This window comes from Homalodisca vitripennis, chromosome 3, assembly GCF_021130785.1.
Source record: "Homalodisca vitripennis isolate AUS2020 chromosome 3, UT_GWSS_2.1, whole genome shotgun sequence".
NCBI classification, from domain to species: Eukaryota; Metazoa; Arthropoda; class Insecta; order Hemiptera; family Cicadellidae; genus Homalodisca; species Homalodisca vitripennis.
Genome location: NC_060209.1, coordinates 113002744 through 113146922, shown reverse-complemented (window position 1 = coordinate 113146922; position 144179 = coordinate 113002744).

The following is a 144179-nucleotide window of genomic DNA, read 5'->3' as shown; positions in this document are numbered from 1 at the left end:
GGTTTGTACCGTAAAATAACTCTAATTTCCAAGATAATGTACAAGCACTGCAGTAATTTCCCAGGAGTCTCGATCCACTGCAACGGTTTGTTTAGTAAAATAATTCTAATTCCCAAGATAATGAATAAGCACTGTAGTAAATTCCTATGAGTCTTGATCCACTGCTTTGATCCATAGGCAGTCAGTGGTATTGGTTTGTATGGTAAAATAATTCTAATTCGCAAGATAACGTACAAGCACTGCAGTAATTTTCTTGTCTAAAACCTTATTCTATAAATAAACCAGAAATTTAAATAATAATAATAGTAATTACTCGTACACATTTTACTATTATGACCGGTACATTATCTGTAATAGATAAGCCGACTTATGTCATTATATCAACTTATATCACAGATGTATATTACATCATACAAATTATTATTACTATTCCTTAGATTAATAGTGACTAATATTAATATGATATTTAACCAGTAAGAAAACAACATCTTAACACCTACCGATCGGGTAAAGTTAGTTGAGAACTTAAAGGTGAGAGTTTCCGAATACATTATATAATTAGAGTCTACTAACGAGCAAACTGAAAGTTGTCGAGCAAAGTGTAATTGTGTTCGTTTAACAAACGATGACTGAGCACTTGTTATAATTAAACTGCCTCTCGCGTCAGCTTCTATCGCGATCATTATGGTAGAGATATATTGAGATCCAACAGATTGATTTGCATTTTTAGAATTATACTTTAAAAGGCGACAATCACACTGAATGCAGGGTGAAGTAACTTACAACTTAATTTTAACCATCGATATAAGTGTGGTAGTCACACTGAGTTGTGTTTAAAAATAATACGAAGAAAAATACAATTGGAATGAATCAGTTCTATTAAACCAGCAACAAGTTTATTCTTTAGAAAATGTATACTTTACATAATCAACTAAAATTACAGCATTGCAGATATATACAGAGCGATATTTTAATCGTGAATTTGTTTAAACGTTGGTTATATTCGTATATTTAAACTGTAAGTCAGACAGATAACTTTAAATGGGGGACCATTCTTACTTTTCGTTTACTTGGAATAAACATTTTTTAATCTCACGATTTTTCAACTTTAATATAATAAACAGGGTGTATTTTACGATTCCGATTTAAAATGCAATTTTAAGTTAGTTTTTATTCTAGTATATTTTTATAAATCTAACCATTTAAAAGTTCAATTTAGGCATTTTAAGTTTTATAATTCAACCTTATAAGAACAAAAGTGCATTATAAATGTATTATTTTGTTTAGAATTCTAGAATAAATCACTAGTAGAAAAACATTTTCTAACAACCAAATGGACATCTATACATTAAAATTAAATGTAATGAGAGTTTATTTATGTATGTAATGTCATATCAGGTTGATAAATGTACAAATATTAAAAACTGCGCAAAAACTTGCACGTCACAGTCGACAAGCTATTATAAATTCTGTTACGATGACGATTTCAAGAATATCATATTATTCTAGGAAATACAAACTACATAATAGACATTTTTAGTAGTGTATCTATCACCTTTCCGAAGAGACAGTCTTCAGTATTTGAAATATGTGTCCAGACCAGCGGAAGGAGGAAGCGAGGCGCCGGGCTAGCCTGTCACTGCCTCACATTGCGGTACTGACGTCGTCTCGCTGCTTTGGCTTCCTTAATTTATTGCAATTAAGGAGAACTTCATCTCCTGCTCACAAAGACTCGCTTCCTCTGCTGTCTGGGGCCATTGCTCGCCAATGTGGCGTCAAATCGTTCTCTATATTTCTGGTCGGAGAGCCACGCCTCACTGACTTGTAACGTCCTATTGACGAGCAAACCTGTACCTTGTGATCTCTGCCTTGGGGAGACATTTTTTTATGAATAGTGTGGTAAACAAAGAGCCGCAACTAAAAATAATACTAGCCAAAGCTGTGTGTAAGGTCGTTCGAATTTGAATTTCAAATAACGTAAGAATTACTTAATACAGCTAATTAGAGTTGTTATCAATTACAATTTGTTAAGTCACTCGGCTTCTCAGCTAGCACAAGTAAGGTTGCACTCGCTGTCCTTGGTTCATGGGCATCCTCGTGATCTGAATTTATTTAACAATACGTTTTTTATGTACTCGCAGTTTTGTACCAATGATAGTTTTTATACGGTTTTTTGCAGTTTTCAAATTTCATTTTTATTTTTAGCATATAACTAAATAGCCTAAACAACTTAAAAAAAAACATGTAGACTTTCTTCATAAAGGCCTCAACACATCTAAATAAAGGATATGTACATTCAAAAGATTATAAGTTTTAGAACACAATGTTTTTTTCTTTCTGCTTTAGAGTTATCATTGTAATACATCAGTTGATAAAGTGCTAAAAAAAATGTTCGTAACACACAAATTAATAAAAACATATTAAACACACGACATAGGGGTTTAAGTGTATTCGAATAATAAAGCAATTTCTTTAAAATAATTGTTGAAAACTTAGCACTAATTACGTATTTTTAAATTACCTCATCACGCATATTTCTCACACGGAAAACGGCTGACGAATAAACAGACAGTTACTTCTTGTTTCACTTTTGCACTGAACATTGGTGAGCATGACGAAAGTCTGACGTTTCGGTTGAACGAAATAAATTGTCTAACGGGTATCTCTGCGCCTCTTATTTGCTATGGTGAGGTAATGAACTTACAGTGTTTAGTTTCATAATCTGAGATTAACGTAAATTCACACAGAAGACCAAGATAGTCTCTTTTATCACTCGGTCACGTTATTAATAAGTTAATTAACAGATCAAAGGTGCCTCTTAGGGAATTCGTATCCCGCAAGTGAGCGCTCCTTTACCAATCACTCTTACCTGGACTCCTTCATGAATATTTCGTGATGAATATGAATGCCAAAATTGCTTTTACAGCAAAGATCGGCAGGGATGTTCAAAATTGAAAATCATATCTAGAAGAGAAAATGTAGATATCCGCACCCAGTGAGGTATAGGCGTTTGATGGACAGAAGGATGCACTTGCTACACGAGAGTGTGGATGGTTCCCTGAAATGTTCTATATAAAGCTTGAGTGTAAGTGTCACTCAGATGGAAAATACAATGTGCTCTACATAGCCTATTACGATTTTGGAACAGTATCGGAATAACAGTCTTGAAGGCTGATACTTGCAGAAAAGTACAATATTCAGCGCAGTAATTTCGTCTTTTCGCCTAGAAATTTAACTTGGCGCGAATTTCCCCCATTGATTTTGGCCTGGAATTACAGCATTTTATGGGGTTCATCGAATAAATTGTATAAATGTTATTAAGGATCCGACAGGTCCTTCTTAAAATCGTGTTAATAGTCTGTGCGACAACTCTAGATAGAAAGGTCCTAGAGAACTGGCACTAAGCATAAGTCACTCTTTTGCTTCAAAGTTCAACTGTCTAGATTTTGGAAAGTCAAAGGCCAGCAAAGTTACAAGTGGTAAAGAAGTTTAATTAAGATTTAAATTGCCTCGTTTTATTCGGCGGTCCTTCGATCCTCTGTTGAATTGATTTAGTTAATGATATTATGTAACCGTCCACAAATGTAGAGGTTGTGTTAGCAACGAGTCCACCACGTATCCTATGTGTTTGAAGCTAGCGATTTAAACAGAAATTAGTATAATGGGTGACACCACTCCTACCCACCATTCATTTCTTGTTGTACTACGACCCTTTTTAAACCTTCGTTTCCATTCATTTATAAATTTTAATATAATATAATCATTGTAATTGTACAGTAAATGTAAGTTGACAATGCTAAAATACTACAATTAATTTTTATATTTTACGCCAAAAACTGAACTATTGATCATTGTTAATGTTGAGTAAGTGAAATTTCCGAGAAGTGAGTCATGTTGCGATGGCCAACAGATCAGGCTTCACTGTGTAATACGGCTTCGTACAGTTAGTTCTCTTCAAACTTTAATCCTGTATTACAAAGCACTTCAATGACTAATCTATTACTGTACTGACTAATTTATCGCTGTAACGTCCTGTCAGGCCAGACTAAATAAAATGTTTTAATAGCGTAAAACGGTTGTGTAGCCTTCAAGCGTAATAATTGTCAGAAGCTATTACCCTACTTAGCATTTCTCTGTGCGTCCACATGATCAATTAGGCTAAGCAAGAAACTCATGAAACAGAATAAGTATTGGACTGGAAATTCCATTCTTTATTTAGTAGGCTAACCTAATTTTTTGGACTAGCGTAAAACGGTTGCGTAGCCTTCAAGCGTAATAATTGTCAGAAGCTATTACCCTACTTAGCATTTCTCTGTGCGTCCACATGATCAATTAGGCTAAGCAAGAAACTCATGAAACAGAATAAGTATTGGACTGAAAATTCCATTCTTTATTTAGTAGGCTAACCTAATTTTTTGGACTAGCGTAAAACGGTTGCGTAGCCTTCAAGCGTAATAATTGTCAGAAGCTATTACCCTACTTAGCATTGCTCTGTGTGTCCACATGATCAATTAGGCTAAGCAAGAAACTCATGAAACAGAATAAGTATTGGACTGAAAATTCCATTCTTTATTTAGTAACCTAATTTTTTGGACTGAATTTCAGTTTTAAATAGAAGAACTAACCAATAAGTTCTCGTATTATGTTATAGTTTAATGGATATTCTTTTACACGTAATAATTTACTGTTTCATCATCCTCATATTATTAATTATCTTCATTCTATAATAGGTCAGGAATCTTCTTGAAATTCTATGAAAGAGATGTCAATTTACAGAACTATTCGCTTATATTTATTGAAGCTTATCACTAGAGAGCCTGGCGGAAAAATTTTATTTCTGTCTGTCTGTCAGCACGATATCTAGAAAAGGTTACCCATAGGCACCTCATGACGCATAACGCTTCATTTCTTTATATGGTGTCCATCACTCAATGGGTTTCAGCTCAGCGTTAGCGAAAACTTTTATATTGTTCTTATAGTTAGTTAACTATGATGACAACGACAATTTCTGAATAAACACATTTTCAAGCAAACTTAGTTTTTTACTAATATACGCCATTTTAACATGTGACGTAATAACAACAGCACAACTTCTCTGCCACACTGATTACTTGTCCGAAAATAGAAAATGAGCTATAGACATAAATGTTGCGCGCAACCCTAACGAGGCCTGTTACGCGCACTACTACCTTGTTTTTTATAGTGTACGCTAATGGAGAGACTCAGTGTCTAAGTTGTGTCAAATCTCTCAGCACTTTATGTTGACAATAACTTAAAATAAGTCCCTGAGCCTCGCGGTAAAGTCTAATATCGCACAAATATTGGTTTAGGACTGAAACAACTTCTTTCAGGACCACATTCCAGTGGCACCGCCCGATAACGGAGCAGCTTATCATTGATAACACATTCAATAGAGTTGTTGTGTGGTTATTTGCTTACAGATAATGTTTTAAGTTATTATTTACGTTTCTACACTTCTAATCGTTCGTCAGCCAAACATTTCAAATTAAATTAGATATTTGTTAAAACTGATAGTGATAAACGTCAAGTATTGAGCAATATTTTTACTCTTGATTACAGAACCGGATCTTACGCCCTCTATTAATTAATCTATAAAGAAATTGATAAGGCCCGTGAGAAAATCGAAGTATATTAATATTATGAAACCGTTTGGATGAATTTATCTTTCACTAAGGTATATCGATCATGATTGAATAATTACTTATTAATACATCAATTATTACTGTTTATTTATTTCTTGTTATTTAACTTTTAATAAATTTATAATGGAAGTGGCTAACATTAATAGCTTTTCAGCTAAAGCAGTGAAGAGTATAGATAAACAAAAGCTTGCATTTAAACTAGGCAATAATCATCTATACTCATCAACTCTGAGTAAATTATTGAAAAATCTTGCCTCTAAAAAGTTTAGTAATTTAAAACTCAGACAAATGACAGATATTCCTTTTCAACCCGGCGGTAAGTGGAGAGTTCGTCGCTTACAGATTAACTGCAGTAGTGCACTAAACCAATATTAGCTCTAAATCTGTAGTCGATTCAACCAGAGTTGAGAGTGATTCGCCGCCAATACTACCGTGACGTAGAGACAGACCGAGTGACATGCATTCAGCAGCAGCGCCAACTGCTCGATCCTGTATACTGTTAGTAAATGTTTCATGATAGATATGAACAGTTGATAGTTTGTAACAAATCCCTTGGTTAACGTCAACCGCTTCCACCATCCCAGGGGAAGGCGAAAGTGACTGGCTATGAACTCGGTAATTCTGTGAGGAATCATCACAGTCGTCCATGTGGACATTCTCAAGGATCTTTCCCAATTAGCCATAACTACAGGTGCAAAGTCACTCTGTAGGGTGGCATTTCCCAGACCATTTGATGGGTTGTAGTCAGAAATTGAAAGATAGACATGACTTACTGGTTATTAAGTAGAACTTCCAATATATAAAAACAAAGTTTCTATAAAACTAGACAGTCTCAGACCTATAAGTTTATTATCTGTGTTTTCTAAAATTTTTGAAAAACTAATGAAAAAAAGGCTTACTAATTATCTTGAAAATATGAACTTTTTTAACGAGAGCCAGTTACGGTTTTAGGACAAATAAATCCACTGAAGAAGCCATTACTAGTATAACAGATCGTATTTACAGTAGTGTTAATGAAAATCAGAAAACAACAATATTATTTATTGATTTTAGAAAAGCATTTGATTTAGTTAACCATACTATATTATTAAAAAAATTAGAAAAGGTAGGAGTTAGAGGTGTGGCGTTAAACTGGTTTGAAAGTTTTCTGGTGAACAGAATACAGCTAGTACGTGTTAAAGACTGTCTAAGCTCCCCTCTGACCGTGAAGTCGGGAGTACCGCAAGGATCGGTTTTGTCAGCAACCCTATTTTTGGTCTTTATAAATGATTTATTATAAAATAAATTTTTCGGTAAAGTAAGTGCTTTTGCGGATGATGATGCTTTGTCATATTCTCAAGCGGAGGTTGCAGTATTATACGATCAGATAAGTTGTGACCTAAATCTCTTAAAACATTGGTGCTTTAAAAATGATATGCAGGTTAACGTTACAAAAACCAAATATATCAATTTTAGATTTAGAGATTTTGATTTCCCATTACAATTAAAATACCACAGAGTAGGCTAAATTGTATCCCAGATCTGTGTCTGCTGTCAATGTGTAGAGAAAGTAAACATTTTTTAATATCTCGGCGTTACCATGGATAATAAATCTTGGGAGAATCGTATCACAGATTTGCATAGCAAATTAAGATTTACGATTAGAACTTTTTATTTTCTCAGAAATTTTTGTGATACGAACTTGATGCGAACATTATACTTTGCCCTAATACAATCAAGATTGCAGTATGCTGTACATTGCTGGGGAGGTACATACAAGTATTTAATCAATAAATTAAAAACAACACAAAACTACTTGATTCGTATAATATTGAACAAAAATAGAAGAGAAAGTGCTTTCCCACTGTATGTTCAGTTAAAAATCTTGCCGGTAGAATATTTGTATGTATATAAAGTATTACGAATTTTTTATTTGCGCAGTGGAAATGTTGGAACAAATGATTTGTTGCACAGGACTAGAAGTATAGATAACAGAAATTTCAGAATACCGAAAGTAAACAAAGAATCTTTTAGGAAATCCATTCAGTATATAGGTCCGAAGCTTTTTAATCAGATTCCAAGCGAAATAAAATTATGTAATATCTTGAACTGTTTTTCTAAAATGCTGAAAGCTTGGCTTTTGACACATCTTAATATTGGTGATTTAACAAATGTTTTGAGCTGAATATTCTATTTTAAATTTTTTCAAATAGTACACTAAATTCTGAATTTATTTTGTTTTATCATTATTACAACTTTTTGTTATTTTTCCTTGTAGTTGGTATTAGCCTAACTTTTAATTAATATATCAGATTTATTGTGAATATAGGTTAGTGAATGGCAACTTTGTCTATTGTATTGTATATTTATGTATACTATATGTATGTGTGTATAAATGTGTACTGTTTCTTATTATATGCCTCTGGACTTTTTAATCAGATGCAGACGTCATGGAGAGCAGCTTGTTGGCTGGAATATTGTTTTTATTAGGAACGAACTCTTTTTTGTAAATTGTTTTATTTTTGTTACGCTGACCAGATACTGGTTTTTGGTCAGTGTATTTCCAAAGTATGTATATTGTTTTGCATTTGTTTGTAAATGGTGGAAAATAAAGTATTTATATATTATATATTATTATATTATTATATTATATTATATTACTTTCGAATTATGGTATGTACACTAAAGGGATGGGTTGAAACACGTTAATTTCTAAAGCCAAATTCATCATGTAGTCTCCATAAACTAAATTAAATTGCTTTTAAGAATACATACTGTAATATAAATATATGTTAATAAGGTATACAATAATTATTTATAATATATTTAAGTTTTTTAATAAGTACGTACATGATACACATGGCCTGGCACATAACATTGATTTTGCTTAATCACAGGCCATGTGTATCATATATGCACACACTAGTGTTTATACATCTCTTATGCCATTTATGCACATACATATAATATCAAACTAATTTCTTATTTTTTGCAAAAAAGGGCAACTACGAGGTAAAATAAATTGTCCTCAAATTATGCCATAACGCTTAATTCCCTTCATGGAAATCTCATTGTATCAACTGACAACAGTGAGATAGACAACCGTATCTTTGTTGGGAGTGGTTTTTTAACGATGTTCATTGAACAGAGCTTCTTTATTACAATCAGATTTTGTATCATTAGAAAAAGATGTAAAAACGTATGATTATTTACATTTTCATTGTACATAACTGTATTTAGCATTACGCAAGTATATGTTATTTTCCTTGAAAAGACGTAACTTAGTTTATAGTGTAATATTTTAAATATGGATGAATATTTTAGGACTTATCAGGCCTGGGTCAAAGCTACAGCCCACCCATGGCCTTGAACAGAACCTTGCGTGTGTATCAGAAATCGTACACACGGCAGTGAATGTGTTAATAAATGGTTTATATAGTTATTTGTTATATCCAAGTGTTAGTAGTAGTGTGGGTTACAGCGAAGAATGTTATTGCGTAATTACATTTTGCTAGTTAGAAACATGATAAGATAATGTTCTCTTCTAGTTCGTTTTTAACTGAACGCATTATTCATCTCAGTTCAAAACTCGATCAGGATGTTTTACATTTGATTGTAAAGTTATAATTATGTCAACTAGAATAGTCGGTGTTTTATGTCAACAGCGATACCTTCATGACATATGATCAGTGTAACCACCACCACACCTGCGCAACCACAAGGGGTGAGCATATCGAGTGACAATGATCTTTCACACCCTCGTTGTTATTTATTATTTTTACGAGATTATTATGTCGTCACTGCTTCCATTTGTTCATTAACACTGTAAAAATTTTGAACTCAGGTGGTCGAAAAAATCGTTTATTATTATATTTTTTACGTTTTAAAGAAGAGACTTATCTCTTTTAAGCCTCCTTCTGCCCGCCCTCATGGTACACTGGCCTATGCGTGGATCTTATTAAACAGATAAGAAAGAGGTCGGTACAGTATAAGGTCGATAGTCCAGATACAAAGATAACATTTTTGGATAGATACAAATGCAGGATTTGATCATGCACTATCTCAAACTCCAACGCCTTAGATTGATGCCACCTACATAATGTTTTAATCAAAGCAATACTGCTTCTGTTTTCCAACATTCATGTACCTGACAGACATTTTAGACAAGGAAATTAATAGCATATATTCCATAGTTAGGATTTGAAACATTGATATGATATAACATGTAGATAACCTCAGCAAAAACTGCAGCTCCTTCAAACGTACTATTGTACTCGTATTTATGTGACGTGAAGTCTGTACAAACTGATCCATTTACAGGTTCTACAGAGCCAAGACTAGATAGTCAATATAAGAGTCTGCTAAAAGAGTATTTAAAGATATATATTTTTATTTCATTTATGTATACAAAATAGCGGACAATTTGAATTAGAATAAAATAAGCTATACAAATAATTACGTTGTTTAATTATTTGTTTAATACGTTATGATCATTTCTTGTTTGTTTTTTTAATAAGATTATAAAATATAATAAATTTTGAAACAGTATTGTACAATATTTATCAGTATTGTCGCTATTCCATCAAAATTTTATTTCGCCAAACGTTTTTAGTTGAATTGGGGATTTTTAGACATCACCAGTAACGTAACGAAGATCTAAATTTGGTACGTGCGTGAGGCTACTACGGCCCCGGCAGTCTGCTACCTGAGGGCCTCATGTATCCTAAGCCCTTCAAGTGCTGCCCAGTCCCGGTCCGTTAGCATACCACATGTGGCACGCGACTGAGGCCACCTGATAGCGGAAAGGGCCGATTTGACAATTTCACAAGATTTCCTGTTCAAATACAAGTGCTTCTAACAGATTAATACGAGTCTTGTAGTATTGATCAAAGTAGAGTACTGATTAGTTACTGTGTATATCAGTCATATGAACATTGTCAAATGAATGTACAAAATATTCTCGAATAAGAGTATTTTTGCCTTTCATCGAACTGAGACTAAATAAACTTCTTTGAGCTTTTACAATGCACAACGCCATACGAACTGTCCCAGGTCAAAATGGGTTATAATCTGCGCACTCCTCTAGGAATAATGGCGCAGGTGGTCCGCAAGCAAGCGTCGTGATTCATTACATTTTATAACAGCAATCCAGCAAACCACACGGTCGGTAAACTCTCATCATTACCGGTGACGGACAGGCGGTGGGCCGGACAGCGCTGTGGTACACTGCGGTATGGTGCGGTGCTACGCGGCTAAGTATAGTGTCCAACACTGAGGCTGACCTCTCTATCAATATTTTATCTTACCGGTTAAACATTACTGTCTGACATTGTCAGTAGCAATTACACTGGTAGATCCGCTGGTCGCTGACCCACATACCGAGATGTAATAGCTGTAACTCGGAACCATGGAGATCCGTAAAAGTATATTTAAAACAATTAAACATGGTCGAAATAAAATATCACGTTGTTTAACTGTCTAAGGATAGAAATCTTGTTGCTCCCTCCTCTGGGATAGACAATATTATCAATCATTAAGGATCCGGCAGGTGCCCTTATAAGGAATAGCTCTTGATAGAATGATCCTAAAGACGAAAATATATACATAGGTCCCGCTTACTTCAAGGAAGAACGCTACTGATTTTGGTATCAAAAAATCCAACATCTTGTCTGTCTGTCCGTCTGTGCAAAAAATCTTTAATTATATTCAGTTGGGTCCATTGATACTTCGGTGTAGCGGTTTTTTTATATGTTATTCAGTTATAAGTTCAGATAGTTTGCATATTGCTTGCGTGTTGACTTTTACACATGGAAATATTTGCTAGAGCAGTCTGTATGAAAATAGCCAGATTGAATTGGTACATCTGAATTCGGCCTGAACAGTCGCGCTAAACATTGTTGCTAGTTTTACATGTATGGAAAATGACTGATCCACCTCAGAATCTGATGACCAATAAACAAATATCAACAGTTACTGTAGTTAACAAATACACGTAAAACTTAATTTCATTCATCATTTTGCAGACGTCATATAAGTCCATCAATCAGTGTGGCCATAGCCATACTGTAAAACTTCAGTGTTACAACAGTCGTTATTGTTGGACGCACATAACGTAGCTGTGGTGGGAAGGGTTTAATTATTGCTATTGATGAGTTCAGCTCAATATCACCTTCTATTTAGTGCAGCATCTGAAACCTGAAACAAAAGAAATAGTTCGTCACCGTACGCACCAAGCGGAAGGTAAATTTGAGATGAACCCAACATTCACAATCAGTCAAATCCTCCCTCTACATCTACCTTATGTGTAAAAGATTTATGATTATCCGTGTTACTTTTAAGTAGCCAGTATGTGACACAGATTATCACAACTTATTCAGGGTTTACTGGCCAAACTTCCACTTAAGTATATGTATTTTCAAAAATAGCTTGAATATAAATCCAGCTTTGTTAAAAATAATGTATGGAATAAAGTAATTAGGTTTAAGGAAATTGCACATTTATAACAACGTATGTCTTATTACTTATATAAGTTAATTAAAAGAAAACAATATCAGTGGAAAATTACAACTGCAAGATCGAAGATAGATTGGCATGGATAACTTACAATAGAAAGGAGGATATTACTTTAGTGTATGTGTTTCTTCAGCTAATTGTATTTTAAATAATTACAAACTTTAAATGAAAATAAAAAAGGTCCTAAGGATGTATATAGGAAGAAACAGTAAATAATCACGGTTGTGTAGGATTTAGAGAAGTGCACCGAATTGATTTCTATTCGTCTGAGCTATATATAACATAAAATTTGGATGTACCTGAAATGGAACATTCAGTATAGTGGGATGTAATATATTTAAAGGCTACATTGCTATAAATTTTATTTTGTTACTGATTGGTATCACAGACTAACAAATAACATATTACAAATTTCAGTAAAAGTAGGTATTTATATAATAACAAAAAAGAAATAGCACATTTTACCGTCAGTAATATTTTTTCAAATGGCCTTTTGATTATGAATTTTATGGAAAATTCAAGAAGAGCTGCTGACAATAGAAGAATGTGCAAATCGTTAAACTTGAGTTTTAATCATCGGTCAATGCTAAACGTGGTAAACAAAATTAGACGGTAAAAAATCATGGTATATATTAAAACTGTTGAAGATTCAATCTTAAAATGGCTTGAATCGAAATAATGAACACCGATATCGTCAGTAGTCTTTTTCGGTAAGCATATTCCAATCGAATTGATATCAGAGAGCGGAAATTTGATCAATAATGGTAAAAAAAACACTATTGGCACAAGTTAACATTGATATTTTTCATCCTCACACATAGCAAAATTATAATAAAACAAGAATAATTTATAAACAATGTATGTAATAAAACATTAAAACACAGCAATACCTTACACAAAATAATAAAAAATGTTTCTCAGGGGTTATTTTGTTTGTTTATTTTTCGGTCTATACTGCTCATTAAGTTAATAAGACTATCTGCTATCAAGTACAGTACCAGTACTGATGCAAGAAAACTGACTGATGTTAGAACGCATATTGCAGAACAGAAAACATCTTTAGCTGTTTTTACCGAAGTAGACCTAGCAAATAACTCTTCGCGTACAACTACTATTCAAAATATTAGATTTTGTGACACCTGAAAAAATAACAAATGTACTCTCGCAGGAATGAAATGTACTTAATAAATCAAAAATCGTCTGACATAAGTTTTTATAGACAAATTTAGGAAATGTCAAAGCATTCCAGAACATTTTGAGTTTTCTCTAGATTCATAACTAACGGAATTTTAATATGTTAAATGTTTAAACGGCCACTATAATGGATAGAAATGACGTAACAAGCCGGTCAACGAACTTAATCGAGGAAAAGTGGTTTTTGAAATATCAATTTTAGTACCAGATTTGAACTTGTTTCAGCATTACTATACTAGTCAGTTCTTGGTGATAAAACTGTTCAAGATTCTAAATAATTGCGTGATATACAACTTTTAGTAAATCTTATACGTATGTTTGAATTTGTTTGGTTTGTTTTAAGGTTAGATATAACGGAGTTGTGAATTAAACAAAGTTTAAACGGCAGCAATATTGAAACGGAACTGTAAACAAGCTGACCAAACGATTGCCTGACTGAAACTATCAGATCAATTTTTGTAAACATTTTCACTCGTTTGGACTTTTTGGGACGGTTGTCGTTTCCACAAGCCACGGGATATAGCAAATGTATAAAATGTATAAATGTATATTTGAAGCCTGGATGGTTATGGCCTCTGAGGGCCATGTTCGATGAAGTTACGCCGAAGTCTTTGGTAGGTGCTCCCATGAGAGTGATTATAAAGCTGATTTTGTAGAGAAACCACAGTTCCATCTTTCGGTACAGTCTGGTAAAAATATATTTGAAATAACTAAACAAAGCCTTACGGAGACTGAACCACTCCCAATATTTGAAAGTACAGATTTGTGGTAAGAGATTTGGGCGTATTAAAGGACTAGGTGTTATTCGTGTTGAGGTAATAAATATATTAATAATTAAAAGAAAAACAGAAATCCAAATTAGTAATTTTGTATCTCTACATTATAAAAAGTCAATACAAAAGTTGTTATTTGAATTTATTTAAAAAAAATATATTTTTCAAAATGATATTCAACCGTTTGAGATACACTGTTGGCTAGCTTGTAAGCCCCAATATTTCTCATAATATAAAATAATGATTACTAAAACCAGTTGTATGAGGCTGGACGTTGTAAGCTGCGAACAAAACAGGAACTGTAACAAAGAATTAAGTTCAAACAGTAAATCTTCCTGTCAGAATAGCATTAAGAGCGGTCTCTCTTTTGTAACATCAAATGATAACTTCTTAATTAGTATTACGATTTCAACAACTTTCTGTTGTCACTTTGTTTTAATGGTTCTGGTTACAACATTGTCCATGTATTTTGAATTAACCAAATGATTTGATCTCTCCTCCTTTCTACCTACCTTTCTGTGAAGATCCAGACTATGTTTTATATCGTCTGAACATAATAAAATTCATTGTGCACAAAGTTCCTTGTCATACATAATTTAATAAAAATAAATCTTGTTGCACTCTAAAGTCTTACCTCCGTAGACTGTATAAAGGTTATACAGCAAACAGTGATTATTTTTTATCTGATTTGAACAAAATTAAATATACCTTGATTTTTAAATTATTATAATGAATGTGTCGTTATCTTAGCCTGTTGGTTTATATGAATAATTGGTTTATAACTTTATTCCCAAAAGTTATATTGTGTCTACCCCGTCCGAGGAAATATAATATGCAATTAATTTTTATTGCCATCAAACGTGGTATTAGCTCTAAAATAGATACACTACGAAATTCTTCACTGGAAATTCTTTATACACTAAGAAATTCTAATAGAGTACATTAATCTTTTTGAAGTGAAAAGGTTCAAACCCAAAATAATACAAACTATTTTTTGACCGGGAATCGAACCTGTGGCGTCTTGGTTAAAGAGCCGTAGCCTTATGCATACGCTACGGTGAATGTCAAATACTTTTTATTCCCTTAATTGAATGCATTATAAAGTGTTTGTTACGAAGAACATTGGTTTTTCGGAATAGTAGTATAATACTAATACTAGTCAGTGTTATAAATACGAAAGATTTTAAGTATAAGGAATAAGGAATTTTAAGTAGTCATAATAAGTAAAACATATTGCCTTGACAGGGATTGAAAAAGAATACGCATACATTAATGTTGATGTAAAAAACTATTTTTAAACTCATTCACAAAGACTATAGACAGCTATCTTTAGATCGTATCTGCAATCAGAACACATTCACATTGTTGTTTAATGCACCATTCATTCCGCATATATAGCGGCGAGGCGCGTGGGTGTCGTTTGCGTGACAGGAAGTCAAATTCTTGAAGTCAAAGTAACGGAGTTTCCGGTGGCGCCTCCTGACGCCGCTCATTGAAGAATAATTTTCATCATCAAGCTCACAAATTCTGTTTAAACAATATCAGCCTCACCGCAACATTTCGAAGATTTAATGAACGGGATTTAATTTAAACAGTTTCTCTTCACACATTGAATCAAACTTAATTATTGTAATTAATTGACCCGTGCATATCTAAAAATCCAGTATATATATATATATATATATATATATATATATATATATATATATCTTATTATTATTATCTGGCTACTTATGATAATGAAGTCACAACAAGCGGTGATGAATTAATAATATAGAATAGATTGCAACATTAACGTAACGTAACACTGTAATTCGTAAGTATTAAATATCAGTTGAAATGTACGTATTGGTATATTGAGTACTATGGGTATATCTTTGAGAAAAAATGTTGTAAATATTAAATTTTTACAATGACAAACTACTGTGTTTTTGGAGGGGAAGAGTGTATGTCAATCAACAAGCATGCACTGTTGAAATAGAATTTATTGACAACTTTGAAACAGTTGAAAAATACCAAATTCAGAAGGCCTCTTTCAGACGGAAAGGACACGATCTGATAACTCAATTCACGTAATAATATTACACTCTTTCGTTTGAAGCTTCAATTACACTACATTTTTATATAATGGCAGTAATTACCGTTATGATAAAAATACCTGAGTGGCTTTAGTTGCCAATGTTATATAAAATTACCTGCGAGCTAGAATTTTCAATATGAAGAACCTAAAATATCGGATATCATCGTTTGCAAAAAGGGTCTGCAATAAACGAAATATGCATAAAAAGCGAATAGAAAGTCTCCTACATATCTGATATCAATGATGCTACATTTGATAACAAAGGAATGTTCTCTATCCTTTTGTTACATATCAGATGTAATAACGCGAAATGTTTCAATAAAATCTGTATAAATCACGATCATTTAAATTTCAGGTACAACACGAATATAATTGCTGGCCCTCAATGGTCATCCTTTCCCAATGGCAGCTTGTGGAATACCAGTGCAGTTATGAGTGCATTATACCATTAAGTAAACTCATCTTGTCACATCTTGAAGTTTTCGTTTTTAACAGTGTATAGTTAGTGAAATCTTATTTATAATGAATATCGAATCATTATGGGTAGATAATAGTTCATGCAATGTGCTAATGAAAATTTATGTACATAGTATTTCTATTATTAGTTTTAGAGTAGTAAAATGACAGTTTTAAAGAATAAAATACTTCTTTTCTATTCTATGATAAAATTTATAAATCGTTTCTAATGAAACTTCAAAATAAAATTTAATTTATTTAATAAGGTTCCGTAGTACTTTTTAGTTGACCCATGTATTGAATGAATTTACGAAGTAATTTACACAGTATTGCAATAATATTCACTTTCAATATCAATACCTTTGATACCTATTGGAGTTTATAATTTTAAGTGTATGAGAATTTTGTAAAATTTCAACCCAGACAAAAATATACCATTTTAGATAGAATAATTGTACATTTAGAGTAATTGCTTTTCAAATTTTGAAAGTAGGGCCTAGTCCCCATCTATGAACAATTATTTCTCGACAGTTTTACGTGGTTTTGACTAAACTTGGTAGGTAGTATTATTTAAAAAATATTTAAAACGTATAAATTATAATTCAATGTTTACATTACACTTTCATTCTATGGACTAGAATTTACAATATCCATGTTTAACCAATCTACATCTCTTTGCACAATAATATAGGATTACACTGATATACTTGAATTACAAAAAAACATATATATTTCAAAATTTCGTATTTCGTAAAATTATATTTGTAGAATCTTGTATGAAAATCTTATTAATAAATTACGAATAATAACGTGTTTTCCTTTAAGTGTACTAACTTCACATTTTTACACAAGGAAACATTCTCGACGGGCGCAACTATATTCATGTGGAATGACATTTCCCAGGCACCAGCGGCGGTGGCGGGTCACGGGCCAAGCTATCCATTAATCAAATCAATGCGCCTCCAATTATATCCAATTAGGCCTGTTGGTTATAATAAGGCACGCGGTCGCTCCATAATTAATAAGCTCAGCGCCGCGGCCTCTTCAAGTACGAGTAGAATTATATCTTCCATTGCGAGACGCTCACTTCTTTGTTTTTGGATATTGTGTGGCCTTGCTGTTTTTGCCAGTTACATCAATGACAGATTTTTGTAAGAAGTGTTTTTTATTGAAATAGCTGAACCTAAACGAAGCTAAGCTAAATATTATTGAATTCATTTAACTATGCTGACAGGTGAGAGTATTAGTGTAGATAACTGAAACTCAATGCCAAATGGATGGTAATGCATTAAACTTCAGTTGAATTTGTATTTTTAATTTTCCAAAAAAGTTACAGCACTTTGGCCTTGAAGAGAGGTAAAACGGATTTTTTACTATTCCCCGAAGAGCTGTAATCATTTAAATAAGCAAATCTTAGACATTTTCAGATCCAATGAAAAAGGTTGAAGATGATTTAAAAAAAAATTATATATATGAGACATGGATGTAGGTATTGACATGTTGTATATTTATAAGAAATAAATGTTTGCTAAAACCATATAAATATCTCAAGCTATAGCTCATGTCCATACTGATCATAAAATATTCTCATTTTTATCATGAGCAGTTTTATATAAGGGCATGATAACAAAGTTGCCCAAATGTTCTATTTTAGATACCTGAAATTGCTCGTGGAGAGATAAAAAAATGTGTTTATACTTTTTCAATACTCAGGGAAGCTTTCTTAAAAGGCAATTGTATCAAATTAAAAAAAATATTTCAACAAGCACCAATTGTACAACTGTAATGGTATAGATATGATTCTTGATAACCAAAATTCTTGAGGAATGAATTATAGCAAATGATTAAATTTAATAAATTTCAAAATTTAGTAACATCTTTCTTTATGTTGCCGAAGATTCTAAACAGTGCTATACGGGACATGAAAATGGAGATCATCTCGTAAATACAGGTAAGTTATGTAACTGCTTAACATATATTGTAACCCACTTATATATAAACTTATAAAACCGTAAAATAATGAAAGTTATATTATTCTAGTAACAAGTGAAGACTCAGGACTAATCCTACTGTAAAGCCCGAATGCGTGTGGCCGGCACGTGGGACAAGGGATTTGTAATGCATTTGTTTGTGAACCAAACCCAGTTTGCGATCACAAATCAGATTAAAGCCCCAAATGGATGGTAAACACTGTGACAGTGTGGCGGTTTGTCCAAGGATAGAGTCAGGACCACTAACTGCGTCCCATGTGGTTTATACAAATCCGGAAATATTGTGACGTGAAGTATATACTATCCAGTTTATAGTTCCTGACTATTTTTAGTCAAAAAAGCTTTATAGGAAAAGACAATATAGGCACAGAAACATGAGTGTTACAGATTACCAACTCGATGTTACAAGCAGTTATTACTAAGACTGCGACTTAGTTTTATACGTGAGTTAACTGATAAGTGTTTTTCCTGTATTTTAATAAATAAAACATTCACTCTTGCTATTTATAGTGTCAATATCTTTTAATTTCAAATGCTCATTAGGGAATCTTCTACTTAAAGAATGTTGAGATTCTATTTTCCTTATTTTATTTTGTATTTATTTTTTTACAGCATCGCTAACAGTATACAGTTTTATATAATAAATATGTCTAATTCAATCCACGTGGAAAATTATATTTTAGAAAATACTATCTGTATATTAAACAAATGTTCAGTCCATTGCGATTACGATTGCGACTTCAGTCCATTGCGACTTGCGATGTTTTCATTTGTTTCCCTATTAATAATATTTTAAATTTATAAAATTTATTTATTATTTGTGAGAGCGAATATGACGATGGTATTTATGGTAGAAAATTATCAATGGTTCTTATAAAAGTTCAATAATTCGTAGCCCAATGACCATACAAAGTTTGAGGTCCACGATTCATAGGTTGATAGAGGACTATATTGAACATGCAAGGACTACTGACTAATTGCCTCAATACATAATTTCAATATTAAATCCTAGATTACATCCTGGCTCTCTAACTCCAGCCCAGACTTACCAAAGTGTGCAAACCATAATTCCATACAACTGTTCCAAACTCATTAAATTATCGTTACGCGTTTAACCTGAACACAGACAACGTTTACTTATTCTGTAATACAACTGAGAGTTAGAGGTAGTCGTACCATACAGATGGGAATTCCTCAAAACTCAATCTCACATTTCATTTGAGATCAGACATTTTAGAGGTAAAATGGGAGAAACCAATAGTTGATAGAGTATACCGCAGAGCATATACGGTGAATGTTGACCCATCAACTCAAATTACATATCTCACTTGATTGCGCGGTGCGATACCGCTTTCTCGGAACAGTCCCACCCACAACATCCTGCACACAACCTACTAACCGCTAATGTTGTTTTGTCTCTGGTCGTATGGCTAGTTCAATAATAGTGTATTAGGTTTTCCTCCTGAGTGGTTAGAGTACGATGCAAATTTCATGACGAGGAATGTTGGTATCTTTACAACCAATCATAGTACACAGATTTCTAATTCAAGTACTACATTGTAAAATAAATCCGTATATAATACAATAAATAAGTAAACTGTATTTATTGGTGGATGTTATAAGAGCAAAATAATTTTTCTAGCGACTAAAAAACTTTATGTAGCCTACGGCAAGAATACGTAAAAATGTCAGTAGGGTTTCTCTAGTAGCAGTGTATCATTAATGAATAATTAAAAATTCAATATTTTAGCCCTATTCTATTAATAAATCTTTTGAATCATCAATTGTGTAACAGCTGTTTAAATTACAGTGTATTGTATAGTCTTGCAATCAGTGTAACAAGAAACGGGGAGAGTTTGTGGAGAAATGATATTTCTGCCGCTAGAAGTTTTCTCCCGAGAGAAATGGACAAGAACTGTCCAAGCCTTATCTTTTGTTGCGAGTTTAGTTGTTAAAAGTTTCACTGAGTCATGTCTTATCTTAAGGGAAAGAATAATAGAAAACAGGCAAAAGTAAAAACGAAATATATCTTGTTGTTGTGTTTCTACTACTAAAATTGATGGGTTTATAATCAAACAAGGAATAAACATAGACAGTATATTAAAGATTATTGAATATAAGTGTTCATTACATTCTTGGTATATTAACCAATTTAATTTCTTACTTCATGTATTCTTTTTATTTATTTATTGAAATTCATTATCATGTTTCAAGTTTATTACTATACTATATTATTATACAAATAAAAAAATTTAAATATGTTTACACATTCCGATTTTCATATTTAAGATGCCACCTTCATAATATGAATTTATTTTGTTGTTTCAAGTATAAAAATATATACTACGTTTTTTGTTCAAAATATTTCAGAGCCATACGCAGAAGCGACATATAGTTTACTTAGTTAACTTCTAAACGATTAAGTTAGTAAGTATTAATTAAGTAAGTAACCACACATTTTGGTATTAAAATGATGTCTCATTTTCATGATATGATTTACAATACTTGTTGAGAGATATTGTTGTAAAATGTACTGCTTGGCTGAGCTTTAGCAAAGCATATCACTTGAGCGGCTCTAAAAGTTTAATTTCTGTTGGTCTATCTGTCTGTCCACACGATTATAAAAAACGAATTGACATATAGACTTTAAAATTTTCCTGAAGCTTTCTTCTATACGAGTAACACTGATTTTGACATTTGCGAATTCTTTTACATTGGCCTTATCGGAAACCATGATGTCAACGAAAATACAACAGAATAAATAAATGTGTATACAAACGGAGTATAATCATGAGATTGTAACATTTATACATACATTACATTTATATTTATAAAGCAAAAATAAACAATAATAAGCCGGTCTAAGATTTTATTTCATCGCTCTCTTGCGTTGTAGCAGCATACTTTCTAGCTCACCGGAGCTTGAAACCTAACTTGAACAAAAATGTGGTTGTATGATGTGGCGAGATATCTAAAAAAAGATGCCATATATAGAATTTAAATTTTACATCTAACTTCATTTTTTGAAGAGTCAATGTTATGATGGTGCATGTCCAACCTTGGAAATTGGCCGAGAGTCATTGAAGTATATCACTCAGTAGGCTGACTCAGTTGTCGCCCGAGGATGTTAAAATTTCGTTTCGTCATATTTAAAATACATACTCCGAGTATCATAAACATTCAGACAAGATCTCCTTTACAATTTTGTCATCTTTTTTCTCTCCACCATTCGTATAACAATAGTTTTAAACTATTTTCATTTCTCCTGAAAAACAAACACCATAAGTAAAAATCTTCGCATGTTTCTCCTTTTCCATGATCAGCTGTGAGGGAGGTACCAGAGTAAATAGCAATAGGCTTACATGAAGTGTAATGCCTCTGTAGGAAGTACGAGGGGTAAAGATCTTGCAGTGAAGAAATACAGGCGGAAGTTGAGTAAGCTATCTGAGTGGCCCAGGCCCAGTCGCCATGTGTGGTCTATAAAACACTCTGAGAGCTTCATCCTGTCCTCTTCTCTCCATTAGTACCGGAGTGTCTGTGTTTTAAACGTAATTGGCCATTTGTCACACGTGCTATACAAACATAGACTTTTCGTTGTTTCCCATTCTATTTTGAATTTTTGAATGAATAATAGTGAACTTCATCAAAAGCCTATTTCTCAACACTGGGCTGTTTGTTGCAAACGGGATTAATAAATCTCATACAGATCTTAGTTCTTTTAGTTGTATATTTTGATGTGACTTGGATTATTTAACATTTATCAAAAACTTTCATCTTATGTGGCGTTGTGAAAGATTTACATATTATAAAACTCGACCAATGTACAATTTGAGAAAATGTATCAAATTAATTGATACATCAAGGTAACAGAAAACAACTATCAAACATTTATTGTATTTTCAATGTATTTGGTGCAGAAACACAAATCCTTTGGTCCTTATCTACAATTGAAACACACCGGAGAGGTATATTAGTTTGTTTCGCCATAATTTTCTATACATATGATTCGGAAAGAGTTTTGTTTTAATATTGAATATTTGTTTAATATTAAGAAGCAATATCAGTAAGTAGATGTATCAGGATATGAAATAATTGAAATTAAATATATTCTCTTTAAAAAATGAACTAAATAAGCTTGAAACTATATAACGCAGATCGTCCCAGGTACGGATTGTTGATACAACATTAATTGTATTCAACACGATACAAATAGGAAGTATTAATTATACAAAAATAATAATTAAATGTAATGTTAACGATAATGTTCTCAATTAAAACACATATACTGTAATGTATCATAAAGAAACCAGAACATTTGGCTCTCCGCCCATAACACAAGTTAGATTTCCGCTGCTGTTCATAAATCCTGGATTTTAGAATCTTGAACTACTTGTCTCCTAAAAGCCTCTGGCACACTACCACTGAAACAATTTAGCTTCTAGAAGTTCACCACCTCTTACGATTACTTATATACTGTCCTTTAGTTTCTAAAAATCTCCAAAATCTGAAACAGCTCATGGTTTGATTAACCCAGTCTCTAGAACTGCCAAAAAAATTCAGTCACTGCAAACATTATGACTATCTGGTTTCACATGGTCTGTTTGAGTCTATTCTCTTACTCCAACATTTGCGAATTTCAAGCTTTTGGGAATTCTTGGTTTCTAAAAGCTCTTAGCTTACTATATGTATGTCAGTTGTTAACATTTGAACACAATCTGTAATTAGTAATATATTTATTTTAGCAGGATTTTATGCTTGTGCCATCGTTATATGTTACAATAAGTATAACACAACGTTATATGTTACAACGTTATATGTTACAACGTTATATGTTACAATAAGTATAACACAACGTTTCGAGTTATCCTATAAAGAGATTGGAAAATAATTATTACGTAAAAAAAGAAAGAAAATAAAGCTAAACAGAAGAAAAATAAAATAGGTAAAACATACCTGAAACCTGCGTGGACTCCAGACAGGCGAAAAAGAACCCACGCTTTGCCACTGCACAGGTTACAGGTATAATTTTGTCCTGTCTGGCTTCAAATCAGGTTCGCGTATATTTGAATTATTAGCTTTATTTTCTTTTATCTTTCTTTTCTTTTTATTGTAATGTATGTCAGCTATTTCATCAGTTATTGAAGAAGATAGATTTCAATCTTCGAAACATTGTATTACACATATTCTAACATATAACTATGGCAAATAAAAATATCCTAATAGCTTTTAATCCTTCTATCGCCAATAATAGACTTTAAGCAAATAATTTGTTACTAATAGTTTCTCAGTACTACTCTCAAATTTGGTTCAAACCATTTCATTGATATTAACAAGAATTCCAGGATAGTTGTATAAACATTTTTATCCATGGAGTGTGCTGATCAACCATTTTAGGTCAACATGTATTTTAAAATACTCATTTCGTTTGATTGAAATACACTGATAATTAAGACATGCAAGTTTATTATGTAGAAAAATATTTTGGTCCGGGGATCTGCCTCTCTCTCGATGTCCTAGCTTAATACGTTTTCTGTAAAATTGTTATTTTAGTTTTGGCTAAAACCCATTTAACCAAAAGGCCTGTAGGAATAGGGTTGCGCTGTAAATCTGCGGCCTCTCCAATCCGATTAGGCACAACGAATTTGCCTTTTTATCTGTTTTGTACAAAGTCGATGTAAATATTCTTGAATTTGTTAAGACTATTACATACAATGTGCTCATAAGCAGACAATGATTATTTAAGGAAAGACAGCTTGTAAGTATTAGTTTTATTTGTTTTTAGTGCCTTTTTTGATTATATATGCTTAACCTTTTGGGACTTTTTAAATTTTTTAAAGCGAAAGTGCTTAATGTGTATTCTTTTATGGCATCGACTGATAAACGATTATTAATATGAAAATACGAAGTATTTATAAGCGCTATACTCATTTTAGCTCTACTGATGGTACATAAATATAACAAATGTGTACGATGCCTACTTTTCTAGATCATATATCGATATGTTTACTTACTTACTATGTACTGAAAAGTGTGATTTGTTCAGTTATCAAGTATAGTAAGAAAATCTATATAACTGACTGAAATTTTCTCATTAAGTCATGGTTGGACACTTTATAAAATAGGAATCTTGAAGTAATATCAATACAATGTTTAAAGATATAAGTTTTTAAAGCAATATCTAGACCCCATCTCATATTATCTTTACTATTATGGCATAAATAAAATAATTGTATGACAATCTGAGAATATTTTTTTTAATAGATTCAAGCCCAACAACATTCTGTGCTTATATTGCTATAATATAGTAAATCTCCGAATTTATCTTATAAATAACAATGAATCACTACTTGTGTTGCTAAGTGCTAATCTCTACAACGACAGAACCAATTCGGTTAATTATTTTACTAATATATCCGTTGACGTCCGAGGAAGGTTTTGATGAAAAGAAAAATACGAAATAAGTTTATCGAAAAAAATCATTATAATATTTATGAAACGCAATCTAAAGTTAACTAACGCTAAACAGCTTTTGACACTTTCAGCTGGAGTTCAATAAAGAGGCATAAATATTTGTTTACAATATAAATGTTTGATAATTGCGCTTGATAATTTGTGTAATGCAGATGTAATGAGAAGTTACTATATAACTTTTAATTTAGATTGTACCAGTGGAGAATAAACCATCTGGTTTTTGCTGATTTATATTCTCTTGATCGGGGCACAAGGTAAAATGAACTATGGGACTGGACAAAAAGTGAATTTTAAACAAATGGAAGTTGTCACTTTTGGACAAAATAAAGTTTTGAGACTGATATGTATGTGTTTTTTATAAAATAAAACTTAAAGCAGAACCAGTAAAAATGTTATTTAATTGTTGAATCTCTCAACCACGGATACTGAAATAATATACACTTGATATAAGCGTACATCTGTTTAAAAATACCATAGGGCTCCATCACATTATATTATAAATGCTGTCAATAAATAGGCTACGTCTTACTGGTTCGAGAATTGCATGTAAAGCTTTGGTAAACGCTAGTATATTTATAACAAATTTGAATTTCCATTTATGGGTAAGGTATGGGGATGAATGTCAAAAAAATTAATTAAATAAAGGGTCAAGTTTTATTTACGTATTGTATACTATGGATACCATGTTATATTTAGTACACTCATAACCTACTATTTAATATTAACACCATAGAAAATGAATATAAATTTAATTTCTGGTTTGAAATGGTAAAATGTAATGAAAGTAAGACTAACACAATTTCTTACCCCAAGTTTTATGTATATTACAAAATATACCTTAATACGTTAATTTGTTTTGTACGTTTTAATAAAAAACATGCACAAGTTATATTTTTATATATCGATATATCCATCATTAGTAATTATTTTCTCACATATTAGCCTACTAATACAGTTTTTCTGTTATTAAAATGTCTCTAATATTTTCTAGCTGTATTTGACAGACATAGCTTATATTGCTTATAAATATTCTTACTTATTTTTTTAAAGAGATAACTCAAAGCTATCGTATTATACTACACCAGACTATTCGCACTCCAGACGTTTCTCTCCACTTCGCGGCGATTTGACACGTTCGAGGAACCGCTACATCTCAGTGCCACTCACACGGGCCGCATACACGATTTGACTAATGATCTCGAATGATACCCTCCAGACTGAATTAATTTTGTGACAATCTGCATAAACTCGCCGTTATGGTACCGCCCTCTTTGACGGCCGGGGATCCTCTCTTCGGGGGCGATGATGACTTCACTGATTACCGGCCTTGAATCTAACTTACGCGTCATCACTATAGATATGGACTTGTATCATTGAGTGTACACCTTGGATATTATCAATGAATCACACTCATTTCGTACATAGCATATAGAAATAACCTTTATTAAATCATAATGCAGGAAAGGTGAACAAATACAGTCAAGGCAGTGACTGTTGAATACGTTCCGATCCCCCTCTCTAGAACACGTTTTGAGTTTTTATAAACTGACCTTAAGCATTTAAGTCTATTTATCAGTTAAAAAGTTCTAAAAATGAATTGAAGATTTAATCTGTAGTAACACATCATTTAATCTGAGGAACTAGTGTGCATTGCTCTTAAAAGTTAAAGGAAAATATGCATATAGTTAACTTCCAATCGCCTGTTGTAAAGATTAACAACTAGAGAGCTGAACGGCTTACTGTAGTTATTTTTTGGCAGTTCACTCATAACTCGTACGCGAATTGACAGGTCCTTTTTACAATAGTGATGGAGTCTGTACGTCTGTCCGTGTGATACAGTTCTTCACAGAAGGGTCCTAGAGACTTTAAACTTGTATAAAGTCATTTTAGGTGAAAGGTTCCAATTTAAAAACAAAATTCTGAGTTTATTACGTTGGTCCTTTATAATCATATGATGATTTTATATGTACTATGGAAAGAAATGCGATGGTACTTTGTTAGATTGGTTGCCAAGACTTTTACTACATTCGGTCGGGATCTTTGATGCTCATTTGCATCGGTATATTAGTACAGAGATAATTACGAGTGCATTTATCTTTCACTTCGTTTGAATGAAATGGTGAGGTTTCTTAATAGACTGTTAAACATGCTTGGTATCCAGTTCACATACAACATGACTCAAACGAAGAATCAACACTACACGGAACATATGGTGGATGTACGAGCCGGACGTGATTTAAATATCTTGTTCTCTTCGTTGTGCCGTTAGAATTCCAAGCATCAGTTTTAACATCATATAATCAGGTGAACAGCGGAAACAACCATTATACCAGCAGGTGGTCCGCATAAAGCGTGCCCCATTACACTTTAAACCCGGCGTCCAAATCACGATCCGCCGGTAAATGCTCATCAACCGATTAAACGCTGGGAGTCTATCAAACAAGTCGGTTCCGACACAGCTTTCTCACTCAATTTTCATAAAGTTTCGCATCAGCTCATTACATGCTCTTCTTTTATAGTTTCACTAATTGCATCCCTCTTAACTAGAAAAACTGATCGTAAGAATCTCCCTCGTACACTTATCTCATTAAAGTTGTTGTGTTATCAATTATTTAAAAGTTATAAATGGCCCCTATCTTTATCATAGCACATATTAGTCTATGAGCTTAGAGCCATTTAGTCATTGTATTACATTCTATTCTTTATTTATCCTGTTATATTTACTCTAGTTTATAATGACTGCTAAATGAATGGATCAGAAAAACGGTTGTTTAATTATTAATTCGATTTTCAGGGTATTTAAAAACTGAAAGTTATACTTATTTTACAAGATAATATACTTAGAATTGTTTCACCTTTTTCACCTTATTAAGTACTGTATCACACAATAAATATAAATTAATCATTTGAAACATTTAGCAAAAATAAAAGTTTTAGTGGTAACATAACAAGAAGAATGAGGCGGTGTCATTTCTAACTAATGTCCCGTCAGGACTCACACGCTTCTGTAGATGACAAGATCTGTACCACTGTCAAGGCATATGTTTTGAAAAGTTTGATTTATCCATACACATCACCCTTTCCTTTTAATTTATTTAAATCATGTTACATTATTACACAACCACGAAATTTATAAACAACTGTCTAGCAGTATAGTCTAGAAAATATCTCTATTGATACTGAATTTTGGTGAATTTCTTGCTTAGACAACATTGAATATGGCTGCACCGTTATTGTACCATACATCGACTTTATTTAGCCTACACGTCACATTACTAATCTGTTTGCAGACTATACATATCCTCATGAGTATATCTTGGATTCTGAAAACATTAATTACTGGAATAGAACGTAAGTTTTACTTCAAAGAAGCTACTTATAAACAAATTTAACGATGAAGATAAGTAAAGCGAAAAATTATGAAAAATGCACTATCAACGGCGATGCCATATGATAGTTATGGCTATGAGGATCTAATGCGTTTATATTATTTCACGCACACTAAATTTACTGCTTTTTTTAAGGTATGTCGTAATACTGAGATGCATTTTAACAGTAGATTGTTTTTAATGTAAGTATAAAAAGTCGCTAACATTCAACATACGATATCTGAAACATGATCATTTTTCCCAGTTCTAAGGAATTACTTCCTTAGTAAACATTACGAAATTTTCAATTATCTGATTCTAAAATCAGAATCTATTTCTTAAAGCTATATCAAAGGAATTTATACTCTCATGCTTCAGTGGGCACGAATAAAAATACATTGATTTAAAATAATTTGTTAGTCTTACTGTCAGTCGAGTGTTATAGGTACAGAACTGTAACCACTCAGAAGTATATAACATGTAAGAACATGTAAGATAATATTTAATAGATTTGTATAAATAGCGGATTGAAGCTTTCTTCAAATTGTCCGAAAGCATTAAAAACGTTGCTGCTTCGATAGACGTATTGCCTATAGCAAAGTTAAAACATATTATGTTTTATATTTTTTTAATTTTCATTCTATAAATAACACTCAAGTGTTTACAAGAAAACATTCTTTGCGTGACACTCAAGAATGAATGTAGGTATCCTTCTTTATTAATGAAACACCATAAATCATTGTTGTTTATGTGACTTATCGTGCTCAGTTTGGTGCAATCTAATATGTCTGAGGGTTGGGAGAGTGGATGGCGCCGGCTCCACTGTGATCGAAACAATCAGACCGGAAGTGCGTCTATAATTGAGTGTCACAGCTGACAATCAGCTGACTCTGTCAAGGGACAATACAAGGATCACAATGAGACAGCCGAGACTAACTCTAGGTTCCGGACATTACGGTACATGCGACAATAACTGTTTGTTTTGTTACAGAAACGTTGCTATTACAATCAGACGTTGATGAGGTATGTACAGACTATTCGATGGGTTTACTATAGAACTAGCGTAACATCTTTGTAAGTTAACTTGTGTTACTATCTTATTTCAGAAACGAAATTCTTATAACGGTGAATCACTTCACAGTGAAATAGTCTGTCTTCGTTACTCTGAAACTAAACTGTTTTCATTCATTCTTGAAATCATGTCTAATATTACTATTCTATATTTATTTTTTACATTGGCATCACTGGCTTCAACAATTTAATTTCCTAATAACACTTCCACGATCCGAGACAATCAGACTTCACATCAACGAACCGTACACGATGAGTTGTTGGTGCTGCTTTTAATATTTCAATTTCGTGTTGTCAGTCCTCCACGCTCCACACGAAACGAGCAGATCTCGCCAGATAAACTGCAGGTAAAGTTTCGAAATCGTCCACTTCCTCTCTCATTATACTGCCCAACTCAAGCCGTATGCTACTGCACCAAACTCCATTTGCAAAAGTTGAGAACAGAACAATTTGTGCAGAAGTGAAGTCAAAGTCAACATACATAAATACAAAACAGAACTAAGATTTGGTAATTGTTAGTGCTGTGGAATAATTTTTTTATTTGTACACTAAATGTACACATAAATCGCAATTACTTACAAAATGTATAAAATCTATTAAAATACATTTCACGGTTACATTGTTCTCCCGCCTCTCGACGATTTAGACAATGGTCAGAGGATTCAGACGCTATTCTCGAGTCCCCACAGCTAGTGTGTTGTAATGCATGGGTGAATGTAAGTGGAAACGTGACCCCCAGCGTTTACCTGTGACTGCGGCTCGCGGACTAACCGTTACTTGGTGTTGGTCTTCACGCAAATCAAAGAGTAGCCTCCAACCATACTCATGAATTACGTTAAACCGAAACTAACAGTATGCTAGGTTCCAGACTCCTGGCCGACACTTTGTTTACTTTTACCTTAACACTTTCTATATACAGTAGTTCACTTGTTCGATCAAAAGAAGTCTTTGGATTTTATTTGCATTTATGTTTCAATGTACGTTTCGTTGATTAGTACGTGAAAATATGAAAACATTGTGTTTTTTTTTAATATTTGTTTTTCCAAAAAGGGTTGGCCGACAGCAAAAAAAAAAATCAACAACAATCGTTGCTCATCCATAAAAAGTTTAATAGCCCTCATATAGCTTACATTGTACAGTGATTGTCGTTACGTTACAGTTAAAACCAAACCACATAACCACAATAAAGTTGGCCTAGCGTTAGCGAACCCTATCACTTAAGTAAGTGGCTGGAAACATCTGCCTGTCTATTTGGTGTTTGACCGCACGATATTTAAAAAACGAACTGATTTATAGATTTGAAATTGTGCATGAAACTTCATTTCTATATAAGAAACATTGAGTTCGATGGTGGGACATGTCGCTCCATGAAACTTGGTTAAGCGTTAGCGAATATTTTTCACATTGGTCTCTTGCATAACCATTAATAAACAACAAGAAACACAAAGAAAACAAATTAATACAAAAATTTGCAAGAATCTCAGTATATTCATAAGAGAATTTAACACGTGGCACGTTAACACATGTGGATTACCCCAACACATAGATCATCTCTTTATGGTGACTTTTTGTGTAGACTTCTATTATTTGAATACTGACATGAAACCCAATTTATTGAACAAAAACGTGTATGTATCATGTGGTTAATTTTTGCATATCCAAGATTGATTTCTATAATGGTGCATGTTCTGGAATGTAGGAAATCGTCGTTGAAGCCTGTCATTTAGAAGACCAACGTGATTTTTTTTTGCTGATAAATATAAAAAAAATAATTTCAGTACGATTGTCGTTGAAGTTTGCTATAAACTAAATTTTTTATTGAAACTCCACGAAGCCTTTGGTTTGGCGTACTCCTACTTTGTAAATATACAGGTAAATGCGATAATATATCCTTTGGAGTCCAGTAGACTTGTTTAATAATAATAGTTTATTTGTAAATTTCTGTGATTAATTATGAAGTACGTAAAATGCTTACGTAACAAAGTATGTAATACCAAAGTCAATGCATATCTAAAAGTATCTAAGACTACACCAAAACATTTAGGATCAAAAATAAATTAATCGCCTCTGTCGATGTTTCTAATTATGTTAAGAATTAAGAAAGAAACAAAATAAATTATTTAAAAATACTATGACAATATCTTACATTATATTTATAAAAGTATATATATATATATATATATATATATATATATATATATATATATATATTTATTTATTTATTTAAAAACAAACACTCCTATAATTTTTGTGGTGCCTTTCGTGCTCAAGGAACATATCATCAGATCCACAGAAAAAAGTATATTATTGGAGTGTTTGTTTTTAAATTTATAAATAATTCTAATAAGAACAGATTTTCTAGAATATATTACGTTATACTGTTTAGCGTTTTTGCGTTATATACTTCAATATATTTTTATTGAGATTAAGAAGTTGTGAAATTGCACTCCTCTAGCTTACACTGGCATCGGGGTTGCCTTCAAATTACAATTGAGGGTGTCTTCGAAGAACATAAAAGTCCTAGGCTTTCATGTTGAGGTTAAAAGTAGTGCACTACCATGCTTAATTGATTAAGTAATTAATAACATTTATAAAATCAATCATACTAAAACCTATTAGATATGTTTACTTTAGGTAAATAAATAGAACCTTTTCAAGAATTTATAATTATGGAAATGAGATTAAATTTTAAATAGAAACTTAATCTTTCGAGTATTTTGTCGAATAGAATTCATTTTGTTCGATTGTAATTGAGCAGTAGACCACACAAGACGATAGTAAATATAAAGGTTCCGTGTAAGTGTAACCTAATGTGCGGCAACGGTTAAACTACAATGGTGTGATGCACAGTTAAACTGAACACAGGTTCTAAGTTGTGAGAGATTACAATCTGAACCTGACGAAGTTAGATACTCGCACACCGGAGAGAAGGGATCGAATGTCGTGAGCGAGTAACCGGTCCAGCGCGAGTGCGAGCGCGAGCGCTAGTGGCTGGTGCGAGATTGCGTAGATACGATCGTATCCCGATAACTCGTAGGTCACCATAAATTACATGCGTTCAACGTTTCCGCCGAGAATCTCCGCGTTACTCAACACCGAGCCTTACTGCACTATGGTGCAGGCTGCATGTCGCTTCTGAGTGGAGGTTCTTGAGAATTCAGTGACATATGGACGTAATTGGAACTGCCCCATATTAAAAATAAAGCTAAGTACAGAAACGTTGTTATATTATGAATTAGTAACTACAGACCTCGTAACAGACACTCAATGAGCTCAGGCTTGATCGGATGAGAAAAAAGACGGTTAAAGAGAAAATTGCCATTATAATCCCTAGGATATAAAATATTATTCAGGAACCTTTTGTTATACTCAACAAACTAACAACCTTACTTACAACTAGCGATGTAAGCTGCTAAAAACAAGCGGCAACACTTCGACTGCAACAGACGCCCTAGTGGGCTTGATGTCTTGTGAAAATATTTGTGACTCAGTACAGATCACCAGTTAAGGAGGTAATATGAACTTTGTCGGAGGAAAACAAACGGAATAGTGTTCTAATCATTCGCCTTATCTACTGAACAAGCTCATAACTCATACAAAATCAGTGATTACTTTTTAAGGAGAGCCGATTGCCGCACAGAGTGAAATGCCAAACTTTGCATCTCAGCTAACGATAACGCGTGTTGAAATCCTGTCTGTTAAACAGCACTTTTTATCAGTACCATCGACCTAGTTCTCCTACTTACGAGTATTCTGCTTGATAAGATCCTTGCGCAGGCCAGTGATCCATGAGAACAGGCAGTATAAAGCCTATAAAGTGCTCGGCCTCTTCTTAAAACTTTATTTGATTTAGCCTGCAATTTTAAATACAATATTTTACCCGCACGATTAAAACAACACACATAGCTTAAACAATAATTTACTTTGAAAAAATTTTCATAAATCTGTTTTATTCAAGTGAATTCTTGAACTCATAAGCACGCATTTTTTAATAAATATATCACGTCGATAGCAATCGAATATCTATTCTATGTAAGACGATGCTCTTTATGTCCAATGTTGTGTGACACGTTGTTTCTTTTTTCACCTCGTGAATAAAAGATATATCGATCATGAGTACCGATAATTATATTGTATTCCTTCCCAAATTGTGGCTTTTTCATTTCAAACTTTTTTATTTGCACAGGACAGGTCATTGACCGGTTCATCCATGTTAATCATGTCACTCACTTCCTAGAACAGCTATGATTGGTAGTTTTCATTTTTTTAATTTTAACATGACTTTAGTAAGTTTAAACTGATTTACGTCAACTTTAAACTTTTTATATCGATCATGAGTACCGATAATTATATTGTATTCCTTCCCAAATTGTGCCTTTTTCATTTCAAACTTTTTTGTTTGCACAGGACAGGTCATTGACCGGTTCATCTATGTTAATCATGTCACTCACTTCCTAGAACAGCTAAGATTGGTAGTTTTCATTTTTTTAATTTTAACATGACTTTAGTAAGTTTCAACTGATTTACGTCAACTTTAAACTTTTTAGTTTACAATATTATAATCAGTATTCAACAGGGAAATAACACGGAAGCAATCTATAAATCAAATTAGTATTTTGAAAATTAAAAAAGAAATATATTTATAGAAATATAAATAGATATATAAAGTTTCGTAGAATGAGGCCAAGCCCGGAGAAGAAACGCAGCCCAAGATGTTGTCAGCTCGTGCTGTCTCCATCCCAGGCCCGTGATTAATGTCTCGCCTGTGACCGAGATCTTGCCTGTGTCCGTCGCTCCACTATCTTTCCATCAACACTCCATGCTTTCAGCATTCTCCGACAAGCTAAATACCCCAATGCTTGTTGTAGTTCAATAACTTACTATATTTTTTTATTTATTACTATTACGATCCATAAAACAAAAAGTTTATAGTTTTATTGGTTTGAATGTAATACTCATTTCATTTTATATTCAATCAAATTCCAAATTTGTCAACATTTCGACGAGTGTTATTACTATATCCCAAAGGCTACAAAATTCTCGTTATTTATATCGTCTATAAATATTTATTGAATTTGTTTGTGCTGTAAGTGACCAGATCAGCCAATTAAATTAGTATTCTGTACTGAATAAATTTAATTGTGTAGTGTGTACTTCACATTTGAATAATATGTGTAAAACCATAAACTTTTGTTTGCTTACCTTTAATAGAACACTCATTACTTCCACGTGAAGAAACTTATGTATTTACTCTAACTTCAAAGTTGCTGCATAATATTTGGCACCTGATTAGACTGAACGTTAGTCGTTAATCGCGTGCATCGCTAAAAAAACCTTGCTTTTATACATCTGAAAAAAGCCATACACATCGTTTTTGGGTTAAGCCTGTGAAAATGCTACAATATGCCTAACGTTACTATGAAAAAATTCATATATCATAAAGATAATAATACAATCTTGAAACAAATCATTTAACGTATTTTGCGAATTTAGTCGTATAGAAGTAATTGCATATATTAGATTTGAGTGTGACAGTAAAAAGAAAGATTACATGTGTGCTCATTGTACCTTAATAATATAAAGAAAGATTATTATTTTGACTATGCCTCAATAAAGAAGGTTGAGTAATACTTCACGTTTCGTAAAATAGCAACACCAATTGAGGGCCTATGGCCAAAATATTCAGACTCCTCTCAATTGAGCATAAATGTGTAATAATAGAAAAAAAATTTAAATAACAAATCCGACATAACTTTGCAACTTTGTCTACAGTTTAATATAAATTACAAAACTAACGGTTCATTGACTGTTGTGGAGAATATAAAGTTACAAGTGAACTCATAAACCTTCCATTAATATCTGCTCTGTAAAATTATGTTTTATCAATCGAAAAAATAGATGCAACCTTTATTTTGTCAATCTGTGCTCAGGGGCATTAGCTTAAAGGAGATATTTATGTTAACAGCGAGGGCCAACCGAGTGACGGTTGTTAATACCTCAGTATAGGCCTACCCTAAAAAGTTAACAAACAATTTACAAAAAGATTCTGAGATATGAGCAATTGCTACAGAAAATAACTGAATAAATTAACAATTAAAAACAGAATTTACTTCCATTACCTACTTCTAATGCGAAATGTATCTTTCAGTAAAATAGATGCTCCATCTTTAGTGAATACAGAAAAGAAAACACTAATCACGAGAACAGACTTTGCATAGAACAATAAAACATAACGATGATGAAATAATTAAGTCAATTCGAGTTATGTTCCACCTCAGAACATTCTGAGGAGAAGCAAATGAACAAAACAGTTATTTTCAGGTAAGGGGGAGGTGGACAACACCGTCTCTGGCTAGATTGGAAACAAACTGTGGTTTCTTCGTAACAGAATTGTAAACCGTAAAACCACAACTTGAACTGAATGGCCGCGTAATAAGCTATTCGAAACGTGCAGCGGAGCTGAATGTGAGAGCCTTGCTTTCCCGTGCAGGCGTTTGCGAGTAGCGCTGTACACACAGGCTCCTGTTAGTCGAGTCCAGTAATTGTACGCTGTTTCTTAATATTAATTAAGAGATGATAAGTAAATCAGCGTTATCAAGGCAGTGTTATGTCCGTGTAGGTCAGGTCACTCTTGCTGCAACCACACAACGCTACACCGTGTGAAAGTGACTTCTTGTCCAAATTTAGAGTCGAACCTAATTTGGGACAACGCTCTTTGTGGTTTCAGAACTCCAAACACAGGAAGATGCTATCGACTTGATGAGATCTCAGTAAGTTTTCTGGTGAAACACGACTATTTATTTTAATTAGGGCCAATTACAGTTTGATCAAAATCTGATTCTGTTAAAGCTTATCAACGCACTAAAGGGTTAAACATTCATTTAAAACAGATTATAGGTCTGTGAAAGCTGTGTAATTTTAAATTTTCCCATGCCTCTTAATATTTAGAACTGAATGATTGGGACAGTATTTAGCCAGATGGCCAGGCGCTTTAGATTATATCTGGGTTTAATGTTACTTAAGATCAAATAATTACTATATCAATTGTACATTTATCTCACTTTGTTTGGATTCTTATTTTATATTCAACACACATATATTATTTGGCAAGTAAGTAGAGTAAGCTTAAAAATAGGACGACCTCTAAGTTGTATACAAAATGTATAGCTTGTGTAGATGTAATATGGCATCCGCATTTGTATTTCAAAAATCTAGATTAGGAAACATAAACAATATATTTCTCTAAACATTGCATGTTTTATTAATTAATTCTATTACATGCACATAATGTTTAAACATTGTGACTAAATGTAGTTTTCTAATATTAGATCACTTATTACATATAAATAAATCAATACTATTAGCTAATATAGTACACCGGATCTTGATATATTCAAACCTAGGTCAGAGAAGAAAGTCTTGCATGACTAATTGTGCCTGAAACGGAGATATTTCTTGTCTATTCTTGGATTATATTTACACCGAATTTCTAATTACGTAAAATATATAAAAACAACAATGATTTATTTACTTTACATGAAGGAGTTTATATGTCTATACTTACGGAGCGGTACAATTGGCCAATGACACCCATTCAGCAAAACATTCCAAATTATTGATTGTTCAGAGCCGGTTTTTAATAAAAAGTTCTGTATAGGTCTTTCTCATCTCCGAAGTCCAGAATAGCCCTAATTCAGAAGTACGTAATACATGTAAAACATGGAGGTGGTAGGTGGAAAACAAATCACAATATCAAAATTCAGATGACTTTTTGCATGTCAAGATTTTTCAAAGACAATCGTGCATTCACAGCGATCACTGATTCCAAAATTCAAACACACGTTCAGGTAACTCAAACGACACGTGTCTCTTGAAAGCTAACGCTTAGATATAATTTCACTGAAAGATCTTGGTTATGCTGAAAATTACAGAAACACAATATGGCTACCAAGATATTACGAAATACGACGATAGGCAGGGAGGAAAATATCCTTTTGCACATATTCCTGCCATCTCAGAAAGCATCGGGAACGCTCACGAAAGGAATTTCGCACCAAAGACTAGACTGATATATTTGTGTGTAACTTCGGTCTCTATTCTAGACAACAACTTTACGTATTCAAGGTGGCCACATACTAAGGCACTTTTTTTTCTTTTTTTATCGGGCAATCCATCCTAAGCGGTTAATAGCATAAGAAACACCGGTTACGCGATTATTGTTTTTATGGCCAAGAGTTTTTGGTTTTGTTTTTTACGCAAGAGTTTTCATAGGCGAATGTAACAGAATTGTTGGAAATGTAAACTTAGAGGAATTTGGATACCTTTATTGCAATCAATGTAACTACCGCGATTTCCCTGATTTCTATCCCTTCTGGAAATCGTCTAATCAATCAACTCCACCAGAATAGTAATAAATGTCCAATAAAAATAATATTAGTTACATATTTTATAATAAATCCACAGGTATCGTCAACATTATAACCTAATGTTTAATTTTCTGATAGAAAACTAGTCAATGTCAACATTGATGTTTTTAACTTGTATTATTGACGAGAGGAACGTCAACCTTTGAAATAATTAACAATTAACTTCTGGTATGCTCATCATCTTTCATTCCCACTAATCTTTACTGAAAGATAGATAAGGCAGTATCAATCCTTAAGGACCCACTAGGGATGCATTCTCGAAATCACTAGCACTGGCATCAGTGACATCTTAGTCATCAATATTTACAGCTGGAACCGAGATTACATCGTCCCAAAAATTATTTCCAGATGTCAGTGGGGTAACAAAATATTAAAAAGAAAGTGTAATGATTAAAAAATAATTCTGCTCGGTGACACAATTAACGACTGCAATGATGAAGAAGAAGGCAGGGTAGAGCTCTCAGGGTGTTTTATGGACCACACATGGCGAGTGTGACACTTACATCTCTTACCGACTTCCGTCTGCCTTCCTTCACTCCGAGTGTCATACGTCCTGAGAGATTAACTCTACTACACTCTGGTTAGTGGCGAGCTAATCATCTAAAGCCGTCTGGTTGCTGCACTCAACTTTCCCCACCGGTAGTAATTCGTTGTACCGGAGATCTCATTTTTTGTTTTTTATAGATAGTATTATGTCACATTTTTTCTTGTGAAGGATAAAATTCCTATTCTCACGGTAAATTCTGTTATCTCTAACCAAGCGGTTCTCAAGTCATTGGTAAAGTTTAAACTGGTAAACATATGCTTTAGAATATTTTTCATGTGATACTAGAAAACTTTCCATGGCATTTTCTACATAGTCATCCACATCTTAGAACATGTAATTCAGCACTTATGTTTAATACACGGCTTCATGGGTACGCGATAGACACGACTGGATTCAGGACCACATAATTGTCGACATGGCCAAACATTAAAATATATATATATCAACTGTATTAAAAATGAAAACTCAAATTCAAGATTCACCTTTTGAATTATGAGAATGATAGAATTTGCCTAGGTAACGTAAGGATATCGTCTTGGTGAAGTAGAAGAAGAGAGGACAAGGTTCACTTATCAAAACTTGGTATTGCTCTAAACAGGTTTAAACCTGTTTGGCAGTCTAGGGAAGGGGATTGCAAACAGTACGCAGGGTGCTCTGTAATCAGAAGAGTCAGCTTGCACTGTTGTCAGACAGTTGGCACTCTGAGAGTACATGTTGCTCCGGTATCGGATGTGTCAGCGCACACTGTTGTCTCACAAACAGACTGATGGCAACCGCTCTTGTACCGCTTGTGGACTCGGAACATACAGTTCGAAATACCCTTACATTTGGGCTAACTGGTATTATCGGATGTGTGTGTTGAAGCTATGAGCGAACGTATTCTAATAGATAATGTTTATAATACAATAACAAATTATGCATTTAAAAAACGTATTATTTCAATTAATATAGTACAAGCTTAGAATGAATGTTATTGCCTTTTTTACACTATGGCATCCAAATAAATCACACCACAATAACGTACAGGAAACTGAAGTATAATCTAAATAATCCATCTGTAAACTTACTGAATTGATAATATTTATCTTGTAGTGAATGGACGTGATTTATAATCCAGATTTTATGTTTAATAACAAAAATATATTTATTTACAGTGATTCATTGTTCAGATTAAGAATGATGCGAAATGTCAATGCCATTGATATGGATGGAACCAAATAGGCAATAAGTATTCAAGCAGGTTCATGGAAAGTCATCTCAGAGGCTGGAATGTCTCATATATATAAAGCTTCTAGAAGCTGAATGTTCCAACTGTGGGAGCTCTAAATAATCGTAAATTTTTCTTAGTCTTGAAACTATCTGAAGCAGAAAATTGTTACTGACCAGAAGACCTCTTAATGTGATCATTCATAGCCAGGTAATTTTCTAGAAAATTTCATAGACAATGAGGTTCAAAAGCCAACTACTGCTAGCGGCTGTACATATCCAGTGGTCAAATATTTCTGAAGGTCACATGCTTCTGTAGAGGGTAGCATCTCTTTGAGGCAAAGGCCTCCCAGTGGCTTGAGATGCTCTGAAAGTTGCTCATTCTCCACTTGCTTCTTAAAGCTGAATTCTCCTAAAGTGCTCCTCAGGAACCTCAAGATGTCGGAAGTTCCCAGAGCCAAGAGCTTTCAGAGAGCTTCTATAAGGCGGTAGGCATCGAGTGACTGAAACCCCCTAAGGTTCAAAGGATGAGAAACATCCAGCATGTAGAAGCTCAAAATAGTTTAGAATTCTCATAACCGGGAGTTTCCATAGACAGAGATCTCAATGCGCTCTGAAGCTCCGAGAGGCTGAAAACTCCTAGTAATTTGATATGGGATGTAACTAAAAAGAAAAATGAAAGCCTTCGTATTTTAGAGAATATATACGCTGATATTTCTTTCCAAGTATAAAACCACTTTACAGGTAGAAATTAATAAATGACGGGTAGCTTCCTACCCCGGAAAACTCTCAGTAGTCAGGAGATCCCACTAAGTACAACGCCCGGATAAAAAAATCCTTAAGTTGGTACTTCTTGAGGCTTCTTCTAGATGGCATGAGCTTCACAGAAAATTTTTGGTGACAAATGTTCAGATGTCAACGAAAAAGCTCTAAAGATCGTATATTCCCACAGCTTGGGATTCCCATATTGGAACTCTTCATAGTCCAATATATTTTATCGAACGCTGGACGAGGCATGGAGCTTCCATTGTTTAGAAAATGCTATATGCTAAACACGTAGAGTGACTATATAGGCTGACTATTTCCAATATAAAGAGAGACGAACGGTGGGGAGTTCTCAAAGATTGATAGCTTTCAGATTTGGGAAGCTCCCTGAGGCCGGAAAAGATCAGAGATAGAGATACCGTGGAGGTCAGAAGTGGCCATACACCGGAAGCGAAAGAAGGGAGCTCCAATACTTTTAATCAGTATTCCCAGAACCAGTAACTCAGAGATCGCTATAGGACGAGGGAGATATTAGAGCTTACGCGGTCTGTGCGTAGAAATAAGAGGTCATCAATTACATTAAACTATTAAGTATAGAGAAATTACATGTAGTTATAGAAACAGTTCAGGTATGTATAATGTATTTTTATACATGATAAATGATAAATATTTAATTTTGTATTTCGGCTACGGTGTGAGCGAGTCTAATACAGATGATACTAAACAACACATCACTATTGTATCATTTTCTAACGAACATGTTATGTATCGACTCTCTACTGGCAATATTATACATTCGTAAAGTTAAAACCACGTTTTTTAATGATTGCGTAAAACAAAGAACTTATATTGCAGTGTATAATGTAAGGGTTATATAGGTATACTTTTAAATCATAGAAAACGAATGATTGAACCTTCTAGTATACACTTTACTGAACTAATGTGCCATCTCCGTCATTTTGTTACAAAATATCACAGAAAAGTTGCTAATGTTTGGCGAACAAATAATAAAGTTGCAACCTCTTGTTATGCAAATGTCTATTTTTATAAAAATGGGTCATTTTGTATTCAACGTGTGCAAACTAATGGGGTCACTCGTCTTACGAAGGGAAACTACCTCACAGATTCTGGAGGTCTGGGGAAATACAAGACGGTGTCAACAGTGGTAATATTTCTCAACAAACTGCCTCTGTAAACAGAACAAGATGGCAGAAAATGAGAAGATAAGAGACACCAAACAGACATCTATCTCTCGACTCGGCGAGACGGCGAGAGGCGGCAGTGGCAGCGGCAGCGGCCCAAACCTTCAAATAACACGCTCTAGTCAAAAATCCCTCTGTACGATTGAATAAAGTGAACATATTCATTATTGATTAAAATTGATCACTATCCCCTCTATATTGAGAAGGTATAAAGATTAATCTTACAACTTAATATAAATTATACAGTGAACTATTCCAATATTAGACATAAAACTAACTATCGAATTAGTTTTGTATGCATTTAAACAAATTTACACGTGTCAGGTAATTTGTAAGATATAAATTTAACAAGTTTCCCAAATTAATTATAACATTGTTAGACCCTTTATGCACAATTCTTTGAAACCCTACCGTAATCGCCAAAGAACAACTATTGATTGGTGATTATGAAAAACTTCTTCTATTAATTTTCAAACATCTAACAAATATTTTAAGTTCGTTTCTATCTTAAATAAGTAATTACAATGTTCTGTTATCTTACAAACGACCTAATACTAACAAAAGAAACGTTTTCCATATATTATATTATAGCAGACACATTAACATTCAGGTCAAATGTAAGAGAGGACTTTATAGTCCTAACTTCACCTTCAATAAAGTTGCATTTAATTTAATTTGTTTCATTTTAAATGTGTATGATAAATCATTAGGTATCCCATTTAATCGTACGACAGAGGTATTGTTCAGCTGTTTGGCTTCAATTTAGAGCTATAACCTTGTTTACAATCGGTGACCATGTTTGGATCCGACCTATTCATGAAAGCCCTGGCCATATGTGTACACGGAACACATTAGCGGATCGCCCAGGATTAGCTGTTAATACCGCGATTCACATAAATTTTGCGTGTTTCAATACAAACCTATATGACATATACGAGTACATCTGGCCAAGCCCAATGTGTATTTGTACAGTCGTGAACTGCACCGTGGCATAGTATTGTGTTATCAGCGGATTATTAATAGCATGTATTATTATATTGAGCTAGCCTGCTTCTGTGACAGTTTAGTTTACAGAAAAATATATGTCATGGCTTATATTTGTTTTTCTATAAACGATATAAGTTAATATATAAATAATATTAACTTTGGCTATTTTTAAACTTTATATGAAGAATTTAACTAGTTATTTCACTTATCGATAAAGATCTATCAACAAACATTTCTCTCTGAAGCTTGTAAATCTTCATGTATATATATATATATATATATATATATATATATATATATATATATATATATATATATATAAAATTAGTCTATTACTTCTATACAAAATTTACATTTCAGGAGCCGAAATCCATTTTCAATTGTATCTTTTTAGATAGTTTTGTGTTGTTGATAAGTGTTATTTATGTGTGTGATGGTTGGTTTTATGGGTAGCAAGCTAAGAAAAATATAATATAGGGAACAAGTGTGTTTAGTATTTATAAACCTTTAAGAACCACCCGTCTTAATTTCCATCAAAAGTACAACAGCTGATGAAAGACTTTTCTTAGGAGAAACTCGTCTATCAGTTAAAAACCAGGACATGTGCTTATAAGATACAAATTAACTCTCTGTTCTTAGACTTTTAGCTAGAATTAGTTCATAGTTATAATATGTTTATACTTATATATTATGTTACTTAAAAAACTATATAGTACTGATCAAAAATTAAACATTGGACGTGGAGATAGCTTAGCTCACATATGATGCGGGATTGGAGGGATCTGGGTTCAATTCTTTATTATTAACATGGGTCCAGCTTGTCACTAATAAATCTCTTCTTGTTTAACGAACAATTTTGAAATTCGCAATCGCACTGCCACAATATTTTTTCCGTCAAAATGGATGCCGTACTGAAGTTCCCTCCATATATCACAGGGTTTACACCCAGAGTGGTATTTTGTACTGATAAATGAGAGCAGATTATGTGGATGAGATCTGTCTCCTGCAGGTGTCGCGTCTCACGGAAATCGTTAATAATCAACACCTCCTTGCGAATCCTGAGCTGTTCAATATTCATAGTTACAACTGCCACTCCTCGATACCTCTTTATCTCCTCATAAATGTGTAAATTACTGATTATATTCTGTTTTGTCTCAGTTGCATACAACATATTCTGATATTGGTAGATTATTCATATCGTTAAAACAAGGTAGGTCATTCCATCCTCGAGATATCCTGCGGTTTGACAGACAGTCAGAGGGAGAAGAAATTGTTTTCAAAGAGAAAAACAGAAGAGAGGTTTGCAAACAAAACCCATGGATAAATATGTAAAATCAACTCTTGTATACTAATATTAGAAATGAAGTTTCATGCAAAATTTTAAGTCTACAGATGATATCGATTTCGAGATATCCTGTGGATAGTTAGGCTACGTAAATGCTCAGTAAAATGCCATAGAGTGACATGCCCTACATTAAACACTACGTTGTCTTTGTCAAAATCAAGTTACATGCCAAATTTTAAGTCTATAGCTTAGTTCTCGAGATGTCGTGCGAACAGACAGACAAGCAGACATAAATAAATATTTTCCACTCCTTCAAGCAATTCAGAAAATTAGTTTAGTGTGTTCCAGAGAATACAGCCGATATGCGGGTTGAAAGTCTTAAGTAAACCGTGAGAAGTAGGCTGGTGTTTTATCATTACCAACGTATTTACACTGATGCTAAGAGCCAGTACAGGGTCTCGTATGTAGATCTCTGTTTTCGCGCAGAAAGGATAGCATCGACAGGCAATACATCTCTGGCCGCCAGGGACACGGCACTTCTCACGTCTTGTTAAACACAGGATGTGACGTCAGTGAGAAAAAACAGTCCATATGCCAACGGCAAGACTGGGACCTACTTTGAATGTCAAACCGTGTAAAATCTGAAGAGGAAGTATTTGTTACATAAATTATAAACTTATAATTAGTAAAAGTTATAATTACAAATTTTTTCATCTTAAATGCACTTACTTGAGTAACTTATTTCAAGCCAATTTTGGGCAGAGTTCTGACATAGGTAAATGGGTCTTTTGCGTTATGTCGTATTTTATATTTACTGTATAAAAATTTCCACATACATATGCGGCATCTAAATTGTCATCTATTACCCGTTTATAATATAACGTTGTCTATTTGACGATATATCTATGAAATATGGTAGATTCGTTATCTCAGTAAAAAAGGTACCTTCGGACTTGCCTCAATCTGATGGCAACCAACTAACATTACCTGTCGAGATAATACATATCAGTACCGTAGCAAAACTCTACAGTTTGATATTACTTTTAAGCTGTTACTTAAGTTACCGAATGTTACTGAAGTAGTAATGTAAATGCGTTGGTAGTGAAATCATGGCAAAAAGGTCCAGAATGTTTGTTATGAGTGCTGTGATTTTGGTTTTGACCTGCTGCAACTAATAAATGTTATAACTTTACCAATATTATATGTACACGTGTGGAAAATCCTAATAAGTTCTTAATTAAATCTTAGAACCTATATTGCATAAAAATGTTTCATAATTGCGGGGACTTTTTGCAAAAGAACTCTTGTAAATACGAATGAAGAATTTCAGAAATCACTAACAATCGCCTTTTACCCTTTAAGAAAACTTTTACAACCTCTTATATTCGAAGAAACGATGATTAGCTAAACGGTTTATTTAAAGCGTCGTAAAACGCGTAGAAGAGCCGCCTGGGCTCGTAACCCTCTGATGTGTGGACTCTGTGGCCGGCAGCTGGCCCGCCCGCCACGCCGCTCCGCCGCTCTCGAAATAAGTCTAGGCCTTTAAACATTCTTCACGTGTTTTTCTGTATATATTGTTTTAATGACTAAGAAGCGATTTCTAGTATAGATACCAATATTGTAAGTTTTTTTTAATTATTGGAAAGTATTCTTATCATGTGCTAAAAATGGACGAGATTTGAATTTCCTCCGTAAATGTACTCGTTTTGAAGAAAACACTGTTTTAAGGGAAGGTGTAAGTGATTTTTTTTCAAAGTTTTGAGAAAACATTTTGTTTGAAAGTTGATGCGTTGATATCTCTGGCATAAGTTAATAATATAACATGTCCACAAATTCTTTAAACCCTAATCTGCACTCTAACTTATGTATCAAACTGTATAAGAGTACACAACTTATATAGTATGCATATGGCATCTTTGTGATGTGAATTATGCTCCATTGGTCAGCTAGCCTGTTTACAAACAGAGACAGGCTGGTGTTTTGTTGTCTGTTTTATGAACTGTGTTGTTATTTGTTTATGTTAAAAAAAATATTTGTATAAAGGTATTCTTTGTGAAGTTCTTGTGTCGCCTTAAAAATTACTAAATCAAAAATATTTGGAAGAAAAGACGTTTTAGAGGTAACCAGCTTATTTGAAGCTTATATTATGAGCAAACAGCTAGGTCAACTGATGAGCTTGGAGCTTCAATTGATGACAATCTACGCCATGACCTGTGTGAATGACTGGTGAAAGTATGCAATAGCCAATAAGGAAAACAAAACATACACTCACAAAACTCCCCTGGATCCTGCTGTAGTAGATGTTATATAGACTACCTATAGGCACTTGGCTAATTCTGACCTTTTACAAAAATGTTTGCATGGCCGCACAAAAACGTAAATGAAAGTTTTAATTCTGCGCTGTGGTCAAGAGTTCCTAAATTACATTTGTTGGACTGAATACCTTGAAAGTCGGAGCTGGGATTACATATATTGAGGGAAATATAGGCAGAACAGTGCTTGGACCTTTGGGTGTAAAACCAGGATCTAACTGGTTAAAAACTCTACACACCATTGATCAGCAGAGAATGATAAACGTTTAAAACGCATGCCAATGTAGTTAAACAGACCAGAAATCTGTGCAGGATGTAAAAAAAAAAATACTGGATGAAGGCGCAAAAAATCGGGATTATGATCCTGGAATGTAAGTAAATGTCCTTGTATTGAGACAACCACTATACGTGTTTATTTCAATTATGTTTTCCAAAAATATGTTTCCTTCTCTGACAAAGGCCTCGTTACCGCATACACTAATTAAAATATCAACTTAAAAATTTCACAACATATTTTAATAACAGTTTTACAATAAATAACCCGATTATTATGATACTTTTTTTAAAGTGAAAATTTAAAAAGGAATTCTGTACGAAAATAGTTATATAAAACTTTTGTCACTTTTTATGTGGAATGGATCATTGCTGCTTGGGTGTCTAAAAATGTACTAAAAATACATGGTAAACATTTCGAAACCATATTTTATTAACTCTTTGAGATACTAGGGCATTAACATAGCCAAGTTACCATGGGCGGTATAGGAACGTACATCTCCCCTTAAAACATCTATGAAAATTATTGACGTTAACGAGTTTTAATACAAAATCATTTACAAATAAGCAGTTACACTTTCTACAACTTGTTAGGATTAAATTACATGAGGGTGTTACACAGCATTACATACGAAGTACCTATTTTTAGTACATTTTACATAATATCTAGTACAATATGGATCACAGATATTGTAATGATAAAAATATGCGTTCTCAATAAATAACGAAATGGTTGAGGAAAAGTTCATTTTCGAAATTGATCTAGAATGGGTTACTGAAATTGATAAAGCTATAACAGTTAGAACATTCCTAGATACAAGAAGAAAATTGAGTAGAACGTATGAAAACTAACTTCATTGTTTTGGACAGTAACAGTATCCGAAGCAGAGATAGAAGAATAAACAGTTGGCTGAAAGCGCCACTTGCAGCCAATGGAGGGATAAACAGCATCGTAAACCGTACACGTGTGATGTTTGTGTCTTTCTTTCTATTTCGTTGTTACTGTAAGAATTAGCTACTACACTTTCTTCTCTATTCTTTACCTCTAACTAAATATTTGAGTAGGACTAAAATTTAAAAATGTTTCGAAACATTTGAGATAAACGTAGACTACAATAAATTACAATTACGAATTGCCATCGGCACGTGACAAGAAGGGATGTTTGTGTCTTTGGCTATATTACTAAATTGTTCAACAGTTAGTAACAATTCAAAATTTATTAGAGTAAACATTTCAGGTTCGGACTTTAATATTGTCAATGGAAACATGTGTTTAATACAGTTTTCATTCTTGTACTGGGTCGAAAAGAATGTCGTGATCTGAAGAACAAGAATTTGCATTACATTGCCAAATAAATTGACGGAATTTATACAGCAAACTGTTAGCATACATATAGCAAATTCTTGTAAGATAATTTTTAATAACATTGTAACTTCCAGAGTTGTCATTAAAAATCGAAAAGTCATTTCTTCAATTAAAACAAATTCATTTATTCTCTTTTCTCTAATATCAAAAAATACTTTAGTTGCGGATTGTTAAACGCAAGATGATCTAAAACTGAGTTTTAGTTTATACTACAATACATGAGATTAACTTGTATCATCTAAACCCCCGAATAGAAGGCTTGTATGAATTGCATGAACTCCCAAAATATAAAATAAGAATTCTTTAAATCTTAAACTTTAAGTTTAAACATTTTTAATAGTATTTTATACGTAACATGACTCGTGCGAAGGTAAAATATTGTGAATAAGAGTGTAACCATCCGATGATACTGGAGAATATATTAATTTTACGGATTTTTAATCATATTTCTCTTAAAATGTGTGGAAGGAGCCTCAATTGAACAAAACAAGTAAAAGTTCGTGCTTTAGTGTGTCAGTTTCACAATGGTTGCACACGTACTCACACACTCCACCCACAGGAACCTTTACCATAGGTCGTGATAATGCCGGGCTATCAATTGATCAAATCAAAATGCCGTTACAGCAATGTATCAACGCGAACTGCAGTAAGTGGCACGGAATGACCACGGGCTGCTGGGAGTAGGTGTCGATGCGAGTGCGTGGGAGGTTACAACAGTATCGCATACCCAGACAGAAGTAAACTCCCTCGGCTTTAATTTATGTGTCTTAAAAACACATATAAAAAGGCATGTGCTGTTACTAATTTAAGCATCAAGTAGAAATACGTGAATTAAACTGCTGAAACATTAATGAGCATATTAGTCCAAATGATGCATGACAATCTAGCGTACGATATAGGCTTTTAACATTTTTGCAGAGGATACAGAGTATTATATACAAGGCCTATATGTAGTGAAAAATATCATGTGGCAACTGAATAAACTTTTATATAACTATAGAATTAGTATTACCTCTACAAAGATCTAAATTCTCCAGGATGATGAGAGCATAATAAAGTTAGAAATGGTCCGTCTATCATTTGCAGTTGATGGTTTGTACTAATTATTGCTCCAAACAATCTTCTAAACTGGTCAACTTCAAGCAAACAATTTGTTCGTGTAACATTAAACATTCTTCAACGTTTGTACGTACACAGTCTACAACTGTTACCGTAGAATGTTGGTATGTAGATATTTTACACGGATGTTGATTATTAATGTATTTCTCATTAAATACAACTACTCACGAAAGAAAACTGATTTTAAATTCCTCTTGAAGGATAAATAAAAAAAACAGAACGAGTTCATGAAGAATCGTAAATGGAAATACTCAGATACGTAGTTTGTTACAAGTTAGCAAGTCTAAACACTCTCCAATTTCCTCTTCAATACACTCCAAGTTTAAGAGTAAGTGGAAATCTAATAATTTCAGGCCAGTTCAAATCTAAAATATTACTTCTTGTACAATTAGGTGAAACATAATTAATAGATAATCTATTCTCACTCTATCAATGAAGGAATGCTGCGTGTTTGCACTGATATCTAAGAATTAGTTATCCTCCACCAAGGTTATTGCATTAATACAATTCAGTGACAGTAGTTACTGTTGAGCTTCCCGTAGCTTAGCACTCACCGAGTCTGACCTATTCAGTGTCGCGACGGACCGCAGTGTCTCGGCGTTGGCAACGGTCCCCATCAATTAGTCCCATCTAGATTGATGTAGTACACTACAGACGAGCCAAAATTGTACAGCTTTCCTATGTAAATTCCGTATTGTATTCCTTTGTTTGTGGTTATAGAATTACGATAAATTCTTTATTCTCCAACAACTGTTACTCTGGAATGTCGATATGTGTATATATTACACGAATGTTGATTATTAACGATTCATTAAATAAAATTATTCACAAAGGGAAACGTATTCAAACAGACCTGGTGAAAATGAGGAAGATTAAAATCAATAGGAATATTTTGTGAAGATTACGAAAGCAAATACTTAGAAACGTATTTCCTACTAAAATAATATTTGATCGACACTGATATATATTCATGCAGCGATTATATAGTATCGAAGCCGAGAGCTAATTTTCATTATACAAACACAATTGACCCTATTTTGATTAAATCGACACAATAATTTCTCGGAAGAAAGATATCTGGCAGATAGCACTGGCAATAGATTTGTGGAGATCAAAAAGAGAAAGGGTAATATTTCCAAATTTTGAATAATATCGAATAAAAAATTTTACTAGTTTAATGAAGATCGTATAAGGACATTCTATTTTTTCACTACTCATGAACAGCTTGGAAGCGACACGACGCGACGTTTACACCTTGCCGTGAAATACGATTTATTTGATGTGATAATATACCTCCTAGCTCAGCGGCCAAAAGATCCACTGTAATTAACAAGACTGATATATTGAAAGTTACGGTACTGAACCACTTTGTTTCTTAAAACCACAAAAATTTAAATTGAACTATGAAACACTTTCTGAAAGTTCCCTATCTTGACCAGCTCTCTTTTTATGGGGATTACCTAGCCTCTTAGAGCTGTCAGTCTCTAGGAGTTTCTGGCCTTTGGCAGCTGGCGGCATCTCAGAACATTTAAACTATGGGAACTCCCGGCCAGATCTGTAGTAGTTATCAGCACCTGGAAGCTTCAGGCCCCTTAAAACGCTCAAGCGCTTAAAACCTCTGTGAGTTCCCCTTGCCTTTGAAAAATTCCGACTTCGATAGCTTCGGGGGCCTGGCAGGTTCTACAGTCAGCATCCCTCGGTCTTTGGCAGTTCATGTCTTCGGGAGGTATCAATGTCTAGATCTTGCCTTTGGCAATCCCCGGCCTCTAGCAACATCTAGTTTCTGATAGGTACAACCCTCTGGCATGTCTCACCCTCTAGAAGCTCCCGGTATTTCACAGTTCCTGGCCACAAGCAGATCACGATCTCCGATAAGTGAGAGCATATAGAAACTCTCAGACTCTGGCAGATTCTTGTCTCAGGAAGCTTCCAACCTCTGACACCACTCAGCTTTTAGGTTCTCAAGGTCTCTGGTAGTCATGGTCTTCAAGTGCTCTCTGTATCTGACAGTTGACTTGGTCTCTGTCAGTTCCTGTCCTATAGAAGCTCTCCGCTTCTGACAGGTTTATGTCCTTCAGCAGTCCCAGTCCTTTAGTATCTTCCAGTTTCTAGCAGCTTCCCGCCTCTATCATCTGTCGGCTTTTGGCAGGTTCCGGAAGGTCTAGGGGAGTTTATAACGGTTCTTTGAGACCTCTGGTGATCCCGGCCTTTCAGATTATTTAAATTCAGTCGGTTTCTGGCAGAACACATTCTCAGGGAAACCCTGGCATTCGAGAATAGCCTGGCCTCAGGGACATCCTAATATCTAGAATTTACGGTCTCTGAAAGTTTACGGCTTTTGGCAAGTACCGGCTTGTAACTGTACCCAGACTTTGGGAGTACCAGTCTAAAATTACAAACTTTTATTTTTTTAATATAATGCATGTACCGATACTGTCTAGTATTTTTAAAAGATTCTATTATGAAACCAGGAACGTGGCACCTTTGCAGTTTTTATCCAATTAGCAGCAGATCAAAAGTCACGTGCAACAAATAACACGCAAATCAAAGTTAAATCTAATTAATTCAAAATAACAACTACCTATTATTTGGTAAACAACGTGACTTTCAGATAACGCTGTTGTAACTATTGTTTAGTTTTCTAGTTAAAAGAGTGTATGCTATGAAACCAATGAGCTATAAAACGAAATAATTTTTAGTTTTTACCGTTTTATATTCTACAATTCCCTTAAATTAATTCCTCTATCGACTGCACGACAAACTGGATTGTGTGCTTATTGGTAGAGATTTGCTCTCGGCGCCCGACCTAATACAGATAATGTAATATTGTAATAGGATTGTATCGAAAGATTATCTGGCAGTTTAAAGACAATATAATCCTAATAATACTTTACTTAGTTCTGCCTCTTATTGTTATTAGTAGTAACAAAGACTCAACTTGATGTTAAAATAAATATAAATGTCATTGAAATATCAATAAACGTGCTCCAATTTTTAGGGTCATAATCCCTATGAAAAAGTTTACGCTATATCTAATCCATTTTCGCTGTGTTAAGTATATGTGTAAAAAACTAATAATCAATAATAATAATATTTTGTTTCTTCTAGCTGTAATAGCGGCTATCTTCATTGGAGCCCAATAATAACAATGTTACACCTAAAGCACTTTTACGAAGGCCAACCACTCGAGACTGAGAAAATCCATTTCTGTTTTTCTGTATATCCGACCGAGCAATATCGAAAACAACCTGCACTCTGGGAATTTCGCATGAGGCTTCATTTCTATGTAAGCAACACCGAGTTCCATGGTGCATGTTACTCATGAGATTTGGCTGAGCTTTGGTGAACATTGTTAGATTGTTCTTATTTAATTTATTAACAAACTGATTACAATTACTTGATATTTTAATATCCGCAGAATTGTTTGAAATGTCTAATTTCAATACATAAAAATACGCATCCAAACGCTTTTAATGTTTTCAATATATTTGTAGATTATTAAGAAAAACTATCAAGTGTTACTTTATCATTTAAATATTAACAAGTATAAACTGTACAAACAAAATTATTTAAAAAGGTATTAATTGCATTTTTAAAATGAGATACCTTCCATAACGCTGCCATTAAAAATAAGGCTATAAAAGTGTATGAAGTTTAACATACTTCTCGGGAAAAACTTCAAGGTCATATCACTACACACGGAGCCGGCTTTTGTGAGGACTAAATCATCATATTACAGTTATATCGCACTTGATTTCACTTTACAGCTCTGAGACGTCCAACAGCAATGAATCTCGCTCCAGGTGACCCACTTAAGCAACATGAATGAAATACAGTGCTCGCAGTCTGCAGGGACGTGAGAGTGCGTGTGCTTATTTCGTCACCGCGAGGCGCGCTGCACACTGACTGACATTTAGGCAAGGTTGTTATTACCGTGCCGCTCATGTCAGCTGTCTTATCAATAATCACACGTCCTTGCCATTATCAGCTGATTTCTTAACGCAGCCATAATTCAAACCATTCTCTCTGTCTTCATCCCGTTCTTCTCACAATATAAAAAATAAACCCTGTTTTCAACATTATTACTTCCTGTAACTGTTATTAGTAAAATTGCTTACATCCATACTTGGGTTTTATCTCAAAAATGCTCTTATCCATTAACTAAACATGACAAATTAGTCGGATGAATAAATATTCACAGTAACTGAAATTTAAAATATATCTTGTGAAATTTTTTTCTCTAGATTATTTTCTTTCAGCGTTAGTTAAAAATAATTATAAGAAATGTGTCCAAACCAATATATTGTTAGAAAGCCTTAAGAATTCTTTGATTAGGAAATCAAATAAAACTTCAAGTATCGTGGGAACGGAACGACTTAGTTACTATTCTGGTTGTGAAATAATAACTCAGAGTTACAATTCCCGCGCTGGCGTTAATTCAGACAGACAATAGTTACTTAACCATGTAGAAAAATCATTAATACAGGCTCTCATAGTAGCTATATTACAGGATACGCTACGAGCACCAGCCGTGAACATGACTACGCAAAATGTGAAAATATTAGATGTATGAGCACAATCACTCTTATAATTATAATTGAAATTCATGCCGTAAAATGACAAATTCTATTTTAAGATTGGTATGGGAAATTATTTTATTAGTATGATAAATTAGTTGTATACTTCTTGTGAACTTAAATTTAAACAGCCAGTGTTGTTAATTAGTACCAAAATACCACGAAGAACACAATATAATATATAGTTTATGAAATATACTGTCAAAAGCATTAAATGAGTAAATTTAAACTTGAGTTTCTGTACTGCTTGACCTCAGAGATTCGTTCTTGATTTGTATATTAATTAATAGCTGAAATATAATTTCAATTTCTTTGTTAAGGAGAGCCCGATGTCTTTTTCACACTTTTTTGTCCGTCCTCATATGCCCGTGGGCTGTTCGCGAAAGATTGAGGAACAGAGTCAATAAAGTTGATGGTTCATGGTACTGAGAAAAATTGCTGTAGTCGCAGACAGGATTTAAACCCAACCTAGCTCCAGCACAGATCCAAAGTATGATGTCTTAGACCGCGCGGCCATCAGCTCTCTCCATTACATTGATACCTACTCGTACATACATACTTTCGCCGATCTAGAGATTGACGTTTAGGATTGAAAATACCGATACTCAGTGCCTGATTTCTAGAAGTAGAGATGAAAGCATTGTAACCTCCTGGGGGTCTGATGGGTATAGAATACCCGGCAGAAGAAAGGGGTTTCAGGAGTCTTTCGCCGGAAATATTGAATTGTAGCACTTCCGATGGTTCTATCTAATCCTTTAACCAAAAGCTTCCAAGACACTGAACTGCTAATCAGTTATTTACGAGACGATTAGTTTTACCTTGATATAAAAAACATAATTAAAAAAGAAGAATCATTCAAATTTTGACACTATTGCGGTGCTTAATGTCAGGGAAATTTACAACTCACGTTGGCATATTCTGGTTGGACAAAAACATACAAAATGTGATACTATAAATCAAGGCAGACTAAGAATTTAACCTAGTCCTATTGCCTAACCGTGTAGGAAGAGAGTCATAAATCTCGCCTGGGCATGAACAGTGTGGTGTACTTCTATCAAGGAACAATGGACACCGCACACACACGCACACGAACGTACTGACACAGAGTGGGATGCGGGAACTGTGCCTTACAAATGTCACCAGTCGAGCCCTTGTCTTACGGGGTCACTATACTTGTATCACTGTCCCCTACTTGTTGTATGCTAATTCTTTTTACTGTCTTGGCCATATGGTCAGAGACGCCGAAACAATAGGACTGTCAGGTATCCATGAAAGAAGTCCCATTGGTTTATAATTTTAGGTCCGTTTCAATTCAATGAACTTTACTTTAATATTAATAAAAAAATTATAATACAATTATTATACCTTGTAAAATTTAAAACAATGTTTTCTTGTCTTTTCTGCTAATGCATATCAACATTGTAGTAATGACTAGTTATTAAATCAATTCAATTATGTGGAATGAAAGTAATATATAGATACATGTATTCATAAGACAGTCAGACCTTCGGCAACGCCATTGCGGTGCAGTTGACTTTATCAAAAAATTACAACTATTTTTAGGAGAGAATTTATATAAATTATCAACCCATACTTTATTGTATAGGCAAGAACGATAAAAAGCTTTTAACATAAAGCCACATACTTCCTGATTTTTAACCTATTTACTATGTTTGTTTAACGTAACTTTTGATACTAACTGCTAACTTTGGTACAATTTTATACAATGTATCTTAATTATTTTCTAACTTTGTATGTTAAGGTAGCGTGTGTTATAGAATATTATACATTTTATGTATAGCATGATAATTTTAAAACTTGGTAAAAATTGTATAATATGTTTAAAGCATCTCGGGTCAAGGTTAGAAAATATTTAAAATAAACATTTTGAAGTAAAAATCTGTTGAAAGATTTAATTTGTTGAGATTAGCTAACAAACAAATTCTTATTCAAACATTTTGCAAATATTATCTATCGTTGTAAAATTTTCAATATCAAACAGAGTTTAGTTCTATGTACTATTCGTATAATGTAATCATTCATTTTCTAAGTAGCAAATTATATTGGTGGCTTTGGAGTACGGTGATATTGTTGCAAAAGACACAACCAATTCACTGTAGTTGCTCTTTATCATTCGCTTCCTTTGGTTAGGAATGAAAAAATATGAAAATGGTCTAAATAATATCAAATAGACTACAGTAATGACAGTGTGGTATAAAGCTATTGTATGCTTACCACTATGAAAGTAAACCGTCTGAGCTATAATACTGTATAATACCACACGTATCAATATGCTAAGTCGATTATTGTGAAACGTTGTTTATGACTTTCCTTTCATGCCCGCTTTTAATCACTTAACTTTATATCCTTTTTCACTTATTACAGTCATCAGCAGATTATGATCATGATGACGTACGATTGCAGTATATATCTATAATCAAAGCATCGTGTATATGTAATCTCTCTATGAGCAATAACTTTTAACATTAGCGCAATCTGACCTTCAGTACAGCCTAGGCTTTGAGTCAGTATGAATAATAGTACTTACATCATAATAACTTCAGCAACAATAACAACGTATCATTTACCTGCAATTCTACTCATAAGTTAGCAGGTTCCTTTGGACATTTGCAAACATAAATTGCATTGTTTTCTAACTGGCAGGGATTAAATGTAAGATTACGTTAATAATAATTCTTCTCGTTTTTGTTATTCTGTACGGCCTAACAACCTATTGAAAACTAGTAATCATTGCAAACATTTAACTTGTAGATTTTATCGATAACATAAAAAGTATTTACGGTTTCAATCAAATGTCATACATCAGAGCCGCATAACTGAATAAAGTGGTTGTTATTATCAACATGTAATTAAATAAAACATTTCGTTTAAACTTACATAGAGGTAATATTTCAATATCAAAAATGTAAAGTTTTATTTAAAAGTTCGACATTTATAACTAATTAGATCAACAATAACGGCGAATATTAAAAAAGACCCAGGGTTGTTAGTTACTAGACCACTATCGTTGTTCTTCATAACAATCCAGGCATTTCTAAATTTGAATTCTATAATTATGCAGGCTTTGAAGATCTCATGAGTGAAACATATGCAAATTATGAGATTAATTGATTTCCAATCAATAATCAAGAGTTTATCTAGTAAGACAAGATCATCTAAAATGTACGATTTACAATGGATAAAAACTATATATTGATTCTTGGTTTATAGCACAAATCGTGCAATACTTTGAAAATGGGCACCGGAGACCTATGTACCTCTGATTTAACACTAAATAGTAATCGTGATTGTTATATTATGGCAAATACGTTGTTATCCCCACAACGGTACAATTCGATCTATATTTAGCACTCAAGATGAAAAAGACCAGTTTGATTTCTCATCTCATGATTTTAAAATGTATAAAATGACATAATGTTTTAATAATACTATAAAAGAATTTACTATTTATTATTTTATTTTAATTAATTTACCTAATATTATTAAGATTTAACATATTCTTTGTATTGTGTTGTTTGTGTTGTATTGTTAACGGCATCAAAAAGACAAGTAAAAAGATTATGTTTTTATCATGTCAGGCTAAATATGTAGGTTTCAAAGTTTTACAAGTGGAGACGACTCTAGTTTAGTTAACTTAACTTTTTGTGGAAGATATATAATCCTTTTGTACAACTTTGGACTTTTTCTACTTTTTGTCGACTGTGAGAACCGTGCAAGCCAATTTTATTTAGGATTGACATGGCATAAAGGCACAGTGTTATGGTATACTGTAGTGGTATAAAATAATGACTTTTGTCATATTATTTACCATATTTTTTACAAAGTTATTAAAAGAAATGTCATAAATAACTGATAATTGTCATATACATAAAGTTCCCAATATAAGTAAGTGCATTCTTAGTAAATATTTGACTTTTATGTACTAATAATTATTTAGAAATACTCAAAACTATAAATACTGTCACAGTTGACAATATTATTTCACGTATATGTACTTTCGAGATTGTAAGGGATATAAAAAAATGCTCGTAGGGAAATTATCTGAGACGTATTCCCTTCGGTCTGTAATAGAATCCATTATAATCCATGTATAATGCAGCCCCTTGTCTGACGTTAAATATTCACTTGACAGTCGAGGCGGGACCGAGGAGTGGATGGTAGATTGATCTGTGGGACTCCTGACACCTGACGTTGAATAACTGTGAAATATTGAGAACTATTACGCTGGTGCGATATAGCAAAGTCGAACCTGTTAAACTGGCACGTTCACTACAGTTCTCTTAGCCACTGTCCTTAAATATAAACGACATTTTCGCTATTAAAAAATCTGCTTTACAATAATTATGATCATTTCAGTAGCCTTAAACATTAGCTGTTAACCATTACTGAGTATCTCAACAAATTTCGAAAAAATTTGAAAAATTTTGAAATATAAAATATAATTTTCAAATAGTATATTATATACAATATCATATAAGTTTTGGTCCAAATTAAAACGTTATGTAATGTGAACTCAATTGACTGTAAATTTTACTCCAGTTTAAATTTTATTATGATTAAGTAAAATTAAAATTATAATCCTTGTTACGTAAAATTATTAGTAAAAGAATATCTTAATGTGTCTTAATTTTTATATTTGTATAAATTACGCAAATAAATTAAAAACAAAAAATATTTAAAGGAATACCTGTTTCCCATTTCTGTGTGTTTGAATGTATGAATAATAACAGTGTGACATATGGTTAACATTAATAAAAGGATGTTTAATTGTAAGTATATATGTGTCAAGCGTTGTTCAGTGGTAACCAAGTTCTGTTGATCCAATAAATTCCTGAAATTTGGTAAAATTAGTTTAATCCGATATTGTAATTTTTCTTATTCAAACACTTATTCTGTAAAATTTAAATTAAAAAAAGATTGGTTACAAAAAAGATATACATTTTTTAATTGTACACACAATATACTATAGTGCTTATATTTTTATAAAAATCATATAACGTCAGTAATGAAGTTAAAAACAAAAAAATCCAATTAAATTTGTTAATTAGTATCAAGTGAATTTTATGTAACATAATTTTATTACATCAACAACAAAGAATATTTTGAGTTTACCACTATATTTCCATTCTCTATTTCAACATTATTATTATATTATAATAATGATATTACTTAATTAGTTACTTATAATTAATTGATATTACTTTGACTTCAAAAGAAAGAGAACATACAAGAGTCTATCAAAAGAAACATAGAAATAATGTATTCTAATTGTTTTATGTATATCTTAGTTCGATTTGGCTACATGACATACTGATATGATATGAATAAAAATATATTAAAGTCTTCAATTTAATTTAATCAATTGGTTTATACTCCATAATTTGATATTGTGTGATACGCTGTGTAGCCTATACGAGTATAAGAGTTGATAGCATCAAACTTCCTCTCCTACTTAACACGTCCTGCTAATAAAGCCATAATGCTGGGACAGGGTCAAGTGACGGGGTTCCCACCAATTAGTGTTGAATGATGTGTATACTGGCACTGAGACGAATCTATTCCAAACCCCTTTCTCCGTAAATTAACAATGGAATTAAGGAATTAAATTAATCGCCCACGCTAGGGCTCCGAGATGACATCATGATTCCAGTATCATTATGTTTGTCATTGTGACTACTGAAATTTCAGTTATAACATCTATGATTATTAAAGACTACAGAGGTTTCTTAAAATCGTGTCGTTGACCGCCATTCTGTCCATCAGTCCGATAACTCTTGATAGAAAGGCTCTAGAGATTTGAACCTTATGTTAATAAATATGTTCCTTTGGGTTCAAGAAAGAACCTTATTGATTTTGGGGTCAAAAGGTCAAAGGACTCTCGTTCCTCTCTCCGTCCTTCTGTGCGATAAATCTTCATGGAACGGAGAGACTTCAAACTCAGTATTGAAGGAAGACCTTCAATCTATCGAGTTTAATGTGTAATGGCAGTTCATCTCTCAGTCTGTCGTTCCGTGCGATAACTCTTGGTGGAAAGTTCTTAGAGAATTGCACTTTGGTATATAGGTTCTCTTAATCCAAGGAAGAACTAGATTGATTTTAGAGATGAAAGGTAATAAAGCAGTCCGTCCTTCTGTCCGTGGGATCGATGATTATTTCATTACGTTTTGTTAGATTCTTGTTTACTAATATTGTGATGATTTAGAAGCGATCTTGTTTTATTTTTATGTTTCCTGATTGCTTTTAGTGGATGCAAAAGTTTGTCAAAAAGCGGTGAGACGGGTAAATTATTGCACACGGTCGGACCTATTCATGTAAGTGTTATAAATGATTAGAGGTAATTTTCCGCCGGCCACATGACTGCAATGTGTCTTGTAGGAGTGGACAATATAGAATGAGCAACAATAAGTCATGCAGAGGTCAACATGTGGGAGGACTACCGGTCCCGGTAACTCAACAGACGGGTATGAATGGCATTGCAACGCCTGCGCCTGCGCCTGTGTGCTGCGCTACCTCGCTCATTACACTACACATCATAACTAACGCTTCTTAGGTTTCACTTAGAAACTTTGCCAATTAGCCTGGTATATGACTCGGTGATGGGGGGCTAGGAGAGAATTTATTCGAATACGAATCGTCTATTCGACTTCTTTAGTAACTATTTCGAATTATTTACTTTAGAGAATGATTCTAACTAACAATGTTTTCAATATTTTGTTGGACAGTGGCAAGTGAGTTTTATTAATAATTATCTAACTACTACCATCGCTGTTACGCATTCCAATGCTTCATTAGTCTCCATTCTTGATGAAAATGGTTGACGTAATTTTGTGCGTGTGTGTGCTTTTAATTAATGATCATGTGAATATGGATGAACAAGTAAATATGGTAAATGTATGGCTAATTTTACAAAATGGAATTGTTAAATCTATAACAGAAATATTATTCCTATACAATTAGAAAAAATATATATTTATCAAACGATTTCTTTTTACACCTTTTGCTAAAATTAAAGTATTAATTTTAAACGACATAACAATTTTTAATTTCTTTTAATTTGGAATAATTACAAATAAACAGGTATATACTTTCATTTTAATAAACTAATCCACAATAGGCACAGAAATAATCATACTTAGTAATAGTAAAAGTTACTCGAAGCGCATAGGAACACATTTGAATGGTGGTAGGTAGCTTGGATGAATAGTTAGGCCACTGTAGTCTTTAGGGCAACAGGGCTGCTGAAATAATTGGAATGATTTAATAAGTTCGTATTTTAATACCATGTAAATAATTAGAATATATTATATTAGACTTACTAAAGGTAATTAAACATCACCAACATGAATTAGTGTTATAAACAAAACAATTTTAGTTATATTTTACTCGATAATTTAGCGTACGTACTTATTTTTAAGTACATCTGAATAAAAAAGTTTCTCATTAGTTGCGGGATTACAGATCATTCCGGTTACAATCATTCCTCGGGAACATATAACCAATTAGCTTGTATTGTATAAGCGTACAATCACAGTGTCACGTGAAATCTATAGAAGAATTTCCCATGAGTAATCAATCGTATAACGTGATATTTTTGTGTCTTTGCACGGAAAGAGTTAAAAATACGAAAGGGAATTTTTTTATCATATGGAATTTTTCTAACTTGACACAATTATAAACTTTCAGACACGTAATGTTAAATCAGCGTAAACCAGCTATATGCACACTGAATACTTGGCTGAAAATTGAGCCAAGTTCGGTTTTGATATCTCGATGACTTATTGTGATACAACTATGACTAGTGCATAACGTTACACGGAAAGTCTGATGGTTTACAATTAGAGATAAAAATATATACTGCCCGGAACAAATAGTTTTTCCAGTTGTAAGACACAGGGAGAAGTTAGTTGATCAAGTCTGAGCAGTGAGTATCGGCCCAGGAGTTTGATTGTTATAAGTTCGTGTCCGCCGTCCCTTGTGACATGTTACCAAGTTCCTCAGCCGGGTCGGCACTAAATCATAACCTTGTCTCGGAGTTTCTAACATACTTGGCTCTCAGATCTTTTGTGCTGTGCTCTGTGCTCGTGTTTCGTATTTCACTTTTATAACAAAATCTACTGGTGTTTTCTTATAAAAGTTATAATTAAAGCAAAGAATTCAGTTGGGAAGATTATTATGAATTAAAACAAGGTATGAGTGTCCCCAGACTACGTGTCGCTCTATTAGCTAAAAACAGAAAGAGGGACGTCACATTGCGATATGCACTGTCGTCTAACTCGATCTTTCCGATGTAAAAATTAAGTTTAATGTAAAATTCTGTCTGTATTTCAATTCGTTCTCGAGACATCTACCGAGTTTAATCTTCGCTAACGCTCAACAAAATACCTTGAGGGGCATGTAACATAAACGAACTGGACCATGCTTATTTAGAAATTAAGCTTATTCCAAATTTCCATTCCAAAGCTAAATTTGATATTGAGATATTCTCCTGAGTAATTCATCACTAATGCTCGACTAAATTACATGAGCGGATATGCACTAAAATCAAACTCGCCTGTAAAGAAATTTAGCTCCATTCAGAGTTTCTCGAAATATCCTGCAGATTGCAAACAGACAGAGAGACATAAGAGGAATCTTGTCAGTCTACTGGGTGATAAACGAGTATCTGAAATTCCAACTCAATAGGCTATTTGGTTCTTGAAATATCCTGCAGATTGCAGACAGACAGAGAGACATAAGAGGAATCTTGTCAGTCTACTGGGTGATAAACGAGTATCTGAAATTCCAACTCAATAGGCTATTTGGTTCTTGAAATATCCTGCAGATTGCAGACAGACAGAGAGACATAAGAGGAATCTTGTCAGTCTACTGAGTGATAAACGAGTATCTGAAATTCCAACTCAATAGGCTATTTGGTTCTTGAAATATCCTATGGGAAGTTAGGCTTCGCTGACTGAGGCATTGCAGCATTATCAAACTAGCTATTGCATATGTATAAGTGAAGGATTTCATATAGGATTTCAAATCTGTTTTTCAATTTACTTTTAGAGATAACGAGAACAGACAGACGAATAGTGTAAGTCCACCCCTTGAGTAAAAGACGTTGCTAAAGCTTAGCCAATAAGACTGCCCCATAAATAGCTTGACACCCACCTTTCTTGTTATTAAATTTTAAACGTTTTAATCAATACAATTTCTATTCTGGTTTGAAATGTTCTTTTCTCTATCTTCCATTCTTGACTTCAGAGGCAAAAAGTTTAAGCAATTTTTAAGTAATTAACTTAGCAAAATCTAAACTGGACGTGCAATCGATAAAGTGAAACGACGCCGCTACAAAAGCGGGCAAGTACTTACTATAATTTGTTTCGAATATTAATTTTAATCACATATAAGAAACTAAATTGAATAGTAGAGTACAGTAGCAATCATCAAGTTGATGTTATTTCCAATAATGGAAGCAATTTCATCAATGGAGAAGCTTTACGCTTTGGTAAAAACTAATATAAAATATGTGTTACGTTTTTGTTACGCTGTTTATGACTTACAATCGATGTACAATATTAGTAGTTGACTAACTGTCGATCTTTTTAGTTTTATCAGGCTCCAACACTAAGATCTATGTCACCGAGCCCGTTCCTGTATCAGGTCCGTCGGAGTCCAGCCGACCTTGCTTCATATGGGGCAAGTCTCATGTTTACCGGACGGGCTCGTCGATCACTCCAAGGAGCCGTACAGAACATCATATTAATTCCTTAAAGCTAAATTTACGTTGGTATACTTTAAAACGGAATCAAATTGTTACAATTTATAAAGTTTTAGACTTCTGTAAAAAAATTTCTTTTGAAACAGAATTTATACTTAAAAGAACATCGTAATAATTTTGAATAAAACTTAAAGATACAATCTTTCAGAACTGTAGTTAACTTAGTATTTACAGTTTGTTTTATTGTAAATGAAAACCATACATTAAGTTTAAAAAGTTCTAATTGAAAATAAAATTTTACCCTAGTGTCACGGGCAACATATAAAATTAAATTAATTATATATCTCCTCATGCTCGTTACCATCCTGTACAGGCATTTCTAAGTGAAGGCAAAAGTTCATCAGAAGACCTGATTTACATTTTCTGTTACTTTGACGGTTTCTCCATGTGTTTGGCAATGTCCATCTAAATATTCGTAACAACGACATATCTTTCCAGCTTAAAGATTCAGACTTGGGTAAACCCTTTTTTTAACTAATCTAATCTTTTTTTTTTACAATTTTTGACTAACTGCAAACAGTTCTCTTTTATCTTCACTACTTTCAGCATAATTCTCTCTCTACTAATGAGCAATTCAAGTCCTGCAAATAAATAGCACAGTATTTAAAGATAGAAAGCCTTGCAATAATATACTAATTATTTCATTGCCATAAATAACCATTGCTTAGAACTGTTGTTAACTTAGCGATTAAAACGTTGGTTTATTTTAAGCTGAAAACCACTTTTAATATTAAGTTGAAATATTCCACATAGAACACAAAAGGTTATATTAGCTCATATTATACTACTGGATCTTATCTACGACACCTTGGAATGTTTATTAACCACCTTTAGTCATCATGGTAGCAACACTCTACATGCAGGTACTTAAACATCTCCTCAAGTTCGTTTTCCTCTCTACAAATGTCGAGCTCAGATCATAAAGTCATCAAAATCCTGAGTGACATTCTATGGTAGTTGAAAACGGTTTCCTTCGTCAATATCAAGATCTTAATGTATTCTGTTTTCACCCTCATCGTCTACTATTCTAGCACAAAAAGTCTACTTACTTCTTCACAATTAGTACTTTACTACGGTGAAGACCGTCTAATATCGCTCGTTCTCCGTGGACGGGCGTTCGTGGCCGTGACATAGGCCTCAGAGGTTCAGCGCGGATGTAGTGGAGTCCGACAATTCTATTACCGAGCCGTGGAATGGCGTGGCGCGGCGCGGCGGCGGTAACTAGACGATGAGCCAGCTGTTTATCTCCGGACAGTACAAGAGGTAATGTGGCAGCAAAGATGCGGTGTCGGATACCGATTATTTACGAGACACCTCGGACGGGACTCGACGTCTCCGGAAACATCCACGCTGCTAATTATCTTACACTTCTTCTCTTTACATACCGACTTTTATTTATCTTTTCAGACCACTTCAACTACACCGAGTGTCTGACGTAAAGATAATGTACATTATTTCATTTAAAAAGTGGTCATTTACGTATGTATGAAATATTTTTCACATGTGGGTTACCTTACAAATATATGACTTGAGGTATCTATATGAATATGAATTTTTTTATTTACTGAAATAAAATGTGTATTGAGTTAATACAAATGCATCTTGTAAATAGAATAAGTTAAATTGATGAAAGCAATTCTCTTTTATATTGACGAAATTAATATTCACCTAACTAAACAAAATAGTTGGATTTTTTGCAAATTTATCCAACGATTTGTACATAGTACTTCACTACAGATTTTTATTATTAATATGGGTAATAAAGAAACTATTTACGAAATATCCTTTGGTATTTTCATTTTTTAGACTTAAAGTTTTAAAATTTAAATAATTTAAAAATTAAAACATGCAACACTATTTTACAGGTTTTTGCGTAGTTAAAATTTAAATTCAAATAAAACTGCGTACAGTAGAACATATTTTAGTACTACTACATAGAATTTAAAGGAACAACTGTTTTCGAGGTACGCCAACCGCACTCCACAGAGAGTTTTAGTTTGTTTTCTCATTTCTGATGATTATAATATATAGGATTAAACTTGCTTCTGATTACTTATGTGCATGTGAACGTTACGTATGATTGTGTAGAGGCTAAACTAGTCAACCGCTTTTAATACGGGCTGTAAGTGTTTTTCAGGGAATTTAGATGTGTTGTTTTTATATTCTTTTAAACTAGTTATTACAGTATGAATCTTAGCCGAATGAAAATCAAAATATGTTTTAAGTTCATAAATGTACCGTGTGTCTCACGTTTGGGTTGTCTGGTCTACATGTATACAATTGGCAATGTTTTGATTTTGATTTTACTTTTTTTGTATTCTTTAAGAAATTTAGATTGATTGACCCTCATTTATAATCTTTAGATTCCAGTTAACTCGTATTCCACAATGTCAATGTTTTGTCCTTTAACAGTCCGAATATTTTTGAATTTTTTATATGTATCAAGGAATCAAGTAAACATGATTTTTCCGGACATTTGCCATCGTTCAGTGAAAAAAATCAGTAACACTACGTTTCGAGATCTGCAATATGATCTCTTCTTCAGGTAGATGACTAACCTTATACATAATTACAAACTAGGTTGAAATAGGATGGCAAATGTCCGGAAAAATCATCCTTCACAATCTTTCCATCGTCAAAAATAAACATTAAACAAAGAATGTATTTTTATTATAGTCTGTCAATTAAAAATCTAATTTGCGGTAATAAACACTATATGTTGACTTACACTTATATATCACAGTTCAAATACCCATACTGAGGGTCCGTAGGACTTTACAAATTTTACAGTAATTTTTGCTTATTTATTACACTACAATACTATCCTAAACGCCAGTTTGTGGCGGCAATTGCTACCCATTGCCTATAATTCAATTCGTAAATGTTAGAAATTCTTTTTAAGTTTTAGTGCCATCTTGTTGTTTGCCTGTTGTATGTTTAATACATAATTGTTTATAACATCCATTGAAAGATGTCAAGCAATATACTTCCAAAGAATGTTTAGTCTATTATCGAACAGCTCGAATATCAAAACTATTGGAATTATTTGATTTGCAACATTCCAAAGATACCTGTATGTTAGTAAATTGTAGTATTACCTACATTAGAAAAGAAGACACGCCAGTAATTTGGATTATTTTATAATTTTATTATGTTCTGCTCCTAATGTTATAGTATGTATAGTGATCAATACAAGATGATTCAACCCTACATTCGTATCTGGACTTGCCACACAAACATGAGTCAGACATACAGAGTGTCCCAGATTCCCGGCGTGTTTTCTGCTTATCCAGCCCACATAATGTCGTCCCAGTATATCACCACGAGTGACATGTATAATCGGTTCAATTAATGACATATTAATTAAACGTTGGCGGGGTAGAAGGAGTGAGTGGGCTCGTCACGGTGCGGTCTGGCTCAAGTATATCACTCAATTAAACTTCTCCTAGCTGAGGACAGAGTTTATATTACACGACTTAATCCAATCCTTTATAAGTCATTTATCTCAATGGAAAAAAGGTCTGTGACCATTCCTAAGATCTAAGGCAGCGCCTACTTGATGCACTGTAGACAATAAAGAACAAACTATTGTCTTGGCAATCTGACAATAAACTCGTTTATTTATTCGTTTCTATTCTGCCAAGGAAAATTTATAGAGTTGTACAGATTGAGTAGTTCCATATAACTTGTTTCATTTCTACACAAGAAAGTTCATATTGCCTACATAATTCGTTCTCGTTTTATTACCCTATCATCCACTCTGTAACTAGTGCATGCTTAAGTTCGTGTACAATTGTTTCTGTGATTTACAATGTTGTAGTATACTAAAACTCTCATTAGTGTGACTTTTTGTGGTCATTATTTACGCTAAACCAGTCTGAATTAACTGATTATGCATTATCATACTGTATTAATCTAAAGCCTCAAAGGTCTATGACTTTGTGTATTATTTCATTTTTACCCGACACCATGTTATATTCACTATATAAATAAACATGATATACTTTACACATAATTTAGCAAAACCACTAATAACTTATTTTTTTAAATTGAATAAGAATTTATATAACAAACTACTACTCCATATCTACGTTATATCAATTAAGAATGGCATAGTTAGTTGTGAAATCATATTTCTGTTCTTACATGATAAACTCTTTGTCTTTAAATTTTAATGAAAAATCAGGACTCAGAATTACAAAACTTACGTTTGTTGAGGGAAATTAGGTGTTAGGGATAAACGTATATTTATAGAGGACATATCACTGAAAGGCGATTTATTTCTGATTGTTCAGTGAAAGTAACTGTAATTTATAAATTGTCGCTGACTTCTTGGGTGGCCCAATGCTTTGCACAATGACCAACCATGCAAATGAAGTAGTCGATTTGTAGTTCTTGCTTTTTGACGTAAGCAAAGACTAGGTATGGTAAGGCCTGCACGGAGCGGCCACAGTGGTGCCTATGTCCGCCATGATAATGACGAGTCTTGGCGTGGGGACAGTGAGTTTCACAAAGACCAACCCTACAAATAAAGTAGTGAACTGTTGGTTCTTGCTCTATGACGTATATAAAGACTCGGCAATGTACGGGCGGCACGGAGCGGCCACAGTAGTGCATATTCCCGCCGTAATAATGACGAGTCTTGGCGTGGGGACAGTGAGTTGCACAAAGCCTAACCCTTCAATTGACGTAGTGAACTGATGGTTCTTGTTCTGTGACGTAGATAAAGGCTCGGCAAGGTACGGGCGGCACAGAGCGGCTGCAGTAGTGCCTATGTCCGCCATGATAATGAGGAGTCATGGCGTGGGGACAGTGAGTTGCACAAAGCCCAACCCTACAAATGAAGTAGTGAACTGTTGGTTCGTGCTCTGTGACGTAGATAAAGGCTCGGTATGGTACGGGCGGCACGGAGCGGCAACAGTAGTGCCTATGTCCGCCGTGATAATGAGGAGTCTTGGCGTGGGGACAGTGAGTTGCACAAAGCCCAACCCTACAAATGAAGTAGTGAACTGTTGGTTCTTGCTCTGTGACGTAGATAAAGGGTCGGCATGGTACGGGCGGCACGGAGCGGCAACAGTAGTGCCTATGTCCGCCGTGATAATGAGGAGTCTTGGCGTGGGGACAGTGAGTTGCACAAAGCCCAACCCTACAAATGAAGTAGTGAACTGTTAGTTCTTGCTCTGTGACGTAGATAAAGGCTCGGCAAGGTACGGGCGGCACGGAGCGGCCACAGTAGTGCCTATGTCCGCCGTGATAATGAGCAGTCTTGGCGTGGAGCCAGTGTGAGTCCATTCATTCAATTAGTGATTCATAAATAGTTCCATCGGGCCGACCGGAAGTGTCGGGAAGATAGAGTTATTGGGGTCAACTCCACAGGAGTGTCAAGAATAATCTCTGCCATTAATAGGTTTGATAATAAACTATACCTATTATTGTTAGTGATATTAAGACTCTGCTTATACTTGTATTTCAAAAAATTACGTCCACTTTCAGGAATGTGTAAGTTACGATCAGTATTTCTCCAAAATGTATTTAACTTTCAGGCCCCAACATTTTCCAATATCCAAAAATTGCGTATTTTGAAACAGGTCTACCTTTTGGTCACTTAAATTTTGAAAAACAGATGAAAAAATGTATTAAAATTAGACTCTTGGTTTTAGTTATTAATTTCTTCCTGTTTATTGTGCTAACAAAGTTATTTAATTCTGAGTAATACTGTACGATTTCTGAACTAACCCTTGCGCCAGGTAGTTTTGTCTCGCCAGTGTTAGTTCCGACAGAAAACTATTTTTTCTACAATTCACACTATTTTCCAGCACTTTGTGTTTTTATTATATTTTATAATTTGTAACATACAACCATTATTATAGTAACATAAATAGTAGTCCTAGTTAAGTTTCAGAATTGAATTAAAATGTCGAATACTTCAATAATAAAACATAAAACTTACAAAAATTAGTTATTTATTTGTGTTACACAAATAAAAAGTATTATTACATCACTTATATGTTTTAACGTGTCTTGAAATCAAGCTAATTAACCTAAAAATGATAAGAACATCTGATTCCTATTTCCTAGTTTTATCATCCGGGATTTATTTTTAAAGATTTGTAATATTTTCCTTTATTTTGGGTGCTATAGAAGTGCTTGAAACGTGTTGTGTTTATTTGAAATAAAAATAAACTAAATAAGCCTAATTAAGTAAAGATAAAACATTGAGTCCATAGGTTTACATCCCCCTGAGGTTCCATGTTAGGAGCTTCGCAACATGCTTGGTTTCCTAGATATTGTTAAATTTATACTGTACATTTGGCCAAGACATGTATTCTATTACAGGGCAATGCTTAGCAAAATAAAAATAAATCTAACCTCTGGCAATAGACGTATCTTCCTGCTCTAAATAGTTTTAAATTCACATTATGATGTATCAAAGATGCCTTGCCTTTTCAACGTTAACCAAACAACATACTTTTAAAACTATTATCAGGTTCAAATATGTTTTACAAACCACGACCCCATCCTTCAACAAACTATCACATTCGTTACCAAAAACCAAACCATCATTGATTCAGTTTTCGAGAATAGTAAGTTTAATACATAATACCTTGAGAAGAACATAAAGCCGAATATTTGTCAATGTGTTTGAAAACACGTACGAGTATTTTATCAAGTAAAGTTGTCATTTCGTATAACGATCTCCAATGTTGAAATGCTGTAAATTTATAACTGTGAATGAATTCCGTTTTCTCATCCACAAAGTACAAAATAATCATAATAAAGAGGGCGCTGAACTCTTGACAATAATTTATTGATTAATTATTTATTTATTCTAGTTCTTGGTTAACACAAATCTTTTTGACAAAATCGTGCCTTGATCTGACGACAACAGGTTGTAATTCAATTGCAGCTGAGGGACTCGAAACTCGCGCGTTAATTAAAATGAAGACATCCGTGTCAGTATGTGTCGGCACGGCTCGGCTCCATCAATCGTCACGGCAGGCCAGAGCTAATTGGCCAAGACGGCTGCCAGCAGTCCAAGCATTTGTGGCCGCGACAGTACCGTACGCCGTAAATTGAATAAATGCGCTCTCTATACGGCAAACCGAAGAGGAGATTACATCACTCCACTGCACAGACTCGCAAGCACAAGTGGGAAATTGTAACCACTACTAAAGTACAATAAACTATTATTTATTTTTCTAAGAGGGTATATATTTCATGAGAAACGCCATGCGGCCTATAACTGATTGATATTAGAATTACGTAATGTGAATGGTAACATAGGACCATGAGATTTCTACAGATTTAGAACGGTTAGGAATGAAAGAAGTCTCGTACTCGTGTATGATGAACAACATAAAGCATGAAGGATCCCTTTGCATTTCTTTTGTTATCTTTTCAGACATTTCTTTTGTAATTAATAAAACTATTAGATCAGTCGAAATTCCTATAATTGCCGCAAAAAGTGAAGGTTCGTTACCAACTTATAAAATATGGTACGTATTTTAATATGTATTAAAGTTAATTATCGAGGAGATGGACAAATGAATGAAGGAACCTTAAAGAAATAAAAGTTGCAGTGCTCAGCTCAGTGGTGTTACTGCTTAATATTTAAATATACAGTAGTAAAATTCAACTTAAGTTAAATTCTATTTAGAATTAGTCGTTAGTTAGTTATGACTGGAGATGAGTAAAAAAGATTCTTCTCCAGCTAAACTACCATCATAACGTTGTGCGTAAGTGGTGTGAAATTTCACGTGAGTGTATAAAAATGTTAAGCACTTGTTATAAATATTATTTTTGAAAACCCTTAAGAATCTGGATTGTACACATACATAATCCTTTCACTACAAAAACCATTCGTTTTATAAATAAACAGCTACAGAGGACAGAGACAGTAAAAGTTACTAAGAACGTACTGTAATTGTTAGTTCCTGGTTTGTCCACCAGGTGGGGCCAGCTGCCGGCCGTGACCAGCAGCGAGCAGCACAAACATCTCAGTTTGGTCTCTTTACTGCTCCTTTGTACACCACTCCAGGATATTATAAGGAACCGTTGAAATATTGTCTGCCTTGCTGAGTAAATAATAGTTTGAGTTGTTATTCAGATTATCCTTTTAGATTTAATTTAGAATTTATTACGTGAATTGTCCTATCAACATCTAAAAACGGAATTTGATAGAACCCCATGCTTTCTCTGAGCCAAAAAATCAAATGTAGGCTACATATTTTCAGTCACTGGTAAAAGTTTAAAAATATGTGTTTACGTTTTATAGAATTACATTATTATTTATTTAAATAATTGAATAAAGGTTGAGTACCCTCCATGATAAAATTATGTGCTTTCTTATTGTTATGTAGCTCAGTTATCACTTCTCGGTGAAGAAAGAGATATAATAAATGTGCAGTAGTTGCACTGACCAAATTTGCTTTGGGGAAAACCAATACTTCTATATATACAGCATCTCTACGGAACGAATTCAGCACTTACACAAAGCGCATATTTGTGCCTAATACAGTATATGGAATAAGCTGAAAGCAACTAAAGTTTACCGGTTATAAGCCAAGGTTATTAATTTTGGCATTACATACGGACGTTTTAAAGTCTACACACGTACAAGAAGAGAAACAATACAATCAAACATAGGGACTAGGACACTGTCTAGTATTGGATCTAATTGAACTAAAGACAAATGTACAAAACTAAACTGGAGCAAAAACAAGCAGTACTTCTTTTAAAACTTTACATCATCCACGGAGACATTCCTAGCTTAAACACTACACACATTTATTTATCAAATCTAGGTGTGTAATTTTAATTACTTAATTTGCGTAGTGATTCTTATTCAAAACTACGATGGTCAAACAAAAAAATAACGACAGAATATATTTATAAATCTGAGTACCAAAGTGCATTTGAGGTTATCAAGTTCATTAAAAATCTCGTGTTTCAGAGTCGGAGGGAAAGGTGTGATAAAGGGCGTATAATTCACAGGGCAGGGTGGACAACTCAGAATTGTACGTAAATAGAACGTAAAGATGTCGTCACGACAGTAACGATGCTACAATGGGATCGGCCCACTCGCCAGTAGAGAACGTGGATACACTAATGGCCGAGGGTTTGGAGGTAGACATTAAAATATCTTCTTACAAGAGAAATTGCCGTGTTCACATCCACACCACGACTATATATCTTCGTTAGCTATTAGTGTCAGAAATGTTCACGACCGCTAAGAGCCACTATATTCTATTTGTTATGATAATATAACACAATAGCTTTGTTGCAATGTAAAGAGCACGTCTATGAAGAGGCTGTTTCAGTATAGCAGGCTGAGATTGGTATATCCGAAGTGTACGAGGAAGGACAGAGTTATCGACGCTCGGGAGCTGCGCCGCGGCGCCGACTGCTTGGCTTGTCGTCAACTGGAGTTGTGCAGGGCGCCTTGTTGTGCACAGTGTTGTTGTGTTCTTTCAGATAACTTCATCAATTGCATACTAGCGAACTTTTGCAGTTACGGTATCATCACCGCAACCTAGGTCGCTGGTGATTAGGGTGACCTTATTCTTAATTCTATCTATTAACTCATTTCAGTCAAAAACTACATAACAGATGTTTATGTAAGATCTCCAAATTACGCATCAGTAGATAAAATATCCTAAAATTATGTACTTTCCTGTTGATGACCTTAAACCCGGAACTGGCTATAATGAGAGGGCGAACATATCGGGCTCATACCGGATTTGTACTCAGGTCTGGGTGAGAAGCTGAGGTACCACCACCATTCAGTTTAGTCTAGATTCTTCCGTTCAAGAATATACCTGGTATGGATTCAGGAAGCCATAACACACCATGGCCAGTTGCTACCGATGGTTTTATTCACGATGATATTGTACGACTGATCGATGGAGGTTGATGACAATGCGACGTCGGAGGTTTGAGTTCGAATTTCCAAATTGACAGCATGGAAAGGATTGAAAAACCAACCATCAGATATCTGAAAAAATTACTATCCTTGGAATCATTTTTTCTGAACAATTAACGGTTGTGTTCGGAGGGGAATGAAGAGATTGCGATCAACAGGCATCAATTTCCAAGGACAGCTTATTTCACAGAAACTAACTGACCTTCGGAAAACCTGATATTATTAAGGAATGTAAAGTAAGAAATCAAACACACACCTTCTAACAAGCCTATTACGAAAGCGGCTCTGTCATTGGACGCTTCTTGCTAAATACCAACCGGTTACCGATGACGTTTCTATTCGAAGTACGTTAATAAGCCTTCACAACAACTATTATAAACATCCAATTACAAGTGAAAAGACATATTTATTAGCGTGAGTACGGAGTGGTGAGGCGCGGGCAAGTGAATGCCACTCGGACTGTGCGACTCGACTCGACAGCGCACGACACGACACGTACAACCGCGCGGGAACACACATTTATCAATGAACAGCTGATATATGGATGAATGAGGGTTCGTGGACACGCCGTAAATCTCCGCGACTGATACTGTTGTACTGGCCCCGTCCTCTTGTTGCATATCTACTTCCTGTCTCCAATAAATTACTGTGATCTGGTATTGGACCGAAACATCACGTTGTGAGGCGATACGATCGGAGTATTAACATATATGACAGTTCCTATATGAACTGTGTAATATGTTTGGTAACTGGCATCCCCACATGTCTCTCTTCAAAGGGCAAACACAATTTCTGTCTTTTAAAGCAAATAGTTTATTAAAGATACCCTATTAAAGCTTCAATTAAAATAATATGGACGTACGAACGCAAAGTAGTGTTGATATTTGTGTTCGTTTTGGAGACATCCCTTCCAATAAAAAAGGCTCAAATACGTGCATAGATTATACTATGCATAAAAATTAATCTATTTCATATAGTAGTTGACCTGAAAACAATACACTAAAACTGCATAACCCAATATAAAACCGAATTCACATCCTAAACTTATTATATTTAGATTATAATGCAGGTCGATTAGTTCAGGTAGATTATGCATGAAATGAAAAGCTTTCTCAGACAGCATGATGACAATCACAAGGCAAGAATATGTCAACTACGTTTCGTGTAGAAGGCTTCACTAAGGTTGCATGCAAAATTTCAAATTTATTGCTCATTACATTCTTCAGGTGTCACGCGAGCAGACAGACAGACAGACAGGCAATAATACAGAAAAGACAGTTTTACACCCCCTGGCAAACAAAATAGAAATTGTATCACCTTATTGAAGGATAGGCTTCAGTGACGCTTACCCAAATCATGTTGACGCACGTGCACCCTCATATAACTCATTGTTGTTTGTTTAGAAATGTAAGTCTAAATACGAACTCTTTCTCAAGATAGGCTACCTTACGATAGTTAGCGTACAGACAGACATAGAATTACGAATTGTCCATCCCCTCGAGTGATTGGCTTGCTAACGCTCAGACAATTAATAACCAGGTAGGAATACGCTATACCGTGTGTCGTGTTATAGGATTCTATTACATTGCAAGCAAAGTTCAATTGTATTGCTAACTTCATTAGGTTACATGTATTAATCTGACACATGATATAATGCAATATGATTGTACTCAGTTCGTCCACAAATATTTATTTTGCGATTTTTTCATTGCCTTCATGGTTACTCTTAGACTAGTTTTAAACTTTTCACTAAAGTATTTCCAAGTCCCACGGACTGACGAATTCAATGTTGTCTCTACAGAAACGAAGTTTCATGCAAAATTTCAAGTTAACAGGTAAGTTAGATTTATAGATCTGTGGAAAGACGGAAATTAAATGTTTTCCAGCCCTTCGCTCATAAACGTCGGTAAAGCTCAGTTTATGATACTGATTTACCTGTGATTGATGAAAAGGTATAACAGAGCTAGAGAACTGTTATTATTTCTGTACAGCCATCCGCACGCGTGTTCTAGCGGCCACGGTCCAGTGTTGGCCGTCCAGGAGAACGTATCTGGGAGCCCCAAATTACCCACAATCACGATCCCCACATCCTACAGCCACTTCACAATGGGCCCTTCCTTACTCACACGAGTCTACACCGCCTTTCTCTCAATAAATATCCCACTAAATGTTCAGCTGTGGAGTAAATTACCTCTAATCTCTCTCATTGGCGTATTGGCAAAATTTATCGCCAATTTACTTGACTCCTATTGTGTAGGACCGCTAAACATGTGTATTAGTTTGTCTTCCGGTGCCGGCCGTGACTGGCTCCGGCTCTGCGGATCTTCGTCTTCCCGCTTCCTGGAATTTAGAAAGTTTATACTTATGGCGATTAAAGTCGTTTCTCTATGAATTGTGCCTCAGAACTGAAAAGTGTCTGACGATATATATATATATATATATATATATATATATATATATATGATTTTACCTGTATAGTACGACTATAAAATACAACGTAATCAACTTGTTGTTCTATAATGATAAAGTTGTCGCAATATATTGATGTCACCACTTAAGTTCTAAAGACCGATAAGCTTACAAATATTAATGACTCATTAAATGTATTACAGTATACAATACATAGTAATAGTTGTCACATAATGAATTAGGTTAAACAGGTTTATGCTTAGATTCCGTAGCAAAGCACCGGCATTCAGCTAGTCCCAACAAGCAAGTCTACGACCAAATCTTAAGGTGCTTTAAGTGCTTCTTCTTATGGGGCACAACTCAAGGTCATTTCACTACAGCTGATTCAATTTTATTTCAATCTTTTCATAGATTGGTTTAACTGTGAATTATTTTTCAAACTAAGTTACTGGTTTAATTAATGATGCATTTAAATCCTGCTTCTTTGCTTCTTACTAAACATAAAGACAACAGAAGTAAAGGTACTATGACCTATGACCTACAAGTACGAAATAAAATGAGAAATTTTCAAATAAATATCAAGAAATCCTAAGAACATAAACCATACTGTCTAAACTATAGCCTCTTTGAACTGATGAGTTGATTTCTTAATATGATTAGTAATCGTACCACGAAACCAATATTTTCCAATCAGGTTGCACAACTTGAAATGGCTTCTAATGAACTCCTACATAGTTTTATGCAGAGTCACTTTCCCTCGTACACAACAAAGTTCAGTAATATCTCCAGCAGAACCAGACCGGAAGCGATGTTTGGAGCAATGTTTCACCAGGGCGTCATAGATCAGCTGGCGACCTCAATGTGTCTGCTTACTCTTCCGGTCTGCGCCTGCAACAGCTGTTGTGGTTGCTGGTAATTTCTGTTCTTGTTATATTCAGTTACACATATGTTTGTAGTTCTGATTCTCTCAATATAAATATAAGTACGACTAACGCCATTCAACAAATTATTGGAATCATAAAAATGAATCAAAATGTTCAATAAAATTCGCTAAGAGTATTCCACATTCCAATTTTTCCAAAGATATAAACCTTATAAGTGGCCAATACTAGGAACAAGATGTAGTTAGTATATATGGTAAGCCTGTTTATTTTACATTGTATATTATCCTATTCGTGTTGAATGTTTTTAACACGTATAAAATAATCAAACAGTGAGACAAAAATTTGTTTACCTCAACTACATTATTATTAAAAACCATGACAGAGAAAAGTACACTTTGTTTATTGTTTGTTTTCTTGAATAACACCTTAAAATGCAGTATATTACATCACTGATTCCGCCTTTCGCTGTAATATCACTAGTTTCCAATGACTATAAACCACAGTATCGTGCAACATAGTGAACGACTTGTTTCAAAATAATGTTACTTATCCTCTCGTAATTGGTTTATAAGTGAATCACGTAGGTGCAGTGATAATCACGAGTAGTACTTAAATTATATATACCAGCCTAATTTTATGCAAGGTCTGCTAATACATTATTAACTTAAACACTCAAGTTGGTATTTTCCTTTTGAAAATATTATGCACTAATATATTCCCTACCATAAAGGTATTATAAGCTAGATAAAGTAAGAATCTCTAAAACCCATTAAATCACCACTTTAAATTACGCTCGTAAACGATAATGGATAGATCTATAATATTGTTATACGATACCAAGACATGTTCTTGTTTAGTGTGCTATTGATCTGCTCACCCAACTCATTTCAATTTTCGTAATTTACATTTTGTAAAAAAATGTATGTCAAAAACGATCACAGAATTACTTTATAAACTGAACACGAAATTATAGTCTCGGACGAACTCGACAGAATGTTGCGTAAAAATTTCAAAAATTAGTCCGTTTGTATCAGCATAATACAAGCTGCAAGGCTGAGGTGTTACCAATAATAATAATAACCAGTAAATATTATTTTTTTAAATGTGAAATAATCTTGATTATAAGAATACTATCATGTAACTTACTCGTCATAGATATGAACATAAGAAATTTGCAAAACATTACAGATGGGACTTAAATATTAGTTGCTTGTTATATTAATACACATAACTTATAAATTACAGTAAAATAACTCCTTTAATCTCCCGGAGCCTATCAATTCAAAGGATGCCTTTTTGGGGGTTCCCAATAAAGTTAATAGAATGAGTGCAACTACTTTTTACAAGTACGAGTCACAATATCTTTTACTATTAATGTTTCTTAGCCTATGTGTTTTAGTTTGTAATATAAAGATTATAATTTTACTAACAATAATATAGAAAAGTATACTGAAAACATGTTTTAAAGTTACGTTTCTACTCCGTGTGAAAGTAACAAAGAATCAATTACATATTGGTCCATCGTCTGATTTATATTATTGGGAACCGAGTAAAAATAAACTAATTATTAAATATTTTTGTGGTTTAAAATAGTATATACAATTTATTCTTTTTTTATAAAATTTGGCCTTATATTTCAAAGATTTTTAAACGTTGTTATTGAAGAAAAATAAAGCTTTATTTCTTTGTAATTAATTGTGTAATTAGTGGAAGCCGTTTCTTTACCACTTAGAGATAATTTTCTGTTAGCTTCGCTTCCAACTGAAAAGAGCAAACAAAGAAGGAGGCCCACATGTGTCGGTAAATAAGGGCCGTTAATGAGAGGAAGAGAGAAGGAAGGATACTTACTTCAGTTCCATTTAGTACATAAAGTCGCCGGACTTTCCACTTTTCTCTAAACTCTTCTTTATCAACAAATTTAAAATGTTCCTTCTGGTTCAAACTATCAAGTTTTACATTTGCAAATTTAACCTATTTTGGTATTTACTATAACACTAAATTTTTAAATTTTGGTTATAAAGCTATCTTGGAGTAAAAATCATGCAAGGTAATTTCCTATTTCACACTTTCTAGCCATAATAAGTAAAACTATACAAAACGAATTATTCCACCAGTAAGATTATCTAATGTTGTAATGATGTGGGAAAGTACAATCCCAACCGTTATCACCTACAGCCGTTAGATAATGGGGGAGATAATTGAGTCCATACAACCAACTAATAATATTGAATAGGTTATTAATCCAATCCATGAAGGATTTTAGTGTTTATGGTCATTCCCAACTCATATGTCCCGATGTTGTACATTTCTCATACACTAAATTATTACACATCAAATTTTATAAGACTGGACTGCAAGGGGCAGCATTTAGATGTCCATTAATGTCTCCTTACTTTAAGTACTGAACAATGTTATACGACTTCGTTGCTAAGTGGAAAACGATTCTGAGATAATTGGTCTACGAAGCCGTAAACCTAATATAGTCTGCAAAAAAGATAGGTGACGTCTGTTATTTCAATAATTACACTAAGATTTGTGGTTTTTCCTGTTTTGAGAGTTATACCCTCTAGGACTTGGTAATGTAATGACCAGTTTTTAATCCTAAAATACGGTACAGATGCTAATAATATGATATGTTCGTCAAGCACTATTACTTTCGATGGTCGTCTCAAGGCGCGGAGATTTTAATATGTTGTAGCCCTACGTAACGACTATCTATCTCTAGAATTGCCAATGGCGCAGTCTAGTCAGTATAGTAATTATTGCAACATAACCGAGTCAAACAACTTCGAGCGTGGTTGCTTCTTGGATGGGTGACTGGTGGAATGACCCTGTCCACGCAAATATCCTGCCTACTCGGCCATTGGTGGGGGTTCGGAAATCATCTTTAACCGTGTTTACCAGGTTATGTGTTAAAGCAGGATTCTTAGCCCTAACTTCGCCTTTTAAATATGGCGTCCCTTCATATCCTTTCGTGTTTTTTATGACCACTACTAGCAGTTTCCCGCGGGCTTCGCACGGAATTTCCCGTTGAAAACAGTACACTATATTCACTTATTCTTTTTCTATCACATTCTAAACATTGCTGAGATAATTGACAGTCGTTCCTTCGTGAGCCTCTTGGGCGCATGAAGGTATGTATCATATTCCTGCCTCTATCTTTCGTGGTTTTTGCTAGGTGTTGATATTCAGAACAGTTACTGTATACGGATGAATCTCGGTAAACTAATTAGGTTATAAAGAATCACATTCGGTCTGTTAAAATTAATTTTCTGTCTAAGATATTTCCAGTATTATTTTAGGAGTGTGCCTTCAAGAAAATGCCTTCAAATCAAAGAAACCAAGTTTCGATCATAAAGTGTCTTCTTTCGGCTCTTTTCATTTACCTTCGATGTAACCAAATTCGATTACCTTATGTGCAAACATTCACGGATTTGTATAATGAGGTTGTTTTCATAATAGCGTTTAATAGTATTTTCTTTGAATTAAATAGTTTATTGATCATTGATGCAATCTGAATTTAAAAACACTACTGATCAAGCACTTTACAATAAAAATGTTTTAAATTTTAAATGTAAACAAATGTTTCTGCCTCTTTGATGAACTTCAGCTGAAAGTATTATCAGCTGTTAAGTATCAGTTCGCTTTGTATTACGTGTCGTAGCGCAGTCTGTCGGATCCAATATAAAACACACCAACATCAACAACAATTTATAATTAAAAAATTAATGAAATAAACTATTACAATTGGACCAAATACCTCTCTAAAAGTATGCCTATGTTACTTCCAGGAACGTGTAGAATCACTGTACAAAATTTCACGATGTTTCGTGCATTGGTTCCAGAGTTATAACGGAACATACAAACAAACATTCGCATATATATATATATATATATATATATATATATATATATATATATATATATTTAGAGAGAGAGAGAGATATGGTACTTTCAGGAAACCATAAGTATTTATTTTGGTGAAACAAGGGTCCAGCAAAGTGACAACTGAGCACTGGATTAAGTAATCCATAAATCCATCCCACATACAGGAGTTGGTAGATTAAAAAGGGCCCCCGCTGTGGGTAGCCATTCCAAGCCATCCCTTTAATTTCCTGTCACTAACACTTTCATTACTAGTTAATGTTTTTTACTAACAATGATATTAAAAACCAAATTCATGATATAAACCAATAATAAATAATTTAAAACTCTCTAATTGCAAACATTGCAAAACTCATTATCGGTTTTGTTGAGTTACCGCGCTTAGAAGGAAGTAAATTGTGTGTAAATTTTTCCGATATATGGTGTAAATATGGATGTTAAATTTACTATATGTCCCCATCCAGAAATGAAATCATATGGCGAATGAAAAAATTAATTCTTAATATTACTCAACAATTAATTATCGTGTCTTATGTGACCAACAGATGATTGACGCGTACCGCGACCTAACGTCAACACATCATGTTATTCCTGAAATATATACGAGTAATAATTGTATTGTCCAGACCTTAGACAAAGACCTTTCATTGTCAACTTACAAAGATAAAATTATTCTATTCAGTACAGCCCAAATCGTAAAAAAATTGGTCAGCGGTTAAATGGCAAAAGGTGCAATAAACCTTCAGTTTCATTTACAGCAATGGTTTTACGGCTAGAAGCAAATCCCTATTTATAACCTATACTGTAACAAAGTAGGTATCTATAATATAATTTAATAAAAAAGTACTTAGTCTAAATTTTAGTGTTGAAACAAATCATACCAGTTACCAACCTTTAATTACTTTTTCAAGTATAAAACCTTATTTTGAAACTCAAATAAATCATAGAGGACTAGCAAACCACCGGCAAAGAATCGCCGCAGATCACCAACACAAACTGGCCGTAGGGTCTGATTACGAATAATTGTTGATCTGGTCTGGTCAGATTGTGTGGTTATGTAAATTAAACGAGGCCAATAATAGTATCCATAACAAACCTCAACAGTTCTGTCGCCGCGCTGTTCTACAAGCAGCACGGATAGTAGGGGTTTCTAGACTGTATCTTCCTTCAACGGCTTATGAATCTTCAACCGCACAACAGAATTGTCATTCGTTTTGAATGATTTTATAAAAAACAATTCAATCCCAGGGTATTTACCCCTTTGTCTTTTGGTATTAGAAAAATTCAAGAATTAGAAACAGATTCTTAACTGGAAATTACATTAACGTTCAATTTTCATATAAAAAAGTATCATATGAAATGTTCAATAGTGTAGATTTATTCCATTAGTTTATTATTATTACTTCTAAATCGGACTGATAATAAAAGTATTGCTATTTAGTGATAACATAAATTAATAATATTTACATTAATTTTGAAACGAACTGTTATACACCTTTTCTGCTTAAATAATGATGCTAGTAACCTTCCCGTACATCCTGATATAATTTGAAAGAATTAGAATAAAAGTAAATGTTGTATATACTCTTTGGCAATCAATCTGAGAAACCTCTTACAAAACCCCATAATATGTGTTTACTTATCACTGTTTATTGGAGATGAAAGTGATATACTAGTTACATTCCATATGCTTGTAATACATATGATTCTAAAAGACTATTCTTTAGTTATTAATCAATTGTAATTTGCTAATGTAAAAAAATTAAATCTAAATTTTTTCAAATTCAGTACGAAGCATGATTAATTTAAGCATATTTACGCCACTTTGTCAAAACTGACATAACCGATGTATCACTTTCATCTGGGTAACGTAACAGATGTTGAGAAGCAGCTAATCACTAATTGCAAATGTCGACATATCAGCGTAAAGGGTTGATCGATAGCTATAGTTTACTGGGGAGGTTGATCGACTTACTTCCATAGTGCTGTGTGAGTAAGTAGTGTGTGATTAAGTCTAGTACTGCGGAGGTTGATTGCTTGAGTGGGTACTTACTTCCATAGTGCTAAACATTCTTGTAAGCCTAAATGTGAGTAAGTAGTGTGTGATCAATAAGTCTAGTTTACTGCGGAGGTTGATTGCTTGAGTGGGTACTTACTTCCATAGTGCTAAAGATTCTTGTAAGCCTAAATGTGAGTAAGTAGTGTGTGATCGATAGGTCTAGTTTACTGCGGAGGTTGATTGCTTGAGTGGGTACTTACTTCCATAGTGCTAAACATTCTTGTAAGCCTAAATGTGAGTAAGTAGTGTGTGATCGATAGGTCTAGTTTACTGCGGAGGTTGATTGCTTGAGTGGGGTACTTACTTCCATAGTGCTAAACATTCTTGTAAGCCTAAATGTGAGTAAGTAGTGTGTGATCGATAGGTCTAGTTTACTGCGGAGGTTGATTGCTTGAGTGGGTACTTACTTCCATAGTGCTAAAGATTCTTGTAAGCCTAAATGTGAGTAAGTAGTGTGTGATCGATAGGTCTAGTTTACTGCGGAGGTTGATTGCTTGAGTGGGTACTTACTTCCATAGTGCTAAACATTCTTGTAAGCCTAAATGTGAGTAAGTAGTGTGTGATCGATAGGTCTAGTTTACTGCGGAGGTTGATTGCTTGAGTGGGTACTTACTTCCATAGTGCTAAACATTCTTGTAAGCCTAAATGTGAGTAAGTAGTGTGTGATCGATAGGTCTAGTTTACTGCGGAGGTTGATTGCTTGAGTGGGTACTTACTTCCATAGTGCTAAACATTCTTGTAAGCCTAAATGTGAGTAAGTAGTGTGTGATCGATAGGTCTAGTTTACTGCGGAGGTTGATTGCTTGAGTGGGTACTTACTTCCATAGTGCTAAACATTCTTGTAAGCCTAAATGTGAGTAAGTAGTGTGTGATCGATAGGTCTAGTTTACTGCGGAGGTTGATTGCTTGAGTGGGTACTTACTTCCATAGTGCTAAACATTCTTGTAAGCCTAAATGTGAGTAAGTAGTGTGTGATCGATAGGTCTAGTTTACTGCGGAGGTTGATTGCTTGAGTGGGTACTTACTTCCATAGTGCTAAACATTCTTGTAAGCCTAAATGTGAGTAAGTAGTGTGTGATCGATAGGTCTAGTTTACTGCGGAGGTTGATTGCTTGAGTGGGTACTTACTTCCATAGTGCTAAACATTCTTGTAAGCCTAAATGTGAGTAAGTAGTGTGTGATCGATAGGTCTAGTTTACTGCGGAGGTTGATTGCTTGAGTGGGTACTTACTTCCGTAGTGCTAAACATTCTTGTAAGCCTAAATGTGAGTAAGTAGTGTGTGATCGATAGGTCTAGTTTACTGCGGAGGTTGATTGCTTGAGTGGGTACTTACTTCCATAGTGCTAAACATTCTTGTAAGCCTAAATGTGAGTAAGTAGTGTGTGATCGATAGGTCTAGTTTACTGCGGAGGTTGATTGCTTGAGTGGGTACTTACTTCCATAGTGCTAAACATTCTTGTAAGCCTAAATGTGAGTAAGTAGTGTGTGATCGATAGGTCTAGTTTACTGCGGAGGTTGATTGCTTGAGTGGGTACTTACTTCCATAGTGCTAAACATTCTTGTAAGCCTAAATGTGAGTAAGTAGTGTGTGATCGATAGGTCTAGTTTACTGCGGAGGTTGATTGCTTGAGTGGGTACTTACTTCCATAGTGCTAAAGATTCTTGTAAGCCTAAATGTGAGTAAGTAGTGTGTGATCGATAGGTCTAGTTTACTGCGGAGGTTGATTGCTTGAGTGGGTACTTACTTCCATAGTGCTAAAGATTCTTGTAAGCCTAAATGTGAGTAAGTAGTGTGTGATCGATAGGTCTAGTTTACTGCGGAGGTTGATTGCTTGAGTGGGTACTTACTTCCATAGTGCTAAACATTCTTGTAAGCCTAAATGTGAGTAAGTAGTGTGTGATCGATAGGTCTAGTTTACTGCGGAGGTTGATTGCTTGAGTGGGTACTTACTTCCATAGTGCTAAAGATTCTTGTAAGCCTAAATGTGAGTAAGTAGTGTGTGAGCGATAGGTCTAGTTTACTGCGGAGGTTGATTGCTTGAGTGGGTACTTACTTCCATAGTGCTAAAGATTCTTGTAAGCCTAAATGTGAGTAAGTAGTGTGTGATCGATAGGTCTAGTTTATTGTGGAGGTTGATTGCTGCAGTTCTCTAAAACCTATTTATATTTCGAGATGCTACTATATTTACTGGAACTAGAAGCTTTTTACAATCATTATACAGTATATAATTATACAATATAATAGGTCATTGACTATATCAGTATTAATGTCTTATGAGATAGATCTGTATTAGAAGAATGTGTAATAAATGGTACTACATTTAATGTTATGAATGCATTGTAACGATCGCTTAGAAATGCATAATTAGCATTACTAAAAGTATTACAAAGTATTTTGTTTAGGTAAGCGATGTTTAGATACATACTTTAAGATTGTTTTTTTGAACAAAAATTTAGTATTTTCTACAAAACATATGTCTACGTAATCAAAAAATACAGGTACCAAATAATAATCAAAATTATTTTTTGAAAAATGCATTGGATAATTGTTTATTTTTTGTTATAAATTGTATGCACGTCTCCTGAGTTGTCCCTAATGATCACTCCACATCAAACAAAAGTTTCTAAACTTCTAAAACAGACGGTTCCATTTTTTTTTTTTTTTTTTTAATTCTATTCAAAGTCAGTCTCCAATCGAAGGTACCAACCTACAGTTAAATTCAAACTTTATCAGAAGGAGGCAATGTTATCAGTGTGATTATCAGATTCAGTTCATTTCAAGATGATTGAATATATTTCTTATTCAACATTATCTGTTGTGAAGAGAAGCAATAATTATCACAATTTGAAGAAGGGTTTAATACAAAAACGTATTATAAAAAATAATATTTTGATAGTTTGATTAAGAAATAAGAGTTTATGTATAGTATAATAACATTATTGACTGAGCGTTATCAATCTAGAGACTGGAAAAATTCATTTCTGTCTCTCTTTCCGCTCGATATCTCGAAACCGAACTGACCTATAGACTTCAAATTTGTCATAAAGCTTTATGTATATGTAATATAAGTTTATAGTATATAATGTATATAATATATAAGTTTGAGGATTTGTGATATTATTTTATTCTTTTGGGAAAATCTGTTACTTTTTTACAATTGTGATATATACTGATTCATTCTAACATGTACATAAACGACAAGCAAACATACGAATGGTATCAGTGTCGCCTGCGTACTCAAAGATCTATCGGTGAAAATATAATTTGTAAGATTCATTATTGGTGAATACAAAGCTCTCTATTGTGTAGACGTTAAAGTAATGGACAATAAACGTTCCTAGACTGGTTATTGCCTGAGACGAAACTGTTAAAGCTCTTCATCTGACAGTTTGCTGTGGCATTTATTGCGCGGAGGTCTGTTTGTTTCCGTCTAAATCTTTTCTGGAACTTGAAAGTGCGAAGGTGAATGGTTTGTTTAGCTCTACAGGCTGTAATTCCGACATAGCGGGCATTATTTCAGTTGAGCCAACTTTAAACCAGATTTACTACTACAATAAACTAAAAATATATTTATTACGCCAACCCCTCCCTTAACCAAAACTATATTTAACCAAATCCGTTTTAAGTATTTCCCTTTGTTATTTTTTATTTATTATTGAAAATAATCAAATATTTGAACTGAGAATGTTATTATTGTACAATGAAACAATGTAATCCAATGAAAGAAAATATTCATGTTTAATTTAAAAAAATATCTACTACTACTTTATTATTATTAAGTTCCATCCTAGAAGATCTTTATTGGTTCTAGGTATTTTGGACAGTTGCTCAAGTACAATAAAGAAGGACGTTTATGTAACAGATTTTTATAGTAAATGCGTCTTCCAAAGTCTGGCCTAAAAACTCTGCCTTTCAGTAAAAGTGTAAAAATGCATCATTTGCAGTATAACTGAGAGAGATTCCCATCACCCATTTGTGAAAGTACATGCATCTAACTGTGCTCACTGTTCCATGTTTATAATGCATTCCTCTCATCATGCGTCACTGCGATCATTGGTAGTAGTTGGGAGAGATCCCATCACCCATTTGTGAAAGTACATGCATCTAACTGGTATTCACTGTTCCAGGTTTATAATGTATTCCTATCATCATGCGTCACTGCGATCATTGGTAGTAGTTGGGAGAGGTCCCATCACCCCTCCTTGTGAAAGTACATGCATCTAACTGATATTACTGTTCCAGGTTTATAGTGCATTCCTATCATCAAGCGTCATTGCGGTCATTGGTAGTAGTTGGGAGAGATCCCATCACCCTCTGTGAAAGTATGTGCATCTAACTGGTATTACTGTTCCAGGTTTATAATGCATTCCTATTACCAAGCGTCACTGCGGTCATTGGTAGTAGTTGGGAGAGATGTCCCATCACCCCTCTGTGAAAGTATATGTATTTAACTGGTATTACTGTTCCAGGTTTATAATGCATTCCTATCATCGAGCGTCACTGCGATCATTGGTAGTTGTTGGGAGAGATTCCATCACCCATCTGTGAAAGTATATGCATCTAACTAGTATTACTGTTCCAGTATTTATAATGCATTCCTATCATCGAGCGTCACTTCGATCATTGGTAGTAGTTGGGAGAGATCCCATCACCCATCTGTGAAAGTATATGCATCTAACTAGTATTACTGTTCCAGATTTATAATCCATTCCTATCATCGAGCGTCACTGCGATCATTGGTAGTAGTTAGGAGAGATTCCCATCACTCCTCTGTGAAAGTATATGTATTTATCTGGTATCACTGTTCCAGGTTTTAAAGTGCATTCCTATCATCATTACTGCGATCGTTGGTAGTAGTTGGGGAAAGATTCCCATCAACCCTCAGTGAAAGTATATGTATTTAGCTGGTATCACCGCTCCAGGTTTATAATGAATTCCTATCATCAAGCTTCACTGCGATCATTGGTAGTAGTTGGGAGAGATCCCATCAACCCATCTGTGAAAGTATATTCATGTACCTGGGCTCACAGTTCCAGGTTTCAAGCTCGTGGCTTTCACTAGAAGCGTCATGGAGAAACCTTTATGAAGAAGGCGAGGTGTTCCCTCACTCGTGCTACAGTTTGCCAGTCTTTGAGAAATCTTTATATCTGTAGGCTATTCTTCATGAGTGCTGGAAAATTGTGAACTTACAATAGGTAAATGTCATTGGAAACCCAATCGACAATCGCAACACCCAGATGTGGATTCTAGTAATGCTACAACAAAAGCAGTGCGCAGAGATTGGTTTCAATTTGGTTATATTTAGATTTAAATTTATCAAGCCCGTAGAAAGAATAGGTTTTAAGACTATTAAGATCTGTAAATAATTAATTAGTTCAATGTGAGTATAAATTATATTGTAGTTGAAATTTTCAAATTATAGCACACTAAACACTAAATCATGAATACTAAAATCATGTTATCTTTTAATTTCAGAGTTTATATAATCTTAATTTTATGTGTGTGTGTGTGTGTGTGTGTGTGTGTGTGTGTGTGTGTGTGTGTGTGTGTGTGTGTGTGTGTGTGTGTGTGTGTGTGTGTGTGTGTGTGTGCACATAATTAAGTCATGCAAACTAAAAACTACAAAGTTGTATAAATGAAACATTCTATTTTATAAATGCATTATGGATTTCCGATAGGCTAAAATTATATTCCAATTTGAGAAACATCCAGTTTTAAAAGCATTCACTGATCAAGGCTTGATTGGAGTTTGGATTGAGTGGTTATGCAAATTAAACGAGTCCAATCGGCGACTATTACAGACCGTAATATGATTTTCATTATCGGCCATTTCCAACAATGGCTCCAGTTTGCTAAAAACAGTACCTCTGAATAATTTTACCAAAATACGACCAAGTTTAAACATTACAGGCGACAGAAAAACATATGTAAAACCAAATTCCTCATACTGTTGGAAATCTATATTAAAACCAGTATTATATGTGTTCTATCGAAAATATTTAATGAATCAAATTTGCTCCCGTTTAAATGTTATTTATCTTCTTAATATAATCCTCAAACATGATATTGTAATATCTAATAATACAAATTTCAAAAAAAAAAATATACTGGCTTCAACAACTGTACTAAAATCAAGGGTCTAAAAATAATTTGTATGTAACAAAATAAACGTTACTTAAAGATAATACCATAAACATTTTGAAGTTTAATATTTATAAGTACACTTCCGTTTTGTTTAATTAATGTACATTACATATTACTATACTATGTGTTTATATACACAAGAGGTTTTACCCTCTATGAAAGTATGAATGATAAGCACAGGTATTTAATCTGCCTTGACTGCAAGGAAATTTAATGACATAATTTAATTCATAATACAATGTTCCTAAGAAAATTATTTAACTTTTAAGTACTAAATTTATCCATTCAAATACTCGTAAAATCCTCAAATTGCATTTTTCAACATAATTAATTTTTTATATTTTAAATTAGGCACCGCCTTCAAAATTTATGTGTTGTTGATCTTGAGTAACTTTGATTTTATGAAATAAAATTATGTTGACTTCAACAAAGAAAGTAGGGAACTGTTGAGGTAGTTTATGGTTATCTGAAGAAAACTACATCTGGGCAACGTATTCTAGTATCTTGAATAATAATGAAGATTAGGAAGCTTCTTACAACATTGGAGTAACATATTGTGATTTAAAAACCACAGTCTCCACACTCAACCCTGCATCATTGCTCCAACAGGAATTCCACATTGCCTCCAACAGGGACGTTACTCAGAACATTACCATGAACAATGGTGTGTTTCTTGAAGTCTGTATGGTAAGGTATGGAAATTGGAGGGAAGCTATATCTTGACATCCTATTCCGTCTCGTTGCTCCATGTGTTGTTTCAAAGTAGGGCATGTTTCAAGACTAGGAACTTCACACAGTAACTGCGAGATAGTGATTTGGAAATTTTCAATGTCCGCAATAAACCCTGTACCGTTACTTGACGAAGGCTGTTATATATTGCCTCCGATACGGACATCGTTCCGAAGCCAAACACGAAAAGAGATGTTTCCCAGCAATCTTGACGTAAGTCGTAGAAATGGCCAGAATACCGCATCACCATAAATTAATTGCCTTGTCTCATTCTCCATATGGTTTATATGTAAACCATCCAATGTGATTTCCTGGTCAGATATTTGTCCAGTCATACAAAAAACTTTAGTGACACCACTTAGGGGCTACCCTTTTTTTATTTAAAGTCTCATGAAAATGGGGTCATTGTTTTCGGAAAACTCGGGGAAGATACATAATAAAGGAATATAGAAACATGTTGAATTATATAACCTCCTCTTTTTAGAAGTCGATTAAAAATATAATTGGCTGTTTATTTATCATTGAAATAAAAGTTATTCTCGGTTGCTTATTTATTTTGTAATGCATATATAAACATATATTGACTAAAACTTCAATAATAATGTCAAATTTACATACTTCTCGTTAAATTATTCATATTAATTTAATTAGTCAAATGTAGCAAACTGCTTAATTACTCTGCTCGTTATGCTGAAATTAAAACTTAGAAGTAGCATCAATAATACAATTATTGTGTAGTAGAGTTTGTACTCAGTTCTTGACATGTGGCATGTTATTTATGATACAATCACATTTACTTATAATCAAAACTATTGGAACGTAGTCGCCGGTGTTTTCAGTTAGTGGTATAGTCCTAAAACAGATAACTAACTAACTATTCATGTGCGTTATATTCATTACATATGTCATGTCTTCGGTATAAAAATACACATACCAACTACTTTACAAAATCGTTAACATTACTACAAATCAATTGAGGAAAACCTCGTATATACGTAATCATCACAGCGAAATTTCCAAAATTTTATAACGGATTTACACTAAACTTAGTGTTCGTCTTACCTCTTATGTGGTTGCTAAAAACTGTATTGAAAATTTTGCAACCTAACCGTGGATCTCCTTGACACTTTTAATGACAATTTCAAAATCACATGCATAATTATTAAAACATTAAAATTACCATTATAGTCCACCTGTGCTCTATTACTGCTATAGATTGGCTTAAGGCGAGATTATCTTCATGTTTTCATAACCAATAGCGAGAACTCTTGGAAAATCGCGATACCAGTATTTGTACACATTGGATTAAGGCTTAAATACAGATTGAAAATTGAACAAACTTTCTGCAATGATGAAAGTAATGGTGCTAGATAATTTGCACGTGATTACGGGCCTGGCATATTGACGGAGATACGGTTAGAAAACGGTGTTGTACAAACGTCAGGGCTGTTTGGAACAGGTCTACACCAACGTAAAGGTTTCAGCAAATCAAAGACGAAAGAGGGCTCTTATATTATTCTAATACATTTCTCAATATATTCCACGTGATCTTCTGCCAGGTTTTAATAAATCGCATGGACAGATATCTCCAGCAAATTGTCACAAATGGACAGCGAAAGTGGACTGATTCACAAGGATCCTAGTCCTGACATGGACTCGGTTTCGCATAACTCTCACCATTGTCCTGCCATGTCCTGCTGTCCTGTGTCCTTGTCATTTGCGGGTGTCAACAGACACTTGGGTGTGATTACTGAGATATCATGTATCTACAACTGTGGAACAGGCAAGGAGTTAATCAACTAATTGATTTACTCCCAAGTATCAACTTACACGAAGAAGATTTTACGCTATTATCTACATGATGTATCTCTTAGGAAAGTTGAGCGTAGGCGTTCAGTGATCCATTGCTTCAATAAAACCTTGAGACAGTGAGAGAGAGAAGTGATTGACATACACTCCACTGAGAACAGACAACCTATTTATCACATCCCGACATACATCGCCCCAGTTCTCTTCTTGACGCATCCTCTTCGGCTGTGTACTTACATTGCATTATCAATTAGTATCATAGTTTAAATTTCACCTACATACTTCGTTACCTACATATCGTTTCAATATAACGCTGGTTACTTGCAGTCTTAATGACATTTTTATATACGTTCTTGTTCGTCAAAAAATAAAACACAAAAGTCTCTGTAGTTGAAAACTTTCTTTAACTAGAATATTGTTTATAGAATACAATTAAATATTAATATTTAAGGATGAAAATAAAATTTGTATTGGCTTAGTACATCGCCTCAAAACAATTATTTTGCATTCAAACTCTTCTAATTTCTAATAATAATCAAACTATTTGCTCTCGTCTTTATTTCCAAATTCTAATATCTACAGATGGTCATACATAACATAAAAAATTAAGATATGTTTTTATTTCTATAAATGTTTTTAGTTTCATGGTCGATCATTCCGTAGAAATACAGGTCACGCCAAGATATTTATTAATAGCTCTTTAATAACAAAAAATTGCATAACTACTTGCATATAAAGAAAATCAGAACGTCAAAATGAGGCGAGTGCTATTTTGCTATGTGTTGCGCAGTGGTAGATGGTTTGTTGTGATTCATCTAGGGTTCAATGTGGGTTTTGAATTGGCACTTTAAAGTTGCTCTTCTTGATTTTGTCGAATTCTATTGCTGTTAGTATTAAATGAAAAATGCCTTTATTAAAGATGCGTAGTTAGTGCTTTCGAGCCCCCTCTACCACACGACCTCATATGTAAAGAAAGAACCACATATTTAGTTCTCAGTACGTCATATAATATAATGTTATAAAAGCAAATGTCAAAAATATTTTACATTCAAAATTAGATTTCGTCAATGATGAACAGTAAATACAAAAATTAATAATATCATGAACAAAGTCATGAATATAATTCCAATCAAGTAAAGGACAAAAGTATATATTTTTAAAATCCGGAACAGTTTTCATTTCCTCACACTTTTAACCCATCGGTACTACTGAATTGAACATTTGAGGACAGTGAAATATTCAAAATTAGTGATGTTCAAAATACAATAAAATACCTTTCCGTGCCTCTTTCGAAATTTTATTCACCATAGGTGTCAACTAGATAAAAATAGGTACCGAACCATAATATATTTATAATAGACACAAATAAACTAGCTAAAAACTCTCTGGTTTTAGGGCGGATTCCAGTGTAACTGAGCTATCTCCGAGGCGCAGGAGTCGCGTAAAAGTGTCCCATCTGGCCTGAGAATGCGCATAAATAGTTGAGGTGGCAGGTCTAACTGCCGCTTGCACAACAAAGTGGCTACTGGCAAACAAACAGTCTATAAACCTGGCGGATCGGCACCAATAACTATCAGCTGAGACGTGATCTCTATTACAGAGAGATTTCTTCACTTAATGTGATCATATATTCAACGAATATAGATTTTTGAAGTCTAGGATTCCATATAACGTTAATTTTATAACTAAATATTATCCCATTATTATACTTTATTCTGAAAAACAAATTATATTCTTGCTTAACATAAGTACACGTGTATACGGGAATAAAATTATACGTGCTTCATCTCGTAATATTTTCATTTATACTGATTTTAGTAATATAGCAAATGTTATCATGTGATTACAAATGCATTTTGTGAGTGACACACTCATTACTTCTTTCGTGTAATCCGGTATTCAGTTCACGTGCCGATGACAGGCCGAACGTATCATGTTACTCGATTACACAATTATTCTACCGGGAAATGGCAGTTGTTAACCAATCAACACGGAGAGCATCAAGTTTCAGAGGTTCATTTATATCTATTACATACGGGTTCCGGCTAGAGGGTCATGGGAAAATTGGCTTAGTTACTCGTGGTCTAGATTGTATTTCTTCTTTCACTTCTGATTATGTTAATTACAACTAGAGGAAACAAGAGAAAATCAGAATATTGTGTTGACATTAGATTTGGGAGTACGTTGCTGGTGGCCTTGATGACACAGAACTTAGCTTTTAATAATCCCTTTCATAACTGAATGTTATGTATTTCGAATGCATATATCTATTAAACTTTAAGAGATATAAGTATGAAACGTTACACACATATTTATGACCATCTCAGATTACAGATGTTCAATATGTCCTTTATCAGCAACACGAACAATATCACATCGATACTCAAATTCCTCCCATACTCGGGCAAATATTTACTTCGTCACTGACGTTGTGGCAGTACGGTTCTCCAACTCTTCCAGGTTCTGTGAGAGTGGTGGTACATAAACGTCATCTTTAACAAAACCTCACTGGAAAAAGTCAGAGAGTGTCTAATCCGATGACCTTGAAGCCTAGGTGAGACATGCTAAGTCGTCACCTCCTTGACAACTAATCCAACGGTTCGGTAAAATTTCATTCAGGTATTTACGCTCTTGGTGGTTCCATTATGGGGTGCAGTCTTACTGAAGTTGAATTTGTCTTCGTGTAGCCACGGAAACAACTAGTTTTGTAACATTCCGAGATACTGCTGACCGTTAACCGTGTTTTCACCAAAGAAGTATAGACCATAAACAGATGATCGAGATATCTGACAAAACACATTGACTTTGGGTGAATCTCGTACATGTTCAATAGCTGCATGTGCGTTCTGTAGGAGCCTGATTCAAACATTTTGTTTACCTCACCACTAACATGGAAAGCCGCTGCATCACTGAACACGATGCATTGTGTGATAGTGTTGTCTTTGTTAATAGCATCAAGAATCTCTTTACAAAATTCCACACGTTTGTGTTTGTCATCAGAACGCAAAGCTTGTGACGGCTGTAACGTATATGGCGGTTATATTTTGAATGAGTACGTTGAAAAGCGTACAGGAAAGTTTCTCAGGAAGACGAGGGCGACCAGGACTCTTTCCTTTATATAGAATCCTGTATCTACAAACTGTCGATACCGTCTGTGAATGTTCCACCCATTCGGAGATTCAATTTAGTACTTCGACCTGAAACGTTTTTGCACTATAATCACGGAATTGCACTTTGAAACTAGAGAACACAAAATGAATTCTTCTACGGAGTCGCTATATGACGGTTACCAAATAAAACAGAATACAACTGACATCTAGTGGCTATTAATATAAACTTGACTATGTATTCGTTTCTCCAATAGCTGAGCCGAGGCGCAGCGATCGATAGTTTGGACAAAATGATAAAGTCATTTTTGTTTACTTTTGACAAGAAACTGAGAAACCTCTGATCGCGCCAATTCGTAAAAGGACTTTTCCGTTTGCTTCCGCGCAATATCCTGAATGAAAAGATATTGAGGATCGGTAAGGATGGTGGTAGAGTCCACATCTCATCGAGATTCCATGAGGATGGTTAGCGAGCTATATCTAAGTCATGTAATCTTGGAAGAAGGAAAGGCCATCTCTGTTTCATCCTCTCCAGTCAAAGCGGTCGCGGGACATTACTCTCTCATGTCCGGGCTAGCAACAATATTTAAAACTAGGGTAGCTTCAGCCACCACAAGTCATCTTCCACAGTAGACTACACCGATCCACCCTCCCATTCCAATATATCAACATTTACGCTCAGTGATTACCACTCCAGAACATTCATAGGACTCCCCATATACTGAAAATGTGGCCTACAGGATTGTGTTATACCTATGTAGGTTTATCTGGAAGGTATAAGCCATCTCGAAGTGAATCCTCCTGGGCATTAAAGGATCTTGGTCAATCTTCAAATACACTATGGTATATATCTTAAAATATTTAAACATTTTAATAACTATGAATAGATAATAATAAATTAACATTAGGGCTTTGAATCATAGGTTGAATCAGAAAATATAAAATAGTCATTAAAGTTGGCGATTTAAAAATTTGTAAAATATTTTATAATTAGTAATACACTCCTCAAAACAATTAAAGGATCACTTTTTTAACAGAATGCACTCGGTTAACGGTTCGAAATTTTCTAATAATTTTTTTTTTAATTTCAAAGTCGGTGTTGAAAGTAAAATACATCGTATATGTTTTTTTTATATGATATTTTATTTTAGGCTAGAACAGTAAACAAAGTTTAAAACCGCAAAATTAAAACGAAAACAACTCTCTTAATAAAGTGCAAATGTAATAAGAAATGGTCTGGTCTTTTGAATCTCACTTTCAATACCTTGTATTGCCACCTCTAGCTGATATAACCGCAAGAACACGCTGTGGCATGGTTCTGATGAGTCGTCTGAGGCTATCTTGAGGTAACCGCTCCCATTCTTCTCGTAATGCCATTTCCAGCTCATCCAAAGTCCTGGGTTGGTTTGGGCGGCCCCGGATACTTCGTCCTAGTTGGTCCCAGACGTGCTCAATCGGGTTTAGGTCCGGACTGCAGGCTGGCCACTCCAGCAGTGGTATGTTGTGTTCGCCCAGGTACTCACGGACCAATCTTGCTGCATGTGGTCGAGCTCCGTCTTGCATAAATAAAAAATTTTGACCTGCTTGCTCTGCTCTCGGACGAATACGAACGTCTAACACCTCGTCCACATAACGCTGGGCTGTCAAAGTACCGTTTCGGATTATGACAAGGTATGTACGACCGTCCATTGTTATGCCACCCCACACTAATACTGAGCCCCCGCCAAACGGAACTCTGGGAGCTAGGCAACAGTTAATAAACCGTTCATTTCCTCTTCTCCACACTCGAACGCGGCCGTCATTACCAAAAATTGTAAATTTTGACTCGTCTGAGAACATTACCTTACGCCACTGTCTCAGCTGCCAACGCCTATCGTCTCTTGCAAACTGCAATCTGGCTCTCTTATGACGCACAGTCAATCTCGGCACTCGGGCAGGTCTCCTAGATCTCAATCCAGCTTCCCGGAGTCGATTTCTAACAGTCTGATCAGACACACGACGATTTCCAGTCGCCTGGCTTAGGTCGTTTTGTAGTTCTCTAGCAGTTAAAAATCGATTACGAAGTGCATTAACTCGTAAAAATCTATCTTCTAGGTGCGTGGTAGATCTCGAGCGGCCTTGTCCTGGGCGTCTTTGAAGAGTTCCTAGCTCCTGATGTCGGTTCCATAATCTTGAAATTACTGATTGACTCACAGCTAAGCGCCTACCCACTTCTCGTTGGGAAACTCCCACTTCTATCAAAGTAACAGCTCTACTGACATCACTCTCAGACAAAAACCGTCTAACACCCGCCATAACAATAAAAACACACAGGCCTAACTATAGAAGTCTAATCCAGACTGAACGAGATCAACTTCTGACAAAATTGAGCCTGAACCTTTCCTTATCTCATTCTTGTTTGGACATGATATCGAAATAATCGCTCTTATCTTTTACTGAATTAGTCAGAAATAAACAAGAATTATTTATCTTTGCTACCGAGAGGTTCCTTTATCAGTGTGCAAAGTTCAAACATTCTTCTGTTATTAATACTTGTTTTACAAGACGCAATAAAAGTGATCCTTTAATTGTTTTGAGGTGTGTATAATTAGTACAATCTAATGCTAATATTTATAATCTGACAGAAAATATATTTAATTTAATTGAAAATATGTATTTACAGTTATCAACACGAGCGAACGGTCATAACTAATTTTCTTCTCAGTCGTTAATTTCTATTTCTAATAATTAAAGTTCACGTGACTGCCACGCTACGCCACCGACTGTGCTGACCGTGCGAAAGAGCAGATAATTAATCAATCTGACAGGCGCAAGGCCCATCAATGGGTTCGTTAATCCAGCGCTACCACATTGTCTGCCCACCTGCTCAGCTTGGCGGCTGTTGTGGCGCGCTCTCAGTCTACATTGCAATACTTATAATTACTACTTCGATGTCGACCTGGAAATAAACGTCTATTAAGTAATTTGCACACAGGTTCCTGTCAGATTTAAGTGTAATTGGCTCTGCCTCAGGTTGTCGTAACATTATCCTGTGCCGCCATAAAACCGAAAGCAAATCCCAAAATTCTATCTACTTAAAAGCAGTAAAATAAATTAAATGTATAATGACGAAGGTAAGAGTGAAGACTAGGATTTACATTCAGCAATTCCAATGGGACTGAAAAACTATACAATTGGAAAATGTGCGAATATGTCTTAAACCCCCACAGATTTGAACAGAGATGATTTGAAAATCTAACGTTTTGCCACGAGGCAAAGACTTACCGTAAATTGTGCAACTATAGTGTGGATGGGTGAGCAAGTTTTTTGGATGTGTGAGCAGTCCTAACCTATGCTAATCCTGGAGAAAATCTTAATTATATTTTGAGTAGCTCTGACGATATGCCTAGCAACGTAAGAAAGCAAGATTTGACAGTTCTTATTGCTAGGAGTAATACAGACAGTATCAGCCGCAACCATGACGAAAGCCCTAGGGAGATAGCAAATCAGTTTTTGAGACACTTTAAATCGCAGTCTGGAAAATGATACCTAGTTGTAAATTTATTCAAGCTACATTACTTACGCTATAGGAGCCCCATTCACGAAAAGCATTTGATGTGTAAATAAAGAACTGGACAAGCTTAAAGACGATGATGTGTGTATTGTTGATGTTAGCAAATTGGGAAGGTATTTTATTCGTCAGACATGACCAGCACCTCAAAAAGCATGGCAAAGAATTTCTATGTGAAATAGATGTGATGGCTGTGAAGACTCAACTATGATGTTTCAATACTGGACCAGCTTACGTGACTCGGTATAGACAACCCAAGCGGTGGCGGACTTCAACACCATTCTCACTTCCGTATAACTTCTTCGCTGATGTGGTGAGGAGCGGTCATACCAAGAACCTGAATGCGACAAACACCAGCGGCAGGAGGTTGCTGAGACAGAAGGATAGCAGACCACACTCATCTGAAGATTCATATTGTAGGGAGGTTTTTTAGAGACCCAAGCTTTACTCTCGGTACACCTAATAGCTTCGCAAAAAACAAATTAAAAAACATTTTCTAATTGTGAATTTAGTATTTTTCATTAAAATTCCAAAATATCTTCAATGCCGCTTTGAAAATATCTCTTCGGACATATTTTCCACTTGAACCGAAGTCTTGAGGGAGGAACTTGGTATTCATAGCACCTAAGGCGCTTTGTGATTCCGGAGTGAACCCTACTTGTGTTTAAATGTATTTTAAATTATTTAATGTTTGAATTTGGTGCCTACATTTCTATGTGTGGAGGTCGAGTGAGTGCCTAAAATACAACATCTTTATAAATGTATATTTGGACTTTTTAAATACAATTGTATTGATTTTCAGCTCAATAAACTATATGCTATTATATTATATTCAATATATTTAATAAAAATAATAAAAATTATCATCATAAATCCCAGATTAATGATAAATTCCCAGATAAATAAGAAGAAATCCTGTAAGAGTTCAAGTAAATAATTTTAACTTGTTTGTGTCAAGTAAATAATTTAATCCACCTTTGTGTCTGTGTCTCCTGGGACTTGATGGACAGCTGAACCGTATAGCTGAAAACACAGCAAAGATTTTAAGTTCTGCCTTTTCACTGGTCCAAATTAGTCTGGATTGCCTATCAAAGTCTATCGCTCAGAGAATTGGCAAAAATTTCGTACTGTCTGTTTTTTTTTCTGTCTGTCTTTTCAGAGGATATCTGGAGAATGCCTTAAGCTTTAGACCTTTTGTTTTAACTTTCATCTCTACGTAGGCAATAAGGAATTAATTCAATAATAGTGCATCTTCATGGTAAAAAGGTTAAGCGTTAGCGAAGTCTATTATTAAAACTAATTACACCATCAGTCTAAAACATATTAGTAATATTACCTTATAGCTCTATTTCACTTTACGCTTGTGCAGCGTCTTACGTGACACTTTCACAGACTTGACTCCGGGAATCTGGTGTCCAAGTCCATCTGAGTGATCTAGTAAGACCAAAACAGTACCGTAGCAGTACTATAATTTCAAATATTCCTTTCTATTATGTTTTTACAATGCAGTGGAGTAGAGTGCCCACATTCTTTTATCCCTCAGAATAAATCAGAAACTGTCATTCTCTAGTTTACAGTTTATATTGAGCAATAATCGATATGTTCAAAAATATTTCGGTGTAAGTAGTTCACTATATAAATAAAAACTCTTCTTTTAGAGTCGCTTTTTTTAACCCCAAATTAAAAGTTTTCTCTTTGCGTAAAACTTGGAATAAAACCTCCCCATCCACAAATTTCTAAAGTAGAAATGAAGTGTTCATTATCTGATTATTAAAATAATTAAAACCTAGATGGTTTTTTGATTCAAAATAGTTTTATACACTACTTTAGCAAATTTCTTATGGTTCCCTCTTATTCCTAAAAAATCAAATAAATCACAAATAAAAATTTAATCATAGGAAAACATTTAATCAAAAACTAATAATTTATTGTATTAATTTGGGATCTAATAACCAGTTGGACATTTTCCTCAATGTACCTAAATCAAATAATCTCCCGAAAAATAGAATAAAATAAAAATTTCATCTACCACGTGAATGTCAGTAAAATTAGTAAATAAATCATTGTTATTGTAGTATCACACATTTGTACTGTGCCTTTTACGAATTCATATAATGGTTTCCTTAAAAGTAACTCAATAATAGGACTTTGTTGTATTTGTTACACATAAAAGGTTGGTTAGTGAGCAACAGCGATTTTAAATCCAAGCAGGAGTAATGAATTCCAATAAATCATTTTATGGAAATAATTAGTATAACAATAACTTGATATTGCTATAGATATACGCTTTAAATTTGATAAATATTCTTCTCTAGTGTTACTGTATGGAGTCAAACAAATTCAGCATTGATCTAATTGTAGAGGATAAAAGTATTATGGAAAACTAAAATGTGATTCGGAAATTCAAACATGTTGAGTACCTCGGTAGTCCAACATGTCGTCAAGGACGTGATCCCAATGTAAACAGCGAATTCTGCTAATTGAATTCCTAATCTTATTGTCACGCCTGTTATCTCCTTTTACTTGAAACCAATGTTTAATTTTGTATTTCAGGAAAATGGAAAATTTTAACAAATTTAAATTAATCAAAAATTTTAAGAGAATTTTGTGGGGTACACAATTTTCTTGAAACAAAATGTTTGCTTAGTTTTAATACTACGATGAAACATATTTGGGAATACTAAATGTATGAATGTATTTAAATTACAAAATGAGATTATATTTTTTAGTTTTAACATTTGTGAAGTTCATATTATATAAATATAAATAAAATTCATTAAATTGTAACCTCTCTTCACTGCGTAAAGGAATCATGCCTAATTTTCAACAGTTTAATGTTTACATTGTTTATTATATTTTCGTTGGTCAGAAATGTCAACAACGTAAATGATCTTCACATAGTGTTAAGACCGTAAACTGTTTTCGATGACCTCTGAATTTCGAAAATGTTGCTGATTTCTTGCTGCCTGTCTATGAAAAAGACACATACATAATAATTAGAACATTTCATTTGGCTGAACCATTGTAGGAATCCGATAAAAACTCAAGCTTATGGATACATTAGGTCCAAAATAAATAATGTTAAATATAGTGACGGGAATAACTAGCAATGGAAAAAATAATATTTAAACAATCCTATCCAATAGAAACTGATCGAGGTTCTTGAATAGTGGGCAATTCCAACGTAATAATACAAATTTGCCCATCCATTTCTTTCTAGTAGTAGTGTTAATTTAATAAAGTCTAAATTTAGTGCTGTTAAACTACTGGTAAGTATATATGACTTTCGTCGCCCGTTAATACATTTTGTGTAAACCCTCGGATAAAGGCCTGTAAAGAAACCTGAAGCAATCTTAACATACAAATCGATCAAGTCATAAAAAATGTATAAGAAAACTTTGTATCACATCACTTTTCTGGGGTTTATCTGCCGTACGATAAATGATCGCATACTAAACGTCCATTACTAACTATTACTGATGTTGAGCAAAATTTAATTATTTTTTAAGAAAAAATATGAACATCCCTAAAATGCATGTACAATGCATATAGGGTAGATTATATTAGTTTACTGGACATGATTCCCTGGAGTGTTCATAAGATTTAAAGAAGTTATTTTTACTGAACAATTAGAGTAAAGATAACCTCCGGTAGGCGTGATACTTAAAGCACCGTCCGGTAGCAGGTTATTGCTTTACGTGTCTGACAGCGGCCAATGTGTGCACGTGACCTCTGTGCTAATACTCACTAGACTTGTCTCCCAGTTTACCTTGCGAACCCACGTGTCACATTAGTGTAGAGATAACATCAAGTAGATGTGACACTTAAAGCACCGTCCGGTGGCAGGTTATTGCTTTACGTGTCTGACAGCGGCCAATGTGTGCACGTGACCTCTGTGCTAATACTCACTAGACTTGTCTCCCAGTTTACCTTGCGAACCCACGTGTCACATTAGTGTAGAGATAACATCAAGTAGATGTGATACTTAAAGCACCGTCCGGTGGCAGGTTATTGCTTTACGTGTCTGACAGCGGCCAATGTGTGCACGTGACCTCTGTGCTAATACTCACTAGACTTGTCTCCCAGTTTACCTTGCGAACCCACGTGTCACATTAGTGTAGAGATAACATCAAGTAGATGTGACACTTAAAGCACCGTCCGGTGGCAGGTTATTGCTTTACGTGTCTGACAGCGGCCAATGTGTGCACGTGACCTCTGTGCTAATACTCACTAGACTTGTCTCCCAGTTTACCTTGCGAACCCACGTGTCACATTAGTGTAGAGATAACATCAAGTAGATGTGATACTTAAAGCACCGTCCGGTGGCAGGTTATTGCTTTACGTGTCTGACAGCGGCCAATGTGTGCACGTGACCTCTGTGCTAATACTCACTAGACTTGTCTCCCAGTTTACCTTGCGAACCCACGTGTCACATTAGTGTAGAGATAACATCAAGTAGATGTGACACTTAAAGCACCGTCCGGTGGAAGGTTATTGCTTTACGTGTCTGACAGCGGCCAATGTGTGCACGTGACCTCTGTGCTAATACTCACTAGACTTGTCTCCCAGTTTACCTTGCGAACCCACGTGTGAAATTAGTGTAGAGATAACATCAAGTAGATGTGACACTTAAAGCACCGTCCGGTGGAAGGTTATTGCTTTACGTGTCTGACAGCGGCCAATGTGTGCACGTGACCTCTGTGCTAATACTCACTAGACTTGTCTCCCAGTTTATCTTTGCGAATCTCACGTGTGAAATTAGTGTAGAGATAACATCAAGTAGATGTGACACTTAAAGCACCGTCCGGTGGCAGGTTATTGCTTTACGTGTCTGACAGCGGCCAATGTGTGCACGTGACCTCTGTGCTAATACTCACTAGACTTGTCTCCCAATTTACTTTGCGAATCCACGTGTGAAATTAGTGTAGAGATAACATCAAGTAGATGTGACACTTAAAGCACCGTCCGGTGGCAGGTTATTGCTTTACGTGTCTGACAGCGGCCAATGTGTGCACGTGACCTCTGTGCTAATACTCACTAGACTTGTCTCCCAATTTACTTTGCGAATCCACGTGTGAAATTAGTGTAGAGATAACATCAAGTAGATGTGACACTTAAAGCACCGTCCGGTGGCAGGTTATTGCTTTACGTGTCTGACAGCGGCCAATGTGTGCACGTGACCTCTGTGCTAATACTCACTAGACTTGTCTCCCAATTTACTTTGCGAATCCACGTGTGAAATTAGTGTAGAGATAACATCAAGTAGATGTGACACTTAAAGCACCGTCCGGTGGCAGGTTATTGCTTTACGTGTCTGACAGCGGCCAATGTGTGCACCTGACCTCTGTGCTAATACTCACTAGACTTGTCTCCCAATTTACTTTGCGAATCCACGTGTGAAATTAGTGTAGAGATAACATCAAGTAGATGTGACACTTAAAGCACCGTCCGGTGGCAGGTTATTGCTTTACGTGTCTGACAGCGGCCAATGTGTGCACGTGACCTTTGTGCTAATACTCACTATACTTGTGTCCCAATTCACCTTGCAAGCCCACGTGTGGCATTGGTGATTGTTATGATTTAAATGACCACTTTATTTATGCATTCATCACCACTAATAAGATATAATATTTCGGACATTTTTCAGATGTGTCAAAAAATCTTCAAGCATAAGATTAAACATACACACAAATTATAAAATAAACTCATTAATATGTGGTGGTGAACTCGACCAAATCATGATAAACAACAGAACAAGTTGTAAATGAAAGAACTCAACCATGTACCTGGGAGCCTGAAGAGATCAGAGCCAAAAAATTACCAAAATATGTCATTACACACCACAAGCAACGTAACAACACATACTCACACTAAAAACGATTAGAACCTGCTTAGTATTTATAAATGTAATATTAATTAATTATTAGTAATAATATAATTCATTCTTATGTATTATCAACTGCAGCAAATGTCAAAAACGTGTTATCCTTCGTGAACAGAGATATATACATAAATAATATAAATGTAAATGTTATATTCAAATTATAATTAAATATTTCAATATTTTGCATTACGTATACTACAGCACAAAGTAAATATACATAATCAAGTAAATGCACGCGCAACGCAGCACCGTCAATTGTATCATGCAAGCTTGTCACAGAGCTTAACGTTCGTGGGTGATAAAGGGAAATAAAATAATAAAACGCCCCTTTGGACACCTGCACGTTGATAACGTTCAGAGACGACCTCCATGCCTTCAGTTAGTCTACTCGCATGCTTCCTGCGACACAGCCACGGCTGCATCAAACTCAGAAATACATCCGTTTGCTTTTCTTTTAAATAATCTTTCTAAATTACTCCAGATTTGGTTTTGAATAATCAGTCTTCTGCCATTGAAAGTGTATCAATTATTAAATGTCACGAAACATATCAGAACATAATCATATTTTCAACGATTTTTCCGAACTACTTTTTTCATTTCCTGTCCATATTTTTATGATTCTCAAATTCTTCAGAATTAAAGAAACATGTATGACAAATGGTTCTTATGCAACATATTTCAGACTTTCTCGTATCGTATATTGCAGTACGTAGAGCCCACACTAAAAACGTACATTAACATGTTCATGTAGTTTCATAATACCTGCTCTTGGACTATTCTTACAGTTGTATACAGTGTAAAGAAATTTATTATTTTTAAATATCATTTCCATCCCACATAAGGTCCAAATAAAATTTTCATATTTTTATTTGCTGATGTACACTTGATTAATAAACTTTCCGAATCTCATAAAGTGCCATAGTTATTTTTTTCAATGTGCGGTGAATTTATTACGCACGTTTAACTACTTTGAAATATACTTCTACTTGTGTGCTTGCACTCAAAAAGTCTATTTATGTTTGTTTTTAATTAATTAATAACATTTTACCGAATCTAAATAACTTTTTAAATCACCGTACATGTCTTATCATCAAAAATTAGATATTATTGTTGTTACTTATAATTCACACAAGGTAAACGTAACAAAGGCTTTTTGCAAATTTCTATATTTTTTATTCATTTACTAGGAGTACGCCACACCACTTGTCTCGTAACAGGCTTCGCTGAGGTTTTATTACAAATTTCAAATTTACAGCTCATTTCATAAAATGTCATACAATGTACTTAGTTTATTTACATATATATTTACTCTGGAATTTTCTCATTGCAATCTTGGATGCTCATAAGAAAAATGTAAATATTTTCTCTAATGCTCTTCGAAATCCCACAGAGTTTACATGCGTCATCATCGAACTCGTTGTTGCTCATATAGAAATGATACTTCATGTATTATTTTTAAGCCAATACGGGTGTTTAATAATATACACTGCTTACCTTATTGCAATTACATTTTCTCGATTGCTAGGTAAATCAGTCACCTAGTAAGTGTCAACCAAATAAAAACTAGACTAATTGTTTTAATAAACCGTGTTCAAGAGTTTTACTATGAAAAATTACAACATTAATTATAGATTTAACTTGTGTTGTATATTTTTATTTATACTATATAATTTTCATACATCCGAGTAAAATAACATTTATTTTCTGAATGTGCGTTTCTATTCCTCTGAGTAAAACTGACATAGAATGTACAAAGCGGCATAACGCAATTTGAACTTACACTGAACAAATAATAAGCGTTTTTCTCTGTACTGGTAGTTTTATAGGTAAATAAGGATTATGTCGTATGTTTTGAATAGAAGATTATGACTGAAGGAAGGATTACAATGTTCAAGTAAAGGGTTCGAGGAAGAGGAAAATCACGTACGTTATTAAGCCTACAGGATTATGAGGGTTGAAATCAATTGTTTACAGTCTTCTGTGAAATTTAACGTGAAATAATAACAAGAATGTGGATTAGAAGATGTTTTAGGGAGTGTTATCTAACCATCTTCTATATTATATCCATGAAATGTATCGTATACTGTTTCCTAATATATTAAGATAACAGTATATTGCATTGTGAATGATTTAGAATGTTTTATTTATATTATTTATTCATTATAAGCTTCTAACCACGTTTATATCTTTTTTAATTGTTATAAAATGTTTTAAATCATGAAATATTAAAATTGTTATCATTAAATAATAATGAAGTTTTAGTTCTGATTTCAAAGGTGAATTCTTCGACAGCATCTGAAGATATGAATACTAAAAATTTAGTGCATAAGCTATAACGCAATCTGTTCAATATTTGTATACGCAGCGTAGAAGATTATTAATGTAGTTTGTTTAGCTTTAAAAACCCTAAAAATGGTTTTTTTTTCTGCAAAATTAACATTTATATTGGCAAGTTACAATCTACTATTTAACCTAAACTCTCAAGAATTTGAGAAATTTAAAAATTGTAAAACTCACAGTAAAAAGTTTCTTTGGTACACATTACTGCAGTGGTAGGTACTAAATTTCCATTTCAGTACGTATGTCGTTTGAGAAGTTATAGTCCAGACATAGCACTGAGAAAGCCGTCGATACAGTGTTAGTGACATATGTCACCACTGACTAACCACAATGCTTACACTCGGCTACACAATACAGCTGGCGTTGCAACAGTTCAGATGATAGATGCAAGGGTAACTTGTTTCATAAGGAAAATGATTATCGGAAATCCCATCTACCTTATGGAAACCACTTATCCTCGTAAAAAAATTCAAACTGCTGTACTAAAGTGGAGACCGCAATTCACGATGTCGTATTTTAATAGTGATCAATAATAAAATGCATTGATCATATTTCTTGTGTCTATTATTGTTCATATGAATTCTCTTAGTTGAATAAGGTCCGATAAGGGCAAAGGGGGCTTTATCAGACTTGTTGTCAGCATGACCTAGCCAAATTAAGGGTCTGTAGGGATATCCTCTTAGACATAGCAGAAAAACAAAAGCAACCAACACTCAACTGAAAACAGCTCAGTCACTGTCTATGGTTAAGGAGCAAGCCAGACTCAGGTGGTTCACCCATTTATAAATTATTCATCTGTAGGTCCAGGTTCGATTCATACTTGACACAGCTCCATCAATCTTATTGGCACCTGTTAAATACTTTACTGATTTATTCGGTGAATAATATTTCCTGAATAATTATTTTAATTATAATTTATTTAAATGTGATATGTATATATTATACACAAACAGAATACATTGCCAGAGTTATCGTTTCGTGGTATAATTACTTGTGGGATTGTTCCCTACTGTATTCAAAGTACCTTACAATGAGAACATTGTTTGATATTGTCATTTTTGAATAAGTTAATAATGGATGACTTTTAGGCTATGAAAATCAGAATCACAATGCTTAATAGGAAATTAAGTTTGTCGAATGCTTAAATGTTTGGAAACAAAACAATGATCTATTATTGATTAACTTCTGTGAAAGCTCAAGCTCAACCATCTAATTTGGCTAAGAGTCATTGAAGCCAGTAGACTAACACATTTCTTTTCTGTATCTAATCTTTCGGGTATTTAATTGAATTATAATGCAACCTCAACTAAGCCAGTTACGCGACAGGAGGTGTGGCGTACTCCTACCGTATTTTAAAATGTTACAGCATCGTTAGGAATTATCTTAATCTAGCTTCTTAGTATACACCCTAGCATAGGTAAAATCTATTTTCTTGATGTGCATTTCCTTCTCTTAATTAAACTGTATTGAAAATAATAAATTTACAATGCGGCTTACCGCACTATGATCTTTTACTGAACAATAACAAGCGTTTGTTTCTATACTAGTAGGCTTATAGGTAAATAAGCATTATTTATAATGTTTTAAATAGAAGATTATGATTAAAGGAAGGATTGCAATGTTTAAGCGCAGAGTTCAAGGAAGATAAAAATGCGTTGTTTGCTGATAAAACAAATCTGAGATCGATTGCTAGTTGCCAAGTGTCATTTTCACGGGTATAAGTAAATTAGTATCTGTGAATTTAAGTCTAAACATTAATTGTACTTTTAATTATGGATATAGAATAGCTGATAATTTGCTTAACCTGATAAAACATGTGTTGCTACAGCTAACACCACAAACTTTCTTATCGTTCTCTCATCTATGCTTTCATTAAATTTATTTTAGTTATTCATTCATCATCATCTGTGAGCACGTAATGCTAGTTTATTGGTCACACATCGGTTTATTTCTACTACAATTAGTAGTGTTGTACACTGTACACGTGTCAACAGCTGAAGAATGCAGTGAAGCATGAACTGTGTGGCAAAGACCCGCACTGCGCTCGACTGACGGATGAGTTCACTTGCGTTTTATTGCGGTCTTTGAACCAATAATGTCTTTGCCCCAGCTGTAAATTTGTATGCCAAGTGAAAGGGTAGACATCAAAAGTAACAGGAATAAGTAATGTCAAATGACGTCACTTGCTCTCAGAAAACCGTGTGTAAAATCAAAAATTAACTAGTTTTGTTATTTTAAAATTCCCATATATGAAAGAAAGGTTAACGTGATCGCTTTTGTAGTTATGTCTAAGAGAATAAAATGAGAATATAATATTGATTATAGCACCTAGAACAGTTTGAATCGGTTCTCAGAATCTTTGTGAACATGTGTGCACCGTGTGTGCGTGTTTCAATTATGATTAATGGATGCTGACGATTTTAAAATGTTATTCTACTTGATATTGTTTGCTCTCCTCTTTAAAGTAAAAAATTACAGGTAATTTCATAGCGTTATTTTATGCCAGTCAGTTATAAATACAATTTTAATTAAATCCAGAAATTTAAACTGATTTAAATTCAGACAAATGTATGCCTTTTAGAAGTAATAAACTCAAGTCAAATTCATTTTGAGAATGGCCACGTGGTTCTTATGTCGACCGAGTAGTAAAAAGTTTACATTCTATTTTAAAAAGTTGTAAACGAAAAATATTTGGAAACCGAGATAGTTTATTGACTGTTGTGTAAATTTTAGGATTTCATTGTATCACTTTTGTGTTTCTGGGTTGAAATGTAAGTAATGTAATGAATATAGCAAATAATAGTAAAAAATGTACTTATCGATATCTGTTTTTAACTCAAACTCGGTAACACTGAACAAGAACGAAAGAAATTTCTTCTTAGGTTTTGGAATTTAATTTATTTATATGTACTTATGTGGTATTTTTATGTTTAAACCATGTGGTTTTCTGTTCTTGACATTTATGAATAGAAAGGACAAGTCTATTTATATCCCAGTTTGTTCGCATTTGACCTGTTTATAACGTAAACAGGGCATTCCTTCTCTGTAACATAAAAAAAAACTCCGAAAAAAAAAACATAAAAGTGGCTGAAAAATGTATTTTTTTACTGTCTCCCCACACGATATCTCGAAAATGTACTGACCTTTAGACTTGAAATTTCTCATAAAGCTTTATGTATATATAGGCAACATTTTGTTCGTTGTAGATCCATGCCACTCGTTGATATTTGGCTAAGCGTTAGTGAATATTATACGTTGGTTTTATGGGTGACCAAGGTGGCAACGAGAAAATCTAAAAAATAATACTTTTTCAACAGTTTGAGCGTAAACACTTTACTTTGTAACATGTAGCTAGTAGCTTGAAAATTTGTTGCATCTACAGCGAAGCCTGATATGTGACATTTGTTGTGGCGTAGATACACATATGTGGGTGTTCTTATTAGTGCAATACCTCGTCGTTCAGAGCAGCACCATTCAGAAAGAATCAGCACGTTTATATTTAAGTCTCTTATCTCTCCCAATTGTACACAAATCTCTTCTATAGATACTGTATTAAGCTTTACGTTTAATTAATTTCTCAGACTTAAATTTATTCCACCGACACTTCCAGCTATAGCCTATAGAAATCAGTAGCCCAGAAGTTTTAAATACCAAATCTCAAATTTACGATTAACCAAAGTTTAATTTATTTGGGTTCTGTAGTTTTATCATAAATTGCTAGGGTTTTCATACTTTCTTATTATAAATAATTATAATATTTTCTCAAATATTATTTTATTAGTTGCCCAGTTCAATAAAAAGTGTACTTTTTTAACAAAATTTGAACACAGATTCCTAGTTTTCCAAATATATGTTGTAAAATAATAAAGTTTTCAAAACAATTTAAGAAATTTTTTAATGTAAGAACGAACTACATTCCTTTACTTTAAGGATTACAGAAACCTTCCATGTATATATTTTTGCTGTATAACTGTACATATTGTTCTACCAAACATTTCTAACTGAATTTTTGTTAGCATTCTTTAGAATCATTACGATTAGGGCAACAAGGTTGTACAACTATATTGGCTACTTTCATTCACTTGTATATTAAATTAACCGTAAAAGAATGCAATGTTTTAACCGCCAAAAATACAGCGGCCACTGCTCTAAGGAAGACAAGTGCCCTGAGGTGCCACATAGCTGACCTGTCCACAGCGCCGCGACGCCATCGCTCTCCGCCACGACGTGCCACCTGCCGTACAGCTATGTGCAGTGACAGCGACACGCCTCTCTCGACAGGTGATCCCTACCCTTCAGCAGAGAATTTCACCAATGCGAGGTGACAATAGTTCATTCCCTAGCTACAGTTACTGTACAACATTACAGTTATACAGGGCAATATTGTATCTCGAATACATGTCACTCTCGACAAGAGATCCCTACACTTCAGCAGTGAATTTCATCAATGCGAGGTGACAATAGTTCATTCCCTAGCTACAGTCACTGTACAACATTACAGTTATACAGGGCAATATGGTATCTCGAATACATGTCACTCTCGACAGGTGATCCCTACACTTCAGCAGAGAATTTCACCAATGCGAGGTGACAATAGTTCATTCCCTAGCTACAGTCACTGTACAACATTACAGTTATAAAGGGCAATATGGTATCTCGAATACATGTCACTCTCGACAGGAGATCCCTACACTTCAGCAGAGAATTTCACCAATGCGAGGTGACAATAGTTCATTCCCTAGCTACAGTCACTGTACAACATTACAGTTATACAGGGCAATATGGTATCTCGAATACATGTCACTCTCGACAGGAGATCCCTACACTTCAGCAAAGAATTTCACCAATGCGAGGTGACAATAGTTCATTCCCTAGCTACAGTCACTGTACAACATTACAGTTATACAGGGCAATATGGTATCTCGAATACATGTCACTCTCGACAGGAGATCCCTACACTTCAGCAGATAATTTCACCAATGCGAGGTGACAATAGTTCATTCCCTAGCTACAGTCACCGTACAACATTACAGTTATACAGAGCAATATAGTATCTCGAATACATATCACTCTCGACAGGAGATCCCCATATTTCAGCAGGGAGTTACATCATCTCGAATACATGCTATGCCGACAGGTCATCTGCACACTTCAACCTAAGCAAGGTGACAATGACTCTTTCATTAGCTACAGTTAAACCGCTACATTTATAGAGGGAAATACGGTATCTCTAATCAAATGTTTGTGATAAATTCCTTAACCCTTATTAAAATATTTAACCATTAACAAGGTAAAATGTATGAAATAAATAATCCACCCCACATTTGTTGTGTGAACAAGCATCAGTAGTGTATGTGCGGTGAACGACCGGACGTGATGGCTGAGCCCGTGGTGATGAATGGGCAAACTGTAAACAAATCTGGTGGACCTGAGATTGGCAGGAAAATAAATGTGACTCAACTGGGAGCGCGATGTCTTGTGTAGGCTGCATTAGCACTTCTTGTGTTCCGTATTTAGCGACGCTTTGTCGGTCATATATGGTTGGTAGGACTAGTCGTTATCCCTTCATTGTTTCAAATCCGATTCATCATTTCACGCTTCGAACATCATCAGTAACAATCTGCCTCTCACTGCTGAGCGTTCCTTTTTTAATATTCTTATCTAAATTTTCTGTTCTTCATACTTGTTAAAATCGCTATTTAATGTGATACATAATATTCGGTTCTAAGACAAATGTTTTTGTAAATGAAATAGATGAATGAAAATAAATAAATATAACAATATTATAATTTTAACTGTTTGGTAATGGAGGTAGAAAGAGATTCTACCTTTTACAGAGGACTTTACTACTCCAGTGAAATTCTATTTTTTATTTCAAAATTCATATTGTTTTGATCTCTCCAAAAGTAAATCCCGTGGTCACTTGGCTTTAAAGCCGAGCAGATATCTTACCTCTACGCTAGGTAGAGAGTTTGCTTAATAAGTTGTTTTAAAGGTCTAACAATATTTTTTTAAGAATATCCAAGATTCAAATAATGAGAAATTTTCTAACTATATAAATATTTAATTACACTATGTATTACCAACTTAAACCCGCCAAACATATTTTTTTTATAAAACTGTGCAGTACAGTATTGTCAAATTTAAAATTACGTCGCACCAATGTGATAAATGTTTGTAACAGTTTCACTTGGAAGTGATTATCGGTAATATACATGTTTTGTACTGTCCACCACATAATGCGCCCATTGCTGGGTGCCAGAGTTGTTGCCAACAAATCTACATTTGGGTAACTATTGGGAGTTGTATGATGGTGTGGTTTAAAATATTTAGTGACCTCCTTTATAAAATCAATTATAACAGTTTCGCTTGAAAGTGACCCTCGGTTCAAAGTAGAGGTTGAAACTCTCGAGGAGCTAAGTACGAGTATAGATTAATAATACGTGTTTTGTACTGTTCAACTCATAATGTGTTCAGTTCGCAGGGCTCTAAAGTTACTGCCGAGTGTCCTGCGTTTGGATACCGACGAAGTAACTGTTACGAGTTGTATGATGGTGGGGTTTATTAATATAGGTAATCCATATATTATTCCAGTGCCCTCGTTTATAAAAGCAATTGTAACAGATTGTCCTGAAAGTGACACTGGGTCTAGACGCAGTGGGAAACTGTGAAGGAGGTAATGGTGTGTTAGTAATACGTGTTTTGTACTGTTCTAGTCATAATGTGTTCAGTTAGCTGGGCTCAATAGTTACTACCAACTGGTCTGCATTTTTTAATATCAAAGTAAAGCTATTGCGAGATTTATGATGTTGTGGTTTAAGATATTTAGTGGCCTCCTTTATAAAATCTATTTTACTGGTGTCGCCTGAAATTGACTCAGGTCAAATTAGAGGTGGAAACTATCGAGGAGTTAATTGTGTGTTAATAATACGTATTATGTACTGTGCACGATATCTATCTATAAAGCAATTGTGTTCAGATTGCAGGGTTTTCTAGAGTTAATGTCAACTTATCTGCGTTTTTTATATTTGTCTGTTTTGTACTGTGCAACTTTTAATGTGTCCCATTCGCTGGATTTTATAGTTAATGCTATTTTTTTATATTGACGAGAAACTATTGCGAGTTGTATGATTATGTGGTTTGTTAATTTATATATAGTGACCACGTTTATAAAAGCAAGGAAATTGTTAGCAGTTTCGCATGAAATTGACTCGCGTGTTAAAGTATAAGTGGAAACAGTCGAAGATGAAATGGTGAGTTATTAATACGGTGCAAGTAATTTTTGTATATTTGTTAACTTTCAGCTGCCAGTTTATAGTTGTTCAACAACTAGGCATACATCTTATAACGTCTACAATTCCCTGTATTACAACGTTATTATAATTGCATTTAAAGGACACCGATAAAAGTAATTAATCAGCCCGCACCAAAATAGTTGCAGTTTGTTTCATATCATCTTCATTAAATAAACATCAATTCGCTTGTTACGTTCACCTCTATTTCACCTTTCACTTAGTGCAGCATATAACGCTTGACAGATTTTAGTCCTGGAATTTGGAATCAACATCCAGCTAAGAGATCCAAAACAGTCGGCGACGCATATGCCATAAACCATCTCTACATCGTTTGTTATTACAGACACCTAGACAAAAACAGATGTAATCTAGATGAAATGGTGCTCTCTTTGTCAAATCAGGTACACAGTTGAATGCACTACGATTCCCTATCACGGAGGAGCAGCAGAGTTTTCTGCTCATAACATTGAGCAATGGTGGGAAGTGTTGATTCAGTACGAATGTTAAGTTCAACTCTATTTCACCTTTTGTGTGTAGTCTAGGTGTCTCTAATTGCGAAACGATGTAGAGTTTGTTTTAAGCTTCTTCGTCATCGACTATTTTGGACCTCTTCAGATGGATATTGATTCCAGATTCCAGGAGTCAAATTTGTCACAGCGTTAGACTTCAGACGCTTCACTAACTGGAATTTAAAATGGAGCTGAAATTTCACCATTGCTAACACCAGTTGTTACTATAAACAAATATACCTGCGTTTGTTTCCATGCAATTAATGCAATAATTTATACACCATTAAACATTACATATTTTTGGTGTTAATTCAATAAAACAATATTAAAAACAACAATGGAGATTCGCATGTGATATAAGTTGATATGGTATGGCTAGAAATATGTAACCTTTGCACAGTTACAATAACTGCTAAAACGATAATACAATTTCTCTACTTCTTAAAAACTTTAATAGCAGCGCGTTTGGTTGTAGGTGGTTTTAGATGGATTTTGTTGGGGAGAGAGGGAGAGGAGAGAGGGATAGAGAGAGAAAGAAATAGACCTTTTCGGGAACCAACAGAAGTAGACATCTTAAGGTATAAATCGATGAGTTCTGGTTTGTACATAGCTAATACACATGAACATCCCATTTTACGTTATTCTGTACCTTGATTCCAAAGACTCTCACCGCAGAAGAAACGCTGAGACCGTCATTGTTCAAATCCGTCTTAAATCCAAAAGGAAGGTCAAGAAGACAGTTGGACTTAAAGATTATAGTCTCAAATTTATAACTGTCCAAGATTAAATTTATTTAATGAAAACAAGTTACCCAAACGAGAGGAATAGTAATATTGTGCTTTTATAGAGATTGAATCACGATATTAAAGAGGAAAACTAGTGTCGTCAGCAAAGAAAATTCTTATTGGATTGTGAGAAGAATATACATTTTTACGAATTACTTTTAAGAATTGAAGGCAAGTCTTAATGAATATTAAAACAATATTGGTCCCAAGATCGATTCCTGGAGAACACTAGTGTTGGTTAGGCGGAATTTAGAACGACTCAACATTGGATAATGAGAAATTTCTACAAATTTGATTTTGTTGGTCAAATACGATGAGAACCAGTTTAAAGCCACATTTCCGATATAGTGATTTTTTTTAAATAAGAAGTATTTGATGGTCAACCACATCAAAAGCTCGGCTAATATCACAAAAGAGGTTCACTGCACAGATACCATGATGCATTCACCTATCTTGCAAACATCATAGAAATGAAACAGCTATTAATGACCTTAGCTACTCATAGCGGGAACGGCTGGTCAGCGGCGATATAGCTACACTGCATCAAAATACATCGGACTATTTTGGTGCGGATTGTTATAGTAGCAGACTCCAAAAAGGAAACAGCCACATTCCAAAAATAATTATTACTCCTATAAATATTTACCTGTAATTCCAAATGAAGATTAATAAACCGAGTTAACTTTTATATCCCTGTTGTGCAATAGCAAACGAATATTGCAAACTACTACAATACCACTAGTATCACCAATTACTAAATTTACTACAATTACTACATTTAATGTATTACTACATTTTCAATTCTATTCGAAAAATATCCATATTGGCGTTAAGGGTTTGACTTACGGCTATGAGATGTATAATCACTCAAAGTAGTTCCCTTTTGATGCTATAGACTTTACTCAGCACCATATCCGCAGTAGTGTTTCGTAGCAGGAAGTCGATTTTTCGAACCGTAAACATTTGCTGCGTCGCATTTTGTATATCTTGAAATCGGGGTTTTCCATAAATCCATATTTAGTCATCAGTGAAGATGGTTTTAAAACGGTTTATTTATTCTGACGCAATTTTCTTGTTGCAGAGTTGAAAGGAATTTTGAGGCAAATTGCTGAGACACTTTTCAGTGATCTTAAGTCAGAGAACTAAACCAATACGGTAATGATTTCTTGAACAGCTAATCGTTTGCCATCCTTCAATAATTCCTACAATATTTAAATGTTATATTAAATAATACCAAAATGCGATGAAGACCTTCAATACGCGTGGAAACAAACTGCTACTGTCACAGAACTTATCAACGCAGATTCATTATACTATTCAATAAAAAGCTTCATTATACCTGTACTTGTGATGCTTCTCAACTGAATACGATGCCGACTCGAACATTGTTTAAACGGGCATAATATAATCAATTCTATTGTGTTTTACTTTGATTTTGCATAATAATTGTGGCTTTGTTGAATTATTTAATACACACACCGTAATATAAAACTTAATTTCTCTTGATAAAATTGTTTTATTAATTACTAACATAGTCAGTTTTTTAATCGTCCAATCACTTCCAACAAATAGGTTTATAATTTATTTTATATCAATGCAGGTCAAATATGTCCTTGAGTAATGATATTTTTTTATTCTATGTTTTTAGCCGTTGATATTATGGCTGAGTTCATATTCATTTTAGCCTTGCCTTCTACATCGATTATTTTGTAAAGAAAAGGAACGAGCTTAATTCTTATTTTTATACGTTACAACTTGCGTTTTAAAAACCCAACAGTTGGCTGACCAACAGGATTTAATTAACCGCAATAGTTCAGGATCCAAGAGCACTGTATAAGCAGAAAACCTTGTTTTCTTTTAAATATTTTCCTAGTTTTATACACTTAAAGCTGACCGTAAGACAGATAAACAATAGAAATATCACCCTCAGATAACTAGAAGAGGGACTGAAAGCGGCCACAATTGGTTATAAGTGTGCTAGGCTAAAAAATGTAACCCGTGAAAAACTATTATTACATATTACACCACAACTAGAGCGGCTGGCGATCAATTTATTTTATCATAAGATGAATTTCAAGGAAACTTTTTTGGTGTGCTCATACAATGTACATTGGATCTCGGCTCCTGGATTTTTAAGATGAGGTGAGAAAGCTTGTTTTTATATGAACATTTTATAAAATTATCAGTGGAACTTTTAATTTGAATAAAATGAAAGAAATAATTCTCTTAATGTAATCTGTCATTCTATCACAGCACATTTATTATATAAATATGGCTTAATAAATGTGATTTGCTTTTTGATTGTTTTTTATTTCTTATAGAACAAAATGCAACATCCATATTTTTATACGATCACTACAGTGCAATCAAACATTACGTGAACTATAGATTGCGTCTGTTGGCTATAAGTATTCATAGTTTATCTGCGTCAAACTACTTTGCCCGATACAACGTGTGCCTATAATGCGTGACAATTTCACATGTGTTGGTGTGCTCCATTAAATTTCATCGCAAATCAATCTCAGGAACAATTCTTAGCGTTGTGAAAATATTTGAATTGCAGGAAAAGTTTGGTATTCTGATCATTGAAGCGTTTTGGGTAAAGAGGTCTCGGGAACCATTCAATTCAAATTCCAGCACGTCCTGAGAACTGCGTGACTTGGCGGAATGATTCTCAAACAGTTTTTGTGAAGAAATTGGTGGGAGCAAAATCCACGTATACTACATAATTTAGAAAATAACAATTATAACCTGTATTTTAAATAATTAATTTCACTATAATGCCGTAAACAATTAAGACTGCGTCGCTTCTTAAATACAAGTTTCTAAACTTTTAGTTATATTTAGTTACAACATGAGATCCAAATGTTGAGCATGTAGATTAAGGAACCGACAGGTGCTTCTTAAATTTATGTCTGTCTGTCTGTGTGATAAGCCTTGATATAAGGTCATAAAGACTATAAACTTGATACAAAGGTTTGTGTCTATGGAAGAACTCTATTGATTTGTGGTCAAAATGTAAAAAAAATTTAAATTTTTCAAATCTGCCTGAAGTGTAACGAAGATGCAAGGAGAAAAATACAATGTAAACAAACTGGTTATACTCTTTAATAGTCCTAATAATTCTTCAGTAATTTACCCACATATGTGATGAACTTTGTTTGATACAGCTTGGACTGATTGATGTCATAAAATATTCAACTGTTTAGCTTCTCTAGGTTCTTTAGGGTTCTTTAGTACTGAACTGTATCGGTTTATTGAATATAATAACCTATCATTGTTTTTTTTTTAATACTTCTTACAACCATTTTTATTAACTAAACTGTATTAAACTGATATGGAAGTCAAAGTTAGATATTAATTGAGAATGATAGATTTCACTTTTAAACATCATTTTAAGTTATACTTGTACAAATACTGGAAACTAAAATAATATTATTACTACTAGCAGCTACCCACGGCTTCACACGCAATTTCCAAAATATATATAGTTGGGTTTTTGTTGGTAGCCTATATATTTTCTTTATCGGAGCACAATTCAAGCTTAACTAAGAAACTTGAATTATAAAATATAGTTATGAAATTGACTTAAACAGACAGAAGTTGATACTTTTGGAGCCAATTAGGGCTTGAGATCTATATGTATATCTTTTCAAGCATAAAAACCTAAAAAAGATATATATGTATGTATGTATATAAGTAAAATTACGTTTTTTAATGTAACTAACATTTTAGAATGGCTGGCTCGATTTGGATAATTTTGGTAAATATTTGTAGAAGTCCAAAAAGGTTTAAAAGGTGAGATACATTGGAAAAGTTTCTCAGATATTTAATAATTTAGTGTGAAATAATGTTAATACTTACCACACACACACACACACACACACACACACACACACACACACACACACACACACACACCACACACACACACACACACACACACACACACACACACACACACACACACACACACACACACACACACACACACAAACAAACACAATCTTACATTATTAAGATTTATCAATATGATTACTTACATTACATTTCTTAATATATGACGTGTTTGTCTTTATGTCTAGACGATATCTCGAAAACGAACTAACCTACAGACTTCTATATGTGCAAAACCGAGTTTCATAGTCACCTACAGGTCACTCAATAGAACCAGGCTATTGTAATTAGCGAACATTTTTACATTGGTCTTATGAGCATCGAGAGAATTTCAGAATAAATATATTTGTAAACAATCTGAGTACAATTATACAACATTGTAGCATGTAACATAGTCACACACATGATCTAACTACCCTAACACATACATCATTGCATCATGATTAGATAAGTAGAATTTTATTATTTAACCATTGATATGAGCCCAGCCTAATGTTTAAATATGTGAATGCATCCTGTGGCAGGACATCTCAAAAAGACTTTGTCTGTAGAACTTTAATATTTCATGAAATTTCATTTGACATAGACAATAACTTGTCTATGATGAGATAATATGTCCATACTTGGAATTCGACTGAGCGTCATTGGAGCCTTTTACTAAATAGGCAGACACGATGTTCCTTTGTATACAAATTTATTTTCTTTATGATGGGGGGGCCTGTCCGTCAGCAGGATCTTCCAAAAATGAAATGAGATATAGACTAGCAATTTTGCATGTAACTTCAATTAAGCCTCTCACATGACGCAACGTGTGGCAAATTCAGTTTTTGTAGTTAGCTTATATGAAAAGAAAACTTGAACTTACCTGTAATGTCCAACTTTCCCATGATGCGAACATTTATATCCTATTATGGTTTCAAGACACACAGCCACAATGGAATGTACTGTATATCTGTATTTCGTTTTGAGGTGTGTTATAGGTAACATTATTAATCTGATATTTTAATCTTGAAAACTAGATGTATAAACAAACAAAGCCCATTTTAAGATGATGTATCAGTGAACAATGTTTGGAAACTGATGTGTTACCATCATTTAACGTTGGAATGTGCTGCATTCATAATTATAACGGACGATTCGAGAATGATTAATCGTAAGGCTTTGTTTTAGAGGCACTACAGCGGCATGACAGTGCTCGAATAATAAAATCGATCAGATGTAAAATCATGAGCGCCCGGCGAGCGTGGAGCGGTCAGTGACTGGCGAGATTTCAATAAGGGAACATTGTTTGTTTTGAATCCTGCCTTCGTTACTGCTTCTTCATTCAAGGTTCAATTAATGGCTCGGTGTCCATCCATCACTGACAGGGGTACACAACAGTCTGCCGGCCATCTCCGCCGTCTGGGGCCTGTCCGGCCACTCGGTTATTGTCGTTTATATTTTACAATATTATAAACAATATCAAATTATATGTATGAAATACTGTAATAAGATGGATAAGATCATGAAATTAATTATATTGTCCCTATTATATATATATATATATATATATATATATATATATATATATATATATATATATATATATATATATATATAGGACTAGCGAGTCTTCTCGCAATAATCTAGAAAATAATAAAGCTGTGATCTTATCGGCATCTCAGTCATTCCTGACCTTAGTAAGTAATAATAGTACGTGACTTCACACATAGTCTCATTGAATTCTGAACTTGTGTGTCCTTAAACAAGAATAGTAAGAATAGGCATTAACTACTACGATGAAACGTTCGTGAGATATTTCTCTAGCTCAGCAACCTTTAAAATATAAATTATCGAATTTTTCTGTCTTGAGTTAGGAAAATTTCATTTCTCAATATAGCAAAATTTCTATATGATTTTGATTGCAAAATGTGTTTCAGACGCAAATTCGTTCAAATATATGGAGACTCAAATTAAATCTAAAACTGAAAAATATGAAAACACTATTCACAAATTTGTTTTTACAATCTCTCTCTAACTTCGTCTGTTAACGCAACTTCATAGATCGACATTTTGTACAAAATTATTAAAAGGTATGCATATGGATAATTCGACTGTTTCATTAATTAACTGAAAACACCGAAATTGAACTAAATATACAGTTGAGTATGTGATAGGAGAAATGGGTTACCTAATTTAAAAGTTAAAAAATGTATTGCATAGTGTGCATTGATTGTGGGCCTATTGCTACATAGTGTATGTTCAGACGTCAATAGAATTAGTGTGTACTAGAGTCAAGTATGTGTTATTATAGAGGAACTTGAAATTGATTCTCGATTTGAAACGATGTGCTTAATTAACATGAGCCACTTTTTCATATGGTTTCAGTTCAGGCATGAGATGTGACAGGAGCAATACTAAATATGGTCACACCGAGTTAGTCGTCTACTGCACTTTTCTTTCAAGAAGATATTCCGACTAAACACAGTTTCTGATTGTGGTATCAGCATGTTTGTGTTAAACAGGGGTTAATTGGATAAAGAGATAAAATACTCGAGGCGTTTTAATATATACAGATTGTTAATTTATTTGGAAGATCAAGTCAACCATACGTTAAAAATGTACACCACACTTCGTTGACTAAAAAGGGACATGTATAGACTACTGATTATTTTAATCCTGAGTCTTGGTTGTTTTTGTCAGCATTAGAGCTGTCATGGTTGGTACACGACTTTCCTGTCTATTATGTTTAGTGATTTATCGGATAGCCTGTAGCGGAGAAGAACTTAGCAGACTGATTGTAGTGAGATTTTCTACGGTTCAATTCTGTTGCAGGTTACTTGGTATCACAGAGTCACTTTTATTTTTCTCTGGGATCCTGTAACATGTTACAACATTCCGCCATTAATTTCCCATACATACTTGAATGCAACGTTTATGTCCTGATGTTTAACACGATACTTGATTAGCAAGTGTAAACAATTTGTTTGCTTGAATTTGTAAGTCTGTTCAGCCATCGTTATATCAACATTGTTTCACCAGACATAGTAGTCAAGAACTTTCGTTAGATCTAATTGCACTGTCTAACCTCTTTTGTTGAACTCACAATGAGTGGGGTTGGGGGTCAGTATAACGCGGGGTTGAGGACACAATAACTATTGTAATGTGTAACTGATTCAAACCAAACTACAGAATAAATACAGAACTCAAACATACTTTTCAGTTTTTTTTAAGTCAGTATCAAGAAAAATCCAGTCTCAATCAATATGGTTGGCGTTCGCATTATGCTAAATTGATATCTAGACTATTATACACTACAGGAGACGGTCTGCAATAAATAAAAAGGTAAAGAATGTTTTATTATAACAGGCGAAGCTAAGGCTATGAAGTCCAACACAGCACAACAAACATATACAACACGATATAAAACAACACAGACATACAGCAATTTCAAAACATATTTATACTTCTATAATCTTCGACTTGCCTGGAGCTTCGACTTCATACACCGATGGGATGTTTAGCAAAATTAGTCTGTTATCCAATTTCGAGGGTTAACTGAATTCCATGATTAGGTTAGGCAGGAAGCTAAATTGGCCGGAGACTAAAGTCGACCTGGGCTTGAGAAGTAAATTAGTCAGAGTTAAGCCCTTGTAAGTGGTAAATAAAGCACGTAGAAAATCGTTCATACTTGCTCTTGAATGGCCGACTATGCTCTTGATTTAGGAACGCATTACATTATATATCTGGTGAAGTGACATAATACTGCCAGTGCTCGCACCAACACTTAAATCTTAAAGATGTGATTAGCCTATAATTGGAAACCTCTATGTATTTAAATTAATTTTGTAGTAAAATTATGTCTTTATATGCTGAAACACCCAATAAGTTTAATATTTGTCACTATCTACCAAAATATTAAACAGAAAAAAATGTGTCTATCACCTGTCTACTAAGAGCAAAAATCTAAACTCTTACTGCAATGATTTTAAAAATAATCACCTTATAATCTTTATGTAAGTGACAGTGGCACTTTAAAGGAAGGTATGAACCCACATTTTATGGATTACTGATAAATAAAAACTGACTACTAATTTGAATTAGCGTATTTGATCTCTGGTTACTAAAACCTGGAAATGGTTACTAAAATCATCCATGTAAAACAATCTAAATTGACGTAAGAATATTCGTGTTAAGGAAAAAACTCTAAAATATAGAAATACAATATTTATTGTGTTCTTTTTTACCATTACATAATGTTGAGGCCATTTAAATTTAATGTCCTTAAGGCCCACTTGAAAAATATTCCTTACAAATAATAAGAGGAATTATTTTAACCACTATAAGCTCTCTTTACATTTAGAGACACAAAATACAGACAATAATTGTACAAGAATTATTCTTCCAAGGATGTATTTTTAAAATCTGGGAGCAGCAAACGTTTCATGACATTTGCAAATGAGCAACCCACTTTTTCACAGAGTGAGCGTATGTCACGAATAGCTTTCTTTATACTATCTTAAATGTATGATATCTCACTTAGGTATGTGACAAGATGGCAGACGTTACAAATTTTGAATATTTTAAATGTTTCGAGCACAATGGAAAAGTGCATTAGAGTATCAGAGTTCTCAGCTCAGGTCATTTACAAGAACTGTTCTTCGTACATATTTTTGAATATGTCGTTCGGTTTTCAGATGGGTTCTTTAATTTCAAAACTTTATACAATAACATCGAATTAATCCAAGGGAATAAATTTGTAAACATAATTTCCAATCGATTGTAATTAAATTAAGTATATAGTTTCAGAAACCACTTATAGTATAGTTCATTCTAGTAATGCATTAAGATAATGGCGTTTCAGAATTTTGTAATGTATTATTGCAATGACTATTGTAGAGCGACAGTGTTGTAAATGTAAATGTGTGATAATTAAGCCTCACAACATTGAAGTTTATTCTTCTTCCATCACGTTTGGGGGTGATATCTATGGAATGAAGAACAAGTAGCATTTGTGTTATATATAAGTGCTCTATCGGTCAGTGACGGATCCGAATAAACTAACGTTGTGTTTTCCTACTAGTGCGAGAACCAAGCTTCACTAACGATCAGCCAATAGCCAAGCATCCAATAATCACGTAAGTTCTCGTATTGGTGAGAACAGAGCGGGCGAGAACCGGAAATTAAATCTGCAGAATTGAGGAAGTTTGTGAATATTTAAACACACGGGAAATTACAAATAAAAAGAAACGAGTGTGCTGACATTTTATATAAGAAAGTTGCTTTATAGTGTGGCTTAAACAAAATAATGTTATTTTGTTTTAAAAATTTTGTATTATTAGAGATCGTATTCTTCTTTTGTTGCTTGCCATATTTGTATGTACCTTACTTGCTTGAGTGAATCATAGTGCATTGCTAAATCTTTAGAACGTGTTTCGCTATGTTGCAAATTTAATAAATGTATTACTTTAGGATACATACAAGTAAGTTAATCAATAATTACATCTACCAAAGGTATGTTGATGTAATTATAGGTAGTAGGTGGTTGTGTTTTTAAGTCTCAAGTAAAACCGCTTCAAAAACGTATGTCTATGTGAAGATGACGTGAACCTTTCGCGCCTCACTAACCCACAAGATATATCTTGAAAATGAGAATCTGGCTTACAATAGCGAGAAAACTGAATCAACCAAGTGTGAGCGAGACATGGCGAGTTGGCGCTTCACTGTTGCTGAATGTGAAATATGATCAGCTTTCGTCGCCCGCAGGGTCTGTTTATCTCGCAGATATTGCAGGGCAATACAGAAAGGGTGCTTATTTATGAGATGAAAATTGGACCTTAATCTTTCAGAAAGACAGTGCAAGTAACTAACTCGTACTCAATTTAATAATAATTGTGAAAATATGTTCTAAAATACAGAACAGAATTAATTTGATTTAGAGTTTGAAAATTTAGTCTGTACGAATGTGCTAATTACTACCAATAGCCACGCAGTTTAATAAATAAAAATAGAATGAGTATATATTTAAATGAAACCATTATTTGTAACGCAACATTCATTACCAATAACTCATTTTTTACTTTTGTAATATACTATATAACGCAGCTAGTTTATTTTCACAATGTTTAGAGTAATTTAAATATGTTTAGTTGTTTGTCCACAACTATTTTACTGACTTACTATACGATTTTGCATCTGTGCTATACAAGTTCGTTGTATAGTGGTTAATTTAACAAAACGTGTTTACTATCTAAACTTAAATTATATATGTGACTTAGCATAGTAAGAGAATCAGATATAATCGTATGATGTAATTGAATGTGTTTAATGATATAGCGATTGAAAATTTTAACATGCAAAAGCCAATGAAGTATTTACAGATTAAATCAGTTAATTGGTTCTTCGATCATATGTATAACTAATAAAGTAGAAGTTAAGAGAGCAATAATTAATTGAGAAACTAATTGTTTGATGGTGATAAAACTGTCAGTACGAGTTTACTTCTTAATCGCTAATCTCTAACATTTCACCGATGAACACGATCTCGATATGAAGTGCAAAGAAACTAACGAAGAAGAGGTAGATTGTAAATATGAGGTCAGGTGATTGGTAAAGGAGGTGCCCGGAGTGTACAGACACATCCGCGATTTTGGAGAGTTTGTCTAGTCAGAGTTGCTTCATCATATTTTACTTGGAAGAATGAGGTGCTTATTAATATAAAAATTAATACTTTTACAATAATAAACACGAATAAAGTGGGAGCAGAGTGATTAATATAAAATCGTTTGGTGATTAATGTAGTAAGTGTCACAATACGATCATTGGATATATGAGACAGGTTGGTACTTCATTACATTTTACTTGGACTAATGTGGTGCTTATTGTTGGAATCATTATCACTTCTACAGGAAAAACCCCGAAGTTAAAGGCTGAGTGATGAATATAAAATCGCTGCTTAATTGAGTAAGCAACTGTTACAAGTTATATGACAAGGTTATATGAAACAAATTGGAGCTCCATCACATTTTACTTGGAAGGCTTATGTGCGTATCGATAGAAAGATCACCACTTTTATATTAGTGATAACGCAGATAACGTAGAAGCTAAGTGACCATTGACATGAGAATAATTGGCACGACATCACATTTTACCTGCACTACATATGTTCTCACTACGCAGTTGCATTCACCTAATCTTTATAATTTGCTTGTGGAAGTGGATATCACTTATTAGTAAACTGAGTTAAATAAGGAATTCTTGAATTCTATTATATTTAAATATTGAAAATATTATTCCATTAATTGATAGCTTAAAGTATCATTAAAAAGGTTAAGATTTACTTATTAGCATTTTAAGAATGGAATATTAGAAATAATTATACTATGATTGGATATGTAACACCATGAAATATAAATATGTTTACGGTAACTTGAATAAAACATAGAAATGGAATTAACATTGGATACGATGTTTTCCCAGAAGACTGTAACACCAGAGAAAGTGTTTGATATACTGCCTTGGAGAAGTGAAACTACTGGAAAAGGCGCGAAGTCAAACAAGTGGAAACAAGATATAAAACTTAGGAGCCGAGTCTGTTTGTAAAGTGAAATATGATCAGCCATTCACAGCCCTGTGGCAGGGTTGCCAACATACGCTTATGTTAATACTACTGTCGCCACTTCTTCTTCTTAGTACGGATATTTAGGGTCTTATGTTACATGGGGATGAGGAGAATTATTATGCCAAACTTATTTACAAACAATATAAATTTCCTTATGGCTTTTGAAGATTTTAAGGTTTCTTCATCATGAAATTATAGGATTGACAACGCTTCGAAAGAAATTTAGATGTTTCAACTGCTTACATCTAATATGATTATACTGTATTATCAATTTCTTTAATATAAAATAAACATCCCAGCTTGAGTTTATTGTAGAGTATGTGTCAGATAAGGTGTTTGGGACGACATGTAACCACCCTAAATCATAAAATCGCAGGTAATCTATTTAAAGTATTTTTACAAAAGTTTACGTACAAAGCGTGACAACGGATTCTAATCCCAAAATTTTCAAACAGGAACCTGTAACATATGGTTTGAGCTTTCGAGGTTTCAAAGCTCTACTCTAAAGAAACATTTTTTAAACATTTTTAAAAGATATTCTAAATTTCAACATGTCTAAATATATTAAAATAATGCAAAAACAGAACAAAAATGGGTTTTACAAAAATCTGTTTTTACAATTAAAAAAATAAATTAGTGGAACCAGCAAATTCTTAATTAGCAATTATATGTTTTTTAAATGACACGGCACATCAAATTTTGATTTACTATAATTGTCATAAATCAAATTGTTGCATTTTATCCCATTATGACCCCAAAATAAAAAATACCCTAATCTGGAAATTTGGATATTTTATTCTATTTCACAAGATCCTTGTACAGGTCAATGGTCATGAGGACGGGTAAAAGAAGGCTTAAAATGGTATCGACCACTCCTGAAAAATATATTTATAATTTTTTAAAAATCCAGACAAAACTTGGTACAAAGGCAACTCTTTCAAGATGATAGCCATTCGCATTCGAGCATAAATTGTACGTTGGCTAATTCCGAACATAGAACCGAATTAATTGGCTTAATGTTTTTGGTAATTGATTATAAATTAATTTTATTTATTCAATTTTTACAATGTCTCTTAAGGTTTCAAGATGAAGGCCATTGAAAATTTGTAAAGAAATATTATAAGTGATTATGCATTATAATACAAAAAATTTTTGTTAGAATTCTCAAGTTCTTTACAATAATGGTTGTTACGTGTTTTATATCAAGTAAGATTTCCAGATAACGGCCATACACAGTTTTAAGTAGTTCATATAATAATTGTGAACGCGAGATCAACTGTAGTGTTTGTTACGTATGAATATTGGATATTGTTCATTTCACAGTTCGCAATCACTTAGGTTACATATGAGTTGTCATTTAAGTTTTTTTTCAATAATTAATTTTACAATGGACTCATGAAAACAAGTGGTTAAAATTTCCTCTGCCTTTATACCTATCAATATTATGTAATGGGGGGGGAGGTCGGAGGTGGGAAAAATTTGTTTTATTGAGGATCATACGAAGTCTGGTGATCCTGTCATGTCTATGGTTGACAGAGCGGGGCGGTGACTGACAAGGCCGAGGCCTCGGATTTTCTTGTGATGGTCGGGGGGACAAATTTTGCCACTGAGGAGAGTGTTGAGAGGCTGGGCCCTAGGCTGGATGTATTGGCTGAGGGGATGCAGGGAAGGGTTGAGTGTGTGGAAACACCATACCGGTATGACTTACCTCAACATAACAACCTATTGAGAAAACAAAATAAGGTACTTAAAGAGAAATGTACAAAGTACAAGTGGGCCTGTTTGGGCATCAACTCCTTGCTATACAAGGCATGGCCTACACTTGAATTGGAGGGGAAAAGATGTCCTCACTGGTGTCATTGAAAGCTATATGGCATGTGTCGACCCACTGGTCCAGCAGTCTGCTTGTACAAAAATCCTTAAGGAGTGCTCAAAGCCAAACCAGACCTAAATGACTCAGTTGGCATTGACATTGCCATGAGAAAAAAAAGGTGGGAGGAGGAATAAATTTGCCAAAATAAAAAATTCAAATTTCAAAATAATTCACTTGAATGTGAATTATCAGGGGACTATATAGCAAAATACCTCAGCTGGAAATTTTTCAAAATGAACAACAACCAGACTTTTTTCTCGTAACGGAACACGGACTTGATGATGAAAAAATTCAAATGATACAAATTCAAAATTACAAGCTTCTAAATAATTTTAGCAGACATGTCATGAAAATGGGAGGTACAGCTGTTTTTAGAAACAATCAAACCAGTGCAAAAGTCATAAAAATTCTTGAAATTGGAAACAAAATATCAGAAAGAAAAAACTTTGAGTGCTGTGAAATTAAAGCATCAATTGATGATACAATTTTTATTATAGGTGCACTGTATAGAAGTCCGGATGGGGATATAGACATTTTTAAAGCAAATCTCACAAGTTACTTGAGAAACCTACATCTAGGTGGTGGGAAAACTGAGGTAATTATTGGAGGTGAATTAATATTAATCTATTGGAGCCAAACAATAACACAATCGATTTCAATAATATTATTATAAGTTTTGGCTTAGTCACCACAATTAATGAGGCCACGAGAGAAACTGAACACTCAGCTACATGCATTGATAATTTTATCACCAGCCTACAAAACTGCAACTGTACAGTTATTGAACCTTTTATATCTGATCATCATGGAATTGTTTTAAAATTTGATATAAACCATAAAAAATCAGAAAACTAAAAAGACTATTAGAAAGCTCAATCAAAACAATTTAATAGAATTAAAGGCTAGACTCAAAGGTGAAAGTTGGACTGATTTTGACAGAGAGACAGATGTAAACCAAAAATATGAATCATTCATTGAGACATTTTTGTATCACTATAATATATCATTTCCAGTAAAAGAAGTCTATCAAGAGAAACTCAACAAATTAAGTGGTAATGTAATGATTTTTAAAGATTGAAGAATGAGATGACAGCTTGCTACAGCATGTGAAAAAACGTTAAGTCTGAAGAAAATAAATTAAGATACAATGGTGCTCTAAAAAGATACAGGGATAATCTTAAAACTGAAAAAGCTAATTGGTACAACAATAGGATTGAGGAATCTGATAATAAACCAAAAGAGTCATGGAATATAGTAAATGGTATAAGAAGAAAAAGCAAAACAAATTCTGAAAACATGTGCATCATAAATCAAAATAAACAAATATTCAATCCAATTCAAATATGTGAGCACTTTAATAAATTTTTTTATCAACATTGCAAATGAAATTAAAGATGATCTACAAGTCAATCATTATGTACATGTTTATGTCCAAGTAGAAAACAACCTGACACTTGACAGTTTTAAAAAAATTGATGAAAAAACTATAAAACAACTCTTTGTCAACTTCAGTCCAAGACTTCCTCTGGAGTTGATGGCCTCTGTATGAAGGCACTCAAATTCTGTCAGGAAGAAATTACTCGACCACTGGTGGATCTTGTAAACACATCAATTAGTAGCTGCACCTTCCTAAACGCCTGCAAGATTGCCAAGGTCAAGCCTCTTTTTAAGAAGGGGGATGTTATGGATGTGTGTAATTATCGTCCAATATCGTTCCTACCAGTGGTCTCAAAATTCATTGAAAAAAACCATCTGTAACCAGCTGATTGACTACCTTGAGGCAAATAAGCTTCTGGTGGGGAGACAGTATGGTTTCAGAAAATCAAAATCAACCAAATTGGCTCTTATTGACTTTGTGAATTGTGTCATTGGGGCAATGGAGGCTGGTGAGACTGTAATGGCTTGTTTTGCAGATCTCTCGAAAGCCTTTGATTGTGTCAATGCTGAAATTCTTATTGGCAAACTTTCAGGTAGTTGAAATTATGCACAAAACAAAATCCAAAATCAAGACCGTTCAGTCTAAGCCAGAATTGATCCTAAATGGAGTTCCGCAGGGGCAATTCTAGGTCCCCTTCTTTTTTTTATCTACATAAATGACATCACAAATCAAATTCCAAAAGAAAAACTTTATATGTTTGCAGATAACATGTCACCAAAAATGGGGATTGTGAAATTCTGGAATTAGAATTAATTCACAAAACAAATGTACTAGCCCAATTTTTTTCAAAAAACGGTCTTAAAATGAACCCCGATAAAACAAAATGCATTTGCATCCAAACCAAACAAATGAAAATTTCAAAAAACTTTTGGACTCCATCCTTGTTCATTGGTGACACTGAAGTGGATATCTCAGAGTCATCTGAGCTGCTAGGAGTGGTGTTGGACGATGGTATGGACTGGGGCAGGCAGTTGGGAAAAGTCGCTGGAAAATTATCCAAAAGCACCTTTGTTCTTAGGTGTCTCTCTGGAATCAATAACTTAGACCTAGTCAAAAGCGTATACCACTGCCTGCTTAAGTCACACATATCTTATTCAATCATCTTCTGGGGTGGCAAAACAACAAATATCAAACCGATTTTTATCTTGCAAAAAAGAGCAGTCAGAGCTATGCTGGGTTTACCGCCTCTGACTCACTTTAGAAATCTTTTTATTGATTTAAATATCCTAACAGTACCATGTTTGTATGTCTATGAGTGTGCAGTGTATATTAAAACACAAAACCTTGAATACCAAAATTATGTTCACTCGTATAACACTAGGCATAGAAACAATTTTGCTGTATACCATAGGCTTACTATTTTTGAAAAAAACCCACCCTGGCCCTTTCCTGGGGCAGTTTGACCTGCAGATGCCCAGTTTAGGCCAACTCCTGCGGAATTAGAAGTACGAAGTAAGTAAGTAAGTACGAATGATAACATTTTTGTAAAATTTTCTAATACAAAAAGATTTCATTGAAGTAACCCTATTATGGGTAGTTGATTTAACGTTGTACGAAAAGTCTAGAAAATTTCATTACAGGTGATATACTGTATTTTCACATTAGTTACCAGAACCTGCATTAGCAGATTATCATAACAGTCAGAAAGAGAAGCTTGGTAGTCTAAGTATTAGTGTCGCATTTATATAGTAGTCACCGTAAATACAATTATCTATTGATGTCTTTACTGTACACTATTAATACCAACAAGTTGGTCTCTGACAACAGGTAGAGCAGTGTTTAAGGATTATTACTAAAAATTGTAACACTATTCTTATTAGTTTGTTTATGTGTGATATACCTTCCGTTAATTACGTTTTATCACGTTTATAGTATTATATTGAGGGTCAGGTCAATTCAGGCTAGCAGCACTTAAAAAAAAGTAAAATTTCTCGCCTGAGTGTAATTAAAACAATTTACCAGAACTCGACTTCGACTCTTGAATTATAATGATCATTTTATTCCTTCTCTGTAATTTTTGTCTATATACGTTGATCAAATATTTAAATGATTATACTTTTGGTTTCTAGACGTTGTTAAAAGAAACGAAATTTGGTGCGGAGGTTTTGGTAGTCTCGCAGTTACTACGTTTGGATAACAACCGAGTCCTGGACCAGGTTCGACGAAGTAAAATTGAGTTAATAAGGTAAAATTACTCTCCTGAACTTGGAGATCTACGCCTATAAACCCAACGCCTAATATACAGTCCGTGAAGATTATACCATGTACGATAATATGTGATTGTATTATTGTTGAATATCTATGCAATTGAAAGCAACTCATAATATTCTAAAACATTTAATATTACAGATTAATAACTAAACAGAAATATTTGGGTTAGCATAATCTATTTTAGGGTAAAATATGGGCATCATCATGTAATATGATAAATTCAATAGGATTTAGTTTTAAACGTAAGCGATTCATTGATGTCTTGATAAATTCATTTTCTAGAAATGCTATATTCGTACAAGAGTAAAGTCACATATTAAACAGCCATATTGAATAAAAGTGCTGCGAAATTATATCAAATTGATCTTTTTATTGATGAAAAAGAAACATTTAGATTGTAAGAAAGAAAAGCTGTTAAATTGTCTTCCAATTGAAAGACTCCTCGGGGAAATTATCTCAAGCTTTAGTTGTCTTCCAGCCAACAGATTTGTTGCGTCTTAAAACATTGTTTTGTTCTTTTCAACACTCCGGGTCGGAAGTTTCGCAAATCATGGACTCTGCTGTTAAACCCACGTTTAAAAACTTATTAACAATTAAAATATTTTTTAAAATTTGCAGAGCTTTTAAACAAATAAGCTTTTGTTTTGTGATTAATACTCCATAAACAAAGACAGTCTTGATGTAATCTTTCACACTATCTGGGGACAGAATTCATCGCCAAATAACAATAGTGTCTTGACTCTGAAGACGCCATTATTCTGGGAAGACAATGTATCCCAAACAAAGCGTTGAGAACAAAGAGAAAAATATTAGAGATGACGTCAGCAGTCATTGTTGCGCTTACTTTGGCTGATCGGTTGGTTCACAAGATGAACGAGAGATCATGTAAAGACTATGAGATCTAATTATGAATGTTACAATACGTGCTTTCAAAATAGTTATTGTAAACTGAACTTTGTTTTTAAACGTTAAAATGTTTAAGTTTTCGTAGAAATATGCCTCTTGCAACCACTATTTGCTGCGATTTCGGATTTTTCTTTTTTCCCATTGTTCTTAGAGTCTACTACCGTTATAGTTCAAAACTTTACGTGTGTGTGTGTGTGTGTGTGTGTGTGTGTGTGTGTGTGTGTGTGTGTGTGTGTGTGTGTGTGTGTGTGTGTGTGTGTGTGTGTGTGTGTGTGTGTGTGTGTGTGTGTGTGTGTGTGTGTGTGTGTGTGTGTGTGTGTGTGTGTGTGTGTGTGTGTGTGTGTGTGTGTGTGTGTGTGTGTGTGTGTGTGTGTGTGTGTGTGTGTGTTTAAATACTGATGAAATTGTAAACTCGGCTAACTATGTTAGTTTGGTTTAGTAGTTAGTTGGTTATATAGTACTTTCAAAAATGAGTAGTAGTACTATTATCTGACATTGGTAAAATATTAGTTGATTTGTACACGAGAAGAAGCTAAAGGTATTCCTTCAAAATTGGAGACTCAGCTTTTACGTTACTGCAGATTGTTGACGATGTGTATAACATTGAGTGTGAAGTCCCGAATATGACTAACTTAGTCCATCACCTTGCAGTATGATGTATGGATTGTCTTTAACTTCCCTTATGGCTGTGATTTTTTATACATTATTCTATACTATTTGTATGTGTGGGTGTGTGTGTGTGTGTGTGTGCATGTATTTTTGTGAATATGCAAGTGTAATGTGAATGTATGTGTGTATTGAAAATATGTATGTGTACATGTTCATAGTTGTATTAGTGAATATAAGGATACATATTGATGATATTCTATTGTGAGATGTGTGAAAGAATTCTTGTGCTTGAGTATAGGTCGGATCTTTTATTTATTAATGTTAATATTCTAGATGTTTACGTTTAGTTAAAGCGGTTAATTTTGATAGCTCAAGATACAACTTTTTTTACTAAGTCTCTCATATTATATTGTTCAATGAGGCCTACTTATTGAATTGTTTATATAATTTATAATAATGTCTTTTATAAGAATTCAAATTTCATAAACTATTTTAATTCTTAGGGAGTTGGGTCAATGATACTGGAATTTAGAGCCCTGTATTACTTGACGGCAATTTCTTATCCAATAAGTACACGTTATTTCCTCCAATCAGGCTTTGCCTTGGAGGTTTCATTTTTAAAAAACAACCAACAAAAATACTGTTCATTGTATTTTCCTTTTAATTAACTGGTAAGTGTAAACTTGGTCAGCCTGAGCAAATCATTTTTGTTTTGTATATGCTATGTTATGTTTTTTATATATGCTATTTAATGTTTACCTTATTTTGAATTATTGCATTACTGTTGGATTTATTGTAATTATTTGGAAATAAATTTATTATTATTTATTTATTTTCCTTTAACTTACTTCCAGAAAGTCGGCTGGAATGAAGTTGGATGATATAAGAGACTGAGTCCTCTAGACATCATGCGCTCACCGAGTATGTCAGTTGGAAAGGTTTTTGGCGTGTGAAAGGTACCCGTCCTCATGTTATTTCTCTTAGGAAGCACTTCATAATGCAGATGGGGCATCATTCTGCTGCATTCGTAAAGTTCTGAAAGAAGGCCGATTCAGTAATGTGTCTACAACTAACATACAATCCACGCTAACCTTCTGATCATACAGAGGTAAATTCCTTAAATGTAAGCCAATTCTGCATAGTCCACACTTCTTCATGCTTCATCTCTGAAAAGCATTGTCGAGAATCCCCTCATGATTATTGTTCTGTGAAAACTATAGAAAACCACTGCAAACGTTCACACGCTCTGGGTTATTTATCTCTCAGTTTATTTTGTACTGGCACTTGAGCAGTAGTTTTCAGCAGAATCTTGCCAGTGCCACCAACGAATCCGAAGACCTCTTAAGCGAGTTGGCTAACCGATATTTTTGGACTTTGACTGGGCCTGCTGACAGGCATACGGTACTTTATGGTATTATTTAATATTTTAAAATTTGAATTAAATACTGCAAAGTTTAAAGTCTATAGATTAAATATTTTACTATATATTTTTCACATGATACATCCACATCTTACATTACATCTTATATATTCTATGTAGACTACATTAAGTTAGATATCATAGCTGTATGAAATAAGAAAAACTTCGGTGAGGTAGTGAAGGTATAGAACTCAATAGTGTGATGAAATCAAATCTTTTTACTACTATCCATTCTATTTTTTTTTTCTTTTACTGTTTGAATAAGCTACACGTATTGATAATATGTCACATATTCAAATCTCATGTGATTGTACTCAGCATGTTTGCAAATTTATTTCCTCTCTTTTATTCTCTTCCGCTCAGCTTATCATTAGTGCATATCCTATATATTATACTATAACCAAATGCTTCATAACAGTCTATAACAATATCTTATGAATTAAAGTGAATATAGCTTTAACAAAAACATCAAATTATTTTAGGTTTTAAAAGGGATTATACAAGAGTTTATCTGAACAGCTGTGAATGTACAAGCAGCTTGTTCCAATCAATCGCTAGCGCTAATACACGCAAAGTGACTCATGGCAGACTACTTAACGGTGTGAGGGAGGGTGAGTCTACCAGCACGCTAAGGGGCGAGGCATTCGCAATATGCCGCTCATGCGAGTCCCTGGCCTATCTAGAATATTTATAGCGCAACTGAAAGAGAAACTAAGACAATTCGAGCAGAAATATGGAGAGATTATTACTTATAGACTTAGTTCTAGGCAGTTCATACGTCATAGTGATTGAGTAAATTGGACAATATGTTTTGGACTGTGACCATGGATGGCCAATCTGTGGTTATTAAAACCATTCAAAATTGGGTTTTAGTCATTTGTAATTTTCCATTTGGCTTTCAAACCAATCCGTTCTACAAATCCTTCTCCGAAACCTTTCCAATAGAAGCTAATCTTATCTTATATATCTAAGTGAAACGGAATCATAGCATCTATTTAGCAACCTTGCGTCATTGTAAAATCATAAAACTTCGTTAAAAATTGGCCGTGCTTTTACCTGTATGATGGTCTACTTTTTTTATTAAAAGAACAGAAGCGGTTTTGACTGTTTTAAGGTGTACATTAGTATTTAAAAAGTGCATTTGGGAAAAATGTATGCTAAAATAGTTTTATTTTTATCTTATGACTTCATTTAGCATGCTGATTTAGCTGATGTAACATGGCCGGCTAATCATTTCTTCTTAGTTTAGTACTAAGTAAGAATATAATAAATACAGTACTTTAATAATATAATAATTTAATAAAAAAATTGCAATTTTACTGGATAACTAAATCACTGTTTTGACTAGGAGAAAATTGCAACAAAATTATTCCCGACTAAATTACTTAAGTATATGTTTACATTAAGATGTTGGGTAGTGCATTCACTCTTCAATTTCAAATAATTTGTTCGTCTGTGTCCTGTATTTATTTTTTATTATTTTTTTTTATCTTTCCTGGTGCTGTCCTGGCTTACAGCAGAGCTCTCTGATAAATGTACAGCAGCACGACCATTAAACAATGGGCTTCAGTATCTTCATGGCATGAACCCTCTAGTCATTTGTTTAGGATTAATTATTGCTTCATTTTGATTCCCAAATGAACAGACTCCAATTTGATGAACAGATTTCCAATCATATTTTATGAAACAAAAGGTTAATCTTTCCTACTAACAGTAATTTTGCCCAATAAGAGGTTTTTTCCTTAGTCACTTAAGTCTGCAAATTCAATCCATTCAATCACTATAGACTATGACATAACTTCTAAAAGTTATATTACATATCTACTTTTAAAATAAAATGTAAAATTACACCAGTTGAACACACAACACTTTCGTACTAAATCGAATGCTGTAGCACCTTTAAATATGTGAATGCCAAATATTAATGTTTTCTGCAACCCTAAAACATCAATAAAGTTGGTATAAGAGCTAAATCGGCTCAATGGTGAGAGCTATGGAGTTTTTCATAGATTTCAAAATTAATATCAACTCGTACATGTTGTGGTGTGGAAACCTGTGCTCAAACACAAATAGATTGAAGCTTTTTAAATTAATAACACCAACAGTCTGTAAGTGGCAAGAAGAAGATTATATTTGGGAATAACATTTGTATTTGATCGAAATTTGTATAATTATTTCGTGTGGGGTGTGGAAAATGAGCGCTGTAATCTTTACTGATACATGATTTGGTAGCATAAATCTTTAAAGACGTGTAAAGATTGAAATACATCCGGGACTAGGAGATTGGCTTTAATTTTCTATAATACTAGTTCAGAGTTTATGGGCTATCCTATAAAACTTGTTTTAAATAAATTCGATTCTTTTTAGTTAGGTATTTAATATAGGTTATACAACGTTCAGGTGATGGGAGTAAAGGTGTGAATTTAAATACAAATTTCAAAAATCATTTAATGTAGGTTTACTTTTGAAGGTCTTAATTTTAATTTTCACTAGTTACTTAACAACTTATGGCGCAAGTAGTTATACATGTACGACCTTTCGGGAATCATTGGTTCAATACCAATCAGGCTGAGGAATCTGTCTCGATGTTGTTGCGTACAGATAAACAGATCTTATGAATTGAACGGGTTTAAATCTTACTTTTGTTATCAGATGGCAACTGACCCATGAATTACGAAAGGATATAATAAAATTTACCTTTATACTTAGTCAAACACAACCTTACTTACTTAGTTATATTCGGTGACCTGATGTGTACTAGTACCAAAATCATATGTGCTCATATCAGTATTAGACCTGTAATAAATCATATTATACGCATTATGTATGGGAGAAGACAAGCACATCTTCATCTACGATGACATCCAAAATGTGCCTGTAGAATCGATCTTAAAAGGTCCGAGTGACTCACAGGGCGGTGGCAAATAATTAGCACTATTCCTGGCCTTGTTTATGGTCTGACATAAAACATGACCTGCGGCAGTAAACATCTTCTACTCTGACAGAAATGATTAGGTTGGGGAGCTCTTATAGCAAACAATACTTGAGACAGTAAAATATGGCATGCACTGTATGGCTTACTGCCAACCTATCATACTCCAAACACGTGATATGTGTTGTGTGTTTGTTTAACAGTAAAATACACTACAACTAAAATCATTTATGGGATACGCACCAGTGTGATGATTCACAAACAAAATGTTTTATGTTTTCAATGGAGCAACGAAATTAATTAGGACAGATCAAAACGTTTACCGTATTAACGTAATTACCAGATTTTTAGCATTAAGTCCAAGTACCCCAAAGAATAGTAAATTATATAGCAAATTAGCAACAAAATCTACAACAAAGATTTAGCTCGATAGTAGCTCAAGGACCTTACTCCAAGATCTCCTAGAGGTTTTAGACTTAATAATAAAAGGGATATTAGAGGCTGGGAACGTGTTGGGAATCATTCTGAGCCTTCACAAACCAAAATTTTGGTATGAAAGGTTTGTTTCAGAAGGATATTTGGAACTTAAAGACTCTGATTCACCATGTGGAAATTGACACAAACTTAAAATATACGCATAAGTTGTTAAATATTTGTTTAATATGAAACCAGATTTTATGCATTAAAAATTATATTTATGTATTTACAGCAGAATCAATTAATTTAAACTAGGAATTCCAGTTATATTTATTCCCAGCAACGAAAATCTACAATACTATTTAATGATTGCATTTCTGATGAAAAGAGTAGGAAATTTCCCTGAAATATTCTCTTCTTTTTACTCAATCAAGTAGTTTTCATAAAATATACGTAAAGAGGCCGTGTGTGAACAAGGTGGTGATCAAGAGAAGGGATGATTCAAAATGTAAAATAAAAGATTACACAATCTCTTATTTGGGGAACTTAGACGTCTAGAAATTTTTAATTCTGAGACCTGAACATTCGTCTCATATCAAAATTCTAATATTCTTTGTTCCCATTTTTTTTATTGACTTCATGTAAAACAGTTTTATCCTTTCCCTTTTTTATAAAAATGGAGATGTTCATTTTAATCTTATTCTGTTCATCCTTATGGGCCATTGGCTTGTACGAGGATCGTATCAATATGAGAAGGAGCATATACAGATAACATCGACAGAATTGATAAAAAGTATAACAACAGCAAATATAATTTGAACTAGCGCTGTTTCTTAACTCATATTCAAAATAAGACGCCTTATCCCGAGCGAAAAAACTGCTTTCTCAACCCACTTGGAATGAGGGTACTATTTTTTTTTTCTACCTGAAATAATGCCTTCTAGATTATTAACAACCTGCCAAGTATCAAATCAGGTATTATCAAAACATAAAAAGAGAACGTATAGCCCAACACTGAACACGGTAGCAAGGAAAACCCTCACTCAACAAGTATTGACACTAAAAAAAGCCTGCCACACTCACTGTCCAATTAAACCCCACACAGAGCACCCAGAAAATCTCAAATTAATTTTCGAAACACATGAATGCGACAGTGAAGGACAAGTTTGGAATAGGGCCTATTACTATTAGAAGATGAGAGAAGAATTCTTGATACCTAGACCCTGAAGAAACAAGAAACTCGTAAATGCCCAAGAAGAGTAGGGACTGTAATTGACTGGGTAAACTTGTGTAAAAAAATCTCAACACAACTCGTTCTACCTGTTTTTGTTTGTTTTTTTTTCATTGAATATAAAGCGTAAAAGCCGTTATTATATATTAAAACAGTTTAACTTGCCTTAGAATAATATTGAACTTCATCACAAACAATCACAAGTATGCATTAATGAACACTTTCTCGTTATATTTACATTATGTTATAAGCAATTTATATTCATGAATTTAATAAATAGCCGAAACTAAGGTCTAGAAATGAGTTAGTTATTTGAACGGAATTGACTTTAATTCGAGCATGCTATGAATATTTAAAATGGTGTCCAGACGAGATAGGCTTATATTACTATAAAAGTGTTACTTTTAGATTCTCGATATGGAATTCTCATAAGAATTTTAATTGTAAGCATTATGTGTAATTATGTTTTCCTTCTGAAACGTACGTATCATAACTCAAAACGCATTTGCAGTTATGTTATTGGATTGTAAGAATTCATGACATTGACACAAGAAGAACACTCTATAACTAACAAACATTGTTTGGTTTAGGTTTAAAATATAATTTCAGCTTAATATAAACCAAACATTGTACATCGAAGATCTTGCTTATTTACCTCCTTCCATATATATTATGATTTAAACATGATATGATTATGACTGCAGTGGTTTTGATCAAGATACGAGCTCACTGGAATTCTAGGATTTATGAAATGATAACAAAAATAATGTTGAACTCTTTACAACAAGTGGTGCGGAAAATTTAACACAACAGTTTTTACCCGCCAACAAAAAGCCTCAGTTGTAAGCTGAGTTTCAAAAGACCAAAAGCGACACTCACAGTAAGAGTTTAATCCAGACAAGGCCTATTGTCTCGACTCTTCAATCACTCAGACACAATGTCCATTGACACATTCTGCCCATTCATGCGTTCTCTCACGGATACCGAGCTGTACATCTATCGCGAGACGACTGCTCTTTCTCTCAGATGGGTGGGGGGGGGGGGGGGTGGGGGGGGGGGGGGGTGGGGGGGGGGGGGGGTGGGGGGGGGGGGGGGTGGGGGGGGGGGGGGGTGGGGGGGGGGGGGGGACAAAATTCCATCATATCCTAAACGTAGGTAGGACATTCGATTCAAATGTAACATAAGCAGGTCTATTTTCACCGTGATTAAGAGGAGTATAATAAATCTTAATTACATAACTATTTCCTTCTGTTATCTTAGAATAATGAGCTGCTGATTAAATTTAAGGTCGATTATAGCACCTGTACTCTTGTCGGCCTCAATCCAATATTTACTCTCGTAGGCTTGCCACATCACTGATAATTTTTTATTATAACGTATACATTGTTCTAAACGCTAAAAATTGTGGTAACATGAAATCAAATTACGCAGGAAATGTAAAAGTATGGTGTGTTCTAAAAAACAGAAGACTCTCTATTCAGTAAAAAGGATAACTCTCAGATCCGAATAAATAAGTTTTCGGTTTAGGTAGGCTTCACTGTATATTTAAATCACTTGTGTTCAGTATGTGAAAACAACATTTAGCATCGCATTTTGGGATTGAAAAGAAGGATGTATATATATATATATATATATATATATATATATATATACACGCATATATGTTACTATATATATAAATGTTATATTAAGAAAACAATAAAACTAAAAATCCTGTGTAGATATCACTGTTTTATATGTGTCATCAATATAGATTTGTGATTTTATTGTTTTATAAGTATAACATGCTATAATTAGGTCATATCTTAGATTTATAGCACAAATGTTTTAAAATATACGTTTCAAGCGAACCATTGCATTGCACGCGTGCTTGCATGGCGTGTAAAAGATTTGACGAGACGTGCTAGTGTATGGAGGAACAATGTGCGATGATTTGATTTTCGGTGCACCGTGTCAACCAGCGTTGTGCCAAGAAGCTAGTGTGTGGGCTAGTCTCGTCCCACATGTCCAACAGTGCAACTTCTTTTGAAGTCATATGTTCGCTATCAGCAAAGAATTCTCCCTTGAATTTCTTTGCGCTTTATAGGATCCCCAGGAGGGTTCACTTTTGGCTGGTTTATACCTTACAGTTAAACCTACACTGGGTAAAGTAAAAATCCGATGTGTCACTTAAATCTGGGCAATCTTATGGATGACCAGGAACGGCACATCACTAACCGGTTACCATGTCACTAACCGGCAAATGTAGAGATTGTGGGGTGCGAGGGTAGATCGATAGGTTTAATCTATAACGGAAGATGACTGTGTTGGAATTGGTGGGGCTTTAATAAGTGTCAGAAGTTCTTGCTAGCCCTAGTTATAAGAGCGTGCCAACCCCCTGCCTACCTTGACTGGAGAGGCTGGTTCAGAGCTGGCTTCTCCATATTCTACGGAAACTAAGATTAATACCCACAATTCTTCCTCATGGATCTTGTAAGGAGGCGGCCTCTAACCCCAACAGCCATCCAGAATAAACCCTTTCCTTCCGGAAGTAGAGCAAAGGTGTAACTAGAACTATTTGTAATTTGTAAGCTTATTGTCTTAAAGAGAACAAAACAAATGCTTTAGAAATTCATAATTTTCAAGCGTCTTTCAAAAGTCTCAATGTTCGTTGACCAGAATACGATTCTGTCTTTTTCAATTATTTTTTTCTACGTTTTAGTTTTTAGACGATATTTGTCTACCCTTCTGTTTTACCTTGCTGTCTTCATGTATTGCACATACCAAGAAATCTACTAAAGCTTTATTTTCGTTACTACAGGCATACCTAACCGTGTTAAAAACAAAAATATCACAACTGACTATCCAATACATCTCGAAGCGAAATCACTTTATCAATGCGTGACGCACGGCGCGCCGTGCATTGTATGTGTATCGGCCGCGTTAACTCATTTAGATCAAGGAATTTAATACACAATAATTGTTTTTTGATTAACTATGTTGCACAATGTACCGCAGTATTTATTAGTAAGATTTCATTTGAATAAATACATACATACACTGGCACCATTTCAATTTCACAGAGTAAATGGATAATACACTACAGCTATTTTAGAATCAATTCTCTTTCCTTGACAATCTGACAATAAGAAAATAATAACCAAGTCCGTATGAAATAAATACAGATGAAGCCGCCGCAATCCGATACACGTGAGAGACACTGCGTCGAGTTGACTAACTAGCAGTCTAACTCTACTAAGGCTTGCAGCGCTACAGAACACATACAGTATTACAATAGAACGATTATTGCGTAACATGATATGATTTGTTGCTGTAATTGGTTATATTGCTATTGACCACATAATTATACCTCATCTTAACCATTGAAGACAGAAGTTTCGTTTATACTCATATTAAAAAATAAATAAAATGAAATCAACGTTACTTTGATTGATAGTAAAATATTATTTAAAAATGAAAGTCCTAATTTGTAATTATTATTGAAATTTAATCCTAATTGTCCAAAATATACCTCAAACCCCAATTTTGGGACTTGCGATATACAAAGCACGAGTATAATACAGTATTCTGGAAAATTTTATATTTATTCACCAAGAAGGTATGTGTTTCAAAAAAACATAATTTTAAATGTCTTAATGTGGATCTCGTGAGACCCGTGAGAATGTACCATAGTACTGGTGGTGGCGGTGGGGGGAAGGAGTGTACACTAATAAATATTCAGGGCTGAAAATAATAATTTAGTATAACGCACTGATGTATAGTAAAGACTCTATTGCCTGGCACGAAGCGATGACTGACCTTTACTCATTAAGAAAAACAGTCCTAATTTCACAACACTAAATACTGCTTTTCTAACATCGCAAAGTCCCCCAATAATTGTCCGCCTAAAGATACTCCCTTTTATCTCTGTACGACCTCCAATCTTAGCTCCACGAAGTGAAGATGACTACCTGAGAATATTATTGTCACGAAAATTGACAAACACAAATCCTTGACCTTAAATTATTACTACCGTGAACCCGCCTAAAAGCCCCCAAACTAATTTGCTTTAATCCAACAGATTAATTAAGATATTAAAACTTGTTTCACCAGAAGGGTTAAGCACGTGTAACTTTACTACAAATTATTAAACTTTATCAAATTAGAGGTATTTTAAAATAGAACACAAAGCTGCAAACCGGACATCAAAAGGCTTTTTGCGGGCCGACCCACTGACGAGATAAAAACCAGACAATCGGCATAAACGATTAAACTATTTATGGATAATATTGATATATCAATTCTCACTGCTTTAAAAGAAATGATTAAACATTATTAAACCGTTCTGGGACTTTTTAAGCACGCTGTATTAGTATTATTAATTTGTATAAGAAATTCTAGGATTTAACAGCTATAATATGCAAAATTAATAACTAGATACTTGACAGAGCTTGCGGGTTTTATCTTCGTGGCTGAGATATTGAGACAGGTTTTTTCTAACTAGAAATTACCATAGGTCTAAACGGAAAAGGGTTTTTACACCAGCCAACTGTACACAATACGGGGATTTTCAATTATAACTGTTTGATCAAAACATTCTGTATAATCTACATAAGAAATAAAATCGAAACTCGAGTTTAATCTATTGAACTTGTTAGCTCTTCATGGTGTACCTGCCACATATTCAGCATGCATTCCGTTGTTATCGTAAAATATACAACAATTTGGGACTGATTTACGTCTTAAAACCGTATTAGAATACGCACAATAGGAAAGAAAACTGTGATATTCTGCTGTTATCCCTTCATCAGTTGAGTGGATCAATTACCTTAGTATATTTAGTATTAAGCAGAGTCTAATGGGTTTTACTATTTATTTGATAAAAATATTTGCATATTTTTTCACATTAATTTATTGTTATAGCTTATTTCGAAGGAAAGATTTGGTT